The sequence below is a fragment of the Pogoniulus pusillus genome, chromosome 34, assembly GCF_015220805.1.
Source record: "Pogoniulus pusillus isolate bPogPus1 chromosome 34, bPogPus1.pri, whole genome shotgun sequence".
NCBI lineage: Eukaryota > Metazoa > Chordata > Aves > Piciformes > Lybiidae > Pogoniulus > Pogoniulus pusillus.
The window spans coordinates 3,772,711-3,894,606 of record NC_087297.1 but is presented as its reverse complement, the minus strand read 5'-3'; the positions used below and the strand labels follow the sequence as shown (position 1 = coordinate 3,894,606).

The 121,896-nt window shown below is 50.8% G+C and overlaps 1 protein-coding gene and 1 long non-coding RNA gene across 2 annotated transcripts; one reads left to right on the top strand and one right to left on the bottom strand.

The window, feature by feature from the left end:
* Window positions 1–8,658: 8,658 nt before the first annotated feature.
* On the bottom strand, window positions 8,659–113,514 carry TAF4B (TATA-box binding protein associated factor 4b). Its single transcript, XM_064170512.1, has 16 exons — window positions 113,214–113,514; window positions 92,608–92,756; window positions 90,178–90,285; window positions 81,306–81,473; window positions 81,066–81,188; window positions 77,918–78,007; window positions 74,643–74,936; window positions 73,365–73,673; window positions 63,842–63,977; window positions 62,232–62,337; window positions 52,432–52,601; window positions 49,175–49,305; window positions 40,766–40,891; window positions 39,719–39,775; window positions 26,881–27,000; window positions 8,659–10,884 (listed from the first exon to the last, which is right to left on the bottom strand). The coding sequence occupies exons 1-16, from the start codon at window positions 113,500–113,502 to the stop codon at window positions 10,717–10,719; spliced, it is 2,544 nt and encodes an 847-aa protein (XP_064026582.1). The 5' UTR covers window positions 113,503–113,514; the 3' UTR covers window positions 8,659–10,716.
* Window positions 104,437–113,631, top strand: LOC135189794 (uncharacterized). The gene is made up of 2 exons (XR_010308309.1): window positions 104,437–104,474; window positions 112,301–113,631. It is a non-coding gene; the product is annotated as an uncharacterized LOC135189794 (long non-coding RNA).
* The last annotated feature ends 8,265 nt before the right edge of the window (window positions 113,632–121,896 follow it).

Here is a 121,896-nt window from a genome sequence, read left to right as displayed (position 1 = left end):
CCCTGCCTTGGGAAGTGTTGCAAAATCTGAGCTTGCCCTAGAGGTATCTCTCACTAATTACTGGATATCCTGGTTTTGTGTAAGGACAGAGGCAGAACCTTCCCACAGGTTCTTCTTTACAGCCTGGGAAAGAAAAAGAAAAGAAAGAAAGGGGGGAAAAAAAAAAAAGCCACAAGCAACCAAACTCCAACCCCTGAGTTCTGGTTGAGCATCCCCAGCAGACTGCTCTGAGGGGATCTCTTTCTGGAGCCATCCTCCCCAGCTCTGGGGCATCAGCGCTCACCACCAGTCTCTAAGAAGTGAGGCATTTCAAAGGCAAAACCAACCTGGCTTTTAATGTTTGCCCTCTGTGCTTGAAGTTTGGGTCACTTTCAATTTTTTTTTTTTTTGGGGGGGCTGGTTTTTGTTGTTGTTGTTGTTGTTCCCTGTAATAAAGGAGGTGAAAGCTTTCAAATTAGACCCAGCAGAGGCTCCGTGAGCCGTGTGAGATGCAGCCTGCCTGCGTTCGCACCGCCCGCCAGCCCTGCTGCAGAGGGCAAATGAATCAGCTGGGGAAAGGCAGGCTGCAGAAAATTACAGCCCTGGCCCCATCAAGAGGCAGCTCAGCCCTGATTCCCATGGCAGATCCTCACATGGGCAGCTGGAAGCCAGGCAGATCCTCACATGGGCTGTAAGCCTCCATCCGGGGTTTGCTCACAGCAGCAGCAGCGCAGAACAGCTTCAGCTTTTGGGGTGTTCAGTCTGGAGAGGTAGAAGGCTCTGAGGGGACCTTATGGTGGCCCTATCTGAAGGGGGCTACAAGAAAGCTGGGGAGGGGCTTTTTGGGGTGTCAGGTAGTGATAGGACTAAGGGGAATGGAGCAAAAGTAGAAGTGGGTAGATTCAGATTGGATGTTGGTAAGAAGTTCTTCAGCATGAGGGTGATGAGAGCCTGGCACAGGTTGCCCAGGGAGGTGGTGGAAGCCTCATCCCTGGAGATCTTCAAGGCCAGGCTGGATGTGGCTCTGAGCAACCTGATCTAGCGTGAGGTGTCCCTGCCCATGGCAGAGGGGGATGGAGCTGGATGATCCTTTGAGCCCTGACAATTCTGTGACTCTCTGTTCAACAGCCTGTGCTGTGTCTACACATCTGATATCAACACAGAGCCCAGAGGAGGCCACAAGGATGACCAGAGGGCTGGAGCACCTCTCCTGTGAAGACAGGCTGGGAGAGCTGGAGCTGTTCAGCCTGGAGAAGAGAAGGCTCCAGGCAGATCTTACAGCTGCATTTCAGCATCTGAAAGGAACCTACAGGAAGGCTGGGGAGGGACTATTTGGAAGGGCTTAGAGTGATAGGACAAGGGGCAAAGGTTTGAAACTGGAGCAGGGCAGATTTAGGTTGGGCATCAGGAGGAAGTTCTGAACAATGAGGGTGGTGAAATCCTGGAACAGGCTGCCCAGGGATGTGGTGGAGGCCCATCCCTGGAGACATCCAACATCAGACTTGATGTGGCCCCTGGGCAGCCTGCTCTAGTTGGAGGTGCCCCTGCTGAATGCAGAGGGGTTGGGCAGGATGACTTAGGGGTTGCCTTCCAACCTGATGCAATCTGTGAATCTTTTGCTCATTCCAGCCTCTTCTTTCAGTGTCAGGCAGCCAACTTCTGTGGGCAGCACTGTGCTCCTGCCCCAGATGCTGCAGTGGCTGGGCTGCTGCAGAGGCTGGGCTGCAGCTGATGGTTAGAACCACAGATGGCATCGAGTTGGAAAGGACTCTCAAAGGTGATTTTTGTCCAACACCCTGCAGCCAGCAGGGACACCTCCACCTAGATCAGGTTCCTCAGAGCCTCATATAGTTGGACCCTGAATGTCTCCAGGGATGGAGCCTCCACCACCTCCCTGAGCAATCTGTTCCAGTGTTGCACTACTCTCACTGTGACAAACTTCTTCCTAACTACCAACCTCAGTCTCCCTTGCTGCAGTTCCTTAGCCACCTGTATGCACAGAGTGCAGGGGACAGTCACAAATAAGGAACTGGAAGAAAGAAATTCCTCCTCTCCTCCCTCCCAGCTTCCCAGGCCAGAAGGAAGCAGCACCTTCAACCAACTGTGAATAACAAACCCCTCTCAGGCTCAGCACCTCGAAGTGGAAGTGCAAATACCTCAAGAAGCTTGGGGAGCTTCACAGAGCCATGAATTACCTCTCCCAAAGAGAGAGAGATGATCTGCCAGATCACTTTCCATTCCAGACAGATTTCAAACAATATTCCCTGTGGTTTGGTGAAGAGAGGAACTGATAACCACAGTTCTTCAGGGGAAGCCTGGGGAGCAGGAGCAGCCCCAGCTGCTGAGATGAAGATGACTGGTTTGCTTTATCAGTACCTAAGACCTCCTCTTTGCTCCCTCCCAGCAGGACATAGCCCCAGGGGAGGTAGTTCTTCAGTGACTACTGATGGGCAGAGGTCTGGAGAGACATGCACTGGTCACCCCCTGGGGCCTCAGTGCAGGTCTTGGTATCACCCAGTGTCCACCTGGACCACATGAGCCATGGCTCTGTTCCCCTCCCTGCTTCTGAGACAGAGACTGAAGAGCTGGAAGAGCTGTGGGACCGTGAGATGGGGCTTGGGGAAGAGAATAGATGATGGTCTCTGATGGGGTCTCCAGCAGGAATCACAGCATCACAGAATGTCAGGGGCTGGAAGGGACCTCCAAAGCTCAGCCAGTCCAACCCGTACCAGAGCAGGATCACCCAGAGCAGGTCACACAGGAACACACCCAGGCAGGCCTTGAATATCTCTGGAGGGGGAGGCTCCACAGCCCCCCTGGGCAGCCTGTGCCAGAGCTCTGTCACCCTTACAGGGAAAAAATTCCTCCTTATGTTTAAATGAAACTTCCTCTGCCTCAGCTTCCACCACTGCCTCTTGTGCTGTCAGTGGGCATCACCCAGCAGAGCCTGGCTCCAGCCTCCTGCCACTCACCTCTGCATCTCTATAACCATTGCTGAGGTCCCCTCTCAGTCCCCTCCTCTCCCAGCAGCACAGCCCCAGCTCCCTCAGGCTCTCCTCCTAACAGACCTGTTCCATTCCCTTCAGCATCTTTGTGGCTCTGTGCTGAACTCTCTCAAGCAGTTCTATGTCACTCCTGAACTGGGGGGCCCAGAACTGAACACAGTACTCCAGATGCAGCCTCAGCAGGGCAGAGTAGAGGGGCAGGAGACCCTCTCTTGACCTACTAACCACAGCCCTTCTAATCCAGCCCAGAATGGCATTGCCCCTCCTGGGCACCAGAGCACATTGCTGGCTCGTGGTCACCCTCCCATCCACCAGCACCCCCAGAGCCTTTGCCCCTTTGCTGCCTTCCAACAGCTCAGTCCCCAACCTATACTGATCTTTGGGGTTGTTCTTACTTTAGGTTGCTTTGCCAGGAAAACATCCTTTGGAAGGTGGGAAGTACCTGGTGCTGCAAGGATCTTGTGGCAAGCTTAGCTCTTACTGGTAGGACTCTTGGGCACCACGAAACACAACCTTCCTGCGAGGGTCTGCTCCCTGCACAGAAAGGGGCAGCATCAGGATTGACATGAGCTGACCTGCACCACCACCTCCTTCCACTCCAGAACAGCTTTTCAACTTCCAAGTCCATGATGGAGCTCTTCTTCCTCTGTCCTTCACAGCAAAACCCCTTTCCAAAGCAGGCTGCCTGGAGACGACCTGAGAACTGTGGCAGCCCCAAGGCAGACTGAGTAGCAAAGTTAGCAGCCAACACTGCTGCTGTCAGAGCAGCTACAGAGAGCAGGCAAGGAGTGAGCTGGAGAGGAAGGAGGACTGGTGTGTCTGGAAGAAAAAGACAAAGCTCTTTTTCACTCCTTCAGAGTGCTACAAAGCCAAAAGGGTCCTTGCCTGGCTTACCAAAGGCCAGCGCCGAGTGCAGCACCGACCCTGGCTGACCCGGAGCGGGGCTGGACAAGCCACTGGCAGGTGGTAAAGAGCCAAGCAGCAAGCCAGAGAGGTCCATTGTGCTACACTCTTCAGTCCTGCCACTGATCAAAGGAGTAAAGGCTTCCCTGGGAACTACAGCTACCTCCAGAGCTGCAGGCTCCAGCCAGAGCGCTCAGGATAACAACGGCTGCGTGGAGGCACCGTCTGCATCGTGGCCTCAGAAACACAGCAGAGCTCATTTGGAAAGTTGCTGGGAGCAAGCCTCTTTCACCAAGGCCTGCACTTGGACTGTCTGCTCCTCCAGGACATCCTCATTTGCTTTAGTCTTCCCTTCTTCAGCCCAGTGATTACAAGTGAAGAGGCAAGCAGAGAGAGATGAGCCTTGAGAAGAGCTGCCAGCCCTTTGGCTGCACGCAGTGCACTCACATGGCAGGACACAGGTGCCTACAAGAGTGGGCCTGGAACGACTGGAAGCAAGCAGGAGCCTTAAGCTACTCGAGTCAGTGTCCAGGAGAGTGCAGTGGCTTTGAGGAACTGTCTAGCAAGGTCTCGCAGGCTCCTGCTACCTTCCTCATTAAACCTTGAAGAGAGCTGCAGGGCTTAGCACACCACAGCTATCGTCTGCCCCAGGGGCAGGAGAAGGAGGCTGGAGTGAAAGGCAGCACAGTGCTGGGTTCAGGAGTGAAAGGCAGCACAGTGCTGGGAGCAGGAGTGAAAGGCAGCACAGTGCTGGGTTCAGGAGTGAAAGGCAGCACAGTGCTGGGAGCAGGAGTGAAAGGCAGCACAGTGCTGGGATCAGGAGCGAGGCTCAGAAGTGGCAGGAAAAGGGAAGAGCAGCAGCTGGAGGAGAAAGAGTGCAGGGTCTCTTTTGTCACCAGGTAACACAGAGAGCCTGGTGTGGCATGCTGCTGAGGCAGCAGCAGTCAAGAACCAGCAAAGCCAGCACTGCCTTGTCCAGGGGCTGCACACTTGAGTGGCAGGGATGGCTGCCCAGGTCACTGGGCTAGCGAGGCCACCTGGGCAGCAACGAGCAAGCTTCAGACCCCTTGCAGCATCAGTGCTGTGAGTGTGCCAAGAACTAGATGGAAGGGAGCATGATGGCAGGGTTGGTCCTTATCACCTTATGACTGAGGTTTAGAACTCTCATAAGGGCAGCAAGATTGGGGAAAAGGAGGGAAGTGAACCCCTGGTCACCTCCTTTAACTCCTGCTGTGGCTGAGCAAAGCCTAAGTGTGTGTCTCCAAGGGAAGTGTGCTGGTTTGAGGCTAATTGGACTATTTTAATGAGAGAAATTAGATGATAGGCTGTGAAAAGGAAGCAGTGGTGGTGGCTACTGCACTCACAGGCTTGCTGAGATGGATAAAAGCAAGGGCACAAAGATGGATAAGACAGTGTGTGTGTCTCTGTCTCTCAAAGTTTGTGTTTCCCCTTGGACTGCTTCTGTGTAACTAATCCTTCTGCTTCTAACCCCTCTTGCTGATCCTCCAAACTCACCTTGCACATAAGGCAAAGTCTGGGATAAGGTAGAGGGGTGGCAAGAAGGTGGAAGGGTGGTTGGGAGCCCCTCTTGAGGACTCTGGTTTCTGGGAGGGCTGCTGTGCTTCTGTATTACCTTTTTAACCTGTACATTTCTGTCTCTAGCTGTGTAGATTATAACTCTCTGCTGGTATCTTGTGCTAAGCTGTGAATATAAAGCTTCATTCCTTAACTCACAGCTTGGCTGAGTCTAGTCTGGGTGATTTCATAAGAATAGGGGGGCAGGTAACTCCCAAACCATCACAGAATGTTTCACAAAGACTTCCACTATGTGAAGGAAGCCTCCAAGAGAGCTGGAAAAGGACTTTTAAGAAAGGCATGGAGTGACAGGACAGGGATGATGGCTTTGAACTAGAAGAAGCTGGACTGAGATGAGCCTTTAGGAAGCAGTTCTTCTCCATCAGGGTGGTGAGGCACTGGAACAGGTTGCCTGGAGAAGGTGTGGAGGCTCCAAGGGTGGAAGTGTTGAAAGCCAGGTTGGCTGGGAGTTGAGCAAGCTGGGCTAATAGGAGGTGTCCCTGCCCGTGGCAGGGAGGTGGATCTTTAAAATCCCTCCCATGGGACTTCTTTGATTCCATGAAGTGCCACTTTACAGGGCACTTTCTCTTCTCAGAAGCAAAGCTGAGCTTGAAGGAGAGCCAGGCTGAACCCTGGGGTGGAAGAAAAGTGCTTTTATCCTTTGCACCGAAGCCTCACCTGTCCCTGTCCAGAATTAGCCCCAAAGACCTCCTGAAAACCCTTCTGAAAAACTCTGCCCCTCCTCACAGGACACAAGTCTGGGGTTCAGGCTGTGCTTGGTGTGTGGGAGCAGAAGTGGCACCCAGGGAGGAGCAGTGGAAGCAGTTGGCAGGCCACGAGAACACTCGAGCCATTGTCACACTTTGTGTTTATCAGGTCAGGAGCTGTCTCAGTACCTTTCATCAGCATCACCTTGCTTTAAAGAGGACAGAGACAGCCAATGTGCAGGTGCTCCTCTTTGTTCTCCAGCCTGCACTTCATTGTGTGTGAGTGGCTTTAGGACAATGCTTCCACTGCACATTGCTGAAGCCTGAGATGGTTCCTGTGTCTTTGTACTTCCCAGGACATGTGCAGAGGCCTCACCTCTGCCCAGCTGTTAGAAAGCCAAACTCAGCCCAAACCAAACCCAGTGCAGCCTCTGTGCTGACTGGCTGGAGGACATCAGACAAATGAGAAGCTGCCTTTTCCCCTGCCCATCCCCAGGCCAAATAATCACAGAGTGGTTTGGGCTGGAAAAGAACTTTACAATCAGCAGCTACAACCATTCTCCAACTCTGCCAAGGCTGGTGCTCAGGAAGAGTGTGGCCAGCAGGTTCTCTTCCCCCCCTCTATTGTGCCCTGGTGAGACCTTATCTGGGGTGTTCTGTCCAGTTCTGGGCTCCCTGGGTCAAAGACAGGGAACTGCTGGAGAGAGCACAGCAAAGGGCAACAAAGCTGCTGAGGGGACTGGAACAGCTCTGTGATGAAGAAAGGCTGAGAGAATTGGGGGGTTTAGCCTGGAGAGTAAGTGGGGATCTCATCAATGCTTACAAACACTTCAAGGGTGGGTGTCAGGAGGATGGGACCAGGCTTCCTTCTGTGGTACCCAGCAACAGGACAAGAAAGTAATGAGCACGAACTTGAACACAGGCAGTTCCATCTAACTATGAGGAGGAACTTCTTTAATTTAAGGGTGCTGCCCAGAGAGGTGGTAGAGCCTCCATCTCTGGAGATTTTCCAAGCCTGCCTGGATGCATTCCTGTGCAGCCTGCTCTGGGTGAACCTGCTCTGGTGGGGAAGTTGGTCTGGATGATGTCCAGGGGTCCCTTCCCAAGCCCTACCGTTCTATGATTCCATAAACCATGTCCCTCACCACCACCTCTCTTTGTCTTCTAAACAGCTCCAGGGATGGGGATTCACAGAACCACAGCAACATTCAGGGTGGCAAAGCCCCTCAGGATCAATAAGTCCAACCATATCCCTACTCCACAAGGTGCACCCTAAACCATATCCTGAAGCACCACATCCAAATGACTTTTAAACACATCCAGGGCTGGGACTCCACCACCTCCCTGGGCAGCCTGTTCCAAACCCTGACCACTCTTACTGGGAAAAAAAAATCCTAATATCCATCCTAAACCTACCCAGTTGCAATTTGAGGCCATTCCCTCTTGTTCTGTCTCCAGTTACTTGTGAGCAGAGCCCAGCACCAACCTCTCCACAAGTTCCTTTCAGGTAGCTGTAGACCTCCATGAGGTCTGCCCTCAGCCTCCTCTGTTTCACATTAACCATCCCCAGCTCCTTCAGCTGCTCTTCATCAGATTTATTCTCCAGGCCCTTCCCCAGCCTTGTTGCCCTCCTCTGCCAGCACCTCCACATCCCTCTTGTATTGAGGTGCCCAGAACTGAACACAATACTCAAGATGTAGCCTCAGCAGAGCAGAGTCCAAGGGGACAATCACCTCCTCGCTCCTGCTGGCTACAGCATTTCATATACAAACCAGGCTGCCTTTGGCTTTCTCACACACCTGGGCACACTGCAAACCATCTCCATTTCTCTGTCCCCTCATGTTGCTTAAAATCCTTCAGAGATCTTAATGGTGATCCTTGAGCATGTCTAGATGCTTGAGCGTGTCCAGAGAAGGGTGACGAGGCTGGGGAGAGGCCTTGAGCACAGCCCTACGAGGAGAGGCTGAGGGAGCTGGGATTGGTTAGCCTGGAGAAGAGGAGGCTCAGGGGTGACCTTATTGCTGTCTACAACTACCTGAGGGGAGGTTGTGGCCAGGAGGAGGTTGCTCTCTTCTCTCAGGTGGCCAGCACCAGAACAAGAGGACACAGCCTCAGGCTGTGCCAGGGGAGATTTAGGCTGGAGGTGAGGAGAAAGTTCTTCCCTGAGAGAGTCATTGGACACTGGAATGGGCTGCCCGGGGAGGTGGTGGAGTCGCCGTCCCTGGAGCTGTTCAAGGCAGGACTGGACGTGGCACTTGGTGCCATGGTCTGGCCTTGAGCTCTGTGGTAAAGGGTTGGACTTGATGATCTATGAGGTCTCTTCCAACCTTGGTGATACTGTGAATACCTCATGGTGGGGGGGGGACACACACACAGAGGGATGCCAATGCCTATGAGAGGCAGAGAGCTGAGGCTCACTCCCAGCCACGGCGAGGACAGCTTCGGCCGCCGCGTGTCTCACCTTAGGAAACAAAGTCCTTGAGAGAGAATTTTTAATAAAATAATGGCTTTAATGCAGTATTTAAAATAAATTTTTTTCCAACATTTGGTCAAGAAGATGCAGTAGAGAACCAGAGGCAATGCTGCACTTTACAGAAAAAGTAAAGCTGAGCATTCCATTATACAAAACAATTCTGCCTGACGCCGTCATTATCTTGCTAGCTGGAGCTTAGTCAAAGTACTCCTTATATATATATATGTGTGTGTGTGCTCTATACATATATATTAATTTACAGCAGTCAATAAGTAGCTTTGTTTACTACTGCTTCAACAACAACAACAACAACCCCCCAAACAAACCCTAACCCATTCACAACTCAGTGACTTTGGTAACCGCCTGCAGCGGTTCTGACGGAGGAAGGCGCTGGGCTGGTGGCTGCAGGGTTTTGAAGCAGCACGGGCAAAGTTTCAGCAGGAAGCCTTTCAAAACAGTCCAGTGGCTTTGCCCACCTGTCCTGGCTAACAGCCATGCAAGTGTCATGGGAAAGAGGGGAAAAAAAATGTTTGGAGGCTGGGGGGAAGTGTTCTGGAGGCTTTTCCTTCCACCATGCGGTGGTCTTGACCAGCAAGGAGAAAAGTCTATGACTTATTCTAGCAGAGTCCTCCTCCTCCTCCTCACTGCATGGAAACCAGGCAAGTGTCTAAATACTATCTGGGAAGTGTCCTTGTTAGATGACATGAAGCTATTGGGAACAAAGCAGGGAATCCCATGCTTTGCAAACACTGCTTTTCCCCCTCAGCCTCCAGCTGCAAAGTTTCAGTGCATCTCAAGTCTTCCCCTTCAAGATTTGGTTAATTGCTTTCTGCATTTCTGCTGGAGTTCAGGGCTGGCTTTAATATCTACAGGAGACTCAACTGTTCCTCCTGTTTCCCCTTCATTTTTAGGCTCTTCTTCTCCTTGTGTTCCACTTTAGTAAGTCCAAATTGTTTCCCCTTCATTTTTAGGCTCTTCCTCCTCTTGTGTTCCCCTTTGTAACTCCAAATTGTTTACCCTTCATTTTTAGGCTCTCTCACCTCTTGTGTTCCCCTTTGTAACTCCAAATTGTTTACCCTTCAGTTTTAGGCTCTCTCACCTCTTGTGTTCCCCTTTGTAACTCCAAATTGTTTACGCTTCATTTTAGGCTCTCTCACCTCTTGTGTTCCCCTTTTTAACTCCAAACTGTTTAGCCTTCATTTTTAGGCTCTTCCTCCTCTTGTGTTCCCCTTTGTAACTCCAAACTGTTTACCCTTCATTTTAGGGTCTCTCACCTCTTGTGTTCCCCTTTGTAACTCCAAACTGTTTACCCTTCATTTTAGGCTCTCTCACCTCTTGTGTTCCCCTTTGTAACTCCAAACTGTTTACCCTTCATTTTTAGGCTCTTTCTCCCCTTATGTTCCACTTCAGTAACTCCAAACTGTCCCTGAACATTGAAGTATGCCTGAACCACACCCACCTGAGGTACCTAAATCACAACAGCCACCAACTTGTTCACTTTCCCAGAGGAAAGGAAGAGGGCAGCTCAGGCCAGGCAGGGAGGAGAAAGCTCCTCTCCTTCTTTTCGCTTGCTACTTTGCTCTCCACAAAATGAGCATCCAGTAGCAATTCCAAACTCAGAGAACGTGAGGAGAAGCTGAGTCAGGATATGCATTAGCATGTGGCCTGCTGGCTCATGATTAAATGCAGTTGCCATGCTGTGAAGTGCCTTTAAAGTGTGGTTTTCTTCCCCTAAGTAGGGGTGGATTAGAAGGCACTACACGGAGAACAGCCGTTGCAGACTCTGGAGGACAAGAAACAACATCCCTAAGCCAGGGAGATGGATCAAGGCAGCTGAATGCAAGCAGGCAGTCAGGTGCCAGTGTGTGCAGCTCAGTGTGCTGACTGCTTTAAGCCAAGGATTACTAAAAGCCCTGCAGGTGCTGAAGTTAGGGACTCAGTAAAAACGCTGCTCTGTAAACACGAGTTACCCTCACAACTGATGAGTCTCCAGAATGGGGGATTTCAAGACAGTGCAACAATGCTTCAGTGTTTTCTTTGGCAGTAGGGAGCGAGGTGCAGCATCAGCCCTGGCTCACTTCAGCAGGGCACGGTACAAGGTCAGAGACTGTTTCATCTCCCGCTCCCGTTCCATGCAGAATATCAAGTCCCTGAGACAGACGCGGGTGGTTCTTGGGCACAGCAGCTGCTTTGAAAGGCTAAAACCTGCTGAGCTAGGAGCACTTCCACTGCCATTCAATCCCTACATGGGGGAGGGAGACAGAGGGAGAGAAAGATAATTAGAATTCCATGTAAAGACAAGGTTTGAACCTAACCGCTTGGACAAGGCTGCCTGCTGGCAGCTGCAGACAGCAATGAGCTCTGCCCTGAGCCTCCTCTTCTGCAGGCTGCACACCCCCAGCTCCTTCAGCCTCTCCTCACAGGGCTAGCTGGAGGTGTCCCTGCTGCCTGGAGGGGGGTGCACAAGATGACCTTTGGGGGCACCTTCCAACCCAATGCCATCCATCTGCAACCTAACCTGATGTTTTATACACCAAAATACAGCAATCCAAAACTCCTTGCACATATTAGATGCTTCACAGGCACCCATCAGATACCTCATGGGCACTGTGAGGAAGAATGGAGGTTCAGCCAGGGGGCTAGGAAGCAAAGTGGATTAAGCAGAGAGATGGCAGAGAGGCTAGAGAGAGAAATGCAGCTCAGAGCTCCCCAGCAGAGGAAGTGCGACTCCCCTATCAATGTTTGGATTCTTGTTCTTATACCTCTCAGCAAGCCTATGAGGGAAGTAGATGTCACCCTTGTTTTCTCTTTCACAGCCTGTGATCTAATCCTTCTCACCAAAACATTCTAGCTAGCTTCAAACTACCACAGGCACCCATCACATACTTCACAGGCACCCATCAGATGCTTCACAGGCACCCATCAGATAGCTCAGAGGCACCCATCAGATAGCTCAGAGGCACCCATCAGATAGCTCAGAGGCACCCATCACATAGCTCACAGGTACCCATCAGATGCTTCACAGGCACCCATCAGATAGCTCAGAGGCACCCATCAGATAGCTCACAGGCACCCATCAGATACTTCACAGGCACCCATCACATAGCTCACAGGTACCCATCAGATAGCTCACTGGTACCCATCAGATACTTCACAGGCACTCATCAGATACTTCACAGGCACCTATCAGATAGCTCACTGGTACCCATCAGATAGCTCAGAGGCACCCATCAGATACTTCACAGGCACCCATCAGATAGCTCACAGGCACCCATCAGATAGCTCACAGGCACCCATCAGATAGCTCACAGGCACCCATCAGATAGCTCACAGGCACCCATCACATAGCTCACAGGTACCCATCAGATAGCTCACTGGTACCCATCAGATACTTCACAGGCACTCATCAGATACTTCACAGGCACCTATCAGATAGCTCACTGGTACCCATCAGATAGCTCAGAGGCACCCATCAGATACTCCACAGGCACCCATCAGATAGCTCACTGGTACCCATCAGATACTTCACAGGTACCCATCAGATAGCTCACTGGTACCCATCAGATACTTCACAGGTACCCATCAGATAGCTCACTGGTACCCATCAGATACTTCACAGGCACCCATCAGAACCTCAGAAGCACCCAGCTGATACTCATGGGACAAAGCAAGCACCTCCCAGCTGGTGTTTGTTCCAGTCAGGGCCACCAGAAGACTCTTCCTGTGCCTGGACTTTATTGCAGCAAGCCAAGCAGTGAACTCCTCTTGCACCGCAGCCACATGCACTGCACAGGGGCAGGCAACTGCACAGAACCATACAACTGCTTTGGTTGGAAAAGGTCTCTAAGACCATCCAGTCCAACCACCAACCCAACACCACCATGGCCACCAAACCATGTCCCCATGTGCCACGGCCACAGCTTTCTGCAACACCTGCAGGCATGGGCACTCCACCACCTCCCTGGGCAGCCTCTTCCAATCCCTACCCACTCTTGCAGCAAGGACATTTCCTTCATCTCCAACCTAACCCTCCCCTGGCACAATTTCAGGCCATTTCCTCTTGCTCTGTCACCTAAGACTAGTGAGAAAAGCCCAACCCCCACCTCAGTGCCACCTCCTTTCAGGGAGCTGCAGAGAGCCCTGAGGTCTCCACTCAGCCTCCTCTTCTCCAGGCTGCCCATCTCCGGTTTCCTCAGCCACTCCTCCTGGCACTTGTTCTCCAGGCTGAAGTAACTACCACAGCTCCTCTGCAGAGCCCCAGGTTGTGCATGGGTTACTCCCAGTTGCAAGCACCCAATCTCCAAATCTTCCCATCTCTTCTTGAGGAAAACCATCACTGAGAGTCTGCTGCAGCCCTGAAATACATCCAGGAGGAGCTCTTCCCCTGGCCACCGCCCACAAATTGTCCTTCAGGAGGGCAACAAATGCAGAGTCAAAGCACCTGCATGCTCAGAACACTGTGCCTGAGCCAGCCCATCTCAGCTGGCTGCCTCTCCTGCTTACAACAGCACAAGTGGCAGGAGCTGCTGATGTTCAGCAGCTGAGGCTACTGGAATGAGCAACCCCCACACATTCCAAAATGCCCCAAGATTTATGATTAGGGGTGGGGAGGAGGCAGATTACCATGAGCTGCACAATAGACTGGCTACTTATCTTGGAGCCAATCTGTGCTACACAGCCAGTCTCTTATCACTACTGGAGGGTTCCTGGTAATGAATGCAATTTGTACAAATACGAGTGCTCAGTCTCTGTAACTTCAGCCAGGCAATGCCTGCCAGCATCAACACCACTTGGAGATGCTGTTGCTTGGCTGCTGTGTTAACTGTATCAATTCTTACCCTAACACTCTCTGCAAGACTTCAGCAAAATGACTTTGCCCACTTTGCTTAGAGAAATCTGGTTAAAAAAAAACAAACCCACACCAAGCCAAGGAAACAAACAAACCAACCAACCCTCCCCATCTATCAGAGACAAATACCAGTGCTGGGCTGTCCAGAGCAGAGAATGCTGCTGCTGTTAGGGGGAGGAAAGCATTGAAATGGATAAAGCAACAGCAACAAAACCCCCTCCAAAGGCAAAACCAAAAGGAGATGCAGCAGAGAGCACAGGGTAAAGCCAGGGCAGACTGCAGAAATGGAAGCTGTGTTTCTTCCTAGCAGCAGGCAGGGTATTCAGCACCATTTCGTTTGCTTTACAGTCAGTGCTGTTAAACACTCTGCAATGCCATCCTCGGGAACTTTCAGTTTGTTAAATGGCCTGGAACAAAGGCCTGCGTGGGGAGGACTGCACCAAGAGGGCACTGCTGGCCTGGTAAGACACAAAAGGGTCACGGTTCAAGTTTGTCAGATGACAACCCTGAAGGATCCAGGGAAAAAAGAGAGCTCTGCAATGCAGCTGCCAGCACGGGTTGAAAAGGAGGTCAGGCCAACAGGATGCAGCAGAGGGCCCGAGGCAATGTTATAAATGAAACAAAGCCCCAAGGGGTTTCTGCAACCCAACAGCAATGCCCTTTATAATTCAAAGAACTTTACTGAGGTGAAAGCATTTTCTCTCTAAACAGTCAGTAGACTGGAAATCTTACCTTTAAAAAGAGACCTCAGTCCTGGGCAGTCCCTTACAAGAGGATGCAGCCAGCACAGGTCCCCCAGCCTGCTCTGGGAGCTGGTGAAGCTGCAAGATGCTACAGGAAGGAAGAAGCTCCAAGCTGCCTGCATTTGAGGCAGGATTATGGATTGGTTTATTCTTAGATTCTTACCCCTGGTGCCCAGTAGAGGGGCATCAGGCCACAGAATCATAGAATCAAGCAGGTTGGAAGAGACCTCCAAGATCATCCAGTCCAACCTAGCACCCAGCCCTGGCCAGTCAACCACACCATGGTGCTGGATGAGGCACAAGGTGCTGCATGACCCTTCACAGCACCAAGACCAGCAGTGGGCTTAAAGCCAGCCCCAGGAGGCCACAACAGCTGCAGTCCTGCTTTTAGCCAGTCCTCAGAGTGGAGTCAAACCAGCAGCCTTGCCAAAGCAACAGCCTGTCAGCCTTTCCTGACCCTTACAGCCAGGGTCCTTTCCTGTGCACCTGATGGGGATCAGTTGCTCTCACTGATCTGGACAGCAGAAGACAATGTGGAGCTCCTGCTGCAGTCCCACACCTGTTGTGCAGCTCCTTTGCTGAGAGGCTCCTCCTGCCAGCTGTTTGAAGGTCTCCAGAGCTCTCTCCAGTGGCTGCACTGAGAATTAAATACCAGCCTGGAAAGACAGGAGTGAAGCTGACACAGAGAGACAGCTCACTACGAGGCTCTTCCTTCCCTGAGCTGCCATCACCACCGCCAAGGTGTCTGGAGCATTGATCTGCAAGTCTGGACCACAAGGACTAACAAGGACATGCAAGCTGCTCAGAGCTATTCCACAGGCCCTGATACAAAGCTCAGAGGGGTCAGCAGAGACCTTCCTTCCCACCAAGTCTGCTGGGAGTTCCCTTTTCACATCCAAAGGCTTCACACCGGTCACACTGAGAACTTCCAAGCCTTGCGAAGTGAGGCACCTTGAGGGAGCTAAGTGGCTGTTCTGTCTGTCCTGTCAGGTGTTGAATGTCAGTGGTGTGGCACAAACATGTCCCACTCACAGAACCAAGATCCCAAGAGGTCAAACTGCCACTGCAGCTTTGCTGCATGCTACCAAAATCACAGAATCAGAAACATTCTGGTTGGAAGCTAGGAGCAGCTGTGGATGTGTTGCAGGAGTGCCCTGCAGAGGGACCTGGCCAGGCTGGATGGGTGGGCAGAGGCCAATGGGATGAGATTGAACAAGGCCAAGAGCAGGGTTCTAGACTGTGGCCACAACAACCCCAAGCAGCACTACAGGGTGGGGAGGGAGTGGCTGAGAGCAGCCAGGCAGAGAGGGAGCTGGGGGTGCTGGGAGAGAGGAGCTGAAGATGAGGCAGCAGTGCCCAGGTGGGCAGCAGAGCCAATGGCATCCTGGGCTGGCTCAGGAGCAGTGTGGGCAGCAGGACAAGGGAGGTTCTTCTGCCCCTGTGCTCAGCACTGCTCAGGCTACCCCTGGAGTGCTGTGCCCAGTTCTGGGCTCCTCCATTGCAGAGAGCTGTTGAGGTGCTGGAAGGTGTTGAGAGAAGGGCAGCAAGGCTGGGGAGGGGCCTGGAGCACAGCCCTGTGAGGAGAGGCTGAGGGAGCTGGGGGTGTGCAGCCTGCAGCAGAGGAGGCTCAGGGCAGAGCTCATTGCTGTCTGCAGCTGCCTGCAGGGAGGCTGTAGCCAGGTGGGGTTGGACTCTGCTGCCAGGCACCCAGCAACAGAAGGGGACACAGTCTCAAGCTGTGCCAGGGCAGGTTCAGGCTGGATGTTGTTAGGAAGTTGTTGTCAGAGAGAGTGATTGGCATTGGAATGGGCTGCCCAGGGAGGTGGTGGAGTCACTGTCCCTGGAGGTGTTGAAGCCAAGCCTGGCTGGGGCACTTAGTGCCATGGTCTGGTTGATTGGCCAGGGCTGGGTGCTAGGTTGGGCTGGCTGAGCTTGGAGGTCTCTTCCAACCTGCTTGATTCTATGATTCTCTGAAAACACCCTCAGGATCACCAAGTCCCACCAATAAATCCTACCAGCAGAAGCAAGCAAAGTCACAGGAGGTCCCTTCCAACCTAAACCATTCTATGACAGATTTCAGTGACACCTCCAAGCACTGAACCACAACAGCTGAGAGCAGCTGCGACGTTGTTAAAGGTGCTAAGAGCATCTAGTGAAAGCATCCAGGTTCTGTGACTCCCCAGCTCTGTCACCTGCAGTCAGCCTGAGGTGGGTGGCATCCAACACAGCAGTTTCCCAGCTGTAAGGCACTGAACTCCCCTGTCCCACGGGAGGAAAAAAGAGGTGAACAAGCCCTTGGCAATTTGTGCAGTGCTCAGATGCTTCCCTAGGTCTCCCACAGCAGCAAGGGGGAAGAAGAGTCCCTGCCAGAACTGTGACAGCTTTGTTTGTGCAGAAAAAGTGCCTAAATTAGGAGAAAGCCAAGTGGAAGAAGCTGGTGTGGCTCTGGTCAGAAGCCAGCCTGCTGAGGCTCACAGGCTTCAGTCTGACAGAGACACTCTCACAGTCACAGTACAGAATCCCTCACTGCTCAGTGTTACTGAGCACAGCCCTATGAGGAGAGGCTGAGGGAGCTGGGATTGGTTAGCCTGGAGAAGAGGAGGCTCAGGGGAGACCTCATTGCTGTCTACAACTACCTGAGGGGTGGTTGTGGCCAGGAGGAGGTTGCTCTCTTCTCTCAGGTGGCCAGCACCAGAACAAGAGGACACAGCCTCAGGCTGTGCCAGGGGAGATTTAGGCTGGAGGTGAGGAGAAAGTTCTTCACTGAGAGAGTCATTGGACACTGGAATGGGCTGCCCGGGGAGGTGGTGGAGTCGCCGTCCCTGGAGCTGTTCAAGGCAGGACTGGACGTGGCACTTGGTGCCATGGTCTGGCCTTGAGCTGGTAACAGGTTGGACATGATGATCTATGAGGTCTCTTCCAACCTTGGTGATACTGTGGTATTATGGGGAGAGGATGTGGGGACAGGCTGAGGGAGTGGGGACTGTTCAGCCTGGAGAAGAGAAGGCTCCAGGGAGACTTCAAGCACCTGAAGGGGCTGCAGGAGAGCTGGGGAAAGATGTTTTGCGTGGGTCTGTAGTGACAGGATGAGGGGCAGTGGGTTGAAGCTGGCAGAGGGGAGCTTGAGACTGGAGATTAGGAAGAAGTTCTTCCCAGTGAGGGTGGTGAGACAGTGGCACAGGTTGCCCAGGGAGGTTGTGGCTGCTCCCTCCCTGGAGGCATTCTGTGGTTATGGCTTTGATGCTGTTGGTTGTGTTTAGGTGGCTGGGACTTGGGGGATTATGTATGTAAAATCTTACAGACCATCAGGCTAGAGCAAGCCAAGATCTCTGTTTCCAGCTCATGGACACCAAAGCCCACATATCTGTGAATGGTTTGGATTGAAAGGGACCTTAAAGATCATCTAGTTCCAAGCACCCTCCCAAGGGCAGGGACACCTCCCACCAGCCCAGCTTGCTCAAGGCCTCATTCAACCTGGCCTTGAACACCTCCAGGGAGAGAACATCCACAGCCTCCCTGGGCAACCTGTTCCAGAGTCTCACCACTCTCACTGCCAAGGATTTCTTCCACATCTCCAGTCTAAATCTCCCTTCTTCCATCTCCAAGCCACTGCCTCTCCAAGCCCTCGCAGCATACAAAGAGCCCTCACGAAGCTGTCAGGTTTCTCTAACAGAGAACATTATTCACCCAAGCATTTTCCTCCCCCTGCCTCAGATTTCATTGCAACAATCCCTACAAGTCCCTTTCAAAGGGAGGCAACAAGATGCTTTCCATCCTGAACCAAAGGGCTGGGAACAGAATGTCAGCTCCTTCCCCCTCCTGCCCGAGATCCACGTACGCACGTCGCTTCGCGTGGCTACATCAGCTGCCTAATCTGTACCTGGAGGTAAGGCACACTAGACAAATATGTCATGTTAGTTAATAGACAATTATTAAGCTGAAATTCTCTGGCTCTTTGCCACGGCATTTTAAGCAATGTATTGTCAAGTAAATTGTAAATCTCTTGACCCTTCACATGCCATCAACGTTTCGTGCGCTACCGATATGTTCAGCCCGGAGCTACGCTGCAATTAGTCATTTAAATTGCAGATATCTCTCACACAGAAGAATTGAGTTCATCTCTAGCACAGAGGAAGCAAGGCATGGGCCAGCAAAGGGTGTTGCTGAAGTGTGTGAGTGGCAGTCAAGAAGATTTTGGCCTGTTGATAGGAGGAAAGAAAAGCAATGGTCACAGAATGCCAGGTGGGGAGGGATGCTGAGGATCATCTGCTCCAACCTAGGGAGCAGGACATTAAATGAGCTGGCCCAGCAGCCTCTCAAGCTGTCCAGTGTAGGGGAATTCAGCACTTCCCACATCACATCTAGCTCCCAGAGTGACAGCAGCCAGGAACCTGAGTGCTGAAATGGAAATCCTCTGGCTGCCAGGGCCAGGCTTTGCTCCTGCAGCAGGTCGGTAAGATGCTGAAGCTGCAGGTTATGGTGGCACTAACACTTCTGGCTCCCCTCTTCCCCAGAGGTGTGACCATGCTGCTGCAAGGGCTTCAGTGAGAACCAGGAACTGAGATTAGGAGTGTGCAGACAGACTCTTGTATACAGACACTGAGGGGCTGGAGCAGGTCCAGAGAAGGGCAGCAAAGCTGTGATGGGTCTGGAGAAGAGGGCTGGGGAGGAGCAGCTGAGGGAGCTTCTCCAGGCTGGAGAAGAGGAGGCTGAGGGGAGACCTTCTGGCTCTCTGCAGTTCCCTGAAAGGAGATTGAAGGCATGTGGGGGTTGGTCTTTTCTCCTTGTATCAGGTGACAGAATCATAGAATGGTTTAGGTTGGAAAGGACCTCAAAGCTCAGCCAGTTCCAACCTCCTGCCATAGGCAGGGACACCTCCCACTAGAACAGGTCACTCAAGGCCTCATCCAACCTGGCCTTCAAATGAGAGCAAAAGGCCTCAAGTTACTCCAGAGGAGGTTTGGGTTGGAGATTAGGCACAATTTCTGTGCTGCAAGAGTGGTCAGGGATTGGAACAGGCTGCTCAGGGTGGTGGAGTCCCCATCCCTGAAGCTGTGCAAGAAACCTGTGGAGATGGCACTTTGGGACACGGTTTGGTGGCCATGATGATGTTGGGATGATGGTTGGACTGGATGATCTCAGAGGACTTTTCCAACCCAAACAATTCTATATTCTATAAGGTAAGAATATGCAAAGGGAAAAGAAAACCCTTCCTGGGTCACTTTGGACCTAGGGGCTGGGGCAATGGGTGGTAGAGACAGAAAAGAGAGAACCCCCTTAAGTATAGAAAGAGATGTTGCATTCTGGGCTCTGAACACCTACTTGCATGTAGGAAGTCTAAGCCTAATTTCAGGTCATTGCTTTTAAATTCACTTTCTGCAGCTCTGAAGAAAGTGCTTTAGCAGGCTGTGATGCATCCCTGCCAAGCACCAGGCAGCAGCCTCCCTGCAGGAGGCAAAGCTTCCTGACAGAGCCAGCTTCTGCCTTTGATTCACATCTAACCAGTCACACCTCCAGCACCAGTACTGAAGCTGATGAGTTATGTTAGTGCCTCCTCTCACCAGAAGAGTTTATGGTCAAAAAGGCCAAAAGGTAACTTCAGCAGCTTATAACTTAACTCATGCATGGCTTAACTGCCACACATAGCATCATAGAATCAGTCAGGGTTGGAAGGGACCACAAGGAGCAGCCAGTGCCAACCCCCCTGCCATGCCCAGGGACACCCTACCCTAGAGCAGGCTGCACACAGCCTCAGCCAGCCTGGCCTCAAACACCTCCAGCCATGGGGCCTCAACCACCTCCCTGGGCAACCCATTCCAGCCTCTCACCACTCTCCTGCTCAACAACTTCCTCCTCACCTCCAGCCTCACTCTCCCCACCTCCAGCTTTGCTCCTTTCCCCCCAGTCCTGGCACTCTCTGACAGCCTCAAAAGTCCCTCCCCAGCTTTTTTGTATCCCCCTTCAGATCCTGGAAGGCCACAAGAAGGTCACCTGGGAGCCTCCTCTGCTCCAGCCTGCACAGCCCCAACTCTTTCAGTCTGTGCTCACAGCAGAGCTGCTGCAGCCTCTGAGCATCCTCCTGGCCCTGCTCTGGACACACTCCAGCATCTCCACAGCCCTCTTGTCCCAGAGGCTCCAGAACTGGATGCAGTACTCCAGGTGGGGTCTCAGCAGAGCACAGCAGAGCAGAGGGGCAGAATCAGCTCCCTGGCCCTGCTGGCCACACTTCTGCTGCTGCAGCCCAGGCTCTGCTTGGCTTTCTGGGCTGCAAGTGCACACTGCTGGCTCCTGTTGAGCTTCTCCTCCAGCAGCACCCCCAGGTCCCTCTCCTCAGGGCTGCTCTCCAGCCACTCACTGCCCAGCCTGCATTTGTGTTTGGCATTGCCTCAACCCAGCTGCAGGACCTTGCACTTGGTCTTGTTAAACCTCCCAAGCTTGGCTTGTGCTCACCTCTGCAGCCTGTGCAGGTCCCTCTGGATGGATCCTGCCCTCCAGCCTGGCTGCTGCACCACACAGCTTGGTGTGGGCAGCAAACTTGCTGAGGCTGCACTCAGTGCCTCTCTCTGTGATTTGACTGTCACACAGTAGGAATAACAAAACTTCTCTCCTGCCAAATCATTTTGGGAGAGCTGGAGTCTTTCATCCTGCAGAGAAGGACCTGTTGGTCAAAGGCTTAGCTCTCCCTAGGTCAGCCTAAAGAGCATTTCCAAAGCTTACAGATTCACAGACTGCAGTGGGTTGGAAGGGACCCCTGAAGGTCTTTGTGTCTTGGAGAGTCCCTTCCAACCCAAGGCCATCTGATTGTAACCAGCAGCTGCAGCCCAGGGCAGCAGCCCAGCCACTGCAGCATCTGGGGCAGGAGGACAGTGCTGCCCACAGAAGTTGGCTGCCTGACACTGAAAGAAGAGGCTGGAATGAGCAAAAGATTCACAGATTGCATCAGGTTGGAAGGCAACCCCTAAGTCATCCTGCCCAACCCCTCTGCATTCAGCAGGGGCACCTCCAACTAGATCAGGCTGCCCAGGGGCCACATCAAGTCTGATCTTGGATGTCTCCAGGGATGGAGCCTCCACCACATCCCTGGGCAGCCTGTTCCAGGATTTCACCACCCTCATTGTTCAGAACTTCCTCCTGATGCCCAACCTAAATCTGCCCTGCTCCAGTTTCAAACCTTTGCCCCTTGTCCTATCACTCCAAGCCCTTCTGAACAATCCCTCCCCAGCCTTCCTGTGGGTCCCCTTCAGCTACTGAAATGTGGTTGTAAGGGCTCCTCAGAGTGCCACATGCAGAATATGTTTAATCAACATGCTCAATCAGATCCTGGAGCTGTAAAGCAAGAAGGGTAAGCTTAAGTTCTGCTAGCAAGGATGAGATGTGGCAGAGATGTAGCCCTAGAGAAGACAAGCCTGCTTTCTCCACCCACAGTCAACAGTGGAAATGGATCAATTTCTCCCACTTCTTCTTGCCAAACCTCCTCCCAGAAGAACACCAGCTTGGTTGTGGACTGCTCTATTAAGATGTGTATCACTCTGAAAGTATCACATTATTTCATAAATGCTGGCCATGGCCTGACAGAGAGAAAGTGCTTGAAAGGCTCTGCAGTGACCCCAGGATATCAGCTGCATCATTTACTTCTGCAGCAGCCCAAGTTTCCACAGCTGGCAAGGCAAGACCCACACACACTAACAGAGCAGCCACTCCTGGCAGTGGGCACAACAGTCACAGACAAGCAGCTGGAAGGAAGGAATTCCCTTTCCCATTGGATCAGGCAAAAAGAAAGAAAAGACATTGGATAAGGCTAGGTGTTAGGTTGGACTGGGTGATCTTGGAGGTCTCTTCCAACCTGGTTGATTCTATGATTCTAAGATGGACCTCTGAGTCAATCCAGCCTGGAAGAAGGCAGGTGAAGGACAACCACCATCAGCACTCTGGGGCAAGCTAGACTGCATTACTGCCACTGAGCCAGGAGAGGGATGAGAAGCAAGCAAGTTCCCCCCAAAATTACACCTAAGTGTAGGCATCCAAGTTTTCCTACATCAAGCAGGAGAATGGCCTCCAGAAGCTGACCATAAAAGTAACAGGCAGGCAGAGAACCAGAGAAACTCTTGAACTGAGGAGCCCAGAACTGGACACAGCACTCAAGGTGTGGCCTGAGCAGTGCTGAGCACAGGGGCAGAAGAACCTCCCTTGTCCTGCTGCCCACACTGCTCCTGAGCCAGCCCAGGATGCCATTGGCTCTGCTGCCCACCTGGGCACTGCTGCCTCCTCTTCAGCTCCTCTCTCCCAGCACCCCCAGCTCCCTCTCTGTCTGGCTGCTCTCAGCCACTCTCAGCCCCAAGTAGTGCTGCTTGGGGTTGTTGTGGCCAAAGTGTAGAACCCTGCACTTGGCCTTGTTCAATCTCATCCCCTTGGCCTCTGCCCACCCATCCAGCCTGGCCAGGTCCCTCTGCAGGGCTCTCCTCCCCTCCAGCAGCTCCACACCTGCTCCTAGCTTGGTGTCATCTGCAAACTTACTGCTGCTGGACTCTGTTTGCCATTGGAATGGGCTGCCCAGAGAGGTGGTGGAGTCTCCATGCCTGGAGGTGCTGAAGCCAAGCCTGGCTGGGGCACTTAGTGCCATGGTCTGGTTGATTGGCCAGGGCTGGGTGCTAGGTTGGACTGGATGAGCTTGGAGCTCTCTTCCAACCTGGCTGATTTTATGAGTCTATGATAAAGACATTGAACAGGACTGGCCCCAGCACTGATCCTTGGGGAACACCACTAGTGACAGCTGCAACTGGATGTGGCTCCATTCACCACCACTTTCTTCTTATGCTGGGTGCCCCAGGACTGCATGCAGTGCTGCAGGTGGGGTCTCACCAGTGCAGAGGGGCAGAATCCTGGTGCTTGCCCTGCTGGTCACACTGCTTTTGATGCAGCCCAGGATACACCCAGAGGATTAAACAGACACTCATCTGTGGAGAAAGGCAATGTGGGATGCCAACACAGTGTTTTCTTTCCCTTGAACACTTCCTGTTGCTGTAACAAAAGGCAGCAGATCTATCCCAACCCAGCCTGCTGAGCTGCACTCTTCCAGCACCCATCACGTTTGGGTAGTGACTAAAGCAAAGCAAACACACAGCAGAATTTCTGACAGAGTTTCACTTTTTAACTACATCCTGCAACTGATTATTTCATCCCTGTCTCCTCAAACACCTGAGGGCTTCAGTTTACATCAATAACAGCTTGAGACAATTCCTCTCCTTTAATTACTGCAACAGGCAATGACAGCAAGAACAGAGCCAACTTTGCTCCAACACGGACAGGAGAGATACAAACACTGCACAAAGAACATCAAGCCAAGGGAAGCTGAAGGCTGAGTTAAAAAGCCAAAATGCAGCTAAGCATCAGGGATTTCATTGCACACTGTGAAAGGATCATTCATATTCAGGAGTAACTTCTTCCATCCCACCTGTCTACCCAGCTATTAAGCTTAAAACCCACAGAAATAAATGGTCACAGGAGGATTAGGCACAGCTCTCCTCCTTGCCACTGCATAGGCAGGCAGCTCTGACATTTCAGATGACTTGAGAGTAAAGCTGTCTGTGTTTGCAGTTTGAAATGAGAAAGTACAACCCTGCCTGTTTAAATTATTCTCAGACAGGTTGCCCAAAAAGATGATTTTAAAGATGCCCAAATGCACAGCAGCCTGAGGCCATCCTGTGCTTGCTTTCAGTTTCAAAGGCCCCCTTTCATCTCTGAAGAATGGAATGTTGTTTACTGCTCAGGATGTTTTGCCATGTTATCATGAATGTATTACAAATGTTCTGCTCCTTCAACTAGAGGAGTGTTTGTCAAAACCATTCTTTATTCTACATGAGAAGTCTTAAGCCTTGTAAATCCTGCCTCAGATATATTGGGGCACTTAAAAGGCTAAAGTCTGAGCATCTCTCTCAAGTTTGCTACCCTGCATAATTTCACACACAACTCCAAAGGTCTGCAGGGAGCTGGTTTTTTGGTAGCTTGAAGCCTAAGTAGCAGGCACTGGAATGCATGACTGCATGTGAGAACAGAAGTAGTGTCACTGGCAGGGCTCCTGTCACCTCCTGCCCTCACCACTCAGCCCCAGTAAAGCAAGCAATGTGAGAAGTGTTTTAAAGCACAGCTGTAAACTGGTGCCAATGAAATGCTGCTCAGTTTTAGGCACGTTATGCAATCACAGAATTGCTTTGGTTGGAAGAGAACCCTAAGATCATTGAGTGCAAGCATAGACCTAACACCACCATGGCCACCAAACCATGTCCCCAAGTGCTGTGGCTACACCTTTCTTGCACACCTCCAGGGAAGGGGACTCCTCCACCTCCCTGGGCAGCCTCTGCCAATCCCTGACCACTCCTGCAGCAAAGAATTTTTTCCTGATCTCCAACCTAACCCTCCCCTGGCACAATTTCAGGCCATTGCCTCTTGTTCTATTACCTGATATTAGGGAGCAGAGCCCAACCCTCACCTCAGTGCAACCTCCTCTCAGGGAGCTGTAGAGAGCAATGAGCTCTGCCCTCAGCCTCCTCTTCTCCACACTAAACCCCTCCATCTCCCTTAGCTGCTCCTCCCCAGCCCTGTTCTCCAGACCCTTCCCTAGCTTGGTTGCCTTTCTCTGGACCTGCTCCTTCTTGGAGTGAGGGACTCAGAACTGAACCCAGCACTTGAGTTATCAAATAAGACAATCATAGAATCAAGCAGGTTGGAAGAGACCTCCAAGCTCATCCAGTCCAACCTAGAACCCAGCCCTGGCCAATCAACCAGACCATGGCACTAAGTGCCTCATCCAGGCTTTTCTTGAACACCTCCAGGGATGGTGACTCCACCACCTCCCTGGGCAGCCCATTCCAATGCCAATCACTCTCTCTGACAACAACTCCCTCCTAACATCCAGCCTAGACCTCTCCTGGCACAGCTTGAGACTGTGTCCCCTTGTTCTATTGCTGGTTGCCTGGGAGAAGAGGCCACCCCCCACCTGGCCATGATTTGGGTTGGAAGAGACCTTAGAGATGATCTAATTGCAATCCCCTGCTATGGGCAGGGACACCTCCAGCTTGCTCAAGCCTGGCTGTCAACACTTCCAAGCCTGAAGCCTCTTAGGTGCACGTTGGTTTTAAGTGGCAATGTAAACAATGGCTCATCAGCTCTCAGCAGCAGCTCTGTCACCTGTCTGGCTTTGCCACAATCTCCTGAAGCTTTTCATGAAGCAGAGACACTGCAGATGATGAGAAATAGCTGTAAAGGATCTAACAGGCAGACCTGTTAAATATTCAGAAACAAATCTGGCAAGGATTACAGAAACCCACCACAAAGAACAGGAATAGTTACTAGATAGAAGCTTGGGGGAAGAGGAGAAAAGGATAAAGGAAAAAACCTCTTCATGTACTAGACTCATTTTTTTCCTTCAAGTTTTTCCAGTGGCATTGTCTTAAAAAATGAAAGAAAGTAACTGTACCTTCAGCTTCATCTGCAAGTGCATTTGAAACACTTCAAAGAAGTGAAAAGCAGCTGCTCAAAAAGCTGGGAGTGCTGCCTCCTGCAGCTTCTTTAGATGCAGCTTCCTTCATTTGTGGTAAACTGGGAGCACTCAAGAAGCAAATTGTGTCTCTGTGTCAGGGAAATGAAAGCCAAGCAACACCAAAAAGCCCAGAGAAAGAAGTCTGCCTCTCCTCCTGAGAGAGGGATCTGCTCACAGTCCAGCTGGAGGGAAACCTACAGGGCAGTGCCACCACTGCCCCAGCTGCACAGCAAGCAACTGAGTGTTACACAAGGTCCTTCCAGGCTCCAGCAGACAGAAATGCCAGAGCAGCCTGGAGGAGAGGAGGAAGTTGTTGAGCAGGAGAGTGGTGAGAGGCTGGAATGGGTTGCCCAGGGAGGTGGTTGAGACCCCATCCCTAGAGGTGTTTAAGGCCAGGCTGGATGGGGCTCGGGCCAGCCTGCTCTAGGGTAGGGTGTCCCTGTCTGTGGCAGGGGGGTTGGAACTCGCTGCTCCTTGTGGTCCCTTCCAACCCTGACTGATTCTGTGATTCTAGCATTTTCTATCCTGGAGGTGTTGAAGCCAAGCCTGGCTGGGGCACTTAGTGCCATGGTGTGGTTGATTGGCTAGGGCTGGGTGCTAGGTTGGACTGGATGTTGGAGGTCTCTTCCAACCTGCTTGATTCTATGATTCTATTTCAGCTTCTGAGGCTATGAGAATGAAAAAGAATTCAAGTCTGTCAGATGGGACAACTTTGCTACCACTTCTTCCACAGCAGAGATACTTAGAGAATCAGAGAATGGTTTAGGTTGGAATGGAAACATCCCCTCCAGGTGTACCAGAAACATTCAAGCACCCAAGGTAGACTCTGGTTTTCTTACACAGACTGCTCAATTCTGCCAGGGAGGGATGAAAAACAAGTCAGTATGAAAACACAACCACACAGAATCATAGAACAGAATCACAGAATCAGGCAGGGCTGGAAGGGACCACAAGGAGCAGCCAGTTCCAACCTCCCTGCCATGCCCAGGGACTCCCTACCTTAGATCAGCCTGGCCACAGCCTCACCCAGTCTGGCCTTAAACACCTCCAGCCATGGGGCCTCAACCACCTCCCTGGGCAACCCATTCCACATCCAAGTCATCTCCTTACCTCCAGCCCAGATCCAGCACTGGATGAATCCAATGGTCTCTTCTTCCTTGGTCCAATGGCTGCCAAGGCTGTGAGGTTGGCTTCTTTTTGCTGCATCTGCTCTAACTCCATTTGTTGCATCTGAATGAAAAAGAAAACATTTCCATGAATCATGAAGCAGTACCCTGAAGGTCTTAGTTCTCTTTGGGGCAGCTGCAGACAGCAGCTTCTGGAGTCCCTGTGAAACAAATTGTTTCCCAGCCTCTTTTCCTGTCTTTCAGCTCCAATGTTCAGTCATGTGGAGAGCCTTGGACCCTGATGGCCTTGTAGATAGCATGGGGTGGGTGACTCTTTTATGGTGACCACATTGTGGCAGCAATGCAGCCTTTACAGGAGCTGTGCTGATGGTTCCTCAGCCCAGAAGCTGACACAAGACAGAGCTCTGAATGAAATGCTGAGAGGGTTTGAGGTTGGCATCAGCACAGAATGGAAGGGACTGGGCAGGTTGAGTGCTGGAATGATGCTCTGGGTAAGGACTGGGTAGCACCTGGCCACAAGGTCACAGGATGCTGGGGATTGGAAGAGACCTCTGGAGATCTTCCAGTCCAACCCCTCTGCCAGAGCAGGACCAGAGAATCTTCCACAAGAACACATCCAGGCAGGCCTTAAAAAAGCCTGCAGAGAAGGAGGCTGCACCATCTCTCTGGGGAGCCTGTTGCAGTGCTTTGGGACCCTTACAGTCACACACAGGCTCACAGGGGTTGGAGAAGACCCAAAGAGATCATCAAGTCCAACCCCTCCTGCCAGAGCAGGACCACACAATCAAGCTCAGGGCACACAGGAACACATCCAGACAGTCCTTGAAAGGCTCCAGAGAAGGAGACTCCACAACCTCTCTGGGGAGCCTGTGCCAGGGCTCTGGGACCCTTACAGTCACCTGTGCTGTAGTGTCCACCCATTGCCCCATGTCCTATCCCAGGGCACAAGTGAGCAGAGGCTGACTCTGTCCCTCCCTTCCTGATCCCCAGCCCTCAGATATTGATAGACATTGAACAGATGCCCTCTCAGCCTTCTCCTGATCCCTTTTCAGCCTTCTCCTCTCCACACTTAACTAACCCCAGGGCTCTCAGGCTCTCCTCATAAGGCAGTGCTCCATCACCATCCACCCCTGGCAACTCCAGCTGACAAAGCCTGCTGTCAACACAGGTGCCCCACAGGATGAGCACTGCAGCTGGAGGGCAGTGCTGGCAGAAACCCATCAGCAGGAAGGCTGGGATGACACTTGGTGGATGGCATGGGCATGATGTGCTTTCTAGAAGCAGAACTGATCATCTGACCACACAGTTCTCAAGACAATGCTGGAAGCTCATCTCACGAGCATCATCTGCTCCCCCCAAGACACTTTCCACCTCATAAAGCAGTCAAAGGAGGTTTCAAACCAGGCAGAATCTCCTCACCAGTGTTTCAGAGCAAAAGGGAAAGAAAAAAGGGAATCAGAGTCTGGCTGTGCAGTAGACATCTTGGGGACTTTTCCAAGAACATAATTAAGACAAATGAATTTAAGCACTCAGACTCCATAATGGACTCAACAGATCCCCATTAAGTGCTATGGGCAGGCATCCAAATCACCCTGCTGAAGCCAGTAAAATCATCTTTTCATCAAGTTTTGTTCCATTAAAAAGTGTGAGAGTGAATGTCCAAACGTTGTGTGAGCAGTGAAAAGCACAGGATAAGGAGGAGGGATGCAGATAACATCAGGGGATACCCAAGGATACTGCTGCTGGGTTCTCCTCAACATGATCAAGAGAGAGCAGGAGGCAGCTGTGTGGAGTTGGATCTCTCTGGAGCAGTTCTGCAGCACACATGCTAGGGCAGAAAGAGCACTGCAGCAAGAGGAAGAGAGCCAAAGCATAGAATCAGAGAATCAAGCAGGTTGGAAGAGAGCTCCAAGCTCAGCCAGCCCAACCTAGCACCCAGCCCTGCCCAACCAACCAGACCATGGCACTAAGTGCCCCAGCCAGGCTTGGCTTCAACACCTCCAGGCACAGAGACTCCACCACCTCCCTGGGCAGCCCATTCCAATGCCAATCACTCTCTCTGACAACAACTTCCTCCTAACATCCAGCCTGAACCTGCCCTGGCACAGCTTGAGCCTGTGTCCCCTTGTTCTGGTGCTGCTTGCCTGGGTTGTTGAAACTAAATGATCTTTAAGGTCCCTTCCAACCCAAACCATTCTCTGATTCTGTGATTGTAGGAAATGTGCAGTGGCAATTCAAAAGGAGCAGGGGCACCCCTGCTAGGAGCCAGCAGTGTGCCCAGGTGAGCCAATGGCATCCTGGGCTGGCTCAGGAGCAGTGTGGGCAGCAGGACAAGGGAGGTTCTTCTGCCCTGTACTCAACACTGCTCAGGCCACACTGTGATTGCTGTGTCCAGCTCTGGGCTCCTTCATTCCAGAGAGATGTTGAGGTGCTGGAAGGTGTTGAGAGAAGGGCAGCAAGGCTGGGGAGGGGCCTGGAGCACAGCCCTGTGAGGAGAGGCTGAGGGAGCTGGGGGTGTGCAGCCTGCAGCAGAGGAGGCTCAGGGCAGAGCTGATTGCTGTCTGCAGCTGCCTGCAGGGAGGCTGTAGCCAGGTGGGGTTGGGCTCTGCTGCCAGGCAAGCTGCAACAGAAGAAGGGGACACAGCCTCAAGTTGTGCCAGGGCAGGTCTAGGCTGGATGTTAGGAGGAAGTTGTTGTCAGAGAGAGTGATTGGCATTGGAATGGGCTGCCCAGGGAGGTGGTGGAGTGGCTGTGGCTGGAGGTGTTGAAGCCAAGCCTGGCTGGGGCACTTAGTGCCATGGTCTGGTTGGTTGGGCAGGGCTGGGTGCTAGGTTGGGCTGGCTGAGCTTGGAGCTCTCTTCCTACCTACTTGATTCTGTGATTCTATGATTCTGTGACCCTGTGCCATACATCAGCCTCACAAACCAGCAGCATTCCCTTCAACCTGACTTACTTCACCTGCTGAAAACTTGCTACTGCTCCACCACAAGACAGAGTCTGCTCAAAATTCACTCCTTGAAGGGGGAGCCAGAGGAGAGGGGACACTCTCCAGGCAAGAGGCAAACGAATGTTCACCCTCCTTCTCTCCTCATTCTGATTGTCACACAGGCTAAGAATGGCAGCACAAAGAGTTCTCAAACCTGAGTATAAAGATCAAATTGCTATGAGAACGACTCAGAACTGGTAAAATAGGTCTTTGTTGCTGCTGGCCTTTTTAATAATAAAAATAGGGTTTAAAGCCTGGTCTGGCAGCAGGCAGGAATCTCTCAGGTGGCACAATAACCATTTGAGTTAATCTGACCTGCAGCACAAATCAGGCAGCAAAGGCATGTTTTAAAGTCCTCCCTTCTAGGGCAATGGCATTTGCAGCATGGCTGTAATCAGACCAAATGAAAGCTTTGCCAATTGACCTCTCCTGTCCTTTGCTCAGGTCCTTGCTCTGAAGGAGATTTCTGCTCCTGCTCAGGGAAATTCCATCACACTCATGGAAACAGAGAGTGGTTTGGGTTGGAAGAGATCTCAAAGATCATCTAGTTCCAACCCCCTGCCATAGGCAGGGGCACCTTTTGCTAGCTCAGGTTGCTCAAGGCCTCATCCCCTGTTCCAGTGGTTGAGAATTGTCCCAAGGAAGAGGTTCCTTCATTTCCTCTCATCCTGCCACTTGTTACCAGAGAGAAGAGCCCAACCCCTACCTCACTGCATCCTCCTTTCAGGGAGCTGTAGATAGCAATGAGGTCTCCCCTCAGCCTCCTCTTCCTCAGACCAAACCCCCCCCAGCTCCCTCAGCAGAGCATGCAATGAAGTAATTAAACCAAGTATCTTCAGCAAGCATTTGGCATTTTCCTGAAAGAATGAAGCCCAAGCTTCTCTGGAAACATTTATCACATCTTTTGTACTGGATAACCTCTTAGCAAAGCTGCTTGCTAATTAAATGGTCTCTGTTTTGCTCCTCTAGCTTCACAGAACAGAGTAATATCACAGGATCACACAGGATGTTAGGGGTTGGAAGGGACCCAAAAAGATCATGGAGTCCAACCCCCCCTGCCAAAGCAGGACCACACAATCTAGCTCAGGGCACACAGGAACACATCCAGACAGGCCTTGAAAGGCTCCAGAGAAGGAGACTCCACAACCTCTCTGGGCAGCCTGTGCCAGGGCTCTGGGACCCTTCCAGTCAAGAAGTTGCCCCTTGTGTTGAGCTGGAACCTCCTGTGCTGCAGCTTCCATCCATTGCTGCTTGTCCTATCAATAGAATGGTTTCAGTTGGAAAGGACCTTTAAGGACATTGAGTCCAACCATTCTCTAACTCTGCCAAGGCTAAGCCATGTCCCTCAGCACCACAGCTCTGCCTCCCTGAAACCCCTCCAGGGATGGGGATTCAGCCACCTCCCTGGGCAGCCTGTGCCCGTGTGTGAGAATGCTTGCAGGAAGAAGTTTCTTCTGATCTCCAACCTAAACCTCCCCTGGGGCAACTTGAGACTATTTCCTCTCATCCTATCACTTGCTACTAGACAGAAGAGTCCAACCCCTGCCTGGCTTCAACCTCTTCTCAGGGAGCTGCAGAGAGCAATGAGGTCTCCCCTCAGCCTCCTCTTCTCTACACTAACCAACCCCAGCTCCCTCAGCTGCTCCTCAGCCCTGTTCTCCAGACCCTTCCCCAGCTTTGTTGCCCTTCTGCAGACCCTTCTAATAGCACAGCCCACTCCTGCAGGAGTTCCAGTGTATAATGCACCAGCAAATAAAAGGAATAGAGATTTCCACCCCTCTTGCTTCTCAGATTTAACTTCTGCCTAAGGAATGAATCCCACCAAACCCATCCCTGGCAATACAGCAACAAACAGATCACAGAATCATCATAGAATCAACCAGGTTGGAAGAGGGCTCCAAGCTCATCCAGCCCAACCTAGCACCCAGCCCTGGCCAAGCAACCACACCATGGCACTGAGTGCCCCAGCCAGGCTTGGCTTCAACACCTCCAGGTGCTCAAGGCCACTCCCCCACCTCCCTGGGCAACCCATTCCAATGCCAATCACTCTCTCTGCCAACAACTTCCTCCTAACATCCAGCCTAGACCTCCCCTGGCACAACTTCAGACTGTGTCTCCTTGTTCTATTGCTGGCTGCCTGGCAGCAGAGCCCAACCCCACCTGGCTACAGCCTCCCTTCAGGTACTTGTAGCCAGCAATGAGGTCTGTGGATGCAGACGAGCTGAGAAGGAGGTGGGGAAGCTAAACAGCACAATTCTGCTCTTAGTTCTAATTAACAGAAAGGAAAAGACTAAAATGTGCATGAACAAGATACTGAGTTTAACATCAAGGAGGGAAAAAAACCCAACCCAACAAGTGGGGATGTCTCCAGATATGACAGTGGAGGCTGACAGAGCATGGGAGAGATTAAATAAATACTGAAAGTAACAGAAGAAGTGGCAGAAAAGGAAACCAGGGAAGGCTGAAGACAAGTTAATGTATGCCTAAGGGTTATGTGTGCTATCCAGCAATGAGTACATCAGCAGTAATAAAAGCACTAAAGTAGAGGAACAAGAATTTGTATAAGACTTGGGGGGGGATTAAAAGCAAGGAAAAGCAAGCAGAGGAAAGAGGCAGAGCCCCCCCTGATTCTTGTAGCTTCCACAAGAAAGAAATTGAGCAATAAATTAAGGCAAATTCAAAGCAACTTGTGGGAAAATATTTACTGCTTCCTAGGATGAACAGTGGTGAATGAGCACAAGGGAGGTTCTTCTGCCCCTGTGCTCAGCACTGCTCAGGCCACACCTGGAATGCTGTGTCCAGCTCTGGGGTCCTCAATTCAAGAGAGATGTTGACGTGCTGGAAGGTGTCCAGAGAAGGACAGCAAGGCTGGGGAGGGGCCTGGAGCACAGGAGGAGAGGCTGAGGGAGCTGGGGGGGTGTGCAGCCTGCAGAAGAGGAGGCTCAGGGCAGAGCTCATTGCTGCCTGCAGCTGCCTGCAGGGAGGCTGTAGCCAGGTGGGGTTGGGCTCTGCTGCCAGGCACCCAGCAACAGAACAAGGGGACACAGTCTCAAGCTGTGCCAGGGCAGGTCTGGATGTTAGGAGGAAGTTGTTGTCAGAGAGAGTGATTGGCACTGGAATGGGCTGCCCAGGGAGGTGGTGGAGTCTCTGTGGCTGGAGGTGTTGAAGCCAAGCCTGGCTGGGGCACTTAATGCCATGGTCTGGTTGTTTGGCCAGGGCTGGGTGCTAGGTTGGACTGGATGAGCTTGGAGGTCTCTTCCAACCTGCTTGATTCTGTGATTCTCTGAAAAGAATAGGAACAGCTCCATGGGTCCTTGCTACTGCCCTTTACTGCACATCTTTGAAGGGCAGGCTTGATGGGGCTGATCTGTTTGAGGCGTCTCTGCTTATCACAGAGTAAGAGACCTCAAAGATCATCCACTTCCAGCCCCCCTGCCATTGGCAGTGAGGTGGGAGTTCATCTCTTCTGCCTAGTATCAGGTGACAGTGAGAGAGGAAATAGCCTGAAATGGTGCCAGGGGAGGGTTAGATTGGGGAGTAAAGAAAGAATCTTTTCTGCAAGAGAGGTTAGGGATTGGCACAGGCTGCCCCAGAGGTGTTCAAGGAATGTGTGGCCATGGCACTGTGGGACATGGATTGGTGGCCATGGTGGTGCTGGGTGCATGGTTGGATTTATTGACTGATTTGAGCCCAACTATGCTCTAACTCTGCCAAGGCTGGGGCTAAACCATGTCCCTCAGCACCACAGCTCTGCCTCTTTTCAGCACCTCTAGGGATGGGGACCAGCACCTCCCTGGGCAGCCTGTTCCAGCCTGTTAGAACTCTTCCAAGGAAGAAGCTTCTTTTAACATTCAACCTAAACCTCCCTTGGTGTAACTTGAGGCCATATCCTCTTGTCTTATTGCCAGTTACTAGGGAGAAGAGACCAATCCCCACTTGGCTCCAATCACCTTTCAAGTAGTTGGGTAGAGTCAGAAGATCTTCCCTCAGCCTCTTCTTCTCCAGACTAAGCAACCTCAGTTCCCTCAGCTGCTCCTCACCAGCCCTGCTCAACCCAGTCAGCAACACTGCACCCACACAGTGTGAAAGCTTTGCCCAGCCTCAGCCTTTAGCTTCCTGCAGCCATACTACAAGCAGACTCCCTTTTGAAGATGAGAGACAGAAGTACAAGAGATCAGGGTTTATGGTCAAACCTCCAGCACACACTGCTTCATGCTGACATTTTTACAGGGCTTCTGGGATGCACTGTCCATGTGCTTGCACATTTGACAGCATCCTCCACGCAGGCTCCATTTAAATAAGCTCCTTTCAGAAGAGGCATGAAGCCAGAGATAAACTATAAGTACAGATACAAGACCTTCCCCAGGGAGACCTTACAGCAGCCTTCCAGTACCTGAAGTGTACTTCAGGGAAAGCTGGGGAAGGGCTTTTTACAAGGGCCTGTAGTGACAGGGTGAGGGGAAATGGATTGAGGCTCAGGGCAGAGCTCATTGCTGTCTACAACTACCTGAAGGGAGGCTGTAGCCAGGTGGGGTTGGGCTCTGCTGCCAGGCACCCAGCAATAGAACAAGGGGACACAGCCTCAAGCTGTGCCAGGGCAGGTCTAGGCTGGATGTTAGGAGGAAGTTTGCCTGGAGGAGGCTAAGGGGAGACCTTATTGCTGTCTGCAACTACCTGAGGGGTGGTTGTGGCCAGGAGGAGGTTGCTCTCTTCTCTCAGGTGGCCAGCACCAGAACAAGAGGACACAGCCTCAGGCTGTGCCAGGGGAGATTTAGGCTGGAGGTGAGGAGAAAGTTCTTCCCTGAGAGAGTCATTGGACACTGGAATGGGCTGCCCGGGGAGGTGGTGGAGTCGCCGTCCCTGGAGCTGTTCAAGGCAGGACTGGACGTGGCACTTGGTGCCATGGTCTAGCCTTGAGCTCTGTGGTAAAGGGTTGGACTTGATGATCTGTGAGGTCTCTTCCAACCCTGATGATACTGTAAGCCAGGTGGGGTTGGGCTCTGCTGCCAGGCACCCAGCAACAGAACAAGGGGACACAGCCTGAAGCTGTGCCAGGGCAGGTCTAGGCTGGATGTTAGGAGGAAGTTGTTGGCAGAGAGAGTGATTGGCATTGGAATAGGCTGCCCAGGGAGGTGGTGGAGTTGCTGTCTCTGGAGGTGTTGAAGGCCAAGCTGGATGAGGCCTTGAGCAACTTGGGCTAGTGGAAGGTGTCCCTGGGCATGGCAGGGTGGTTGGAACTGGATGATCTTTAAGGTCCCTTCCAACCCAAACCATTCTCTGAATCTATGAACTGAACATTTCCTTTGTAACTGAAAGTAGAAGTCAAAGTAGACCTGGAAACAGCAGAAAGCACCTTAAAAAAGTTATGGTTTAAAAGTGCAAGCATCAGGGGGACTGTGCAAGGACTGTACCCTTCCAGGTCAACGTGGCAGGTAAGGCTGAAGAAGCACAAAGAGCTGCCCCATGAGTTGAGCAAGGACAGGATTGTTGAGTGCACAAAGGAGCAGCTTGGGGCAAGCCTGGCTTGCAGCTGTCTCAGAAGGAATGTGCACTTTCCAGAGGTATTAAAATCTGCTGAAACAGGTGAAAGGAGGAAGTAAATAAAGACTTAATTCACAGGCTAAGAATACAGGGCAGTAAATGGCTTCACAGAGGGGAAGTTTGAGGCAATAGGTCATGCAAAAAGGGATGAAAAGGTCACAGCAATTATGCAGAGCCTTGTGGATCAAAGGACCCTCCGCCGAGGCTCTGGATGTACTTCCAGCAAGGCTAAGATGTTGCCTGCAGCTGCTGGATGACAGCACACTCTGGATTTATGAGTGCTCATTGTTAGGATGTGCACTCTGCATTTTGGGAAGCATTGCTTTAGAACATGCTCCAGTGCCATCTCCCCACACCCTCTCCCTGGTGGAGGTCCCCAGCAACACATAAAATACACCTTTGAGGAAGGAAGGACCTATACCCATGGCTGAAGGACTTGAAGTGGATCAGATCAAGCCTTTCAGATCAAGTCCCCATCAACACATAAAATACACCTTTGAGGAAGGAAGGACCTATACCCATGGCTGAAGGACTTGAAGTGGATCAGATCAAGCCTTCCAGTGGGCACTCGAGCAGAGTGGCCTGGGAAGGATCCAATTCCAGCTGACAGAGGTATCAAAATCCCCAAGTGCTGCTCCTCAAGGAGCAGGCTACACTCACAAGACAACAAGACAGACAGTGGTAAGCTCTGGCCCCTCTGATGTCAGCTTCAGGCTGGCATTTTTGATGACTTTTATTTTGCTCTTATTGCAGTTTGGATATTTAATGCAAATGTTTGCTGCCCATTCCTCTCCAGACTCTCAGTGTAAGTGCCCAAACTGACCAGCTGCATTTGGCCTCATTTCCACTTCAGTCTGAGAGGGTCTCCCAAATAAGGAAGCCCCCCCAGCACACAGGGTGGGTTTCCCCCACCCAGTATGTGAAGCCTGCAGAAGTTCTGCTTGCCTTATTCTCCAGAGAGCCTCCAGCAGTACCAAGGACAAGGCAATACCAAGGCAGAGATCTGTGTTGTCCCAAAAGCCTGGATGAGGCACTTAGTGCCATGGTTTGGTTGACTGGATAGGGCTGGGTGCTAGGTTGGGCTGGATGAGCTTGGAAGTCTCTTCCAACCTGGTTGATTCTATGATTCTAAGAGGCACATCTGCCCCCTCTTCTCTGTGTGAAGCAGCTGGGAGAGCATCACTCTGGAAGCAGCACAGCATGGAGAAATAAGCAGAAGCAGTGTGATGAAGTGACAAGATAAGATGCACTGAGGGATGTGAACTCTGCCATAGAATCACAGAATGGTTTAGGTTGGAAGGGACCTAAAGGATCATCAAGTTCCAACCTCCCTGCCATGGGCAAGGACACCTCCCACTAGAACAGACTGTTCAAGGCCCTACCCAACCTGGCCAGGGGGCATCCACAACCTCCCTGGGCAACCTGTTCCAACATCCCTCCAGCACTTGCTAGCCTGATCTAGGTAGGGTGTTCCCCCCCATGGCAGGGGGCTTGGAACTAGATGATCCTTGTGGTCCCTTCCAACCCTAACTGATTCTATGATTCACTTATTAGACTATTAAGCACTAAGATGAGGCACTTAGTGCCATGGTTTAGTTAGTTAGGAGGTCTTGGGTGATAGGTTGGGCTTGATGATCTCAAAGGTCTTTTCCAACCTGGCTCATTTTGTAAGTCTCTGAAATTCAGTCAGCCTTTTGGCTCCTTTTTTGTACACCAAGATATCACTTTGCAAAAGAGATCTCAATAGCAGTACCAATCAATCTAAAAGGTGACTCAAAGCACCCACATCTAACTTATTTCTGTTCTAAACATCTGAATCACATAATATTTTTCAAGCTCCTACACAGCGTTCTGTAGAGAGGAAGAGAGAAAAGGAGTTGCATGAATAAATTGCTTTGCAGTGCTGCAGCAAAAGTAAAAAGGAGTTGCATGAATAAATTGCTTTGCAGTGCTGCAGCAAAAGTAAAAAGGAGTTGCATGGATAAGTTGCTTTGCAGAGCTGCAGCAAAAGTAAAAAGGAGTTGCATGAATAAGTTGCTTTGCAGTGCTCCAGCAAAAGTAAAAAGGAGTTGCATGAACAAATTGCTTTGCAGTGCTCCAGCAAAAGTAAAAAGGAGTTGCATGAATAAGTTGCTTTGCAGTGCTCCAGCAAAAGTAAAAAGGAGTTGCATGAATAAATTGCTTTGCAGTGCTGCAGCAAAAGTAAAAAGGAGTTGCATGGATAAATTGCTTTGCAGTGCTGCAGCAAAAGTAAAAAGGAGTTGCATGAATAAATTCCTTTGCAGTGCTCCAGCAAAAGTAAAAAGGAGTTGCATGAATAAGTTGCTTTGCAGTGCTCCAGCAAAAGTAAAAAGGAGTTGCATGGATAAATTGCTTTGCAGTGCTCCAGCAAAAGTAAAAAGGAGATGCATGGATAAATTGCTTTGCAGTGCTCCAGCAAAAGTAAAAAGGAGATGCATGGATAAATTGCTTTGCAGTGCTCCAGCAAAAGTAAAAAGGAGTTGCATGGATAAATTGCTTTGCAGTGCTCCAGCAAAAGTAAAAAGGAGTTGCATGGATAAATTGCTTTGCAGTGCTCCAGCAAAAGTAAAAAGGAGATGCATGGATAAATTGCTTTGCAGTGCTCCAGCAAAAGTAAAAAGGAGTTGCATGGATAAATTGCTTTGCAGTGTTCCAGCAAAAGTAAAAAGGAGTTGCATGGATAAATTGCTTTGCAGTGCTGCAGCAAAAGTAAAAAGGAGTTGCATCAATAAATTGCTTTGCAGTGTTCCAGCAAAAGAAAGAACCTCCAGAAATGACCCCCAGATGCAAAGGTAAAGCCACCTACAAAACAAGACAAATTAGCATCAGCCACTGACTGTTGAGCCTAGTGGCACTACAGGCAAACTGGGAAGGGCTTTAGGGCAACTTTGTCCTCACAGATTGCAAGCAGGAAGAGTTGCAAGCAGAAAGAAACAATTAAAATACAGGGAGTGAAGCAAGTTCCTTCTCTCTCCTCTTATTTCACAGACTTCTGCTGCTGTGGTGCCAAACCAGAGCATCGATTCCAATACTATTTTACTGGATTTCCATTTGTTTTGCCTGGGCTCTTCCATTAATCCAAACAATAAGGGCCTTTAAAGCATTCATAAATAACCTGCTGCTGCTGCTGGCACCTAGGAGCCAAGTGCAGCAATGTTAAGCAACAACAAATTTCATAGTTCAAGAGGCACAGTTAAGGGAAAAAAAAAAAGGTTGCTGAGAAAATCACTCTCATTTAGCACAAAGATGCTTAAAAATTGCATGAAATCAGTCAAGTAACTATAGAAACCAATTCCTTCAGCTCTGCATCACACGTCTCACACCTCAATTGTCTTTATTATCATCTGCTGTCAGATCCTTAATCAGAAATGTGAACAGGCTTGATGATTTATTCAGCAGGGAAAGGAATCTGTAGGTCAAGTGAAAAATTTCACACGCACACACACACACACACACATCTTCAGCCTCAGCTACTTTCATTTCATTCTGTTCCCAGTAGCTCTGGGGGCAACTCCAGTGAGATCCAATATTAAGGCTCAATTAAAATAAGCTCCAATTAGTGGAGCTTTTTTCTCCCAGGCTAGAAAAGTCAGGAAATGGATATTGGGAAATGTAAAAAGTCAGCTACTGAGAGGAGGCTGCAGACATAAATGAACTTATTTGTTGATTTCTACAGTTGCTATGCAGAGGCCTCTGGGAGTAAAAGCTTAACCAGTCTAAGCTATAAACTAAAACCCCTGCAGCTAAACATGAACTGTGTGAAACAAGGGCTCCATTCCAGAACAGAAAAACTGCTGGGCCCAGAAAATTAAAAGCCAGAGGCATTTTCCATTTAAAACTAAATCCCAGTACCGCCTCCCAGCCAAAGAATTATAAGCAGTATCAGATTTACAAAACGAACAATTACCCTGGAAAAATGGAGCCCTATTGTACAGTCCCAGATGCTAAATCTCAAAAGTTTCTCTTTCATTTCCCCACTTCCTAATCCCACATTCTAGCCCTACCAAGTGCCCTGCTGCAGTTCACAAAGGGCTGTTTCTGGACAGGAGCGAAGCTGCCAGAAGAAAACCTTCCAAAAGAGAGCTCGTAATTCATTGACCTCATTTTGAAGCACTGCCCTTGCCTGTGGCAGTTCCTGTCCTTCCCCAAGGCCTCTGCAAATGGTATGCAGCAGCAAAATAAACCCTGACCTAATTGCCAGGACAGGGCTGCCAACCTTCTCTCCACACACACACACAAAGGCAAGCATGGGAGCTGGGGAGCCCTCACTTACCTCTTTCGCTTTCTGCTTTAACCGCAGCTGTTCTGGATCCTTTCTATTGTAACGGCTCTACCAAAGGGAGAGGGGGGAAAAAGATGGAACAGAAATTACTGGCATCCAAACACCATCCTGTCCCTTAAATATTTCATAAATGACAATTTTCTCTGCTGATTGAAAGACTTAGCTGCAGGGGTGAATGCCTCAATCCAGACTGGCTTCCCTCCCCCCCCGCTCCCACATGCACATACGCGCATCCCCCTCCTCAGCTGGGCCGGCTGCCTCTGCTCTAGCCTGAAGCAAGATTAAGCTGAAAATGATGCTAACACTGTCAGTCAGGTCCAGTCTAGGCATGATGTTGTTCATGTCAGCAGCAGACACTTAGAAAAAGGACAGGAAGTCCAGGAAAGAAAGGGAGTCGCACTCCTGCAAGCGCAACGCGATTCTTGCAGCTCCAGAGCAGGCTCCCACCTGAGGGGCTCCCAAATTCAGCCTGCAACAAAGCAAAACAACCCCAGCAAAAAGAAGCTGATGGAGTAACATCTACCAATTGTTTTTCCTTTGCTCCTGCTCTGGAGGGGAAGGAAGGGGGAAGAAGGCTCTCGTTCTGTACTAGCAGCAGAGGCTCACTCCATCTGGGGTTGGCAGGTGTGAGGGTAGCAGCTCCAAGGCTGCCCTCTGGTCTGACCATGGTAAGGAAAGATCTGGCAGAGCAGTGGGTGCCAGCAGCCTGAACAAGCACAGTGAACCCCTATTTTCAAACAGATATGGAGAAAGACATACCAAGTGCAGGGCCAGAGAGTCAAGATGGATGTTTACAGTTAGGTGAATGCTTCAGTTTGGCCAGCAGGGCTCATTTCAAGAGTCCACACACACAGCCCAGAGGCCTGCAAGCACTCCTGGGATTGTTTAGAAGAACATGACAAGCTGCAATCCTTTTCTGTGTAGCCTAAGCTAGCCTCAACATGATGATTTCCAGTTACTGGTTATTAGAGCAGGAAGAGGAGACACCTGAAGATGCTCACCACTAGAGCCTCGGAAAGCAAGGAGTGAAGTTCTCACCTTGGCTGCTCGAAGCAGCATTTCACGTTCCTCTTCATCCTTTCTCTGCTTGTGCAGGTGGTCAAGCTCTTCAAGGAATCTCAGCTGGGCCCTGGTGTCACTAGATACCATGTACTTGTCATTGCCCTGCAAAGAGAAGCTTCTTAGAGGCCATCACACTTCCACACAGAATCACAGAATGGTAGGGATTGGAAGGGACCTCCAGAGATCAGCCAAAGCAGGGTCACCTAGGGCAGGTCACACAGGAACACATCCAGGCAGGTTTTGAAAGTCTCCAGAAAAGGAGACTCCACAACCACTCTGGGCAGCCTGCTCCAGGGCTCCAGCACCCTCAAAGTGATGAATTCTTTCCTCATGTTGAGGTGGAGCCTCCTGTGTTCCAGTTCATACCAATTGTTCTTTGTCCCGTCATGGGCACCACCAAAAAATGCCTGGCACCTTCACCTTGACACCCACTCCTCATAGGCATTGATCTGATCCCCTTTCAGCCTTCTCTCCACACTAAACAGCCCCAAGTCTCAGCCTTTCTTCATAGCAGAGATGTTCAAACCCCTTCATCATCATCACCCCTGTTCAGTATATTCAACAACTACCTGAGGGGAGGTTGTGGCCAGGAGGAGGTTGCTCTCTTCTCTCAGGTGGCCAGCACCAGAACAAGAGGACACAGCCTCAGGCTGTGCCAGGGGAGATTTAGGCTGGAGGTGAGGAGAAAGTTCTTCCCTGAGAGAGTCATTGGACACTGGAATGGGCTGCCCGGGGAGGTGGTGGAGTCGCCGTCCCTGGAGCTGTTCAAGGCAGGACTGGACGTGGCACTTGGTGCCATGGTCTGGCCTTGAGCTCTGTGCTAAAGGGTTGGACTTGATGATCTGTGAGGTCTCTTCCAACCCTGATGATACTGGGATACTGTGATACCAAGGCTGGATGAGGCACTTAGTGCCATGGTTTAGATAATTAGAAGGGTTAGGTGATAGGTTGGACTCGATGATCTTTGAGGTCTTGGTTAATTCTGTGATTCTGAGATCACCATCACAGCTCTCTACTGGACTCTCTCCAGCAGCTCCTTGTCTCTCTTGAATTGGGCAGCCCAAAACTGGACACAGTGTTCCAGCTCTGGTCTCACACAGGTGCTCAGTCATATCAATGGAAAAGCTGGGAGGAAAGCAGAAGGCTTCCTGTGAGGCACTGTTCTCCCCCACTCTGAATCCTCACAGCCCAGCCAGAGCACACAAATCAATCCCTCTTCTGCTATTAACCTTGGTCCTTTTTCATGAGCCACCACATTGCCACACAGCACCAACTGTGGCTCTGTTGCAACCAAGGAGACTTTCTTTGCCCAGCAGAGTCTGTGGCTAAGCAAACAAGCTCAACAAACCCTTTCCTCCTCTTCTCTCACTGCTTGAGGTCTTTTCTTCCACTCCTCCCCACAAAACATACCCTCCTTGGAGTCAGGCTCAGTGCATTAGCACAACTTGTTATTAAGCAGTAGTTTGTAATAATCCACCAGCATGCCACAATCCTTTTAAAGGGACAAAGGAGGAAGCCTTATTACCAGAAGATTAATTTCTTTTTTTTCCCAAAGTTTAGAAGAGTTTTTTGCCTTAGAATGCCCAAAGTCAGACTCAGATACTTCCATTTCTAAAGCCAAATCCAAGACCTTATGCCAATTAGGAATGGAATCCCCTGTACCAGAACCAAGGCCCTATCATGGGCTTAGAGTAGCAAGAAATAGGTGCATCCATGAGAGTATTTCAGCTCATCAGTAAGTGGCTTAAGATAACTTCTTTCAGGACTTAAAATAACTGATTTCATATCTATATTTAATATATATATATAGAGAGGAGATATAATATAAATTTATATATATATATATATAATCTGCAGTTATATTTTGTCCTGGTCAGTGAATTCCTTCTCTGCAGTCATTTAGCACTAAGCTGCTTAGATATTGGACTGTTCATAATGTGGAGCTAAATACAGCTGAGGAAACAACTTGGACTCAGTGGTTGTCTACACAGAATGGTAGGGGTTGGAAAGGACCTCTACAGATCCCTTAGGCCAACCTCCACCCTGCCAGAGCAGGCTCACCTAGAGCAGGTTGCACAGAATGGCATCCAGGTGGGCTTGGAACAGCTCCAAAGATGGAGACTCCAGCACTTCTCTGGGCAGCCTGACCATAGAATCATAGAATCAAGCAGGTTGGAAGAGACCTCCAAGCTCAGCCAGTCCAACCTAGCACCCAGCCCTGGCCAACCAACCAGACCATGGCACTAAGTGCCCCAGCCAGGCTTGGCTTCAACACCTCCAGCCACAGCCACTCCACCACCTCCCTGGGCAGCCCATTCCAATGCCAATCACTCTCTCTGCCAACAACTTAACAGTATCACAGTATCATCAGGGTTGGAAGAGACCTCACAGATCATCAAGTCCAACCCTTTAGCACAGAGCTCAAGGCCAGACCATGGCACCAAGTGCCACGTCCAGTCCTGCCTTGAACAGCTCCAGGGACGGCGACTCCACCACCTCCCCGGGCAGCCCATTCCAGTGTCCAATGACTCTCTCAGGGAAGAACTTTCTCCTCACCTCCAGCCTAAATCTCCCCTGGTGCAGCCTGAGGCTGTGTCCTCTTGTTCTGGTGCTGGCCACCTGAGAGAAGAGAGCAACCTCCTCCTGGCCACAATCACCCCTCAGGTAGTTGTAGACAGTAATAAGGTCTCCCCTGAGCCTCCTCTTCTCCAGGCTAACTTCCTCCTCACATCCAGCCTAGACCTGCCCTGGCACAACTTGAGGCTGTGTCCCCTTGTTCTGTTGCTGGCTGCCTGGCAGCAGAGCCCAACCCCACCTGGCTACAGCCTCCCTGCAGGTAGTTGTAGACAGCAATGAGCTCTGCCCTGAGCCTCCTCTGCTGCAGGCTGCACACCCCCAGCTCCCTCAGCCTCTCCTCACAGGGCTCTGCTCCAGGCCCCTCCCCAGCCTTGCTGCCCTTCTCTCAACACCATCCAGCACCTCAACATCTCTCTTGAAATGAGGAGCCCAGAACTGGACACAGCACTCAAGCTGTGGCCTGAGCTGTGCTGAGCACAGGGGCAGAAGAACCTCCCTTGTCCTGCTGCCCACACTGCTCCTCATCCAGGAACAATGCCAGGATGCCACTGCCTCTCTTGTCTTCCCAGACTTCAGAGAATCACCTTGGTTGGAAAAGGGCTTTAAGATCACAGATCCAACCATTTTCTAACACCACCAAGGCTGCACTTGGCCTTGTTAAATCTCATCCCATGGCCTCTGCCCACTCATCCAGCCTGGCAAAGTCCCTCTGAAGGGCTCTGGTACCCTCCAACAGCTCCACACATGCTCCTAGCTTGGTGTCATCTGCAAACTTACTGATGCTGGACTCAATCTCCTGGTCCAGATCATCAATAAAGATATTGAACAGGACTGGGCCCATGTGCTAGTTTGAAGCTAGCTAGAATGGTTTGGTGAGAGGAACTAGATTACAGGCTGTGAAAGGAAAACAAGAGTGATGTCTACTTCACTCCTAGGCTTGCTGAGAGACAGAAGAACAAGAATGCAAACATACATAATGCACTTCTCTTGGGGCACTGCCTGAGCTGCATCTCTCTCTAGCCTCTCTGACATCTCTCACTTTGCTTCCTAACCCCCTGGCTGAACCTCCATTCTTCCTTGGGACCGAGCTAAGGTTGAGAGGGGTAGGGGGAAGGTGCAGGGGTGGTTGGGAGCCCCTCCTGGGGACTCAGGTTTCTGGGAGGGCTGCTGTGTTTCTGCATTACCTTTTTCCCTTGTCTATTTCTGTCTATAACTGTATCTACTCTAAATACCTGCTTGTACATTGTTCTAGCTGTAAATATAAGCTTCATTCAATTCCCAGAGCTGGCTGAGTCTAGTCTGGGTGACTTCCAAAGTGGGGGGGGGGGGGGGGGGGGGGGGGCAGGGAACACCCAAACCATCACATCTTTTATTTCAGCACTCCAGTGTGGGGCAAATTGATTTTGAGTGATTGTTAATTAACTCTGGGAAATCAGAATGAAGCTAATGAAGCTATTTTCCTTAGTGGGGGCTATTGTGTGGCCTATTATCTGTTTTCTTGTTTATAATTGGCTTAAGGCAGAGATTGGTTACTTTTTGTTTAATTTTGAAGAAGATCAAATCTAAACTTACATCCATTTTTTGGAGTTGGGAAGATTTCATCCTTGGCTATTTTGGGTTTAACATCACTGAGTCTTTTACCAGGAACACTACAGGAACATTTCCCAGCAGCATGACAGGAAATGGGAAACAATTCTGCTTTATCTACAGCTCTAATCAGAGTAATCTTACCTAAGACCCAGGCACCAAACCCTTGTTCTGAATTTTATTCATGTCAGACTGTGGCATTTCTGTTGTGTGTGATCTTAGCTCTTCTAATTTTTGATTTTAGAATAACTTTAACATCCCTTCCTACTCAAACCAGTCTATGATTCTCAGCACAGCTCAGGACATACCCTGAGTGCTGTGTCCAGTTCTGGGCTCCTCAGTTCAAGGGAGATGTTGAGGTGCTGGAAGGTGTTTGGAGAAGGGCAGCAAGGCTGGGGAGGGGCCTGGAGCACAGCCCTGTGAGGAGAGGCTGAGGGAGCTGGGGGGGTGCAGCCTGCAGCAGAGGAGGCTCAGGGCAGAGCTCATTGCTGTCTGCAGCTGCCTGCAGGGAGGCTGTAGCCAGGTGGGGTTGGGCTCTGCTGCCAGGCAAGCAGCAACAGAACAAGGGGACACAGCCTCAAGTTGTGCCAGGGCAGGTCTAGGCTGGATGTTAGGAGGAAGTTGTTGTCAGAGAGAGTGATTGGCATTGGAATGGGCTGCCCAGGGAGGTGGTGGAGTTGCCTTGAACACCTGGAGGTGTTGCAGCCAAGCCTGGCTGGGGCACTGAGTGCCATGGTCTGGTTGATTGGCCAGGGCTGGGTGCTAGGTTGCACTGGCTGAGCTTGGAGCTCTCTTCCAACCTGCCTGATTCTATGATTCTGTGACTTCAGCTTCCACCTCATTTCTGCTCATGAGCTCCATTGGATCTTGCACTCTGTAGAGACACCACAGGCTGTGCAGGTTCCTAAAAACTTCTCGTAGTAAACTCTATCCTACTTTTGTACTGTTTCTTTTCTTTGTACTGCATCTTCTTCTGCCAAAGAACACCATACTCCAACTGCTCCATCCATCACTATCCATATTTGGAAGCCTACAAATAGCTCCTGCTTTTTATTACTGCTTGTCTAGCACTTAAAAGCTTACAAAAAGTGTTGAGTACAAAAATAACTCCTATTGCATCAGTTAGCTCTTGTTAAATTCCATGGAACTATGAAGCTCCTGTAAAAAGGCAAAACAAAACAAAACAACACAACCAGACAAAGAAGAATTTAGGAGCTGAAAGACAATCTGCTTCTAACTTCCAGTCTGGGAGCTGAAAGGTAATCTGCTTCTAACTTCTAACCACACAAACAAGAATTTAGGAGTTGAAAGATAATTTGCTTCTAACTTAAAGTTTGGGAGCTGAAAGTTAATCTGCTTCTAACTTAAAGTTTGGGATCTGAAAGATAATCTACTTCTAACTTCCAACCAAAAAACAGTAATTTAGGAGTTGAAAGATAATTTGCTAACTTCCAACCAAAAAACAGTAATTTAGGAGTTGAAAGATAATCTGCTTCTAACTTCCAGTCTGAGGGTTAAAGATAATCTGCTTCTAACTTCCAGTCTGAGGGTTAAAGATAATCTGCTTTTAACTTCCAGTCTGAGGATTAAAGATAATCTGCTTCTAACTTCCAGTCTGAGGGTTAAAGATAATCTGCTTCTAACTTCCAGTTTGGGATCTGAAAGCTAATCTGCTTCTAACTTCCAACCACACAAACAAGAATTTAGGAGTTGAAAGATAATTTGCTTCTAACTTAAAGTTTGGGAGCTGAAAGTTAATCTGCTTCTAACTTAAAGTCTGGGATCTGAAAGATAATCTACTTCTAACTTCCAACCACACAAACAAGAATTTAGGAGTTGAAAGATAATTTGCTTCTAACTTAAAGTTTGGGAGCTGAAAGATAATCTGCTTCTAACTTCCAGTTTGGGATCTGAAAGGTAATCTGCTTCTAACTTCCAGTCTGGGGGTTAAAGGTAATCTGCTTCTAACTTCCAAGCACACAAGAATTTAGGAGTTGAAAGATAATCTGCTTCTAACTTCTAGTTTTGGAGCTGAAAGATAATTGGCTTCTAATTTCCAACCAAAAAAAAAGTAATTTAGGAGTTGAAAGATAATCTGCTTCTAACTTCCAGTTTGGGAGCTGAAAGTTAATTTGCTTCTAACTTGTAACCAAAAGACAGTAATTTAGGATCTGAAAGCTAATCTGCTTCTAATTTCCAGTCTGAGGGTGAAAGATAATCTGCTTCTAACTTCCAACCACACAAACAAGAATTTAGGGGTTGAAAGATAATCTGCTTCTAATTTCCAGTTTAGGAGTTAAAAGATAATCTGCTTCAAACTGCCAACCACACAAACAAGAATTTAGGAGCCAAAAGACAATCTGCTTCAAACTTCCAGTCCAGGAGCTGAAAGATTATCTGCTTCTAATTTCCAGTCTGGGGGTTAAAGATAATCTGCTTCTAAATTCCAAGCACACAAACAAGAATTTAGGGGTTGAAAGATAATCTGCTTCAAACTTCCAATCTAGGAGCTGAAAGATTATCTGCTTCTAATTTCCAGTCTGGGGGTTAAAGATAATCTGCTTCTAATTTCCAAGCACACAAATAAGAATCTAGAATCTGAAAGCTAATCTGCTTCTAACTTCCAATCCAGGACCTGAAAGCTAATCTGCTTCTAACTTCCAATCCAGGACCTGAAAGCTAATCTGCTTCTAACTTCCAATCTAGGATCTGAAAGCTAATCTGCTTCTAATTTCCAGTGTGGGAGTTGAAAAATAATCTGCTTCTAACTTCCACTTTGGGAGCTAAAAGATAATCTGCATCAAACTTCCATTCTAGGAGCTGAAAGCTAATCTGCTTCCAAATCCCAGTATCAAGAACTCAATACTGAAAAAAGTAAGGACTAATGTCCTATTATTGAATGACAACAGCAGCAAATCCATCCCTGAAAGAGCTATTTTGCCTGCTAGCAAGTTATTGCTTCCCATTTGCACTACCCAAGCATCCAGAGGGATGCTGGAACCCAATACCCCTTATAGTGAATGGAGCTAATGCAAAAAGGGAGGCAAGGGAATCATAAGTAGCACTGGCAGACAAAAAGACACAACAGTTCTACAAACATTAAGATCAAAGAACCTTCACATGGAGCACTTTCTAAAAATAAAATACTCAACTTATTTTCCCAAGGCTTTGTACTGAGCCAATGCTGCAGTTTCATCACCAGTAAATGCATAAAGCAGACACAAGCCCCTGAATCAACCCAGCAACCCAGAGCAGGCCAAAATAGCTTTACATCTACTGTGCAGCAGTCACCAGGAAGAGAACAAATCCATACAACTACTCTTATGCTGGGCTGGAAGGGCAGCTATCCAGCAAGCTGAATGGAAGACACAAGGAATGGTTAGAGGCTATAAAGAGATAGAACAAACCCAGCCTTTGGTAGAGGTTGAAAAGGCACAGAGAAGCATAGACTGCTTTGGGTTGGAAGGGAACTTAAAAATCACCCAGTGCCATGGGCAAGGACACCTCCCACTGTAGTCCCCATCCAATCTGGCCTTCAACACTTCCAGGGAGGTCTAGACTGGATGTTAGGAGGAAGTTGTTGGCAGAGAGAGTGATTGGCATTGGAATGGGCTGCCCAGGGAGGTGGTGGAGTCACCATCCCTGGAGGTGTTCCAGAAAAACCTGGCTGGGGCACTTAGTGCCATGGTCTGGTTGATTGAACAGGGCTGGGTGCTAGGTTGGGCTGGATGATCTTGGAGGTCTCTTCCAACCTGGCTGATTCTGTGATCCACAGCCTCCCTGGACAATCTGTTCCAGTGTCTCACCACCTTCACTGGAAAGAATTTATCTCTGGTCTCAGCCTCCCCTCTTTCTGCTCAAAGCCATTGTCCTTTGTCCTGTCACTGCAACCCCTTGTAAAAAGCCCCTCCCCAGCGCTCCTACAGCCCCCTTCAGGTACTGGGAAGCTGCTCTAAGCTCTCCCCAGAGCCTTCTCTTCCCCAAGCTGAACAGCCCCAGCTCTCAGCCTGTCCTCACAGAGGAGGTGCTCCATCTCTCTTGATCATCCTCACAGCCTCCTCTGGACTTGCTCCAACAGTTCCATCTCCCTCTTGTGCTGGGGCCCTCAGAACTGGACACATACATACTGTACATGATGTGCCTGTACCTGGAAGAGATTTCCCTTCCAGACTGCAAAGGAGGAAAACTTTGGTGCAAAAGTTGCTTAACAACTTCTTTTACCTTGTGGGTTGATGCTCTGTGCTGAGCAATTACAGTCAGTTTTTCTAGGAGCCCTCTTAATCTCTGCTGTGTAGCTTGGGAGATCAAGTTCACAACATCAGAGTTGAGTTCCACAATGTCATGCCTTTTACCTGTGGAAGCAGAGAGAATCCATTACATGTTTTAGTAGTAGCTGATAATTGAAATAATTAGCACAGCAGGTATTCTGTTCCCCCTGGAAGTCATACCCATTATGAATAAAGGTTTGGAGATTATGATTTTCCTGGTAAAGTCACAACTTCAAAGATCTCAGACATTACATTAATAAAACTTAGCCTGGAGCTTCAGAAAATATAGACATTGTTTCACTTAGCCTCCAGAACCACTCTCCTTGCAAGGTCATTTATAGGACAGAGTTAATAAGAACACAAATCAAGCTCCGTGTTCGGGGAGGGGGAGAAGCAGGAGCTGTAGAAATTAGTGCCAGGTTCTGTTAATTCCAGTAATTAAAAAAAAATGGGGAATTACATCTTGCCCTGCTTGACACTCTGCTTGTTAACAACTCATGACATTTATTCCACCAGCTGGGACGGGTTTGGCAGCACACTCCGGGCACACAGGACCCTCTCACCTGCCTCAAACGACCTGCGCGGGGCAGCCAGACCCAACCCTCCCATGGCAGCAGCTAGGACAGCACAGATCAAGCCCGGGCAGGGTCACCATGCCACCACCTTCAACCTTTCCTCTCGGGCTGTTGCTGCCTCTCTGCTTTCCAGCAGCTGTGACTGCAGCTCCAGGCAAAGCTGTGCCAGCCCCGTGCCCAGAGCTGGGCATCACCTCTGCCACCTTCTGCTGAGGGAGCAACCTTCCAGTGGCTGCCACCATCCATCGCTCAACACGGCTCCCCCGAGACACCTGGACAGCAGAGACTTTTCCCTGGTGGGCACAGCAGGCAGCAGCTCCACGTCCCTCCTAGGCTGCAGGTGTCAGCAGTGCTCTGCTCGCCCTTACAGCAGCTGTAATACTTTATGGAGCAATATACAGCACATCCTCAGAAGCCATCTCCCTATTTACTGCCAAGCGGAGGGTTAAGGATGGATAAACAGGGGAAAAAAACTCACTGCCTGCTGCCTGTGATTTGCTGCTCTAACTGAACAAGAGGAACAGTCTCCCAGGCAGGAAGAAGCTGCAATGTCTTAGAATCACAGAAGCAAGCAGGTTGGAAGAGAGCTCCAAGCTCAGCCAGCCCAACCTAGCACCCAGCCCTGGCCAATCAACCAGACCATGGTGCTAAATGCCTCGTCCAGGCTTGGCTTCAACACCTACAGGGACAGCAACTCCACCACCTCCCTGGGCAGCCCATTCCAATGCCAATCACTCTCTCTGCCAACAACTTCCTCCTAACATCCAGCCTGAACCTGCCCTGGCACAACTTGAGGCTGTGTCCCCTTCTTCTGTTGCTGTCTCTTCCAACCTTGGTGATACTGTGATACTTGCCTGGCAGCAGAGACCAACCCCACCTGGCTACAGCCTCCCTGCAGGCAGCTGCAGGCAGCAATGAGCTCTGCCCTGAGCCTCCTCTGCTGCAGGCTGCACACCCCCAGCTCCCTCAGTCTCTCCTCACAGGGCTCTGCTCCAGGCCCCTCCCCAGCCTTGCTGCCCTTCTCTCAACACCTTCCAGCACCTCAACATCTCTCTTGAACTGAGGGGCCCAGAACTGGACACAGCACTCAAGGTGTGGCCTGAGCTGTGCTGAGCACAGGGGCAGAATAACCTCCCTTGTCCTGCTGCCCACACTGCTCCTCATCCAGGAACAATGCCAGGATGCCACTGGCTCTTTTGTCTTCCCAGACTTCAGAGAGTCACCTTGGTTAGAAAAGGGCTTTAAGATCACAGATCCAACCATTCTCTAACACTACCCCAGTTAAACCACGTCCCTCAGCACCACATCTCTCTCTCTTTGCAACACCTTCAGGGATGGGGATTCAACCAACTCTCTGAAGGAACCTATGCAAGTCTTTGAGAACCCTCTCAGGAGTTGCTTCTAATGTCCAACCTAAAACTCCCCTAGTGCAAGTTGAAGCTATTTCTTCTTGTTCTTACATTTGTTACTAGAGAGAAGAGAACAACCTCTTGGCTCTGACCTCCTTTTCAGGAGCTGTAGAGCACAATGAGGTCTCCCCTCAGCCTCCTCTCCTCCAGGCTAAGCAACCCCAGTTCCCCCAGCTGCTGCTTACCAGCCCAGTTGCACAGACCTTTCACCAGCTTAGCTGCTCTTCTGTGGACCCAATCCCACACCTCAATGTCCTCCTTTGAGTGAGGGACCCAAAACTCAACCCAGTACCCGAGGTGCTGAGTACAGGGTGACAATTGTTGCCTTACTCCTGCTAGCTGCACCACTGCTGATCCAGGCCAGGATGCTGGTGGTCTTCTTGGCTACCTGGGCACACCCTGGCTCATCTTCAGCTGCTGTTGGCCAGCACCTCCAAGTCCTTTTCTGCTGGGCAGTTTCCAGCCACTCTACCCCAAGCCTGTAGTTTCACAGGAGGTTGCTGTGACACAAATGTAGGACCTAGCACCTGGCCTTGTTGAACCTCACACAACTGATCTTGGCCCATCAATCCAGCCTGCCCAGATCCCTCTGCAGAGACTTCCTACCCTCCAGCAGATCAATACTCCCATCCAATTTGGTGTCTTCTGCAAACTTACTGAGGGTACCTCAATCCCCAGATCCTAGAGACATTAAATCATCATAGAGCCCAACTATCACTCACTGACACAAACAGCTTGAACATCTCTTTTGCACAGAATTAGTGAAAGAGACTTTTCTAGAGAGGGAGTCAGAAACAGAGACCTGCTGTGTCTGAAACCTCTTCCTCATGGCATATTGGCCATGAAGTGGCTGCTCAGCTAACAAAGCTGTCAGGAAAGTCAGTGCCATGCAGAAAGAGCAAAGCATGCTGAAGGGATTGCTTTGACACCAGCATCTCTGTGGGGGTTGAGTGTCCCATTCAGGATAACACAATTTCTCAGCCTTCTCATGTAAAAGGGGCATCAGTTTCTTCCCTCTGCTTGTGCTTTAGGCTACTTCCAGCTAAAAAAAGAGTTGTGTCTTGAAAGGGGAAGCAAAAGCTCAGAGTGGTTTAGTAGGAATATATGAAGTGAGGATGCAGACCTTCATAGTTTCAGCTCTTCCAAGCCTGCATGGGTTGGCCCACAGGAAGGCAGGCAAGGAACACTACATCCCTGCACATCTGCTACGTGTGCTTTGCTCTCACCTATCTCCAAGATCTTCTTCTGGAGTGCTTCTGAGGACAGAAAAGGTTCATCTGCACACGAGTGGATGACAGCACCGACGAGCTCGGAGCCTGCTGCCAAAATGCACCTGCTCTCCTCGGCGCCGCTGATGCCAGCCGTGGAAGCCACATCCTTTATGTCATCTTCTTCCCTGTGCAGACACAAACAACACTGCACACCTCACTCACAACGGACACAAAGGAAAAGCCTCTCAGCTAGCACCAAAACAACTATGCTCAGCTATCTTGGAGGCGCCCCCCAGACCCTGGGTACATGGCATGGGCATGGGCATGGGCAGCAGGGATGGCTGCTTAAAGCCTCCGCAGTGCAGCGCAGAGCCTCTCAAACAGCAGCTTGATTACTGCCTCAGGTGCTAGGCATGCAAAGCCCTCACCTCAAACTGGAAATCAGAATATTAGAATCAGGGTTAGAAGGGATCACATGGAGCAGCCAGTTCCAACCCCCCTGCCATGCCCAGGGACACCCTACCCTAGAGCAGGCTGCACACAGCCTCAGCCAGCCTGGCCTCAAACACCTCCAGCCATGGGGCCTCAACCACCTCCCTGGGCAACCCAGTCCAGCCTCTCACCACTCTCCTGCTCAACAACTTCCTCCTCAGCTCCAGCCTCACTCTCCCCACCTACAGCTTTGCTCCTTTCCCCCCAGTCCTGGCACTCTCTGACAGCCTCAAAAGTCCCTCCCCAGCTTTTTTGTATCCCCCTTCAGATGCTGGAAGGCCACAAGAAGGTCACCTGGGAGCCTCCTCTGCTCCAGCCTGCACAGCCCCAACTCTTTCAGCCTGTGCTCACAGCAGAGCTGCTGCAGCCTCTGAGCATCCTCCTGGCCCTGCTCTGGACACTCTCCAGCATCTCCACAGCCCTCTTGTCCCAGGGGCTCCAGAACTGGATGCAGGACTCCAGGTGGGGTCTCAGCAGAGCAGAGCAGAGGGGGAGAATCCCCTCCCTGGCCCTGCTGGCCACACTGCTGCTGCTGCAGCCCAGGCTCTGCTTGGCTTTCTGGGCTGCAAGTGCACACTGCTGGCTCCTGTTGAGCTTCTCCTCCAGCAGCACTCCCAAGTCCCTCTCCTCAGGGCTGCTCTCCAGCCACTCACTGCCCAGCCTGCATTTGTGCTTGCAGGACCTTGCTCTTGGTCTTGTTGAACCTCCTGAGCTTGGCTTGTGCCCACCTCTGCAGCCTGTGCAGGTCCCTCTGGATGGATCCCTGCCCTCCAGCCTGGCTGCTGCACCACACAGCTTGGTGTGGGCAGCAAACTTGCTGAGGCTGCACTCAGTGCCTCTGTCCATGGCACCCACAAAGACGTTGAACAAGACTGGTCCCAGGCCTGACCCCTGAGGGACTGTGCTTGTCACTGGCCTCCACTTGGCCATGGAGCCATTGGCAGCCACTCTTTGGGTAAATTCTGAGGAAGGACAGTGGTAAACCTGGATGAAGTCCCTCCAAGCCCCTCACTGTGCACTGCTGCTCTTACATCCCAAAAGTTATTCTAAACCACTGATTTGCTGAGCAAAGCCAAGTGAACTCTCTAGGCAGAACCAAGTGTTGACTGAAGTTGAACACTGCCTCACTGAAGTACAAATTAGCCCATTTTGAGGTGCCTGTGCTATGAACTGAAGCTCACAGCATGAGTGCACCAGCACAGGCCTGAGCTTCACTTTTCTTTCAGTGAGCTCCCTGAACAAGTGAGATACAAAAGCCTCTCGCATATAGACAGCAATCAGCCCACACCTTGCTCTTTGCATCAATCCTAGCACACTCCTGTACACAGAATAGGTTTGGTTGGAAAAGATCTGCCATCCAGAGGGACCTGGACAGGCTGGAGAGGTGTGCCTAGACCAACCTCATGACATTCAACAAGGCCAAGTGTAAGGTCCTGCATCTTGGTGGGCACAAACCCAAGCACAACTCCAGGTTGGGTGGGGAATGGCTGAGAGCAGCCCTGAGGAACAGGACCTGGGGGTCTGGGCAGCACTGTCAGAATGGTTAAGTGATCACAGTTAGCAGTCAGAACAGCTTCCCTCCTCCCATCTTTCCACAGCCAGTAACTGAGCAGTTGTAAGTGTATACTGATGAGCAACACCAGCCTAACACAGACCCTGATCTTTCAACAAGCCTCTAAGTGAAGCTTCCCTGCATGCTAATTGAGTGCTAACTGATCTTCACAAGTGCACTCCAGTTTCCTCCTCTTGGTGATAGCCACAGAAAAAGTCTTTGCTGGTGGCAGAGACAAGAACACCCTACAAGTGCACTGACTGCCAGGCAAGGGCCACAAGCATGATCAGAGGACAGACTGAGAGAGTTGGGGCTGTTCAGTCTGGAAAGGAGAAGGCTTCAAGGAGACCTTATTGTGGCCTTCCAGTATCTGAAGGGGGCTACAGGAAGGCTGGGGAGGGACTTTTTAGGATGTCAGGTAGTGAAAGGACTGGGGGGAATGAAGTAAAACTAGAAGTGGGGAGGTTCAGATTGGGTGTTAGGAAGAAGTTCTTCTCCATGAGGGGGGTCAGACTTTGGAAGAGGTTGCCCACAGAGGTGGTGGAAGCCTCATCCCTGGAGGTCTCTACGGCCAGGCTGGATGTGGCTTTGAGCAACCTGCTCTAGTGTGAGGTGGCCCTGCCCATGGCAGGGGGTTGGAATTGGATGATCTCTGAGGTCCCTTCCAGCCCTGCCAGTTCCATGGTTCTATGATCTGCTGATGCAGGAGATCAGAAGATCAGCACAGCTGGCACTGAGAACATGGAGTGCAAGTTAGCAGAGCAGCTGGTGCTGGCACCTCACCTTAGCCTGCTGGACCTTCTTTATGGAGTCCCAAGTGAGGATGCCTGCACCTTGGCTACAGCAAGCACTTTCAGTAAACCATTTCAGGTTTTGGCCTGGTCACATGCTCCAAACACTCCAGCAAAGAGGTGGTAGCCTTCTCTACTGTGCATTTATCCTCCTTTCTACAGACACAAATGTCAGTGCTCTAAAGTCAGCCTTCACTTTTGGTTGGAAAAGACCTCCAAGATCTTCATGTCCAACCATCAATCTAACACCAGCATGGCCATTAAACCACGTTTCAAACTGCCATGGTCACATGCTTCTTGTGCACCTCCAGGGATGGTGACTTCACCACCTCCCTGGGCAGTCTGTTCCAGTCCCTGACCCCTCCTGCAGCAAAGGCATTTTTCCTCATCTCCAACCTAAACCTTCCCTGGCACAATTTTCTCTTGTTCTATCATCAGACAGTAGGGAGCAGAGCCCAACTCCCACCTCACTGCAACCTCCATCCAGGGAGCTGTAGAGAGCAATGAGGTCTCCTCTCACGTTCCTCTTCTCCACACTAACCAACCCCAGCTCCCTCAGCTGCCCTCTCCTGCCCTGTTCTCCAGACCCTTCCCCAGCTTGGCTGCCTTTATCAGGTTGGTATTTTCTTCAGTATTTCCATGTTCAAGGCAGGACTGGACGTGGCACTTGGTGCCATGGTCTGGCCTTGAGCTCTGTGGTAAAGGGTTGGACTTGATGATCTGTGAGGTCTCTTCCAACTCTGATGATACTGTGATAGTCTCTCTTGTAGGACAAGGACCAACAGGTACAAACTGAAACACAGGGAGCTCGACCTCAGGATGAGGAGAAACTTTGATGTGAGGGTGCTGGAGCCCTGGTGCAGGCTGCCCAGAGAGGTTGTGGAGTCTCCTTCTCTGCAGGCTCTCAAAACCTACCTGGATGTGCTCCTGTGTGACCTGCCCTGGCTGCCCCTGCTTTGGCAGGGAGCTTGGACTTGGTGATCTCTGGAGGTCCCCTTCTAACCCCTGCCACTCTATCCCTCTACACACATCCCAGCTTATAGGCAAGCAAACATCTCTCTGTGTACTGTTTGTAAGGACCAGCTCTACCATCCTAACTTCTTCCTTGTGGGATCTAAGTTTGTACTTCATCAGAGACAGATTCATTTGCACCTATGGAAACGCTGCTGCACCCAAAGAAAGGAGGATTGTTTGTCCTTACAACTGGTGCTCACTACAGGGTAAGCTGAATGCCAGAAGCCATGTTATGTTAGTACTAAAGGTATGAAAAGGAATAGTGAGAACCATTCTTTATAGTAAATAGTATGAACTACCTAGGAAATAGTAACAACGACCTAGTAAATGCTATGAACTACCTAGGAAATAGTAAAAACTGCCTAGTAAATAGTAAAAGCTACTAAAGGTATAAAAAGGAATAGTAAGAACCATTCTTTATAGTAAATAGTAAGAACTACCTAGTAAACAGTAAAAACTACCTAGGAAATAGTATGAACTACCTAGGAAATAGTATGAACTACCTAGGAAATAGTATGAACTACCTAGGAAATAGTAAAAACTACCTAGGAAATAGTAAAAACTACCTAGGAAATAGTAAAAACTACCTAGGAAATAGTAAAAACTACCTAGGAAATAGTAAAAACTACCTAGGAAATAGTAAAAACTACCTAGGAAATAGTATGAACTACTAAAGGTATAAAAAGGAATAGTAAGAACCATTCTTTATAGTAAATAGTAAGAACTACCTAGGAAATAGTAAAAACTACCTAGTAAACAGTATGAACTACCCAGGAAATAGTAAAAGCTACTAAAGGTATAAAAAGGAATGGTAAGAACCATTCTTTAGAGTAAATAGTAAGAACTACCTAGTAAATAGCAAAAGCTACCTGGTAAATAGTATGAACTACCTAGGAAATAGTAAAAGCTACTAAAGGTATAAAGAGGAATAGTAAGAACTATTCTTTATAGTAAATAGTAAGAACTACCTAGGAAATAGTATGAACTACCTAGGAAATAGTAAAAGCTACTAAAGGTATAAAGAGGAATAGTAAGAACTACTCTTTATAGTAAATAGTAAGAACTAACTAGGAAATAGTAAAAGCCACTAAAGGTATAAAGAGGAATAGTAAGAACTACTCTTTATAGTAAATAGTAAGAACCACCTAGGAAATAGTATGAACTACTAAAGGTATAAAAAGAAATAGTAAGAACCATTCTTTATAGCAAATAGTAACAAACAACTGTTTACTATAGTTGCTACTATTCTATTTCTAGGAACTAGAATAAACTACCTAGGAAATAGTAAAAGCTACTAAAGGTATAAAAAGGAATAGTAAGAACCATTCTGTATAGTAAATAGTAAGAACTGCCTAATAAATAGTAACAACTACCTAGGAAATAGTAAAAACTACCTAGTAAATAGCAAAACAGTCACCAGGAGTAAATAGTAAATTCATAGTAAAGAAAGACTATTCTTTTCCATCCTTTTAGTCCAACCTTAACACAGCAAACAGAGGAAAAAAGTGTTGGTTCCTGCTTGCTCTTCAAGCAAACCTCAATCATTTGAAGCAAGGCATCATGCACCCAAAGTGAGACAGAAATCATCCCGAGCTGAGCAGTGTAAGAGGTTCCAGAGCAGCCCTGCAGATGTTTCTGGTGGACCCTGGCTTTTGTTTTCTGCCATCCCTCCAGAAATCCCCTCCTACACCACCTCCTTTCACTTGATCAGGCCACATCTAGAAATCAGGAAGCAAATCCCTCCCAGCTGTTACACGTCTCCAGTGACTGAAGCTTATCAGGATGGAGGTGAAAAGAGACCAGCAAGTAGTGAGAGTTATCCTGCGTGAAGTCAGGGCTGATATTTACTCTAAATAAGGCACTGGAAGAGAAGCCCAAGCAAGGCAGATGCTGGTCACCTCTGTGACTGTGCCTCTACGAGCTGAAAAGTGAGCCTGGGGCACCCTCTGGTGTTCGACCGATGCACATCTTAGAGTCATGGAGTCAACCAGGCTGGAAGAGAGCTCCAAGCTCAGCCAGCCCAACCTAGCACCCAGCCCTGGCCAACCAACCAGACCATGGCACTAAGTGCCCCAGCCAGGCTTGGCCTCAACACCTCCAGGCACAGCCACTCCACCACCTCCCTGGGCAGCCCATTCCAATGCCAATCACTCTCTCTGCCAGGAACTGCCTCCTCACATCCAGCCTAGACCTGCCCTGGCACAGCTTGAGGCTGTGTCCCCTTGTTCTGTTGCTGCTTGCCTGGCAGCAGTGCCCAACCCCACCTGGCTACAACCTCCCTGTCTCCTATTTGTCTGTCAGTTGAGTCTGCCAGTGCCTCTCAGAGCATAAGTCAGAGCTGAATGGGCTTTGGAGAACAACTCTGCCAAACTGGGCTGCAGAGATGCTGAGGGGCCTGCATCATTTCTCTTATGAGGAAAGATTGAGAGGGTTAGGGCTGTTCAGTCTGGAAAAGAGCAGACTGAGAGGGGATCTCATCAACGCTGCTCAAGGGTGGGTGTCAGGAGGATAGGGCCAGGCTTTTTCAGTGCCCCTTACAAGACATGCCAAGGGGCAAGCAGGTGCCAGCAATGCCCCTGCTTAGTTGGAATCCTTTCTAGAACGTTTCTTTAATTAGAGGGGATCATCATTTTTCCTACTGCTCATCTCCAGCGACTAAACCCAGTCCATTAAAGAGCAGACAAGGTCAAATTACAGCTTCCTAAGCACATCTGAGTCAGCATTACGTTCTCATGTCCCAGCCTAGCCCAGACACAATGGCACAGGGAGTCAGTGACATCTGGCAAAGAGAGCAGACAGTCTGGAGTGTCACATGTGCCATCACATCAATTACACACTCTGCTCTCTGCCCAGAGCCAGTCCCACCATAAAACCTCTGAGCTTTTATGGCTCTGAGAGGGCCATGGTGCCTCTCTCTGCCTCACACATGGTCACCAGTTTGATGGACCACAGGTCACAAAGCACAGCTGTGCTGGTGTCCTGGTGTGAGCAGATCCAGCTCTGCTCAGGGCTGCCTCTTCCCAGCTCAGTCTCTGCTCAGGACCAGCACTTTCTGAGGCTCAGGGTCGCCCAGGGAGGTGTTTGAGGCTCCATCCCTGGAGGTGTTTAAGGCCAGGCTGGATAGCAGTCTGGGCAGCCTGCTCTAGGGTAGAGTGTCCCTGCCCATGGCAGGGGGGTTGGAACTGGCTGCTCCTTGTGGTCCCTTCCAACCCTGACTGATTCTATGACATTCACAAAATGATTTTAATTGTCAAGCATAACTCCAGCCCAAAGCCTATGCTGAAAGATATTTCCTAAGAGCTTAAGGCAGCTGAACAGAGATCTTGCTTTAAGATCAGCTTCTGAGATGAAAAGTGGTTTAAGTGTTCACTGTATGTTAATGCAGAGAGCAGCAGCTCTCTGTCTGTATCAGTGCACACAAACTTGTAGCTTTATTGGTCAACAAGACAGAGGTGTCACACCAAGACAGAGGTGTCACACCAAGACAGAGGTGTCACACCAAGACAGAGGTGTCACACCAAGACAGAGGTGTCACACCTGCTTTTATCCCTGGAAGAGAGAGTTCCAGCTTGCCTTTAAGCCATAAGACCAATAATGCCTCTGCTCCAACAGCACATTTCAGAGTCACAGCAATAATTTCTGCTTTTGAACAGTTCATCACTTCCCAGAACTAAAAGCTTGCAGCACTCTTGCAATGCAGAGGCCCAGAGAACATGCCACAAGCCATCATTAGAGGTGCAAAGACTTTCACCTCTACACATAGGAAGAAGCTTGTGTGAGGAGCTAATCAAAGAGTGTGAAGCACAGCACAGAGCTTTAGGTCAGCAGCCAGGCCAAGCAGCTTGGTGCTATTCAGCCACTCAGCAGAGCTCGAGGTTGTGTCTGCTCCAGTCCTATGGAGAGCTTTCACCACAAGGCAAATCTGCTGTAGGTCAGCTGTTGGACCTCATAGCCTGCAAGTGAAAAACAGAGGCATTGGTGCACACTGTCTGTGTAATTGGTTCTCATGAGGGACTTCAAGCACTCTGATACTTGTAGAGGCTACAGAGCAAGGAACACACAGCCTCAGAGGTTTCTGCAGAGGACTTGACACAGGTGGTGAAGGAGTCAATGAGAAGTGTGCTGCTGGACCTACCAAACGACTGGTTGAGGATGTGAAAGCTGGGGACAGCCCTGGCTAAAGTGACCATGAGATGGTGGAGTTGAAGATCCTGCATGGAAGATGCACAGTGGAAGTAGGATTACAACTCTGGATTTCAGGAGAGCTAATTGTGACCTCTTCAAAGCCCTGCTTGGAGACTTGAATAATATTGAAGTATCATTTCCACCAAGCTCAAGATGGATGCATCCCTGTGAGTAAGAAGTGAAGCAAAGGAGGCAGGAGACTTTTATGGATGGACAAGGAGCTGCTGGAAAAATCTCAAATGGCAGAAGGAAGTTCACAGCAAGCACCAGGGAGGAATATGGGAAGGGTGGGAAAGCACACAGGCATGTGACAAGGAAAGCTAAGGACCTCCTGGAATTAAATCTGGTAAGAGAGGTCCAAGACAACAAGAAGGGCTTCTCTAAGTACATCAGTAGGAAAAGGAAGGGTTCTGCACCTAGAAACACAAGAGTTGGGGCTCTGCAGCATGGAGAAGAGAAGGCTTGGAGGAGACCTTGGAGTGGCCTTCCAATATCTCAAGGGGGCTAGAGGAAGGCTGGGGAGGGACTATTGACAAGGGCTTGTAAGGACAGGATGGAGAGGAATGGGTTAAACTGGAAGAAGGGAGGTTGAAAGTGGATGTTAGGAAGAAGTTGTTTGCAGTGAGGCTGGTGAGACACTGGCACAGGTTGCCCAGGGAGGTTGTGGATCACATTCTGTGCTTCTGTGCTCCACAACCTCCCTGGAGGTGTTCAAGGCCAGGTTGGATGAGGCCTTGAGCGACCTGTTCAAGTGGGAGGTGTCCCTGCCTATGGCAGGGGGTTGGAACTGGCTGAGCTTTGAGGTCCCTTCCAACCTAAACCATTCTATGAACTTATGAAATGACCTCATATACCTGTAGAGGTGAGGGCTGACCTGCTGGAAAGCTGCTGTGCAGAGAAGGACTTGGGAATGCTGATGGACAGCAAGGTCACTACAAGCCAGCAATATGCTCTTGTGGCCAAGCAGGCCAATGGTACTCTGGGAGGCACTGGGAGTGTGGTCAGCAGGCTGAGGGAGGGACTTTTGCCCCTCTACTCTGCCTTAGTGAGGCCATACCTGGAGTATTGTGTCCAGTTCTGGGCTCCTCAGTTCAGAAGGGACAGAGAACCACTAGGAAGAGCCCAATGTGGGCTATGAAGATGCTGAGGGGATTGGAGCATGTCTCTGATGAGGAGAGGCTGGGGGCCCTGGGGCCCTTCAGCCTGGAAAAGAGCAGTCTGAGTGGAGATCTTCTCAATGTTTGTAAGTATCTAAAGAGGAGGGGGCAAGAGGGTGGGGCTGGACTCTTTTCCAGTGGTGCCCAGTGATAGGACAAGTGACAACAGGCACAAACTGGAATCTAGGAGGAAACTCTTGCTGTGAGGGTGCTGCAGCCCTGGAGCAGGCTGCCCAGAGAGGTTGTGGAGTCTTTGTGTCAGGAGAGATTCCAAACCCACTTGGATGCTGTGATCCTGGGCAACCTGATTTAGGTGATCTTGCTTTAGCAGAGGGGTTAGACTGGCTGATTTCCCGAGGTCCTTTCCAACCTCTACCTTTCTGTGATAGCCTGATGAAAATCCAACCTCACCAGGACAGTTCTCTTACATTAACAACAATTAACATCTGCTACAAGGTCAACATTTTTAGGTTCTCCCTTGGCAATTAGTACTGGAAGGTGAACAGCAGCTAACACAAACAAGTTTCTACAGGAGTTTGCTTTTCTGTGGGCTCTCTTCCCACCATCTGTTCCTTTTGTTTCTTCCTACAGTAAAACTCCTGTATTGATGCTGTTTGTTTTTACCTGAAGGATGTTGCTCCATTCTCTTTTATTTTAGCTTGCTGAAGAGGAGATGCTTGAAGCGACAGAATTCTGTTTCCTGGCAGGGTAATTTGTTTCACAATGGAACCTAAAACAAAACAAAGAACATGCCAGAGTGAAAAGAAAGATGCTAAGCGTTTAACCAGCTCATATTTCTACCAAAGGCTACTCAATAGCTACTAATGAGATCCATTTGAAAGCCACTCTGATGTCTTGCATTCACTCTGCTCTACATGGCCAAAATCCCTACATGCTCTCAGCAAAGCTTTCCTTGGTGCTGGCTACTGGAAACTGGATGGCTAAGAAATACTCAGTCTGGACCTGCTGTAGGGAAAAGCAAAGCCTAATGAAACAGGCTGCTTAGCATAAAGGAAGTTCATCTTAATAGAAAGGAAGTTCACTGCAAAGAGTTCACTCACAGTACAAATGTTTGACTGACATAGAATCACAGAATCACTCTGGTTAGAAGGGATCTCCAGAGCACATCCAGTCCAACCCCACTGCAGTAAGCAGAGATATTCTCAAACAAATCAGGTTGCCCAGATCCCTGCTGAGCCTCACCTAGAATATCTCCAGGGATGGGGCCTCAACTACCTCCCTGCATAACCTGTTGCAGTGTTCTGGCACCCTCATGGTGCAGAACTGATCCTAACATCCAATCTTAATCTGCTCTTCTCTCATTTCAAACCATTGCCCTTGGCACAGAATCATAGAATCAAACAGGTTGGAAGAGAGCTCCAAGCTCATCCAGCCCAACCTAGCACCCAGCCCTGGACAATCAGCCAGACCATGGCACTAAGTGCCCCAGCCAGGCTTGGCTTCAACACCTCCAGCCACAGCCACTCCACCACCTCCCTGGGCAGCCCATTCCAGTGCCAATCACTCTCTCTGACAACAACTTCCTCCTAACATTCAACCTAGACCTCCCCTGGCACAGCTTGAGGCTGTGTCCCCTTTTTCTGTTGCTGCTTGCCTGGCAGCAGAGCCCAACCCCACCTGGCTACAGCCTCCCTGCAGGCAGCTGCAGACAGCAATGAGCTCTGCCCTGAGCCTCCTCTGCTGCAGGCTGCACACCCCCAGCTCCCTCAGCCTCTCCTCACAGGGCTCTGCTCCAGGCCCCTCCCCAGCCTTGCTGCCCTTCTCTCAACACCTTCCAGCACCTCAACATCTCTCTTGAATTCAGGAGCCCACAACTGGACACAGCACTCCAGGGGTGGCCTGAGCAGTGCTGAGTACAGGGGCAAAAGAACCTCCCTTGTCCTGCTGCCCACAATGCTCCTGAGCCAGCCCAGGATGTCCTATCACTGCAACCATTTGCAAACAGTCCCTCTGCAGCATTCTTGTAGCCCCTTCAGGTACTGGCAGGTGGCAATTAGTTCATGTTCCTAACATGTGGCAGAAGGAGACATTGGCACTGAGTTGCCATGGCATGCACTGAGATGTTGAGCTTCTGGCACAGAGCTGTTCTCACCAGACAGCCACCTCCTTACATTCCTACAACCTCCCAACAGCCTGGGCTTTCTTCTATACCTCAATAGTCCTCTCCCTTCTCCTTTAAAGCAGTTCTCTCCATTAAAGTAGTTCCACTTTACCTGGAAGCAACTGGCTAGTCTGAAGCACTGTCTTCAGTGGCATCTTTTCCTCAGGAGATGTCTGCAGGGCCAGCACGGAGGGCTGGGGGAGCATGGATACTTGCTTCACAATGGTACCTCCTGGTTGTTGGACTACCTGGCAGGGGAACATCCAATACCACCAGTGAGAGAAGCTACACATCAGAGAAGTAAAGAGCATCAAGGTGTTCACTGAGCCAGAAGTGCTGCTGGACATGCATGGTTAGCTTGCAGCTTAAGGCAAATGACCTGCTCAGAGAAACCTCAGCTTTTGGGGTGTGCTTTTTGCTTAGTTTGGTTTTGTTATTTTTGGTTTTTAACTTCAAGAATTATTAACATCCCATGGTGAGTTCTAAACTCACACAGAATCCCAGATAGCCAAACTGGAAGGAAGCCCAAGGACTGCCTGGTCCAAACTTCCTAGGTGATAGCGTAGCTGAAATGAGCTGGCCCAGCTGACCCATATAGAGGCATCCACTGCTTCCCTTGGGAGAGGATTCCAGTGTCTGACTGATCTCACAGGGAAACACTTCCATCTTGGAAAAAATCCCATCTTTGTTCAGGCAGCAGATTGGGTTCCACTGGAGGGAACCAGTCCTGATGCAGCAGGGATGCAGCAGAGATGCAGCAGTCAAGACTTCTTCAGTGACTGACTTCAAAAGCCAGGCTCAGGCAGGTCCTGGGACAGGCAGACATTCCCAAGCAGCACTGAAGATTTGTAGGAAGGAGGTACAGAAGCTGTCATGCTGCTCAAAGGGTTTTCCTTTAACTGCCTGATTTAATTAGCAAGGCTCCCAATAGATGCCTCATCCTTACTCACTATTGATAACCACACTGGAGGAGGTTCACTGAGTATTACACAACCCCTTACAGAATCACAGCATCACAGAAACATCCAGGTTGGGAAAGCCCCTTGGGATCACCAAGTCCAACCTATAACCCTACTCAACAAGACTCACCTCAAACCATGTCCCTAAGCACCACATCCAGCACCCAACCACCCTCACAGTGGAGAATTTGTTCCTAACATCCACTCTCAATCTGCTCACATTACACTGAGAGGCTTCTCCTCTCTCTATGTCTTTCTTAACACACCAAAAACCGAATACTGACTCTGCCTGCTAATGAGTTCAAAAGGCTAAGCATCACTTGCACCCAGCTGGAAAGGGAGAACACCAAGGCAAACAGCTGGAAGTCTGGCATCAAATTCTTTTCCTATACACACTCTAAAGTTACTAACCCATGGCTGAAGCCACAGCATCATTTGTAAATGGAGATGCTCTGTAAGTTACTCTGCTCTCCTCAGACCCCACCTGAAGTCCTGTGTGCAGTTCTGCAGCCCCCAGCACAAGAAGGACATGGAAGTGTTGGAGCCAGTCCAGAGGAGGCCACCAAGATGCTCAGAGGGCTGCAGGAGCTCTGCTATTAGGACAGGCTACAAGAGTTTGGGGTCTGCAGCCTGGAGAAGAGAAGGCTTGGAGGAGATGTTGGAGTGGCCTTCCAGTGTCTGAAGTGGGCTCCAGGAAGGCTGGGGAGGGACTATTGATAAGGTCTTGTAATGAGAGGAGGAGGAGGAATGGTCTTGAACTGGCAGAGGGGAGATTGAAGGTGGATGTTAGGAAGAAGTTGTTTGCAGTGAGGGTGGTGAGACACTGGCACAGGTTGCTCAGGGAGGTTGTGAAGCACAGAAGCTCACACATGCAGCACCCTCTCCTGCAGCAGGACAGATACTAACAGGGGTTGATCCTTCTGAAAGCTTCAGCTTCCATATGCTACAAGTGGCCAATACTGTTAACAGCACCACTGATGATCAGGTCATTACTGAGCCACAGACAAGCATGGATAAACCACTCACAGGCTCTGCTGGACACTGGCACAGGCTGCCCAGGGAGGCTGAGGCTGCTCCCTCCCTGGAGGTGTTCAAGGCCAGGCTGGATGAGGTCTTGAGCCAGCTGGGCTGGTGGGCAGTGTCCCTGCCCATGGCAGAGGGGTTGGAACTGGATGATCTTCAAGGTCCCTTCTAACCCAAACCATTCTGTGATTGTATGATGCTCTGAATCTAGGAGAGACAGAAGGGATGTGCTGGCAGCAGAGCTGATGTTCTGTTTGCCATCCTAGCTGCTAGGCTAACAGAAGCTGGGAGGCCTTGGGATTTGCACCAGGAGAGGACAGCAACCCTAGAAACAGCAACAAGGATCTAATGCCAGGGAGAAGGATTACAAAACTGGGCAATATCTGTGAGAAAGAGCTATTGCCTCTTTTCTTCAGGTTAGCAGCAAGAAGTGATAAAGAAAAGGGACTGTTCCTCTGTGCCCCATTAAGTAGGTTGACAAAAACATCAGATAAAAATCATCCACACTCCTGAGTTAAAAAAGATAAGCAAGGCAGTGCCACATCCACTGCCAGCACACAGACAGCTGCCCAAGAGAGCCTCTCCATTAGCCTTACTTGAACCTGTTTTACATTCACAGAGCCAAGTGTGGAGCTCAGCAGAGAGAAGTTGAGCTATCATCACACACTACAAGCACTACTGCCTCATGGAGGAAGCCTCACCAGCAGAATGCAAATGTCTATGCCTAGGACACAAAAAGCTCTTGAAAAGCTGAGGAGCCTGTTGAAGAAAGCTCAGCTCTGAGGGGACTTGACACTAACTCCTGATTAAGAACAAGCAGCTGGAACAGCACAGCCACTTCACTCCTTGCTTCTGCTGGCAGCAGTGTCCAGGGAGCACATCTCGATGGTAATTGCAGGGACTACACCGTGAAACCCTTGCTCTTTATGCCTAACATGGAGCTTTAACAAGAGGCAAACTACTCCAGCAAGGCAGATTTTATTGCTGAGGTGAAACTTCTTTGGAAGGCAATCCCTTCAAATCACAGCATCACAGAATGTCAGGGGCTGGAAGAGACCTCCAAAGCTCAGCCAGTCCCAGTCCTCTGCAGAGCAGGATCACCGATACCTGATCACACAGGAACACATCCAGGCAGCTCTTAATATCTCCAGAGAGGGAGACTCCATAAACCCCCTGGGCAGCCTGTGCCAGGGCTCTGTCACCCTCACAGGGAAAAAAATCCTCCTCATGTTTCCATGGAACTTCCTATGCCTCAGCTTCCATCATTGCCTCTTGTGCTGTCGTGGGACAACAGCTCTGTGCTAAGTCACCAGGAGAGAGCTCTTCCAAACATGAAATGCTCACAGCACAGGCATGATGTAAAGGGTTAACCCTCCTGGGGGAGTGGGCTTGACCCTGACCCCAAGTCCTCCTGACTCCTCTTGAACTGGACACAGCACTCAAGGTGTGTCCTGAGCAGTGCTGAGCACAGGGGCAGAAGAACCTCCCTTGTCCTGCTGCCCACACTGCTCCTGAGCCAGCCCAGAATGCCATTGGCTCTGATGCCCACCTGGGCACTGCTGCCTCCTCTTCAGCTACTCTCTGCCAGCACCCCCAGCTCCCTCTCTGCCTGGCTGCTCTCAGCCACTCTGTCCCCAGCCTGTAGTGCTGCTTGGGGTTGTTGGAGCCAAAGTGTAGAACTCTGCACTTGGCCTTGTTAAGTCTCATCCCCTTGTCCTCTGCCCACCCATCCAGCCTGGCCAGGTCCCTCTGCAGGGCTCTCCTACCCTCCAACATCTTCACACCTGCTTCTAGCTTGGTGTCATCTGCAAACTTACTGATGCTGGACTCAATCTCCTGGACCAGAGCATCAATAAAGATATTGAACAGGACTGTGCCCAGCACTGATCCCTGGGGGACACCACTAGTGACTGGCTGCAGCTGTAGCCCACTGGTGCAGCATGATCTCTGGGCTGTCTGCTGTCTCACATGCAGCTGAGTGGAAAGTGCCCGGGTGTGGGTCCAAACCTTACTCCAGGAGTAGTGCTTAGCTCACTCCCACTTCACTGTAAAAACAGAGGAACTCCCTGCTTTGCTCTCTCTTGCCCTGCCTCTCTGCCTGCCAGCATCACACTCCTGCTCCTGCTGCTCTTTGTTTTACTATGTGGCCATCAGTCCACAAGGTTGCCAAACCCTTTGCCATCAGCCTGGTTGTATATACATATATAGAATCATAGAATCAACCAGGTTGGAAGAGACCTCCAAGCTCATCCAGTCCAACCTAGCACCCAGCCCTATCCAATCAACCAGACCATGGCACTAAGTGCCTCATCCAGTCTGTTCTTGAAGACCCCCAGGGATGGTGCCTCCACCACCTCCCTGGGCAGCCCATTCCAATGCCAATCACTCTCTCTGTGAAGAACTTCTTCCTAATATCCAGCCTATACCTACCCTGGCACAACTTGAGTTGTACCATGTTTTCCCTTCCCTATACCTCTTTGTAACTCCCCTACCTCAAGTAGCCTTTATTTATTGTTAGTGCTTTCCCTTTTAACTTCCAAATGGAAGTGAGGCTGTTTATTTGGGTGTGTTTTGCCTTTTCCTCTCTACATCTAACTCCTTTTCTTTGAAGAAAGAGGGGCAGAGGGAAATGAATCCTATAAACTGTTATTGGTTCTATTTGAGTCTCTGGGAAATTAAAACTTGAACCAAGACACATGTGATAGAATAGAAGAGAATCACCCAGGTTGGAAGAGACCTCCAAGATCATCCAGTCCAACCTATCACCCAGTCCTATTCAGTCATCTAGACCATGGCACTAAGTACCTCATCCCAGCAGCTTCCCTGAAAAACACCTTGCCTCCCTTGGTCTCCACCACACAGACCTAGAACCCTTGTAATCAAGCAGGAATGACTGCCTCTGAAAGCAGGCTGGAGCCAGGTGTGTTGGTCTCTTCTATGATTCTCTTCCTCCTAGTACCGAGTGACAGGATGAGAAGAAATGACCTCAAGTTGCCCGAGAGGAGGTTAAGGCTGGACATTAGAAGAAACTTCTTCCCTGAAAGGGCTCACAAAGAGTGGCACAGGCTGCCCAGGGAGGTGGTTGAATCCCTATCCCTGGAGGGGTTTGAAAGAGGCAGAGATGTGGTGCTGAGGGCCATGCTTTAGCCCCAGCCTTGGCAGAGTTAGAGAATGGCTGAACTCAAAGCTGTCTTTTCCTACCAACATGATTCCCTGACTCTGTGGAAGTTCCACGTTGCAACACTCTGGTCATGGTTCTGCTATTATAGTACTGCAGTGCTGTATTCTTAAGCACCTCTAACACTACAGCAGAGCTGGCAGGTGGAAGTTCACTTTAGATTCCTCAAGCAGAAGGGACCTAAATTAGAACTGGGCATGCAGAAGGAGTGTATGGCAGCAGAGAGCTCTGCAGGCTGGAAAGGGAAAGGAATTGCTGGCAGCATTGTGTGGACAGATTTGCACAGCTGGCATGTGCTTCCCTTCAGCTGGCAGCAGCAGCCTTCTGCTTAGGGGAGGGGGGTCCAGATTTGTTCTCTTGTGAGAGGAAGCAAGCCCTCTGTCCTTTCAAGGAAAGGCAGTAGAGAAGCCCTAGATGAAGCTGCTTCTAACTAACCTGCTCTTTGTGCTAATAGACTGAACAAACACCAAGCTTCTGATAGAGCCAAGATACAAAGTGGTCAACTCAGCCTTTCAGCTATGTGCAAGGCAAAAAATAAGCAGGTGTTTTGAAGAGCAAAGAGTCACAGAATCACAGAACTTTAGAGGTTGGAAGGCATCTCCAGAGATTATTGAATCCAACCTCTCTGCCAAGCAGGATCCCCCAGGGTAGTGTGCACAGGAATGCATTCAGGCAGATCTTGAAAGTCTCCAGAGGAGACTCCACAACCTCTCTGGGCAGCTTCATAGAATCAACCAGGTTGGAAGAGACCTCCAAGCTCAGCCAGCCCAACCTAGCACCCAGCCCTATCCAGTCAACCAGACCATGGCACTAAGTGCCCCAGCCAGGCTTGGCTTCAACACCTCCAGCCACAGCCACTCCACTGGGCAGCCCATTCCAATGCCAATCACTCTCTCTGCCAGGAACTTCCTCCTAACATCCAGCCTAGATCTGCCCTGGCACAGCTTGAGACTGTGTCCCCTTGTTCTGTCGCTGCTTGCCTGACAGCAGAGCCCAACCCCACCTGGCTACAGCCTCCCTGCAGGCAGCTGCAGGCAGCAATGAGCTCTGCCCTGAGCCCCTTCTCCAGGCCAAACACCCCCAACTCCCTCAGCCTCTCCAGCTTGTTCCAAGGATTTCAATCACTGTGCCTGGTATCCACCCAGGTGAGGCTCAGAAGATGCTTGGTATGCAGTTCAGCATTGCTAAGGTGTGAGGAAGAAAAGAAACTGAAACAGGCTGCCCCACTGCAGAAGTGCAGGAGGCAGAAGCCATTCCTTGAGCTCACCAATCTCATATTCCAGAACTGTTTTGACTTCCCCAGGGTGGAGTTCAGCTTCCTCCTCTGTTGGTACAGATGGCAAACCCTTCCCCTGGATTGCAGGGCTTGCTCTGCAGCCAACAAACTGCTCTCCAGCCCTTGGACAACCTAAGAAGCTCTCATTTTCTTCTGGCTGATTCACTCCTCAAAGACAGTAAGGCTACCAACTCTTTTTCCAAGTTGCCTGTGGCTCCTAGAGCCAAGCCTGTCAGTGCATATGCTGGCTGTTTGGGGCTGTCTGAGGGCTTTTTGGTTGGCTGGTGGGGCTTTCTTAAACCCCCACCACCATCACCCCTTCCACAGCTTTGTTCTTCTTAAAGCTCTTTACTTGGAATGCAGGAGTCTTGTACTGCAGCCACCTTATGCACGTTGAAAGGAGGAGGAAAGTTTAAAGAGCCAAAGATTTTAAGGGTCTGAATACTGCTAAATCAAGAGTTCACAATAAATAAACTAAAGGAGATTCACACAGCATGCCTGGGAAAGCAGATCTGGCTTTAGGGGAACTCTAATGTTTTGCTGTCTTTTTAAGGGAAAAGAAAAAAGTCTTTACAAGGAAGTCCTCATCAAGATTGGACAAGGCCAAGTGCAGGGTTCTGCACTCTGGCCACAACAACCCCAAGCAGCACTACAGGCTGGGCACAGAGTGGCTGAGAGCAGCCAGGCAGAGAGGGACCTGGGGGTGCTGGGAGAGAGTAGCTGAAGCTGAGGCAGCAGTGCCCAGGTGGGCATCAGAGCCAATGGCATCCTGGGCTGGCTCAGGAGCAGTGTGGGCAGCAGGACAAGGGAGGTTCTTCTGCCCCTGTGCTCTGCACTGGTCAGGCCACCCCTGTGAGTGCTGTGTCCAGTTCTGGGCTCCTCAAGTCAAGAGAGATGTTGAGATACTGAGAAGGGCAGCAAGGCTGGGGAGGGTCCTGGAGCACAGCCCTGTGAGGAGAGGCTGAGGGAGCTGGGGGTGTGCAGCCTGCAGCAGAGGAGGCTCAGGGCAGAGCTCATTGCTGTCTGCAGCTGCCTGCAGGGAGGCTGTAGCCAGGTGGGGTTGGGCTCTGCTGCCAGGCAGCCAGCAACAGAACAAGGGGACACTGCCTCAAGTTGTGCCAGGAGAGGTCTAGGCTGGATGTTAGGAGGAAGTTTTTGTCAGAGAGAGTGATTGGCATTGGAATGGGCTGCCCAGGGAGGTGGTGGAGTCTCTGTGCCTGGAGGTCTCCAAGAAAAGCCTGGCTGGGGCACTTAGTGCCATGGTCTGGTTGATTGTCCAGGGCTGGGTGCTAGGTTGGGCTGGAAGAGCTTGGAGGCCTCTTCCAACCTGCTTGATTCTATGATTCTAAGAATTGAGTTACCCACCAGAGGGACATTATTCACACAATGGATTGGACTGGAAGGGACCTCCAAAGGTCATCCAGCCCAAACCCCCTGTAGTCAGCATGTTTTGAGCCTCACCTGGGTAGATCTCAGGCACAGTGATTGAAATCCTTGGATCAAAGATCACATTCTGTGCTTCTGTGCTCCACAACCTCCCTGGAGGTGTTCAGGACCAGGTTGGATGAGTCCTTGAGCAACCTCTTCTAGTGGGAGGTGTCCCTGCCTATGGCAGGGGGTTGGAACTGGCTGAGCTTTGAGGTCTCTCCCAACCTAAACCATTCTATGATTCTGTGAACGTCTCTGGGCAGCCTGGTCCAGGGCTCTGCCACCCTCAGAATGAAGACTATTTCCATGGAACCTCCTGTGTTCCAGTCTGTCTGCCTGTGAGCCACAGTTGGTTGCTATTTAACATTAACAAGAACTTAGCCTGTGCCAAGGAAAACAAAGATCTGTTAACACCTTGCTTTTGAGGGTATTGTTTCATCAAGACATTTATCCCTCCTGGAATTTGTTAGCTAATGAGGCCTGATAGAAAAAGCTCACTTTTGGATGACTTCATAATGAACATGTCTGAGTAAATCTGGAGGTCAGAACTCTCCTTGAGCTACTTTGTGCATTTCAGTTAACACATCACTAAATATCTTCCAGCCCCCTCGTGTCTAGTACCCAAGGTAGGAACTACCAAGGCAGAGAGCCTGGGCTCCTTGGTGGCTGGCTGAGGCACAGCTCTAATGAGACAGCTAACAGCAATTAACACAAGCATCCCACCAACAGCTTCTGATACCAGCATGTCCTGCCTCCTCCTGCCTAGTCTAGGGGGCAGAACTTGTATTCCCTCCTGCCTCGAGATGCAAGTTTGGGCTGGTGCAATGGTGGTCAGCAGGTCTTGCAAGGGATCAAGCTTACTGCTGGCTTTAGATTCACAAAATGGTTTGGGTTGGAAGGGACCTTAAAGATCATTTCGTTGTAAATGGAAAACCTTCCACTAGATCAGGCTGCTCATCCAACCTGGCCTTGCACACCTCCGAGGAGGAAGCATTCACAACCTCCCTGGGCAACCTGGTCCAGTGCTTGCCCACCTTCACTATCCAGAATTTCTTCCTCATCTCCAGTGTCAATCTCCCCTCTTCCAGCTCAAAGCCATTGTCCCTCATCCTGTCACTACAAGCCCTTGTAAAACATCCCTCCCCAGCTCTCCTGCAGCCCCCTTCAGGTACTGGAAGGCTGCTCTAAGGTATCCCTGAAGCTTCCTCTTCTCCAGGCTGAACAGCCCCAACTCTCCCAGCCTGTCCCCACAGAGGAGCTTCTCCAGCCCTCTGAGCATCTTTGTGGCATCCTCTGGACCCGCTCCAGCAATTCCAGGTCCTTCTTGTGCTGAGGGTGCAGAACTGGAGGCAGTAATCCAGAGGGGGTCTGAGGAGAATCCCCTCCCTGTGCTGCTGCTCTCCTTGCTCTGGCTGCAGCCAACACACAGCTGGCTCTAGGCTGCCAGAGACCAGTTCTGGCTCCTGGGGAGTTTGTCACCAACTGACACCCCTAAGTCCTTCTCTTCAAGACTGCTCTTGAGCCATTCCCTGCCCAGCCTGATTTGTGGTTGGGATTGCCCTGACTCAGGAGCAGGACCTCACACTTAGCCTTGCTCCCCTTCTCCACAAGGGCTCAGTATCCCCATCCCATGACAAGCACACCTGATTAACTCATGGCAGTCACCCTCATACACTAGAAAAGAACAAGCTGAGGCCCAAATCGATTTCCTCTTTGCTAAGAGTCAAAGTAAAGAGGCCTGGTTACAGGGAAGCAGAGACATTCATCTTACCAACTGTTTGACTTTAACCACCTGCTGAGCACCCACTGACTGCGCAGGCACCGAGCTGGGCTGGGAGATTTTAATGCTGATGGGAGCTCCAGCAGCTGCCTTCAGGGGCTGCAGAGGGCTTGCTGATGGAGAGCTCACTGTGGAGACCAGCAGTGACTTCACGGAGCGGAGAGAGGACGGTGCCACGGCAGAGGTGAAGACTGGCTTAGCAGCTTGGGCAGCAGCCAGGCCTGACGGGGCTGGCACTGTGGTGAGCACTGCAGCTGCAGGCCGAAGGGATGCTGGCACCACTGCAGAGGAAGGAACAGGCTTCAGCACCTGCAGAGGAGCCTTGGCCAATGCTCTGGCAAGGGCTGGTTTTGGAACTGCAGACGCTGTGACTGTTCCAGGGGCAGACACTGGCTGCACAACTGCAGAGGCTGTTCCAGGGGCAGACACTGGCTGCAGAACTGCAGAGGCTGTGACTGTTCCAGAGGCAGACACTGGCTGCACAACTGTAGGTGCTGTGACTGTTCCAGCAGCAGACACTGGCTGTAGAACTGTAGATGCTGTGACTGTTCCAGAGGCAGACACTGGCTGTAGAACTGTAGATGCTGTGACTGTTCCAGCAGCAGACACTGGCTGTAGAACTGTAGATGCTGTGACTGTTCCAGCAGCAGACACTGGCTGTAGAACTGTAGATGCTGTGACTGTTCCAGCAGCTCTGACTGTTCCAGCAGCAGACACTGGCTGCACAACTGTAAATGCTGTGACTGTTCCAGCAGCTCTGACTGTTCCAGAAGCAGACACTGGCTGCACAACTGTAGATGCTGTGACTGTTCCAGCAGCAGACACTGGCTGCAGAACTGTAGATGCTGTGACTGTTCCAGCAGCAGACACTGGCTGCAGAACTGTAGATGCTGTGACTGTTCCAGCAGCAGACACTGGCTGCAGAACTGTAGATGCTGTGACTGTTCCAGAAGCAGACACTGGCTGCAGAACTGTAGATGCTGTGACTGTTCCAGAGACTGTGACTGTTCCAGAAGCAGACACTGGCTGCACAACTGTAGATGCTGTGACTGTTCCAGAGGCTGTGACTGTTCCAGAGGCAGACACTGGCTGCAGAACTGTAGATGCTGTGGCTGTTCCAGAGGCTGTGACTGTTCCAGAGGCAGACACTGGCTGCAGAACTGTAGATGCTGGGACTGTTCCAGAGGCTGTGACTGTTCCAGAGGCAGACACTGGCTGCAGAACTGTAGATGCTGTGGCTGTTCCAGAGGCTGTGACTGTTCCAGAGGCAGACACTGGCTGCAGAACTGTAGATGCTGTGGCTGTTCCAGAGTCTGTGGCTGTTCCAGCAGCAGACACTGGCTGCAGAACTGCAGACACTGTGACTGTTCCAGAGGCAGACACCGGGTTTGTAACTGGAGGCGAAGTTGTTGCTACAGCTGAAGTTGTCACTGCTATGGGAGGAGCTGGGGCTGCAGAGGTGCAAGTGGAAAGAGGTTCTTGTGCTGGAGCTGGCTGCTGCAGACACTGCTGGATGAAGCTGTGTGCATTGGGCACCAGCTGGCGCAGGGCAAGCAGGCTTTTCTAGGAGAGACAAGCAGAAAACACTGCCCATAGCTGCAGCACTGCACAGCACTGACACATTACCAACTGCCTCTTCCTCCTCATCTCCCCAGTTCATTTTTCAGGGGATTATAACTTCCTCATTCCAAGAACCAGGCAACCTTAAATTGCTGGTCAGTGTGGCCCACAAGAATCACCACCCCAGGCTGAGCAAAGGCCAGCAGCCCCCATCGCTTCACAGCACTCAGCACACCCCACTTGTAGGGAAACCTCATCCACATCTTTGGTCTGGGGGTTTAGTGCTTTTGTTTCTGTGTTTCAATTTGGAGTTTATCTTCTCTTGCAGAACAAGACCATTTCGACTGCTTTACCACCTCAACAAAACAAACTCGAGGTTTGCTTTGCCAAAAGCCCTGCTGCGTTGTAACCCTTGAGTTTATTCCACTGAGCTTATCTGCCAGGGAAGCCAGAAGCAAGCTGCAAAGCCAGGAGCAGCTCTGTACCAATACAGCTGTGTCTACACTAGAGGGGGACAGCACTTCAGTAATGTCAGTTAGCTCTGCACAACAGAACCACCAAGGGCAGCCTACATTTCCTTTTAACTACATCTGTGTCTGAGAAATTCAATGGACACAACAATCTTGGAGCCCTCTACAGATATTTCTCCTCGACTATGCACAATGTTATGGCTCAGAACCAGTGGGAACGAGCTCTGTGTGTTCTCACAACTCCTTTTGGACCTCCTCAGCAGCTTGTGCTGTAGCTCTGGGCTCTGTGCAGAAGGAACATCTCTCACATGCTAATATACTAAGTCAGCAAATTGCTTGGGGTTGGAAGAGACCTCAAAAGATCATCTAGTGTGTATCTGGACCCTCTGCAGCACAACTGCCTTGGACATTCACTTCCTTTTCTTGTTTAAAAGCTGCTCAGCTTTCCTCATGCTCATTTCTTTACCAAATGCATCCTGAGCAGATTTGGAAAATCATAAAATTATGGGATGGGTTGGGTTGGGTTGGCAGAGACCTTACAGATTCTATAATATCTGAGGGCTGGGGGTCAGGATGGGGGGGGACAGGCTCTGCTCACTGCTCCCTGGGGTAGGACAAGGAGCAATGGATGGAAGCTGCAGCACAGGAGGTTCCAGCTCAACACAAGGGGGAACTTCTTGACTGGAAGGATCCCAGAGCACTGGCACAGGCTGCCCAGAAAGGCTGTGGAGTCTCCTTCTCTGGAGCCTTTCCAGTCCTGTCTGGATGTGTTCCTGTGTGCCCTGAGCTAGATTGTGTGGTCCTGCTTTGGCAGGAGGGGGTTGGACTCCATGATCTTTTTGGGTCCCTTACAATCCCTGACATCCTGTGATCACCTAGATCCAGCAACCCTGCTATGGGCAGGGACAGCTTCCACTAGACCAGGCTGCTCAAGACTCCAGCCAATCTGGCCTTGAACACATCCAGGGAGGAGGCATAAATGACCTCCCTGTGCAATCTGTTCCAGTGTCTCACCTCCCTCACTGAAAAGAATTTCTTCCTAATATCCAGTCTAAATCTCTCCTCCTCAAGCTTCAACCCATTCCCCTTCTCCTATCACTACAAGGCCTCCCCAGCTTTCTTGTAGGCTTCTCAGCCACACTGTGCTTTCCCACCTGTTGGAAGAGACAAAATAAAACATCTACAACCACTTCATCCAAAACTTGCAGCTCAAAGATAAGAGATAACTCTAGAGTCCTCCCTAAAATTCCACTCGACTAGCTAACAGTGCTACCAGCTGTCCCATGATTTCTTCCCAGCCTGGAGCTGCATTTCCCCCACAGCCAAGGAGGGAAATATCACTCCTTGAAGCACCTCAGAGAAGTGCTCCTGAAGTCAGCCTCCATTTGGCACTCAATCCTGTCACAGCTGCTCAGAGCTCCAGACCTAAGTGATGTGTATTAACTACAGGTCCTTTGAGTACTTCAGAAGCAAGCAATCAGGGTGCAGGCTCACAGGATGTTAGGGGTTGGAATGGACCCAAGGAGATCATTGAGTCCAACCCCCCTGCCAGAGCAGGACCATACAACCTAGCTCAGGTCCCACAGGAACACATCCAGACAGGCCTGGAAAGTCCCCAGAGAAGGAGACTCCACAACCTCTCTGGGCAGCCTGTGCCAGGGCTCTGGGACCCTTCCAGGCAAGAAGTTCCCCCTTGTGTTGAGGCAGACTCACCAGCCCCAGCTCTTCTGTGTGAGCTGGTCTGGAGCTCTCAGGACTCACCAGCCCCAGCTCCTCTGTGTGAGCTGGTCTGGAGCTCTCAGGACTCACCAGCCCCAGCTCCTCTGTGTGAGCTGGTCTGGAGCTCTCAGGACTCACCAGCCCCAGCTCCTCTGTGTGAGCTGGTCTGGAGCTCTCAGGACTCACCAGCCCCAGCTCCTCTGTGTGAGCTGGTCTGGAGCTCTCAGGACTCACCAGCCCCAGCTCCTCTGTGTGAGCTGGTCTGGAGCTCTCAGGACTCACCAGCCCCAGGCTGGGTCTATGCAGAGCTTCTGAAGTTCACCTGACTGTTTTGGGAACACTGCAGACATTGAGCTGGCCCCATGCAGGAGCAGCCAGTCCATGTCCAGCAGGGATCATCAGCCAGGGCTCTGAAGAAGGTAGTTTGGCTACTTCTGAAGCCAGATGTGCCCGGGCAACTTGTCTCAGGGTAATGCATTCTCCCCTCTCTCAGGTGATAGGAGAGGAAATGGCCTGAAATTGTGTCAGGGGAGGGTTAGGTTGAAGAGGAGGAAAAATTCTTTACTGTGAGAGTGGTGAGGGGATTGGAACAGGCTGTTCAGGGAGGTGGTGGAGTTCCCTGGAAGGTGTTCAAGAAACATGTGGCCATGACACCTGTGGGCATAGTTTAGTGGCCATGGTGGTGTTGGGTTGATGGTTGAACTGGATGATCTTAGAGGTCTCTTCCAACCAAACACTTCTATGATTCTATGATTCCCCTCATTTTACACCAGGTATCCACCACCAGACACTTACCTTGAGAAAAGGAACTAAACATGGTTGTGGAGATGACTTGAGCTCTATGTACAGCTTCTTTGTAAATTCTTCTGGTTCAATTTTTGCTTCCTAAGAGGAAAGCCCAATGACAGTGGTTAAGTTCTAAGTAGGACTCCACCAGCTTTTATTCCCCACATCCCAGAACTTCAGAGAAATGGACATTATCAGGGAAGTGTTCACCTTCAGTACTCAAATCCTTTCTCTTTTTCCCTGCTGTATTTCTGAACAGGAGAGTTTAGGACAGGATGATGTTGCCCTTCAGGTGTGGTGTTATCAAATTCATTAGCAGGCAGTTAACACACTGAAGGATGCTTGTCCAGACAACCCTTCACTGGAGTGAACCCACAGAAACAAGTTTTCGAGCAGCACTGATCCTTTCGAGTGCCTCCTTGTTATGCAGAGATGTTTTAAATCCACTGCAAGCACTTCTTGCCTGTAAAGGCAGCTTTCTGCCTAAGGAGTCCTGAGACAAAAGACAGCTCACTGCTCGTTGTAAGGCAATTCTGGTCTAAGGAATGATAAAGCAGAGCACTTAACATGGGCGTTCAAAAGCATCACAACATCAGCTCTGCATACCACCAGGGTACCAGTCCTCTGCCGAGCTGTCTCCTTTCTTAATGCTTTCTGCTCTGCCCCAACACAAAGGCTTGGGAGGGTCAGCAGACTTCTGAGAGTCACCGAAGCGCAGAACAGAATCACAGAACCTTGGAGGTTGGAAGAGATCTCCAGAGATAATCCAGTCCAACCCCACTGCCAAGCAGGATGACTTAGGGTAGTTTGCACAGGAATGCATGCAGGTGGGTTTGGAAAGTAACCAGAGGAGGAGACTCCACACCCCCTCTGGGCAGCCTGCTCCAGGGTTCCCTCACCCAAGTAGTGAGTCCTCACTCACTACTTCCAGAATTAACCAGGTTGGAAAAGACCTCTAAGATCATTGAGTCCAACCTATCACCAAACCCTTCTTATTAACTAAGCCATGGCACTAAATGCCTCATCCAGCCTCTTCTTATACACCTCCAGGGATAGTGGCTCCACCACCTCCCATGGCAGCCCCTTCCAATGGCCAATCACTCTTTCCATGAAGAAGTTCTTCCTAATATCCAGCCTACTTCAGTGCCTTCAAGGCTAAGGTGGCCCTGGACACTGCCATCCTTTCCCAGTGGCTCTGCCACAGTCGTCAGGAACATTACCTCCTCCAAGAAAGTTCAGAACCACAAAGGAACAAGGCCAGTGACACCCTTAAAATCTTAGGGGTTGGAAGAGACCTCCAGGGATCATTGAGTTGGATGAGGCCTTGTGCAACCTCGTTTAGTTGAGAGGCATCCCTGCCCAAGGCAGGTGGGTTGGAGCTGATGATCTCTAAGGTCCCTTCTAACCTAAGCCATTCCACAATTCTAAGCTGCAGCCTCCACAAAGCCAACCCTGCAGCCCCACAAAGCCAACCCTGCAGCCCCACAAAGCCAACCCTGCAGCCCCACAAAGCCAACCCTGCAGCTCTAACCCTGCAGCCTCCACAAAGCCAACCCTGCAGCTCCAATCCTGCAGCCTCACAAAGCCAACCCTGCAGCCTCACAAAGCCAACCCTGCAGCCTCCACAAAGCCAACCCTGCAGCTCCAACTCTGCAGCTCCACAAAGCCAACCCTGCAGCCTCACAAAGCCAACCCTGCAGCCTCCACAAAGCCAACCCTGCAGCTCCAACCCTGCAGCTCCACAAAGACAACCCTGCAGCCTCCACAAAGCCAACCCTGCAGCTCCAACTCTGCAGCTCCACAAAGCCAACCCTGCAGCTCCAACTCTGCAGCTCCACAAAGCCAACCCTGCAGCCCCACAAAGCCAACCCTGCAGCTCTAACCCTGCAGCCTCCACAAAGCCAACCCTGCAGCTCCAATCCTGCAGCCTCACAAAGCCAACCCTGCAGCCTCACAAAGCCAACCCTGCAGCCTCCACAAAGCCAACCCTGCAGCTCCAACCCTGCAGCCTCACAAAGCCAACCCTGCAGCCTCCACAAAGCCAACCCTGCAGCCTCCACAAAGCCAACCCTGCAGCCTCCACAAAGCCAACCCTGCAGCCTCACAAAGCCAACCCTGCAGCTCCAACCCTGCAGCCTCCACAAAGCCAACCCTGCAGCTCCACAAAGCCAACCCTGCAGCTCCAACCCTGCAGCCTCACAAAGCCAACCCTGCAGCTCCAACCCTGCAGCCTCACAAAGCCAACCCTGCAGCCTCCACAAAGCCAACCCTGCAGCTCCACAAAGCCAACCCTGCAGCTCCACAAAGCCAACCCTGCAGCTCCACAAAGCCAACCCTGCAGCCTCACAAAGCCAACCCTGCAGCCTCCACAAAGCCAACCCTGCAGCTCCAACCCTGCAGCCTCACAAAGCCAACCCTGCAGCTCCAACCCTGCAGCCTCACAAAGCCAACCCTGCAGCCTCCACAAAGCCAACCCTGCAGCTCCAACCCTGCAGCCTCACAAAGCCAACCCTGCAGCTCCAACTCTGCAGCTCCACAAAGCCAACCCTGCAGCTCCAACTCTGCAGCTCCACAAAGCCAACCCTGCAGCCTCACAAAGCCAACCCTGCAGCCTCCACAAAGCCAACCCTGCAGCCTCCACAAAGCCAACCCTGCAGCCTCCACAAAGCCAACCCTGCAGCTCCAACCCTGCAGCCTCACAAAGCCAACCCTGCAGCTCCAACTCTGCAGCTCCACAAAGCCAACCCTGCAGCTCCAACCCTGCAGCTTCACAAAGCCAACCCTGCAGCTCCAACCCTGCAGCTTCACAAAGCCAACCCTGCAGCTCCAACCCTGCAGCCTCCACAAAGCCAACCCTGCAGCTCCACAAAGCCAACCCTGCAGCTTCACAAAGCCAACCCTGCAGCCTCCACAAAGCCAACCCTGCAGCCTCCACAAAGCCAACCCTGCAGCCTCCACAAAGCCAACCCTGCAGCTCCAACCCTGCAGCTTCACAAAGCCAACCCTGCAGCCTCCACAAAGCCAACCCTGCAGCTCCACAAAGCCAACAAGCAAGCCAAAAAACCCACCCAAAAGCCGGGGCAGCACAAACCGCTGCTGAAGTCCAAGGCACAAACGACACACACACAACACAGGTATTATTGGAGGAAAGTCTCACCAGGAGATTCTGCACCAGATTCCTCACGTTCTGCCCCATCACAGAGGTTTGAGGTTCACTAGATGCCAGTTTTATTAGTGTAGCAAGGAAATTCTTGCACTTCTTCACGTTCTCCAGCACGTCCTAGCATGGAAATAAAGAGCAGAGCGTTGGATTTTGCATTGCCTCTCCAACCTCTGCTGAACAGAGAAGGTTCATCTTTAATTAAAACCTTGCTGGCTTTTTTTTTTCTCTCCTTACTGTAGAAGTGCTGGTCTGTGCTACTGTTGTGCCCTCTGCTTTCACAGAGCCTGCCTTTGGGGAAATAGCTTGTGCAGGTGGTCCTGTAGCTGGAAGTTTTACAGGTGTTCCAGTACTCGAAGGCTTTACAGCAGTAAGTGCAGTAACACTGCCGGCTGCAGCTGCTGGCTGGAAGGGAAAATTAACACTTTGGAAGCAAAGACATAACGTGACAAACATGCTGGATTACTCTGCTAGCAAAAGAAGGCAGCACCCTCCCTCCACAGCACCACTGAGAGCAGCAATAGATGATTTTATCTCTGGTTTTTAAAAGCTTGGATGAATTTGCTTTGAAAAGCTCTTTTTAATAGAGAATCAGTGAATTGTCAGGGTTGGAAGGGACCTCAAGGGTCATAAGAAGGCCTGGAACACAAACCCAATGAGGAGAGGCTGAGGGAGCTGGGGGGGTGCAGCCTGCAGCAGAGGAGGCTCAGGGCAGAGCTCATTGCTGTCTGCAGCTGCCTGAAGGGAGGCTGTAGCCAGGTGGGGTTGAGCTCTTCTGCCAGGGAACCAGCAACAGAACAAGGGGACACAGTCTCAAGCTGTGCCAGGGGAGGTCTAGGCTGGATGTTGTTAGGAAGTTGTTGGCAGAGAGAGTGATTGGCATTGGAATGGGCTGCCCAGGGAGGTGGTGGAGTCTCTGTGCCTGGAGGTGTTGAAGCCAAGCCTGGCTGGGGCACTTAGTGCCATGGTCTGGTTGATTGGCCAGGGCTGGGTGCTAGGTTGAACTGGATGATCTTGGAGCTCTCTTCCAACCTGCTTGATTATATGATTCAGTTCCAACTCCCCTGCCACTTTTCACTAGATCAGGTTGCCCAGAGTCACACCCAGGTTGGCCTTAAAAACTTCCAGGGATGAAGCTTCTGCATACAGTAGGTGACAGAACCCCCCACCCCCCCCCACCCCAGACACAATTCTGTTAGAAAATGAAGAGCAAAGGGAAGAAACAGATTACCCAAGGAGGTTGTGGATGCCCCCTCCCGGGAGGTATTCAAGGATGAGGCCTTGAGCACGCTGGGACAGTGGAAGGTGTCCCTGCCCACGGCAGAGGGTTGGAACTGGATGATCTTTAAGGTCCCTTCCAACCCAAACTATGATTTTCAAATCTGATCAGGTTGGTTTTGGTAAATAAGTGAGCACGAGGGAAGCTGAGCAGCTCTCTATGAATCCATGAATCTATGAAATGACAAAGGCTCACCCAGGCTGAAGCACTGCCTGCAACTTCAGGTGAGGAGAAGGAGGTAAGATTGTCTTGAAGAAACAGATCAACTCTGCCAGGCTGCTGCAGTCTGAGTCGAATGAATTTTGGGCAATGCTAAGCCAAGTGATACCACTCTGAAGACAAATAAGACCTTGGGTGATTACCATCAGGAAGAAATTATTCCCCATGAGAGTAGTAAGGCACTGAAATATGTTACCCAGAGATGTTGTAGAGGCTCCAAGCCTGGAAGTGTTCAAAGCCAGGTTGGCACTTGCTCACCTGTTCTAACAGGAGGTGTCTCTGCCCAGGGCAGGGTGGTTCTAACTAGAGGATCTTTAAGGTCCCTTCCAACTCAAACCATTCTACTTTTCCTTTTTCATAGAATAGAATCATAGAATCAACCAACCAGGTTGGAAGAGACCTCCAAGATCATCCAGTCTAACCTAGCACCCAGCCCTGGACAATCAGCCAGACCATGGCACTAAGTGCCCCAGCCAGGATTGGCTTCAACACCTCCAGGCACAGTGACTCCACCACCTCCCTGGGCAGCCCATTCCGATGCCAATCACTCTCTCTGACAACAACTTCCTCCTCACAGCTAACCTAGACCTGCCCTGGCACAACTTGAGGCTGTGTCCCCTTGTTCTGTTGCTGGTTCCCTGGCAGAAGAGCCCAACCCCACCTGGCTACAGCCTCCCTTCAGGTAGCTGCAGACAGCAATGAGCTCTGCCCTGAGCCTCCTCTTCTGCAGGCTGCACACCCCCAGCTCCCTCAGCCTCTCCTCATAGGGTTTGTGTTCCAGGCCCCCTCCCCAGCCTTGCTGCCCTTCTCTCAACACCTTCCAGCACCTCAACATCTCTCTTGAATGGAGGGGCCCAGAACTGGACACAGCACTCAAGGTGTGGCCTAAGCAGTGTTGAGTACAGGGGAAGAAGAACCTCAGCTGCACAGCAGGTAAAGCTGTGCCCACTTTGGAAGGAAGCAGCCAGCCAAGAAAACACACCTAACAAGTCCTTCCTGCCCTTTCCTCCTGGGCAGTAATGTGGATCTATCCCTCTCCTCCTCTGCTGTGACACAAACCATGACCAAATTCAGGTGTTTTGAGACTTCTTTGTATCATCTCCTTAGAATTTGGAACCAATGGATTCAGAAGCTCCAGCAAAAGGAGAGCTATGAAGCTTTCCTCAGTTTAAGAGCACAGTTTGCCTTCTCCTTTCCAAACCAGGCTAAATGGTAGTTTTGAGAGGAAAATCTCCTGTACCAAACTATGTCTGGTCAGGATTTAAAGAAGAGCCAAAACCCAACACAACCAAGAACCCAACCCCCCCCCACCCCAGTTCTGATACAACAGAGAACAGTCAGAGCAGACCACTTTACCTCTGCAAAACCAACTACTTTCAGTTTCTCAGCTTGAGACTGAGAGAATCTGCAGGTTACAAAGATCAAGAGTTTCAGGTTAGTATCTGAAAGCTCACTTTGGGTATTGCTTTCCAGCCAAACCTCTCAAGAGAAAGGGAAAGCCTGGCTTCCTGGGCCAAAAATCTACTCAGTTGCTTTCACTGTTAGTGTGCCCTGGCAGCCCAGAAGGCCAATGGCATCCTGGGCTGCATGAAAGGAGCTGACAGACAGAGAGAGGTGATGCTGGCACTCTGCTCTGCTGAGACCTCACCTGGACTGCTGCACCCAGCTCTGGAGCCCTAACACAGGGAGGACATGGACCTGATGGAGCAGGTCCAGGAGAGCTGTAAAGATGATCAGAGGGCTACAGCACCTCTGCTATGGAGACAGGCTGAGGAAGCTGGGGTTTTTCAGCCTGGAGAAGACTCCAAGGAGACCTAATAGTGACCTCCCAGTACCTGAAGGGGACTACAAGCAGGCTGCAGAGCAACTGTCTGCAAAGGCCTGCAGGGAAGGGACCAGGAACAACAGTTTGAAATGAAAGAAGAGCAGATTGAGATTGGATGTTAGGAACAAGTTCTGCACCATGAAGGTAGGGGAACACTGGAACAGGTTGCCCAGGGAGGTAGATGAGACCCTGTCCCTGAAGAGATTCAAAGTCAGGCTCAACAGCAACCTGCTCTAGTGGAGGATGTCCCTGCTCACTTCAGGGGGCAACAGCTAGATAACCTTCAGAGGTCCCTTCCAACCCAAACCCTTCTATGATTCTATGACTTGAACACGTTTAAGCACCCCAGTTGAGCTTCACAATCACAAATTAAGACTTGCTAATTGCATTAATGATAAGACAGTAACACAAGAGCCCAACTTAACCTACCATGGATAAAGCAAAAACTAATTAGAGTTGGACAGACATCACATAGACTATCAAAGGGCTTTGAAGTCTTGCAGGATAGGAAAATATTAATGAACAAACACTTAAAGCTAAAGTAAAAATACATTTTTGTCATTCTTCCCCCCCTTCTGGGTGGGTGTCCTCCCTCCCAGGCTGCTGCCAGTTTGATCTGAAAGAAGCAGGCAGCTAGCAGCAAGGTTTCCAGCTCAGGCTCCCACTGTTGGTAACACTTTAATAGCTCTCTGCAGGATCTTTGCCACCATCACTGCCTCTTCCAAGGATGAGGCTCAACAGCTCTAAGACCATAGGGAGGCAAACTGGGCATGAGAATCCCACAAACAGATGGACGGGAGGGAGATGGAAGGGGACAGAGAACAGATCTGTCAAGCTGCAATGCCTTGGGCTTTCAAAAGTTGAAAACAGGAGGTTCATGGGAGCTGATCTCTTGCAAATTCCAGCATGTTTACACATCCAGACCAGAACAGCACTTTATCAGCTGAGGGAGAGAACAACAGGAAGGCTGCTGGACCCTTTTCCCAGGAAGATGAATATATGGGAATTAACTTCTGTCATCTGCCCTCAACCTTTTTCACTACTGACAATTCTCATTCTCACCTTGAGCAACAGAGAAGCAGTTGCCCAAAAAAAATGGCATTAATCCTGCATATTTTGAGGTAATTTCAAGAGTAGTGCTCTGCATCTCAATGAAAGTGCCCCAGCGTGATGCTAATTAGATACTTTGCAGCTTTGTGACCCCATCTGGGAAGAAGGGGAAAAAAAATGATGGAGTGCAGGCATCTCATCTGACCTCAGAGCTCAAACAAGCAGGAATGGTAACAAAGGGATATAGTTTCACAGATGAGGAGGAGAATAATCCTGGATCAGTAAGCAAAGAGTGTGGCTGATAGTACTGCTTCAAGCTGCACTGTGCCCAGGAAAGGAGATGCATAATGGAACCGAGGATTGTGTCCTCTCTGCTGCCTCCCCCTTTCTGTGTTGACTTCCACACCCACACTCCCCTCCTCTGAGCTCAAAAAGCTGTTGAGACTAACATCAGCAAGTTCTTCAAGGGGACCTACAAGAAAGCTGGGGAGGGACTTTTGACAAGGGCATGTAGTGGTAGGATGAGGGGCAATGGCTTGAAGCCAGAGGACAGGCTGAGAGAGTTGGGACTCTTCAGCCTGGAGAAGAGAAAGATCCAGAGAGAGCTTATTGTGGCCTTCCACTATCTGACATGGGTTACAGGAAAGCTGGGGAGGGACTTTCAACATGGGCTTGTAATGATAGGATGAGGAAGACTGGATTGAAACTGGAAGAGATGTAGACTGGAGATTAGGAAGAAATTCTTTCCAGTGAGGGTGGTGAGACACTGGCACAGGTTGACCAAGCATGCTGTGGCTGCCCCCTCTGTGAGACACTGGCACAGGTTGACCAAGGATGCTGTGGCTGCCCCCTCTGTGAGACACTGGCACAGGTTGACCAAGGATGCTGTGGCTGCCCCCTCTGTGAGACACTGGCACAGGTTGACCAAGCATGCTGTGGCTGCCCCCTCTGTGAGACACTGGCACAGGTTGACCAAGGATGCTGTGGCTGCCCCCTCTGTGAGACACTGGCACAGGTTGACCAAGGATGCTGTGCCTGCCCCCTCTGTGAGACACTGGCACAGGTTGACCAAGCATGCTGTGGCTGCCCCCTCTGTGAGACACTGGCACAGGTTGACCAAGCATGCTGTGGCTGCCCCCTCTGTGAGACACTGGCCAGGTTGACCAAGCATGCTGTGGCTGCCCCCTCTGTGAGACACTGGCCAGGTTGACCAAGGATGCTGTGGCTGCCTCCCCTCTGGAGGTTTCAAGGCCAGGTTGGCTGAGGCTGTGAGCAAGCTGAGCTGGTGGGAGGTGTCCCTGCCAACCCAAGTTGGTTGAAATTAGATGATCTTTAAGGTCTCTTCCAACCCAAACCACTTGCTGATTCTCTGAGGATTGAGGAATGAACTGCTGCCAAGGCAAACATGCCCAAGGACTCCTCCTTCCTTTTCCCAGAAGGTTCCTGCACCCTTGGGCACAGACTCCCTCATTCAGCACTCTTCTCTCATCCACCTCAGGGTGAGAGGGGAAGTGGCCCTGTCATGGCAGGATGTATCCACGCTGCAGCTATTTAGTCTCTAAGACACAAGGAGCTTCTACAGAGGGCTCTGCAATTCTCTGTGTGAGAAGGGCTCCAAGGAAGCCACTCCAAACCAAACAGCACCATTAATTTCTCCTAGAGTCATCATTCTTGCTGTTTAAATCCAGCCCTGTGGCTTGTTAGAGGCATTCCAGCTGCTACAATGGAAAAAAAAATATGGCTTACAAAAAACCTTCCATGTGTACCTCCTTAAATATCTCAGGAGAACACAAGTTAAGCTGAGCACAGCACAACTGAATGAAGAAAGTAACAGAAGAACCAAGTGCAAGGTAGGTGGGAGTTAAAAAAGGAAGAGTGAATAGCATGATGAATCACAGACCACCAAGTCCAACCTATAACCCTACTCTACAAGATTCACCTTAATGAATTTCAATGCTTATCCACCTAAGGGTGAGGATGAAGGCAGCTTCATTTAGTAGGTGGAAGAAATATTCACCTTCATCTCTCCAAAGAGGCCAAGGGCAGCAGAGTAGATGACTTACTGCTTTGAAAGGCTCTGGATCTCCATGCAGAGACTACAAGCACAAGGACTCCAAGCTAAGACTCCATTCACAAGCACAAGGGCTCCAAGCTAAGACTCCATTCACAAGCACAGGGGCTCCAAGCTAAGACTCCATGCACAAGCACAGGGGCTCCAAGCTAAGACTCCATTCACAAGCACAGGGGCTCCAAGCTAAGACTCCATGCACAAGCACAAGGGCTCCAAGCTAAGACTCCATGCACAAGCACAAGGGCTCCAAGCTAAGACTCCATTCACAAGCACAGGGGCTCCAAGCTAAGACTCCATTCACAAGCACAGGGGCTCCAAGCTAAGACTCCATTCACAAGCACAGGGGCTCCAAGCTAAGACTCCAATCACAAGCACAGGGGCTCCAAGCTAAGACTCCAATCACAAGCACAGGGGCTCCAAGCTAAGAGTCCATTCACAAGCACAGGGGCTCCAAGCTAAGACTCCATTCACAAGCACAGGGGCTCCAAGCTAAGACTCCATTCACAAGCACAGGGGCTCCAAGCTAAGACTCCAATACAAGCACAGGGGCTCCAAGCTAAGATTCCATTCACAAGCACAGGGGCTCCAAGCTAAGACACCAAAACAAGACTGGGTAAGGAATATCCAGAGCTGTTCCTAGACACAAAGTGTATGTTGGTTCCATCCTAAGCAGAATAGAAAATGCACTAAAAGAGGCCTTCAGGTTTGCCTTTTACCCCCAGCATTATCCATCTGTAGTGAGAAGGAAGAGAAAGAAAGGTCACAGACAGAGCTGTGATTAATTCCAGCTGCTGATAGAGAAGAACAGCAGGAGGACACATTTGTAAGGCAGACTGTTGGTTGCCACTGCCATCAAACATACCCCAGTCCTTCAAGCACCCTCAAGGTCAAGAACATACAACCAGGCTAGTTTTTAGTGACTGATGCTGCTCATTTACTGAATGCTTGGTCAACCAATCCAGCCCTGTCTCCTTCAGCTCCTGTTCACCAAAGGTGAGTACAAGTCAGATTGCTTCCTGATTTCTCCTCCAGCTGATGAAGAGAACAGAATATTTTAGCTGCAGAGGGAAGTCTTACTTTCATCACATGTGCTCATCCACAACCCTGGTCCTACAAAGCAGAGGCAAGAGTGCATCTAGGAGAAGTACTGTACTCTACAGGTACCAAGTGCCTCTTCAAAAGAGTCCAACCATTTTTCTCCAGCAAAAAAGAAGAGACTTTGGAAGGAAAACACAAAACACTACCTGGAAATAATGATCACAGTATCACTGTATCATCAGGGTTGGAAGAGACCTCACAGATCATCAAGTCCAACCCTTTACCACAGAGCCCAAGGCCAGACCATGGCACCAAGTTCCACGTCCAGTCCTGCCTTGAACAGCTCCAGGGACGGCGACTCCACCACCTCCCCGGGCAGCCCATTCCAGTGTCCAATGACTCTCTCAGGGAAGAACTTTCTCCTCACCTCCAGCCTAAATCTCCCCTGGCACAGCCTGAGGCTGTGTCCTCTCGTTCTGGTGCTGGCCACCTGAGAGAAGAGAGCAACCTCCTCCTGGCCACAACCACCCCTCAGGTAGTTGTAGACAGCAATAAAGTCACCCCTGAGCCAAGCAGTGTTTACTTACTATCTGTGGAACCTGTGCACCAAATACAGTTGGAAAAGAGAGGTCTATAGCTATGACCTTCCTTCAGCTTTTAATGAGGGGGAAAAAAACACAGACCTGCAAGCCAGCTTGCCTAGTGCAGACAGCTCATTTGCCTCTCAACAGCATCCCAGGTGTGACTTTCTCTTTCCTAATAAAAAGGGGAACCCCAACAGGAGAGGACACGTGGAAGTTTCTGTCTTCCAGAACAGCCTCAGCTACAGCTTGAAGGAGCTGTGCCACAGGGTACAAAGGCAGGGGAAATGGCTCTCTGAAGTACTTTTTTTAAACCCAGTGTTCATGCACTTTCTACTGCAGTGAGAGAAGATGAGCTGACACACACTGGCAGGAGCATGATTAAATGATGCACTTAAAAAAAGCACATCCAGGAAAGAATTTATCATGAGGACAAAAGTTAGCAGCTCAGTGAAAAGCAGGTTAGAATCATAGTGGAAAGTGTCCCTGCCTATGGCAGGGGTGTTGGAACTGAATCATACAATCATATAGAATCATAGAATCAAGCAGGTTGGAAGAGACCTCCAAGATCATCCAGCCCAACCTAGCACCCAGCCCTGGCCTATCAACCAGACCATGGCACTAAGTGCCCCAGCCAGGCTTGGCTTCAACACCTCCAGCCACGGCGACTCCACCACCTCCCTGGGCAGCCCATTCCAATGCCAATCACTCTCTCTGACAACAACTTCCTCCTAACAGCCAGACTAGACCTCCCCTGGCACAGCTTGAGGCTGTGTCCCCTTGTTCTGTTGCTGCTTGCCTGGCAGCAGAGCCCAACCCCACCTGGCCACAGCCTCCCTTCAGGTAGCTGCAGACAGCAATGAGCTCTGCCCTGAGCCTCCTCTTCTGCAGGCTGCACACCCCCAGCTCCCTCAAGCCTCCCCTCACAGGGCTGTGCTCCAGGCCCCTCACTAGCTTAGAGTTAGAAGCAAGAGGAATGCATCTGTATTTCCTTCAGCTCCCCCTGGCACCTATCCCACCACCACTCTGCAGCTCTTCACACCTACCTGGACTGCAGCAGGTGGCTGAACAGTAGAAGCCACAGCATTTGTTGCTGGAGGTGATGGTTTCCCAGGAGGAGCTGTTAGTTTCTTCAGTAATTGGGTGCCAGAGTTCTTGAAAACACAAGAAGAAACCATGTGCAGACAGCAGCTGTCAGACAAGGCAGCGACAAAGCAGACACCGAGGTGGTGCCTGCTCTGCATCTGACACAAAGCAGGACACCCATAACACAGGCACCACTCACACAGCCCCTGCAGTCCACACACTGCTCTGCAGAGCTGCTCACCCACCAGGTGTTCACCTGGTAGAAGGGATCTAGAGGCATTTAGACATGATGCCAAATCACAGGATCAGAGAATGGTTTGGGTTCAAAAGGACCTTGAAGGTTATCCAGTTCCAACCCCCCTGCCATGGGGCAGGGACACCTCGCACTGGAACAGGCTGCTCAAGGCCCCATCCAGGCTGGCCTTAAACACCTCCAGGCAGGGGAACATCCACAGCCTCCCTGACCAACCTGTTCCAGTGTCTCCCCACCCTCACTGGAAAGAATTTCTTCCTAATCTCCCAGCTGAAAGCCATTGCTTCTCATCCTAGCACTAGAAGCCCTTGTAAAAAGTCCCTCCCCAGCTTTCTTGCATGTCCTAATCAGAATAAAACAGTTAAAGGATGAGCATGTGGCAAGAAATCAGCAGAAGGTTACTTTGTGGTACCTGCCCTTCCTCCTGCATGCTGGCCACATTACAAGAGATGGAAACAAAAGCCAGCAGAGCTCAGAGGAGGAACAACATCCTGGGAACATGGTAAAGGTCCTCAGCTTCACTCAGCCTCAGAGATACACCCCACCAGAGGATCACAATGTTGTAGTTATTAGCAGTAAGTGTGGTAGAGGCTTTGGTTCTGGGTTGTTTAGTTTGGTGGGTTGGGTTTTTTTTCCCCTTAAAACCCCTTAGCCCATCAGAGGAATTGCTTCCTTTGAGCTGTACCACCTGTAAGAGCCAGCAGGTGTTCTCAGACTGACACTGCAAAGCAGTCTCTGTGTGCAAAACCAAAGGCCACCAGGATGGGCAAGCTGCAGAAGTGCACCCAGGTGAACCTTGTGAGCTTCAACAAGGCCAAGAACAAGGTCCTGCACCTGGGTTGGGGCAATCTCTATTAGCGACCCAGGCTGGAGGATGTTGTCAAAGAGAGCAGCCCTGTGAAAGGTGCTGGGAGTGCTGGTGGATGAAAAGCTGGACATGAGCCAGCAATGGGCACTTGTGCCCAGGGGCCAATGGCATCCTGGGCTGTGGTCAGCAGAAGGAGAGATGAGATCCTGCCCCTCTGCTCTCCTGAGACTCCACCTGCAGTGCTGTGCCTAGGCCCTCCCTACAAGAAGGATCTGATGGAGAGGGTCCAGAGGAGGGCCACAAAAATGATCAGAGGGCTGCAGCATCTCTCCTACCAAGACAGGCTGAGAGAGTTGGGGTTGTTCAGCCTGGAGGGGAAAAGACTCTGGGAAGACCTTAGAGCAGCCTTCCACTACCTAAAGGAGGCCTACAAGAAGGCTGTGGAGAGACTGCTCACAAGGGCTTGTAAGGATAGGATGAGCGACAATGGTTTGAAACTAGAGCAAGGCAGACTTAGACTGCACATTGGCAAGAGGTTCATGGCTATGAGGGTGGTGGAATGCTGGAACAGGTTGCCAAGGGAGTTGATGGAGGTCCCACACCAGGTCAGACTTGATGAGGTTCTGAGCAACCCAATCTTAGAATCATAGAGTCATAGAATCAGTCAGGGTTGGAAGGGAACACAAGGATCATCCAGGTCCAACTCCCCTGCCATGGGCAGGGACACCTCACATTAGATCAGACTGTCTAGAGCCTTGTCCAGCCTGGCCTTAAACACCTCCAAGGATGAGGCTTCCACCACCTCCCTGGGCAACCTGTTCCAGGCTCTCACCACTCTCATGCTGAAGGACTTCTTCCTAACACCCAGTCTGAATCTACTCATTTCCAGCTTTGTTCCATTCCCCCCAGTCCTATCATTGACATCCTAAAAAGTCCCTCCCCAGCTTTCTTGTAGCCCACTTCAGATACTGAAAGACCACAATGAGATCACCTGAGAGCCTTCTCCTCTCCAAAACTGAACAGCCTCAACTCTCTCAGTCTCTTCCTCACAGCAGAGCAGCTGCAGACCTCTGAGCATCCTCGTGGCCCTTCTCTGGACATGTTCCAGCACATCCATATCCCTCTTGTAATAGGGATCTAGTTGGGATTGTCTCTGCTCATGGCAGGAGGGTTGGACAAGATGACCTTTAGAGGTCCCTTTAACCCAGTGTATTCTGTGGCTCAGAAAGCACTCAAATGCTTAATTAACCCTTCATAACTTACCTGTGAACCCTCTTACAACTACAAACCCAGCCAACTAGGTGGAATTGAAGCTGTGGGAGAAGTTACCTGCACAGTACATACTCTGACCACAGGCATGCTGGTCAGTACAGGTGGTCTCACACTTGTGTTGTTCTGGGGCTGGTTCTGAGCCCCTGCAGTTGCTTGTTGAGACAGCAGCATTAGTTGGCCATTATTGCTTCTGATAAGAATAGTTCCTGTTGGAGAAAAACACCCAGGCTGTTAGGAATGAAGCAATGTGGCTTCCTGGGGAAGCAATAACTACAGCAGGCTGATAAGATAATGTAGCCTTTAGTTTGTCACTCCGAGGAACAGCTGCTAAGGAATGTAAAGCCTAAGTGTGCACCAGCTCTGCTCTGCGTTGTATGACAGCAAACTGCTCCTGAAGTCAAGAGAAGAACTTGAGCAGCCAGCCACACAATAATCCAGTGAGCATAAATGGTGCACACTGCAAAGCCACTGCAAGCTTCTCCTTGTTTAGCACCAGCCTTGGTAGAGTTGGAGGAGGTTTGGGCTCCATGATCGTAAAGGTCTTTTCCAAGCTAAATGATTTTATGATTCTATGATCACTTGAGTCAGAAAGATATTCTGGATATCAAGAAGAGAGACACAGACACACTCTGGGATTGCTTTAAAAGCAGCTCTTCAGTCTGAGAAATTACTCACCAGTCACCCTTGGCTGCCTCTCCATGTTTTCACTTCCCTAGGCACACACACCAAGGTGAATGCAATGGGGACTGCAGCCTGATTGATTACAGGCTCCAGAGGTGGGCACATGGCAACCTCAGGAGGTTCAACAAGACCAAGTGCAAGGTCCTGCAGCTGGGTTGAGGCAATGCCAAGCACAAATCCAGGCTGGGCAGGGAGTGGCTGGAGAGCAGCCCTGAGGAGAAGAACTTGGGGGTGCTGCTGGAGGAGAAGCTCAGCAGGAGCCAGCAGTGTGCACTTGCAGCCCAGAAAGCCAAGCAGAGCCTGGGCTGCAGCAGCAGCAGTGTGGCCAGCAGGGCCAGGGAGGGGATTCTGCCCCTCTGCTCTGCTCTGCTCTGCTCTGCTCTGCTGAGATCCCACCTGGAGTACTGCAGCCAGTTCTGGAGCCCCTGGGACAAGAGGGCTGTGGAGATGCTGGAGTGTGTCCAGAGCAGGGCCAGGAGGATGCTCAGAGGCTGCAGCAGCTCTGCTGTGAGCACAGACTGAAAGAGTTGAAGCTGTGCAGGCTGGAGCAGAGGAGGCTCCCAGGTGACCTTCTTGTGGCCTTCCAGGATCTGAAGTGGGATACAAAAAAGCTGGGGAGGGACTTTTTAGGCTGTCAGGGAGTGACAGGAGTGAGGGGAATGGAGCAAAGCTGGAGGTGAGGAGAGTGAGGCTGGAGGTGAGGAGGAAGTTGTTGAGCAGGAGAGTGGTGAGAGGCTGGAATGGGTTGCCCAGGGAGGTGGTTGAGGCCCCATGGCTGGAGGTGTTTGAGGTCAGGCTGGCTGAGGCTGTGTGCAGCCTGCTCTACGGCAGGGTGTCCCTGGGCACGGCAGGGGGGTTGGCACTGGCTGCTCCTTGTGGTCCCTTCCAACCCTGACTGATTCTATGATTCTTTGATACCAGCTGTAGCTCCCCGAGGCAGAGGGCAGTGGTCTCCAGTGAAAGCCAAGGCCACTCAGATTTAAATTGTCTCTTTATCACAGGTTTGTCCCAAAGCATTAAAATGCACTCTTCTATTTAAGTAGGCTTGCAGATAAACTGGGAGATTTCAGTGGAAACTGAAAAAAAAAATAAAAAGGGAAAAAAAAAAAAAGATAAAGGAACAAAATAATAGGAGAGAGGAATAAAACCAGGAAAGAAGAACAAAAAACAAGAGAAAGGAACAAAAAAAGGAGAAAGGAGAAAAAAAGAAAGAAAACAGAAATAAAGGGGGGGAAATGAAAGAAAGAAAGAAAGAAAGAAAGAAAGAAAGAAAGAAAGAAAGAAAGAAAGAAAGAAAGAAAGAAAGAAAGAAAGAAAGAAAGAAAGAAAGAAAGAAAGAAAGAAAGAAAGAAAGAAAGAAAGAGATGGAAAAAAAAGAGAAAGAAAAAAGAAAGAAGAGAAAGAAAGAAAGAAAAAAGATAAAGATGCAAAAGAAAAAGGAGAAAGAAAAAGAACCTGGTCCTGAACACCTCCAGAGAGGTTGTGGAGCACAGAATCACCCAATGTGATCTTTGATCACATTTGGTCAACCTGTGCCAGTGTCTCACCACCCTCACTGCAAACAACTTCTTCCTAACATCCAGTTTCAGTCTCCCTTCTGCCAGTTCAAACCCATTCCTCCTCCTTCTCTCATTACCAGACCTTGTCAATAGTCCCTCCCCAGCCCTCCTCTAGCCCTTTTCAGATACTGCAAGGCCACTCCAAGGTCACCTCAAAGCCTTCTCTTCCTCCAGGCTGCAGACCTCCAGCTTTAGCCTGTCCTCACAGCAGAGCTGCTGCAGCCCTCTCAGCATCTTGGTGGCCTCCTCTGCACTGGCTCCAACACTTCCATGTCCTGCTTGTGCTGGGGGCTCCAGAACTGCCCCCAGGACTGCAGGTGGGGTGTGAGGAGAGCAGAGCCAAGGGGCAGAATCCCCTCCCTTGCCCTGTGCCCACACTGCTCTTGCTGCACCCAGCACAGGGTTGTGTCTGGGCTGCACTCACACTGCAGGCTCCTGTGGAGCTTTTCATCAGCCCAGACCCCCAGGTCCTGTTCCTCAGGGCTGCTCTCAGCCATTCCCCACCCAGCCTGGAGTTGTGCTTGGCATTGCACCCACCCAGGTGCAGGATCTTACACTTGGCCCTGCTGAATGTCATGAGGTTGGCCTGGGCACAGCTCTGCAGCCTGTCCAGGTCCCTCTGGATGGATCCCTGCCCTCTAGCAAGTCGACTGTGCCACACAGCTTGGTGCCATCTTCTTGCAAGTTACCCAACCTGTGAAGAATCCCAGGCCATCTGTGCACACCTTCCTAGTGCAAAACAAGAACACATCACTGAAATGTCTTTTAACTACCTGGCTAGTCTGGAAGCTGCCAAGATGCTGCTGCACAGCACTGCTCCCATCTGAGCTTAAATGAGTACAACAGTAAAAAACCACAAGCTCCAAGGGCTGGGTTTTGGTTTAAGAACTATGAAAAGCTCCAGGTAAAATCAGAGGGTTTGAACAGCTTTTTCATCCTCTCCAGATAAAAGGACAACACAAAACTTGGTATAAAATTCTGTAACATCAGCTTGTTGCCACTTAGGTGGCACAGCCAAACTGAAACTGCAAGAGCAGCATCTAGATGATTCCCTCCTCTACCAAGCAGCTTTCACAGATTCACAGACTGCACTGGGTTGGAAGGGACACTCAAAGGTGATCTTGCCCAAGCTCCCCTGCAGGAAGCAGAGACACCTCCAACTAGAGCAAGCTGCCCAGGGCCACATCAAATCTCATCTTGAATGTCTCCAGGAATGGGGTCCCAACCACACCCCTGGGCAACCTGTTCCAGTGTCTCACCACTCTCACTGTGCAGAACTTCCTCATGATCATAGAATCATAGAATCAAGCAGGTTGGAAGAGAGCTCCAAGCTCAGCCAGCCCAACCTAGCACCCAGCCCTGGCCAAGCAACCAGACCATGGCACTAAGTGCCCCAGCCAGGCTTGGCTGCAACACCTCCAGGCACAGAGACTCCACCACCTCCCTGGGCAGCCCATTCCAATGCCAATCACTCTCTCTGCCAACAACTTCCTCCTAACATCCAGCCTAGACCTGTAGAACTCTTCACTTGGCCTTGTGAAATCTCTTCCCATTGTCCAACCTACATCTGCCCTGCTCCAGTTTCAAACCATTGTGCCTTGTCCTATCCCCACAGGCTCTTCTAATCACTCCTGTCTCAGTCTGCCTGTTGGCCCCCTTCAGACACTGAAATGTAGCTCCAAAGTTTCCCTGGAGCTTCTCCAGGCTGCATAGGACCAGTTCACAGGCTCACAGGATGTTAGGGGTTGGAAGGGACACAAAGAGATCATTCAGTCCAACCCCCCCTGCCAGAGCAGGACCACACAATCTAGCTCAGGGCACACAGGAACACATCCAGACAGGCCTTGAAAGGCTCCAGAGAAGGAGACTCCACAACCTCTCTGGGCAGCCTGTGCCAGGGCTCTGGGACCCTTACAGCAAAGAAGTTCCCCTTGTGCTGAGCTGGAACCTGCTGTGCTGCAGCTTCCATCCATTGCTGCTTGTCCTATCCCAGGGAGCAGTGAGCAGAGCCTGTCCCCTCCTCCTGACTCCCAGCCCTCAGATAGTTATAGATATTGATCAAATCCCCTCTCAGTCTTCTCCAGACTGAGCAGCCCCAGGTCCCTCAGCCTCTCCTCATCAGGCAGTGCTCCAGTCTCCTCATCATCCTCGTAGCCCTCCCTTGGACTCTCTCTCTGTCCCTCTGCAACTGGGGAGCCCAAAACTGAACACAGTACTCGAGATGAGGTCTCACCAGGGCAAATAGAGGCAGAGGAGAACCTCCCTTGATCTGCTGGACACAGTCTTCTTAATGCACCCCAGGGTCCCAGTTCTTTCAGCCTGTCCCCATAGGAGACATGCTCCAATCCTCTGATCATCTTGGTGGCCTCCTTTGGACCTGCTGCACCACATCCATGTGCCTCTTGTGTTTGGGGTCCCATAGCTGGACAAAGTACTCCAGGGGACATCTCAGCAGGGCAGAGCAGAGTGGCAGAACAGACCAGATGCACAAGGCAGTTGTATATCCAAACAAACACTGTTCCTCCATCTGCTGCTCCATCAGTTTTTGCCTCCTCCATTCAAGTCTTCCCCATAATTATATTTAGGTACAGATGGATCTTTTCATTTAATCATTGGAAACTTGGAGTCAGACTTCTAATTTTATTTCCTGCCACCTTAGTGATTCACAATTAATTGATGATCACTCAGGACATGTCTTTCCTCATTCACATCACGTTCTGATAGCCACAGCATTTCTCTCTGCCCTAGGTCCACACCCAGGGTGGCAGAAGTATCCCAGTATCACAGTATCACCAAGATTGGAAGAGACCTCACAGATCATCAAGTCCAACCCTTTAGCACAGAGCTCAAGGCCAGACCATGGCACCAAGTGCCACGTCCAGTCCTGCCTTGAACAGCTCCAGGGACGGCGACTCCACCACCTCCCCGGGCAGCCCATTCCAGTGTCCAATGACTCTCTCAGGGAAGAACTTTCTCCTCACCTCCAGCCTAAATCTCCCCTGGTGCAGCCTGAGGCTGTGTCCTCTTGTTCTGGTGCTGGCCACCTGAGAGAAGAGAGCAACCTCCTCCTGGCCACAACCTCCCCTCAGGTAGTTGCAGACAGCAATAAGGCCTCCCCTGAGCCTCCTCTTCTCCAGGCTAACCAATCCCAGCTCCCTCAGCCTCTCCTCGTAGGGCTGTGCTCAAGGCCTCTCCCCAGCCTCGTTGCCCTTCTCTGGACACGCTCAAGCATCTCAATGTCCCTCCTAAACTGGGGGGCCCAGAACTGAACACAGCACTCAAGGTGAGGTCTAACCAGTGCAGAGTACAGGGGCAGAATGACCTCCCTGCTCCTGCTGGCCACACCATTGCTGATGCAGGCCAGGATGCCACTGGCTCTCTTGGCCACCTGGGCACACTGCTGGCTCATGTTCAGGTGGGTATCAATCAGCACCCCCAGATCCCTCTCTGTTTGGCTGCTCTCAGCCACTCCAACCCCAGCCTGTATCTCTGCATGGGGTTGCTGTGGCCAAAGTGCAGCACCCTGCACTTGGAGCTATTGAAGCCATCCCCTTGGACTCTGCCCATCTGTCCAGGCGGTCAAGGTCCTGCTGCAGAGCCCTTCTGCCCTCCAACCCAGCCACATCTGCCCCCAGCTTGGTGTCACCTGCAGACTTGCTGATGACTGACTCCATGCCCTCATGGAGTGTTGCCACTGCAGGTTTTTGGCTTCCCTAAGCTTGCCTTAAGATGCCATTGCTGACTCTACTCTTACAGAAGGCAGACATAAATTCATCAGGCCATTACTTTAGAGGTTTGGGATGCATTAAGTGGTTTGTTTTCATCTATTTGGCTATTTTGCCACTACTCATTACATTTGTTTTTAAAGCCAAACTGTCAGAAGCACAGCTTCTTCTTCTCTGAATCACACTGCACACCAGAAACAGTCTGGTGTTAAGCCATGTCCCCCAGCATCACATCTCTGCCTGTGAAACACATCCAGGGATGGGCATCACCTCCCTGGGCAGCCTGTGCCAGTGTTGATAACAGCAATCAGGCAACTTCTTTGTGGCAAAGGTGTCCCCTTGGCAGCACAGAATCACAGAACTGTTTCAGCTGGAAAAAAAGTCTGAGGTCATCAAGTCCAAACTAATACCCAACACCTCCAGGACATGTCCCATGGTGCCATGGCCACAGGTTTCCTGAACACCTCCAGGGATGGTGACTCCATCACTTCCCAGGGCAGCCTCTTCCAATGTCTGACCACTCTTGCAGCAAAGAAACTCTTCCTAACACCAAACCTAAACCTCCCCTGGCACAGCTTGAGGCCATTTCCTCTTGTCCTGTCATTTGTTACTTGGGAGAAGAAGCCAACGCTGGCCTCATTCCAACCTCCTTTCAGGTAGCTGTGGACAGCAATAATATCTCCTCTCAGCCTCCTCTTCTTCAGCCTAAACCATCCCAGCTTCTTACTGTCTTAAGAAGGAAGATGCAATGAAGATCTGGCAGCCACTTGAGCTCCCAACAATGAGCTCTAACTCCTGTTCTTACATGCAGTGGACTTCTGCCAACAGTCCTCTAGGAAGGCAGAAAGACTGCCTGGCTGGGCTTCTCCTGGGAAAACATCTCTGAGTGCTCTTAGACTTCTCAGACAAGCCTCATCTACACCACAGAGGTCAACTTGAGTTGTTCATCTTGTACAGCACAGAATCACAGAATGTTGGAGGCTGGAAGGAACCTCCAAAGATCAGTGAGTCCAACCCCCCTGCCAGGCAGCATCACCCAGGGCAGTTCACACAGGGATGCACTCAGGTGGGTTTGGAAAGACTCCAGAGAAGGAGACTCCACAAACCTCTCTGGGCAGCCTGTGCCAGTGTCTCACCACCCTCACTGGAAAGAATTGCTTCCTAATCTCCAGTCTCAATCTCCCCTCTTCCAGATTCAATCCATTGCCTCTCACCCTAGCACAGAATCATACAATCAACCAGGTTGGAAGAGACCTCCAAGCTCAGCCAGTCCAACCTAGCACCCAGCCCTACTCAACCAGACCATGGCACTAAGTGCCCCAGCCAGCCTTGGCTTCAACACCTCCAGCCACAGCCACTCCACCACCTCCCTGGGCAGCCCATTCCAGTGCCAATCACTCTCTCTGCCAACAACTTCCTCCTAACATCCAGCCTAGACCTGCCCTGCCACAGCTTGAGGCTGTGTCCCCTTGTTCTGTTGCTGGCTGCCTGGCAGAAGAGATCAACCTCACCTGGCTACAGCCTCCCTTCAGGTAGTTATAGACAGCAATGAGATCACCCCTGAGCCTCCTCTTCTCACTTCAAGCCCTTGCTAGTCCCTCCCCAGCCTTCTTGCAGTCCCCTTTCAATATTTTATAGACTCATAGAGTCAGTCAGGATTGGAAGGGACCACAGGGATCATCTAGTTCCAAGACCCCTGCCATGGGCAGGGACACCTCACACTGGAGGAGGTATTTCAGTACTTCAGCATTCAGAGTGCATCTGGTTTGGGAGTTACTCTTTGTGTGTGTGTGTGTGTGCCTGTATGAAAACCTTAAATCTAGAAGTTAGCTTTGTATCTGCTGCCAAGATTTAGATCTGAATCCCCAGAGGGCTGTGTATTTAATGATATGTAGGCATTGTTTTGCTAGAGACATTCAGCCAGGAAAGCAAAATCAAGTCTCTGTGGAGCAGCTGGTTACAGCAGAAGACATTTGTTCAGTATCCTCCCAGTCTGACTTAGTTCCTCAAGCCTGCCAAAGCTTTACTCACCCCTCCTCAGAACAACAAGAAGAAGAAAGTGTTGACTACTGTTGGCCAATGTGAAGAGAGAAGCTTGCAAAGAACTCATCCTGATAAAGCTGCTTAACAGAGGATGCTGCTGGGACACAAAAGGTTGCAACCATGTGGGGCAGTTTTGTTTTGTTTTGTTTCTATAGAGTGGTTCAGGTTGGAAGGGACCTCAGAGATCATCTACTCCAAGCTCCCCACCATGGGCAGGGACACTTCTCAACTAGACTTGGCTGCTCAAGGCCTCATCAAACCTGGCCTTGAACATCTCCAGGGAGGAGGCATCCAAAGCCTTTCTGGGCAGCCTATTCCAGTGTCTCACCACCCTCCTACTGCAAAACTTCTCCCTAAGGTCCAGTCTAAACCTACTCTCCCTCAGCTTCAAACCATTCTCCCTTGTCCTGTTGCTAGTCACACTTAGAACAAGTCCCCCTCCAGCCTTCCTGTAGGATTGCTTCCCATATTGGAAAGCAGCTCTAAGATCATCCTGGAGTATTCCCTTCTCTATTTAGAACATAGAATCATTTGGGTTGGAAAAGACCTTCAAGATCATGGAGTCCAACCCTTAATCCAGCGCTGCCAGGGCACCACCAAACCATGACCTCAGCATCACATCTCCAGGGCACCACCAAACCATGACCTCAGCACCACATCTCCAGGGCACCACCAAACCATGACCTCAGCACCACATCTCCAGGGCACCACCAAACTATGACCTCAGCATCACATCTCCAGGGCACCATCAAACCATGACCTCAGCACCACATCTCCAGGACACCACCAAACCATGACCTCAACACCACATCTCCAGGGCACCACCAAACCATGGCCCTCAGCACCACATCTCCAGGGCACCACCAAACTATGGCCCTCAACACCACATCTCCAGGGCACCACCAAACCATGACCTCAGCACCACATCTCCAGGGCTCCACCAAACCATGGCCCTCAACACCACATCTCCAGGGCACCACCAAACCATGACCTCAGCACCACATCTCCTGAGCACCACCAAACCATGACCTCAGCATCACATCTCCAGGGCACCACCAAACCATGACCTCAGCACCACATCTCCAGGGCTCCACCAAACCATGACCTCAGCACCACATCTCCAGGGCTCTGAAACACCTTCAGGGATGGGGACTCCACCACTGCCCTGGGCAGCCCAGGCTAGGCCTTGACAGCCCTCAGGGGCAATAAACTGTTCCTCAAGTCCAACCCAACCTTGCCTGAGGCAACCTGAAGCCACCTCCTCCTGTCCTGTCACCTGTTATTAAGGAGAAGAGCCCAATGCCTGCCTGGCTCAACCCTCCTCTCAGGGAGTTGCAGAGAGCCAGAAGCTCTCCTCTCCAGGCTCAACACCCCCAGGCTCCCCAGCCACTCCCCACCACTCCTGCTCTCCAGACCCCTCCTCAGCTTCACTGCTCTTCTCTGCACCTGCTCCAACCCCTCAACGTCCTTCTTGTAGTGAGGTGTCCAAAATACTCTCCTAGCAGAGGCATTCCAGCCTTGGGAACATCTTTGTGGCCACCTTCTGGATTCACTCCAACAGTTGTGTGTCCTTATGCTGGGGACACCAGGACTGGACACAGTATTTGAGGTGGGCTCTACTATCTTGCCCTTATGGGCCACTCTACAGCACAAGTGGTGTGCTCAGACTTCATGATATCAGCAAGATCCAGAATTTGAAGGGCTTTGTAGGTTGTTTTTTTCCTCTTCTTAAAGCCATAAACCTTTAGATGGCCTCATCCTAAAAGAACCTAACAGAAACAAAGCATTTTGAAGTCAGCTCTTTCTCCTATTCCAAGGGAAGGGCCAGGTGCAAACATGAAAATATCACATTCATGTGGTTTTACACTCAAGAAATAACAACTGGGACATGAAGAAGGAGACTCAGAGCACTGCACTTGAAAGCTACTAGGCCAGTTTCAACAGCAGAAGGCAGTGGCAGCAGCATCCAGATACTTAGCCCTCAGGTTACCTCAGCTTCTATACAAAATGAAGTCAAACCCAAGGAGACAGGCACTAGATCTCTAAAGCTGCCTTTGAACCCAAAGCATCCCATGCTTCTATGAGATACAGCAGGAAAAACTATCCTGTGAGGGTGCTGAACTCCAAGGCCAGCAGCATCAGCAATGGTGTGACCAGCAGGACCAGGGAGGTGGTCCTGTCCCTGGACTTGGCCAGTGGTGAGGCCACAGCTTGAGTCCTGGGTTCAGTTTTGAGCCCCTTACAGCAAGAAGGACATTGAGGTGCTTGAACACGGCCAGAGAAGGGCAACAAAGCTGGGGAAGGGTCTGGAGAACAGGGCTGGGGAGGAGAGGCTGAGGGAGCTGGGGGTGTTTAGTGTGGAGAAGAGGAGGCTGAGGGGAGACAGCTCTCTACAGCTCCCTGAGAAGAAGTTGGAGTGAGGTGGGGTTGGGCTCTTCTTCCTAGTCTCAGGTGATAGAACAAGAAGAAATGGCCTGAAATTGTGCAAGGGAAGAGTTAGGTTGGAGATGAGGAAAAATTTCTTTGCAGCAAGAGTGGTCAGGGATTGGCACAGGCTGCCCAGGGAGGTGGTGGAGTCCCCTTCCCTGGAGGTGTGCGAGAAACCTGTGGCCATGGTACTGGGGGCCATGGTTTGGTGGCCATGGTGGTGTTGGGTGGATGGTTGGACCTGATGATCTTGGCAGCCTTTTCCAACCAAAACACTTCTATCATTCCTTCTCTGGGGACATGTGAAACTCTCCTGGACACAATCCTGGGCAACTTGATCCAGGCAAACCTGCTTTAGCAGAGAGATTGGGCTAGATGATCCCCAGAGGTCCCTTGCAGCTCCACCATGCTGTGAGAACAGTCTCTGTATCACCCCACATCAGCTTTGGGACACTCACATCAGCTCTCTCCCTCCCACCCACAGCTGTCCCCACGCTGCAGACTCTTCCCACGCAGCCCTGGGCAGCTGCACAGCACTGGCTGTGCTCTGAACACCTCCCCACTGGCAGCTCAGCCCAGCTGCAGGCTCTGGAGAACCTGCCAAGGACAGCTTGAAACACCCAAGAGAATACAAGGGAGCTGCAAACACAAACCCAGAACCTGTGCCTGCTGCCATTCTCCTCAGAGCCAGGTGCAAAGGAAACTTTACCTGGTGGCCATGGCCTGCCCCAGCCTCCTGCTGCCAACTATGGCAGGCTCCAGGCAGCCTCTCCCTGCTGACACCACACAGGCTGAGCCCCACTGAAAGTGTAAACCAGCTCCTTCCTTTTCCCCATCTTCCTCTTTTCTCCATCCTTTTAACTTTCATCTCCATCTCCCTCCTTTCAGCACCACCTCCTCTTTTCACAGGATGTCAGGGGTTGGAAGGACCCAAAGAGCTCATCCAGTTCAACTCCCCTGCCAGGACAGGACCACACAGTTTAGCTCAGGGCACACAGAACACATCCAGACAGGCCTGGAAAGGCTCCAGAGAAGGAGACTCCAAAACCTCTCAGGGCAGCCTGTGCCAGGGCTCTGGGACCCTTACAGCCAAGAAGTTCCCCCTTGTGTTGAGCTGGAACCTCCTGTGCTGCAGCTTCCATCCATTGCTGCTTGTCCTGGCCCAGGGAGCAGTGAGCAGAGCCTGTGCCCCCCCTCCTGACCCTCAGAGATGTATGAACATTTATTAAATCCCCTCTCAGTCTTCTCTTCTCCAGATTGTGCTGAGCTGGAACCTCCTGTGCTGCAGCTTCCATCCTTTCCCACCATCCCTGCCCCATTTTCCCCTTGCCCCCAAGCCCAGAGCACCTGGGTGCTGTTGGAGTCTCCTCCCGCCCCAGCTGTGGCCACTTTGCCCTCCCTGCCCACTCCCCTTTATAATTAGCTCAGGAGGGGCAGAAGCCCCAAGCTTGCCCAACTGGGCAGAGGGATCCTCCTCCTGGCATCGCTGGTGAGTGCCCCTGGTGCACACTGGGTGCATGGTGGAGGGGATCTAAAGGCTGGGGGGCCTGGTGGCCCCCCAGTGTTAGGGACCATAAAGACTTGCTGCTTGCTGTCACATCACCCATGGGTGCTGCTGGGTCTCCTGCCTTGGGCTGAGCTGCTCTCTGCTCAGCTGCTGCTCTCTGCTCACCTGTGCAAGCATAGAAATGCAGGAATGAACCTGGGGAATGTTCTGAGGAGCACTGAATGAGCACAGAGGGAATGCCTGAGAATCCCTAACGAGGAGAAGGGAGCAAAATGCAAATCTCCTTTGCACTCTTTGGTATCAGAGTGGCTAAAACTCTGCCTTGTTTTGTACCCAAGTTAAAGCTGGCTTTACTCAGCACCAGGTGAAATCCTGACTCAGTTAAGCCAGGATATTACTCCATTAAGCTACTTGGCAGGCAGAGGCTTTCACAAATGGTTATCTCAAACCATGTGTGTTTCAGCTTCAAACTGTAGTCACTTTCACATGGACTAAGCAAATCTCACTTCACACCACTGTGACTGCGAGCTGCAATTCTTCAGATGTTCTCTGAGTTGGTTGGGAAATGCATTGGTTTGTTCCCAGGTGGATGAAGGTCAAAAGCTACTGCACAGGTTGCACCCCACAGTCTGTGAATCCTTTTCAGCACTCTCATGCACTCCATAAGAGTCAGAGGTTTATGACTTAAAATTCCAAAGGAGTAACAACAGTAGCAAGAACAAATGTGAGGTGCTTAATAGAATAGAACCAAGCAAGTTGGAAGAGACCTCCAAGCTCATCCAGTCCAACCTAGCACCCAGCCCTACTCAACCAACCAGACCATGGCACTGAGTGCCCCAGCCAGGCTTGGCTTCAACACCTCAAGCCACGGCCACTCCACCACCTCCCTGGGCAGCCCATTCCAATGCCAATCACTCTCTCTGACAACAACTTCCTCCTAACATCCAGCCTAGACCTCCCCAAAAACAACTTGAGACTGTGTCCCCTTGTTCTGTCCTGGGTGCCTGGCAGCAGAGCCCAACCCCACCTGGCTACAGCCTCCCTGCAGGCAGCTGCAGACAGCAATGAGCTCTGCCCTGAGCCTCCTCTGCTGCAGGCTGCACACCCCCAGCTCCCTCAGCCTCTCCTCACAGGGCTCTGCTCCAGGCCCCTCCCCAGCCTTGCTGCCCTTCTCTCAACACCTTCCAGCACCTCAACATCTCTCTTGAATTGAGGAGCCCAGAACTGGACACAGCACTCATGGTGTGGCCTGAGCAGTGCTGAGCACAGGGGCAGAAGAACCTCCCTTGACAAGATCTTCTCTTGGCTACAGGCTGGGTGAAGCCTCTTGTCTAAATTCAGGCTGGCATATGAAACCCCATTCTCCTGATCTGCAGGACAAGGCTTTTCCCAAGGGACCTGTTAATATCAGTCTGAACTTCTGCAGGGGAATTCTGATGTTTCATTCAACTACCCTAAAGTTAGCATTTTTCCACTGCAAGTTGCATGTTGCCAATAAATAGAGGACTTCAGTAGCAGCTCGTAATTGGTGTTTGCACAGCACACTGCCCCAGACACCATGTATCCAGGGAGATGAATCTCTGGTGGGAAGCCAGCCTGGAAAGGAAGATGGGAACATGATAAATTTGATTCCAACTTGAAGCATTTTGGAAAGACAAGTGCAGCTTGGTGTTGCATTCTCTGCTTCCCGTGGATCCCAACAGTATTTCTTGAGCTCAGAGGGTGGTGGTGAATGGTGCCACATCCAGTTGGCAGCTGTCACTAGTGGTGTTCCCCAAGGATCAGTACTGGGCACAGTCCTGTTCAATATCTTTATTGATGATCTGGATGAGGGGATTGAGTCCAGCATCAGTAAGTTTGCAGATGACACCAAGCTAGGAGCAGGTGTTGATCTGATGGAAGGTAGCAGAGCCCTGCAGAGGGACCTGGCCAGGCTGGATGGGTGGGCAGAGGCCAATGGGATGAGAATGAACAAGGCCAAGTGCAAAGTTATGCACTTTGGCCACAACAACCCCAAGCAGCACTACAGGCTGGGGACAGAGTGGCTGGAGAGCAGCCAGGAGGAAAGGGACCTGGGGGTACTGATAGAGAGTAGCTGAAGATGAGCCAGCAGTGTGCCCAGGTGGCCAAGAGAGCCAATGGCATCCTGGCCTGCATCAGGAACAGTGTGGGCAGCAGGACAAGGGAGGTTCTTCTTGCCCTGTACTCAGCACTGCTCAGGCCACACCTTGAGTGCTGTGTCCAGTTCTGGGCTCCTCAATTCAAGAAAGATGTTGAGGTGCTGGAACATGTCCAGAGAAGGGCAACAAAGCTGGTGAGGGGCTTGGAGCACAAATCCTATGAGGAGAGGCTGAGGGAGCTGGGCCTGTTTAGCCTGGAGAAGAGGAGGCTCAGAGGTGATCTTACTACTGTCTACAACTACCTGAAGGGGCATTGTAGCCAGGTGGGGGGTGGCCTCTTCTCCCAGGCAACCAGCAATAGAACAAGGGGACACAGTCTCAAGTTGTGCCAGGGTAGGTATAGGCTGGACATTAGGAAGAAGTTGTTGGCAGAGAGAGTGATTGGCATTGGAATGGGCTGCCCAGGGAGGTGGTGGAGGCACCGTCCCTGGGGGTCCTCAAGAAAAGCCTGGATGAGGCACTTAGTGCCATGGTCTGGTTGATTGGATAGGGCTGGGTGCTAGGTTGGACTGGATGAGCTTGGAGGTCTCTTCCAACCTGGTTGATTCTATGATTCTTTCCCCTATTCTGCAATTCAAGGGATTGAGCCTTATACATATGTCAAATAGAGTTTATTTCTTACCTTCTAAAACAAGGAAGGTGTATATCTGGGCTCTGATTACAGAGAAAAGGTCTATTCACTACAGCAGAAGTAGTGGCAAAGAAGGCCACCAGGACACTGGGTTGCATCAACAAGGGCATCACCAGCAGAGATAAAGAAGTCATTGTCCTGCTCTACTCACTGCTGGTCAGACCACATCTGGAGCACTGCCTGGACAGTTTTTGTCCCTGTTGTACAAAAAAAAAATGTGGATAGGCTGGAAAGTGTCCAGAGAAGGGGCACAAGGCTGATCAGAGGGCTGGAAACTCTGTGAGGACAAGCTGTGACACCTGGGCTTGTTCAGCCTGGAGAAGAGAAGGCTGAGGGAAGAAACACACAGCAGAGGCTGTTTGTGTGACAGCAAAGGGTAGTCAGCAGCAGTGGCATAAGGAGAGCTTTTGAAGAGCTTCCTGCTGCAAGCAGATCCTGAGGTAATACAAAAGGATCCCTAGGATCCAGTGGAGTTCTGTATCCTGGGCTGCATCTAAAGCAATATGGGCAGCAGGTCATGGGAGGCAATTCTGCTCCCCTGCTTTGCTCTTGTGAGACTCCACTTGGTGTCCTGTGTCCAACTCTGGTATCCACAACACAAGAGGACATGGAACTGTCAGAACAGGTCTAAGGGAGGGCTAAGAAGATGATCTGAGGGGTGGAGCACCTCTGATATGAAGATAGGCTTAGATAGGACTGTTCAGCCTGGAGGAGAGAAGGCTCCAATGAAGCCTCAGAGCAGCCTCCCAGTACCTGAAGGCAGCTGCGGAAGAGCTGGAGAGGGACTTGTTACAAGGGCTGGTAGTGACAAGATGAGGGTTGATGGCCTCAAGCAGGAAGAAGCTGGATTGAAATGAGACATTGGGAAGCAATTCTTCCCCATGAAGGTGGCAATGCACTGGAACAGGTTGTCCAAAGAAGCTTTGAAGGCTCCAAGGCTGGAAGGGCTGAAAGCCAGGTTAGCACCTGGTCACCTTGATCAACCTGGTCTAGTAGAAGGTGTCCCTACCTGTGGCAGGGGAGTTGGAACTAGATGCTCTTTAAGGTCTCCTCCAACTGAAACCCTTCCATGAGTCTGTGATTTTTTTTGGTCCTTCCACAAGAGAAACAGCTCCATCTGCTAGTTGTTCTTCAACATCCAGGGACAGAATGCTAGCCACAAGGACAAACACAGAAGTGACAAAAGGCTAAGTGCAAGGAAAGTAAAGAAAAAAAAGAAACCAAGGGCCAATTTTTTCCCTTTTATTTTCTACCTTTCAAAGCAGTTTGGTGCCCAAAGACAGGAAGCTGAGCTACAGCCACTCCTGGCCCATGGGCACCTTGCCACTCCTTGTCCTTCCCAAGCCTTGGAACTGGTGTGTTTTGCTACCAGCACAACCCAACCATTCCTCCCCCACCCCCAATAACTTGAGGCTCAGGTCACCTGAGGACACAATGCCTTTTGAAGCAGATAGAATCATAGAATCAACCAGGTTGGAAGAGACCTCCAAGATCATCCAGTCCAACCTAGCACCCTGCCCTAACCAATCAACCAGACCATGGCACTAAGTGCCTCATCCAGTCTTTTCCTGAAGACCCCCAGGGACGGTGCCTCCACCACCTCCCTGGGCAGCCCATTCCAATGCCAATCACTCTCTCTGTGAAGAACTTCTTCCTAATATCCAGCCTATACCTACCCTGGCACAACTTGAGACTGTGTCCCCTTGACAGGAGCCATTTGCAGTGTTTGTGAGCATCAGCACAGACCACACAACTGGCAGAGCTCAGGACTGGGGCACTACTGCCTCACCATGCTGCTCTGCTCTCTGCCGGTCTGCTATGTGCAAAGCCTTCTGAAATGCTGCTACCCTGCTCTTGCCCACAGAGAGGGCAATGAAGGAAAGGGCCCTTGGTAGATCATGCAACTCTTCCCTACTTAAGGTGTCACAGTCCAACCATTCAGGCCAAGAGCTGCTGGCATGTGAGGTCAAAATGCCACAACCAAACCATTACGGCAGAACCTGTCCAGCTGAAAGCGTGCAAAGGACACAGTTCCCAGATGGAGTCTTGCTGGGTGTTCAAAACCCCCAGTGCTGGCCAGCCATAAGCCAGGGGTGGCTTGACACCTTCTGACTGCTAGGACAGAAGACAGTCTGTGGGTGCAAGAGGAAGGCCTGGAGTACCAGCACTGGCCTAACAGCTGGCTGCTGAGCTGAAAAATGGTACTTTGTAGAAGAAAGCACAGGAAGGTGATGAAAAATCCTTGTTGCTCATGAGCAAATTTGGGCTGGGCAAGACCTGGACGTGGCACTTGGTGCCATGGTCTGGCCTTGAGCTCTGTGGTAAAGGGTTGGACTTGATGATCTGTGAGGTCTCTTCCAACCCTGATGATACTGTGAACTTGTGAAGCTCAGTGATACTTTCAGGGTAACCAGGTAAAGTGGCACTTGGTAGGTCAGTCCATGCTCAGGGGGGTGAGGACTCTTATCTAGTCATCTTCCTTTCACACCTCCTGGCTAGATCTTGGCAAGAAGGAGGAGAAGGTAGAGGTAGAAGATAAAGAACAGCCTAAATCTATGACTTCCATGAACATCTCCTGTCCCCACAAGTCACGGAGACAAATGCAGCTCCCCTGGTGTCCTCCCATCCCCAGACTGTAGCCCTGCAGAAGTGCAAGAGCAATGCCTGCTCCAGTGCACAAGTGACTCCAGCATGCCCACCAAGGGCAGCACTGTCCAGCCTTCCTCTGAGCAAGCCAGTTCAGGGATCCCTCTATGAACCTCGGGGGGAGGATGCTTTCTGCATGCATTTCTCTTTGCATGTGCCCCAGCTGAACAGCCTGAGCTGAAAGCCTTCTGCTTTTTATCCTGCAGGGCTGGGTTTTGACATCTATTTGAAATACCAATTTTTCAAGCCTAAGACTTGGGTGGTTTACTGCTCTCTCCATGTGAAGGACACTAACACTCAGAGCTGTAATGCTATTCATCTTGCATTTAAAAATCTGATTTTTTATTGTCCATTAAAAATTGAATCCACACAGAAGACAGAGGTGGAATACTAACCCCCAGCCAAGCTAGAGTGCATTCTTTACACTGTTCTTGGGATATTTAGTTAGGCAAGTTTCCCTCTAACAATAACCTGTTGGAAATATACAATCATTGGATTGAGTTGGCAAAACCCTCCTAAGGTTATTGAGTCCAACTTCCAACCCAACACCACCGTGGCCATTAAACCATGTCCCACAGTGCCATGTCCACATGTTTCCTGAACACTTCCAGGGATGGGGACTCCACTACTTCCTTGGGCAGCCTATTCCAATCCCTGACCACTCTTGCAGCAAAGGTTGTTCCTAATATCCAACCTAAACCTCCCCTGATGCAGCTTGAGGCCATTTCTTCTCCTTCTCTCCTCTTTTACTAGGAAGAAAAGACCAGTCTTCCACCTGGCCCAAACCTCCTCTCAGGGAGTTGTAGAGAGCAGTGAGGTCTGTCCTCAGCCTCCTCCTCTCCAGACTAAACAACCACAGCTCCCTGAGCCACTCCTCATAAGACTTATTTTCCAGCACCTATATGACAACTTCTGGGCTCCTTCTAGAGTGTTAAACCCCACAGAGTTACTGTACATCATGGATTTAGGTTGGGAAAGACCCTTCAGACCATGAAGTCCACTCTCAAGTCACCACTAAACCATAGGTTTAAAATGCTACCAGGGCTGGTGACTCCACCACCTTCCAAAGCACAGCACTGGCTTCTCTGAACTGCCAGTACAAGCTCTGCCTGCTTTGTCTCTTGTCCCAGGAGCAAGGGAAATGAGCTGATGCAACACGGGGTAATGCTGCTGCTCTTACACCTGCTACTGCCACAATACAAGTCAGAGGGCATTCTGCAGGGTGCCTTCATGTAATCATGCCCAAGCTACAGGGAAAAGCAGAAGTTTGGTTAACTTGCAGTTCCCAACCTGCAGGCAGCTCAGCTCACATGAGCATTCACCTGCACAGACAGGTGTTTGAGTGACAATGCATCCCAGAAAGCCCAAATATGAGACAGGAAACCTTATGATCTTGGGGGTCATACTATAACCAAAAACTGCACTAACATCAAGGTTGATTTCAGAGGAAAGTTGGCAAGGACTGAAACTCATCTTTGATTGCTGACTGCCCGTGTGAGTGCTGGGAAACGCACGGTCAAACTTGCTGATTAAAGGCAGACAGTGTTTAATTACGTTAGTATCACATTTTTCCTTGAGAGGTGCATGTGTTTGAGAGGGAAAGACAGGGAGAAAGAAAGAAAGGCAAGGAGAAAGAGGGGAAGATGGGGAAAGAAAGACAGGGAGAAAGAGGGGAAGACAGGGAGAAAGAAAGAAAGAAAGAAAGGCAAGGAAAAAGAGGGGAAGAAGGGGAAAGAAAGACAGAGAGAAAGAGGGGAAGATGGGGAAAGAAAGACAGGGAGAAAGAGGGGAAGACGGAGAAAGAGGGAAAGACAGAGGGAGAATGAGGATAAGATGAAGAAAGAGGGAAAGACAGAGAGGGAGAAAGAGGGGAAGACAGGGAGAAAGAGGGGAAGATGGAGAAAGAGGGAAGGACAGGGAGAAAGAGGGAAAGACAGAGAGGGAGAAAGAGGATAAGACGGAGAAAGAGGGGAAGATGGAGAAAGAGGGGAAGACAGACAGGGAGAGAAAGAAAGACAGAGAGAAAGAGGGAAAGACGGGGAAGGAAAGAAAGACAGGGAGGAAGAAGAAAAAAAAAAGGGAGAAAGAAAGAAAGACTGAAAGAGGAAGCAAGAGAGAAAGACAGAGGAGAAAATGCAATTATGCATCAGTAGCAGAGGAATTAATGTAAAACCAGTCACCCTTTTAGACAACGTCCCCCCTGAGAGTAATTGCAACACATGCTCCACCAAAGAAACTGTCCTGGCAGGAAATAATCATAGCAACAATAGCAATAAAGGGATTACATATCTTGGGATCTCAACGTAGCAAGCCCGTGGCATCAACGGAATCAAAGGAACTTTCTTTTTCAGAAAGCACTTCAATGCAGCCTGTCAGGAGCACCAGGAAGCTCAGAACCAACAGCAGTTTCTGCCCCAAGTGAGAAAGTGCAGGTGGGAGCTCCGGCCAAACCTCTGCTGCTCTCCAAACTCCTAAGCCATCTTTATCAGCACCGTTCCCACATCAGTATTTTCCTTGCCGCCGCAGAAGGACATCCAGAAGTGCGGTATCTCTCCGCACTCCTCGTTCCCCATCTGTGCTTTACAGAACCAGGCATTTCAAAGCACAACACACACACCGGGATTTCAATCCGACGCTCCTTATCAGGCCAATGTTTTGATTTACTAACGGTTCACATCGGCCTGGTCATAGTGAAAGCAATTCCCCAGAGGAGCTTGCCGCGGGGGTAGCAGCAGAACGAACTGCGCTGGAGTGGGAGTCATTTGGCAGCCGCTGTCTCATTCACACTTCCCTGCCTGGCTCCGTCATCCCAGTTCCCCGAAAGCCTCGATTAGCCCTTCTCAAGTTTTACTAAAGTCACTTGGCCACCGAGTTTTCGGTCAGTGCTCCTGCTCCTCGTGCTATCATCCACCAAAATCAAAAGCTGCCTTCATCCAGAGCCTTCCAGATCCGTCCCCCAGACGCGCCACGGGTACCGCTGATGCCACGAGCATCCCCAGCGCCGGCTGACTCGCCTCATGACCCTTTCCGATGCTTGTCACCCAGGCTAACATCTCCGTTCCCACCACTCCGGAGTGGAAAAGCAACTCGCCCCCAACTTTCGGCAGCTCTCTAAAGCAGCCCCTCCCGCAGCGGACCCCCCGCCGTCCTGCCCGTTCACCCCCGCACGCAGGGCAAGCTGCAGCGCCGCCGGCTGCCATCCCGACCCGCTCCCAGCGCAAGCCACGCCGTGGGACCCAGCCCGAAGGCTGGGCGCTCACTCACCCGGGGGCAGCTGGAAGTTGGCCGGTAACCGGAGGGTGGCCGTGGATGGCCCCTTGGGCGCTACCGGCCGCGGGCCCCTAGGGACGGCCGGCGGGCGCGGCGGTTGCGGGGCGGCGGAAGGCGCTGGGCTGCCGGGCACCTTGGCGGCGAGGCTGCCCCGCTCGGCCGCCGGGCCCGCGGCGGGGACGCGCAGGAGCCTCACGGGTGGCACGGCCCCCGCCGCCGCCTGCTCCGGGTGCCCGCCGGGCATCAGCCTAACGGGGGCTGCTGCTGCCGCCGAGGTGCTCATGGAGGAGGAGGCGGCGAGGGAGCGGGGGGCGGCCGCGTGGCGTGGGGCCCCGCAGCGCCCCGCAGCATCGCGGGCGGGGGCCGCTCAGGCGCTGCGCTGCCGGCCGCCGGCTGGCTGACGGAAACACATGGTGGACCCCGCTCTGCCAGCTCCCGGGCGCCGCACACGTGGGCCCGGCCTCCCCCGCCGCCGGCGGGAGGGAGGGAGGAAAGGAGAGGAGGGCCAGGAGCGAGAAGGACGGACCGAGGGCGGGCCCACGCCGCCGGCTCGTCCTTCTGCGGCGGCGCCCGGCCCGGCCTGGCACTGCCGCCCTTCAGCGCCCGCCTGCCCGCCGTGTGGATCGAGCCATGCGGGGCCCCGCGCAGGCGCTGCGACTAGCCTCGTCCCTCCTCCATGAGGAGAAAGTTGGCGGCACCTTGACATCCTCCCCCGCGTCTGCCGAGGTGTGAGTGCCGGGGAGGAGGGGGATGCGCCCACCCGTCCGCCCCGGGCCGGGGACACGCCGCAGCCGCTCCGCAGGTGCTCGCTCGGGCGGCGACTTCACCTCGCTGCGGGTCTCGGCTGCGCTCCCAGCGTCGCCTCACCTGCCGCTGGTCCGGAGCCCCGGCTTGAGTAGGTTGGAGTAGATGATCTCTAAGGTCCCCTCCAACCTGAGCCGTTCTAGGAGTCTAAAGCAGCCAGCATTCGTCAGACTTCGCTAGCACTGCTAATGGCAGCAGAAACAGAAGATCTGACCTGCTCTCCTGCGCACCTCTTCATGGCTGTCTACACTTAGCCCATGTCTGGGGCTAGTGCATCCAGTTCTGGAGCCACGATTACAAGAGAGATGTGGAGATGCTGGAGCGTGTCCAGAGCACGGCCAGGAGGATGCTTAGAGGCTGCAGCTGCTCTGCTGTGAGCACAGAGTGAAAGAGTTGGGTCTGTGCAGGCTGGAGAAGGTTCCAGGGTGACCTTGTGGCCTTCCAGTATCTGAAGTGGGCTCCAGGAGGGCTGGGAAGGGACTATTGACAAGGTCTTGTAATGACAGAAGGAGGAGGAATGAGTTTAAGCTGGCAAAGAGGAGATGTAAATTGGATGTTAGGAAGAAGTTGTTTGCAGTGAGGTTGGTGAGACACTGGCACAGGTTGCCCAGGGAGGTTGTGGAGCACAGAATCACCCAATGTGATCTGTGATCTTTGATCACATTGGGTAATTCTGTGCTCCACAACTTCCCTGGAGGTGTTCAGGACCAGGTTGGATGAGGCCTTGAGCAACCTGTTCTAGTAGGAGGTGTCCCTGCCTATGGCAGGAGGTTGGCACAGGATGATCTTTGAGGTCCCTTCCAACCTAAATCATTCTGTGATTCTGTGATCCAAACACAGTAGTTGCTCTCTCTCACAGAGCCTCCCCTCTCCCTCATTGCTGCATCTCTTGCCTTGCCTCAGCTCTTGCATTCTCTACCATTTCAGTATCACACAGTATCACAGTATCACAGTATCATCAGGGTTGGAAGAGACCTCACAGATCATCAAGTCCAACCCTTTACCACAGAGCTCAAGGCCAGACCATGGCACCAAGTGCCACGTCCAATCCAGCCTTGAACAGCTCCAGGGACGGCGACTCGACAAACTCAGCCCAAAATCCTCCGGAGGCTGCAGAAGTGGTTAAGAGTTTAAAAGCCTGACAGCAGGCTAGGAAGCTGGTGGGAGAGGAGGTGATGGAGTACCAGAAGGACACAGACTCTACCCCTTACAAGTTCTGCCAACTCTGAGAAATGACAGTTCTTAGGGTACGAAAGTGTTGCACACAGAAAACAACAGCCAGGGTACAGAAAGTTACCTCTGGCATGCCAAAGGGTACTAACAGACCTGGAAAACAAGGGAACTTCAGTTCCAGGGAAGCCCAGCAGTGAGTAACAGCAGAATGGGTGATAGGTTGGACTGGATGATCTTGGAGGTCTCATCCAACCTGGTTGATTCTATGACTATTCTATGACTAAGGAGGAGGATGCAAGGGAAGGCACACTGCCTACTGCCCATGCACTCCAGAAAGAATGGAGTTGGCTCATTACTTAAGGCTAAGTTTTTAATTTCTGGAGGTCATTCAGCTTCTGAAGGGATTTCTGAGATCCCCATGCAAATGGTCAGGAGTGAAATTGTGTCTGGAAGAGACAAAAAGGAACAGCTGAAGAAGAGAGCTGTGTGTGTGTGTGCGTTAAAGCTGTGAGGCACCGGCGAGCGTGGGGAGAGGAAGTCTAAAACACAGCACAGGAGACAAGAGCAAAAGGAGCAAAAGAAGTGGTATGAGTGATGGACAACAGAGCAAAAGGTACAGCACAATGATAGTAAAGAGAAGAAAAAAACAAACCAAAACACTGAACAAAGCCCAGATTTAGGAATGTGCTTGTATCATGGAATCAGGCAGGTAGGAAGAAAGCTCCAAGCTCAGCCAGCCCAACCTAGCACCCAGCCCTGGCCAAGCAACCAGACCATGGCACTAAGTGCCCCAGCCAGGCTTGGCTGCAACACCTCCAGGGACTCATGTTCTGTGAGTTGGTTGGGAAATGCATTGGTTTGTTCCCAGGTGGATGAAGGTCAAAAGCTACTGCACAGGTTGCACCCCACAGTCTGTGAGTCTTTTTTTCAGCACTCTCATGCACTCCATAAGAGTCAGAGGTTTATGACTTAAAATTCCAAAGGAGTAACAACAGTAGCAAGAACAAATGTGAGGTGCTTAATAGAATAGAACCAAGCAAGTTTGAAGAGAGCTCCAAGCTCATCCAGTCCAACCTAGCACCCAGCCCTACTCAATCAAGCAGGCCATGGCACTAAGTGCCCCAGCCAGGCTTGGCCTTCAACACCTCCAGGCACAGTGACTCCACCACCGCCCTGGGCAGCCCATTCCAATGCCAATCACTCTCTCTGACAACAACTTCCTCCTAACATCCATCCTAGACCTGCCCTGGCACAACTTGAGACTGTGTCCCCTTGTTCTGTTGCTGCTTGCCTGGCAGCAGAGCCCAACCCCACCTGGCTACAGCCTCCCTTCAGGCAGCTGCAGACAGCAATGAGCTCTGCCCTGAGCCTCCTCTGCTGCAGGCTGCACACCCCCAGCTCCCTCAGCCTCTCCTCTGGGCTAAGTTAAATTGCTGTAAGTGTTCTATCAAGACAAAGCAGATGCAGCCCTCATTCCAAAAAACATTTACACCTCGAGTAATGGGTTTAGTTTTGAGCCCCATGCTACAAGATGAACGTTGAGGTGCTGGACAGGTCCAGAGTGGGGCAACAAATCAGGGGAAGGGTCTGGAGAACAGGGCTGGGGAGGAGCAGCTGAGGAAGCTGGGGCTGTCTATTCTAGAGAAGAGGAGACTGAGGGGAGAAGTCATTCTCTACAATTCCCTAAAAGGAGGCTGGAGTGAGGTGGTAGTCAGTCTCTTCTCTCAGGTATCAAGTGGCAGGGTGAGAGAGAACGTTGGAAAAGACCTTTAAGATCACCCAGTCCAGCTGTTCTCTACCTCTACCAACACTGGGGCTAAGCCATGTTCCTCAGCACCACATCTCTGCCTCTTTGAAACACCTCCAGGGATGGGGATTGAACCACCCTCCCTTGGCAGCCCGTGCCAGGCTTTGAGAACCCTTTCAGGGAAGAATTTCCTTCTAATCTCCAACCTAAACTCCCCTTGGTGCAACCTGAGACCATTTCCACTTAGCATTTGTTACTAGGGAGAAGAGACCAACACCCAGCTGGCTCCATCCTCCTTTCAGGGAGTTGGAGAGAGCAACGATGTGTTGCCTCACCCTCATTTTTCCCAGGCAAAACAACCCCAATTCTTCAGTTACTAACACTAATTCTCACCTGTCAGGGTTTTAAATCTGCCTGTGGCCCCTTTTACAAAAGTTTTCTCTCTGACTGATAAATCATCACTTAAATACAACCAGAAATTAGCTGGAATGGGCAACTTCTAATATTTGCCTTTAGCTCTTCTTAAATCACAGGGATTTGGCAGCACTATGGAATTAAGCATGTAGCAGCCACATGAAAGGAAGAAATGTGTCTGAAGACAATATCATTAGTTCAAATAGTTCATTTTAGTGGGGGAAAAAAAATCAAAGTTTACCATCAAACAAGATAAGCAGCAACAAAGAACTTGAGCTCTTCAGGAAAAAAAAAGAGGCTCACAGTGATAGAATCATGGAATGGTTTAGGTTGGAAGGGACCTCAAGGATCATCCAGTTCCAACACCCTGCCATAGGCAGGGACACCTCCCACTAGAACAGGTTGCTCAAGACCTCATCTAACCTGGCCTTGAACACTTCCAGGGAGGTTGTGGATGACAGAGGCACAGAATGTGATCAAAGATCATATTCTGTGCCTCTGTCATCCACAACCTCCCTGGGCAACCTGTGCCACTCTCCTAACATCTAGTTTGAATCTCCCCTCTGCCAGTTTAAACCCATAGGATAAGGGGCAATGGATTGAGTCTGGGAGAGGGGAGATTGAGACTGGAGATGAGGAAGAAATTCTTTCCATTGAGGGTGGTGAGACACTGGCACAGGTTGCCCAGGGAGGTTGTGGATGCTCCCTCCCTGGAGATATTCAAGCCTAGGTTGGATGAGGCCTTGAGCAAGCTGAGCTAGTGGAAGATGTCCCTGCCCATTTCACAGAGGTTGGAAATGGATGATCTTTAAGGTCCCTTCCAACCCAACCCATTCTTTGATTCTCTAATGTCTTCTACAACCCATGCAAGTAGGATGTTGCCATACACATGCCCACACTGCTTCCAGCATGAGATGTTCCCAGTGGTGTCTTACACTCCCATAAATTAGCAGCAATCATATAGCTCCCAGCACTATCAATCTACAGAGACCCTCCAAAAGTCACCTAGCATTGTACCACCAGATGTTAGGGGAGATTTCATGCATCACATGTCACCTGGAATAATTTCTGTGAGGAGATTTTGTGTACCAGCTATGACTTGTTTCCTGTAAAGTCATTAACACATGCCTGTGGTGGCTGGCTTCTCCTTATTAGAGCAGGTTCACTGTCTCTTCCACCAGATTTCACAGCAGAGCATGCAATGAAGTAATTAAACCAAGTATCTTCAGCAAGCATTTGGCATTTTCCTGAAAGAATGAAGCCCAAGCTTTTCTGGAAGCATTTATCACATCTTTTGTACTGGATAACCTCTTAGCAAAGCTGCTTGCTAATTAAATGGTCTCTGTTTTGCTCCTCTAGCTTCACAGAACAGAGTAATATCACAGGATCACACAGGATGTTAGGGGTTGGAAGAGACCCAAGGAGATCATCCAGTCCACCCCCCCTACAACAGCAGGACCACACAATCTAGCTCAGGGCACACAGGAACACATCCAGACAGGCCTTGAAAGGCTCCAGAGAAGGAGACTCCACAGCCTCTCTGGGCAGCCTGTACCAGGGCTCTGGGACCCTTACAGTCAAGAAGTTGCCCCTTGTGTTGAGCTGGAACCTCCTGTGCTGCAGCCTCCATCCATTGCTGCTTGTCCTATCAATAGAATGGTTTCAGTTGGAAAGGACCTTTAAGGACATTGAGTCCAACCATTCTCTAACTCTGCCAAGGCTAAGCCATGTCCCTCAGCACCACAGCTCTGCCTCCCTGAAACCCCTCCAGGGATGGGGATTCAGCCACCTCCCTGGGCAGCCTGTGCCCGTGTGTGAGAATGCTTGCAGGAAGAAGTTTCTTCTAATCTCCAACCTAAACCTCCCCTGGGGCAACTTGAGACTATTTCCTCTCATCCTATCACTTGCTACTAGACAGAAGAGTCCAACCCCTGCCTGGCTTCAACCTCTTCTCAGGGAGCTGCAGAGAGCAATGAGGTCTCCCCTCAGCCTCCACTTCTCTACACTAACCAACCCCAGCTCCCTCAGCTGCTCCTCAGCCCTGTTCTCCATACCCTTCCTCAGCTTTGTTGCCCTTCTCTGGACATGCTCCAGCACCTCAATGTCCTTCTTTCAGTGAGGGGCCCAAAACTGAACCCAGGACTCAAAGTATGGCCTCATCCATGCAAATACTTAGAGTTCACAATAAAATCACCCACCTGGGAACCAAGACAGATGCCCACAGCAGAGATATTCACCATCCAGCTTTCTCTTTGGGTTTTTCCTCTCATTGGTGCACCAAGATAAGTTCATGAAATATGCAGAACATTCAGAAAGCTCATGTGAGACTTAAAAGGCTCTTTACACTCTTCGGTCCTTCACCTCAAAGCAAAGCTGATCTTTGATTTTGCCTTGCCTGAGGCACAGAGATTTCACAGATCTGGGGGAGTTCTCCTCCATTCATCAGAAGAGTTGTTCTAATTTACAGCTGACCAAAGTCTGGAAGCTCTCACAACACACTGACATCCTGATTCCATCCTCCATTTCTCTGCCTAAGTTTGGAACATCCTGATTTTAAAGTGAATTCATCTAAAGCCTTCTGAAAAGTAAATGTGGGCATCTCTCCTGGGTGCTGCAGAGTCTAATCCACTGCAGTCATCAGCACACTGGACTTTGGTTATCTCTCTTATTACAGTGGTCTCTGGTACACATTGGTGTAAGGCAGCCAGGACACAGTTAGTCCATGATGGAGCTAAGAAGCCAGGCAACACAGCTGGTGCAGAGGGCAAAAAGGCTGGTGAAGGGCCTAAAGAACAAGTCTGATGAGGAGCATCTGGAGGGCACTGGTGTTCTTGAGTGTGGAGAAGAGGCTGAGAGGGGACCTCATTGCTCTCTACAGCTCTCTGAAAAGAGGTTGCAGTGAGGTGAAGGTTGGTCTCTTCTCCCTAGTATCAAATGATAGAAGGAAAGGAAATGACCTCAGGTTGCACCAAGGGAGATTTAGATTGGAGATTAGAAGAATTTTTTTCCCTAAAAGGGGTCTCAAAGACTGGCACAGGCTGCCCAAGGAGGTTGGGGTTGCACAGCATCCCTGGGCAACCTGTGCCAGTGTCTCACCACCCTCACTGCAAAGAATTTCTTCCTCATCTCCAGTCTCAATATCTCCTCTTCCAGCTTCAATCCATTGCCTCTCATCCTATCCTGGGGCTTTTCAGCCTGGAGAAGAGAAGGCCTCAAGGAGACCTTGGACTGGCCTTCCAGTGTCTGAAGGGAGTCTACAGGAAAGCTGGGGAGGGACTGTTGCCAAGGTCTTGTAATGACTGGGTGAGGGGGAATGAGTTTGAGCTGGGAGAGGGGAGATTGAAACTGGATATTAGGAAAGGGTTCTTTAGAGTGAGGGTGGTGAGACACTGGCACAGGTTGCCCAGGGAGGCTGTGGCTGCTCCCTCGCTGGAGGTGTTCAAGACCAGGTTGGATGAGGCCTTGAGCAACCTGTTCTGGTGGGAGGTGTCCCTGCCTATGGCAGGAGGTTGGAACTGGCTGATCCTTGAGGTCTCTTCTAACCTAAACCAATCTGTGATTCTATGATTTTCCAAATGAAAGGATGATGTGATTCTGTGTGTAAAGGCTGTGCCATCCTTCCTGAACAACAAACCCTGCTGTCTGGCACCTGTTAGGAAGGAAGCATGATGAGGTGTGGTAAAAAATCACAGCAAAAAGCTCTGAAGTTGCAGAAGTTGTGGGTTATGAATACAGGATGGAGAGGCAGCCCCTGAACAAGAATGCTACAGGCAGTGTGAAAAACAAAGGAAATGAGGTGGTTACAGACACAAGAGCCCAGGGGGATAGCAAGACAGCAGAGATCAATGTGAAGCAGTAGTCTCTGCACACTTGTTATTTAGAGATGCAGTCATGCAGTCACAGAATGGGTTGTGTTGGAAGAGACCTTAAAGATTGTTTAGTTCCAAACCCCTGCCATGGACAGGGACACCTCCTCCCAGACTGTGTTGCTCAAGGTCCCATCCAACCTGGCTTTCAACACTTCCAGGCATGGAGCCTCCACAGCTTCTCTGGGCTGCCTGTTCTACCATCTCACCACCCTCATGGGGAAGAACTGCTTCCTAATGTCTTATTTCAATCCAGCCCCTTCCTGTCACTACATATCTCTGCAAAAGTCCCTCTCCAGGGAGGGGAGAGCAGTGGATTTGTTTTATTTCATCCTTTGCAAGGTTTCAGATAGTTCTGTCCCCTAACATGCACAGAGGCAAAACAAAGGACTGGTTAAATGAGCATACAGTGAGGTGCACTAAAACCTAGCTGCCTGCCAGGCTCCTGGGGTGGTGTGGAGTCCAGCTGGAGGCCAGTTCATAGTCATGTATCTCAAGGTCAATACTGGAGGCAATGCTGTTTAGTTTCTTCAGTATTGATCTGCATGGCAGCAGAGAGTGGATGGACCCTCAGCATATGTGAGATGGCTGGGAGGAGTAGCTGATACACCAAGTGGTTGTGCTGCCATTCAGACAACCTCAACAGGTTGAAGAAATAAGCAGACACAAACCT

Bases quoted from the DNA above. Each gene is read 5' to 3' on its own strand.
- TAF4B (XM_064170512.1), bottom strand. From the start codon at position 113,502: ATGAGCACCTCGGCGGCAGCAGCAGCCCCCGTTAGGCTGATGCCCGGC. The intron at 49,306-52,431 runs GTGAGAGCAAAG...CTGCTTCCACAG, and splicing joins GAAGAAGATCTTGGAGATAG to GTAAAAGGCATGACATTGTG. The intron at 10,885-26,880 runs GTAAGGAGATGA...TCCCCCATGTAG, and splicing joins GTGCTGGATCTGGGCTGGAG to GGATTGAATGGCAGTGGAAG.